The sequence below is a fragment of the Malus sylvestris genome, chromosome 3, assembly GCF_916048215.2.
Source record: "Malus sylvestris chromosome 3, drMalSylv7.2, whole genome shotgun sequence".
Taxonomy (NCBI): domain Eukaryota; kingdom Viridiplantae; phylum Streptophyta; class Magnoliopsida; order Rosales; family Rosaceae; genus Malus; species Malus sylvestris.
Window position 1 is genome coordinate 14,267,788 of NC_062262.1, and position 134,049 is coordinate 14,401,836.

The 134,049-nt window shown below is 38.3% G+C and overlaps 5 protein-coding genes, 4 long non-coding RNA genes and 3 pseudogenes across 12 annotated transcripts; 4 read left to right on the plus strand and 8 right to left on the minus strand.

Moving 5' to 3' along the window:
- Positions 1-8,207: 8,207 nt before the first annotated feature.
- LOC126617002 (probable leucine-rich repeat receptor-like protein kinase At1g35710) lies at positions 8,208-9,670 on the plus strand (annotated as a pseudogene).
- Positions 9,671-16,035: 6,365 nt separating this feature from the next.
- On the minus strand, positions 16,036-16,715 carry LOC126615034 (uncharacterized). Its single transcript, XR_007620619.1, has 2 exons — positions 16,500-16,715; positions 16,036-16,345 (listed from the first exon to the last, which is right to left on the minus strand). It is a non-coding gene; the product is annotated as an uncharacterized LOC126615034 (long non-coding RNA).
- A 999-nt stretch (positions 16,716-17,714) lies between these two features.
- Positions 17,715-18,029, minus strand: LOC126615035 (uncharacterized). The gene is made up of 2 exons (XR_007620620.1): positions 17,911-18,029; positions 17,715-17,837 (listed from the first exon to the last, which is right to left on the minus strand). It is a non-coding gene; the product is annotated as an uncharacterized LOC126615035 (long non-coding RNA).
- Positions 18,030-19,565: 1,536 nt separating this feature from the next.
- On the minus strand, positions 19,566-21,237 carry LOC126617003 (inactive beta-amylase 4, chloroplastic-like; annotated as a pseudogene).
- A 5-nt stretch (positions 21,238-21,242) lies between these two features.
- On the minus strand, positions 21,243-22,589 carry LOC126615031 (inactive beta-amylase 4, chloroplastic-like; the record flags this gene model as incomplete). Its single annotated transcript, XM_050282743.1, has 4 exons — positions 22,274-22,589; positions 22,113-22,166; positions 21,848-22,013; positions 21,243-21,253 (listed from the first exon to the last, which is right to left on the minus strand). Coding segments are annotated over exons 1-4 (249 nt in total), but the record flags the coding sequence as incomplete, so codon positions are not given.
- A 3,542-nt stretch (positions 22,590-26,131) lies between these two features.
- Positions 26,132-111,100, minus strand: LOC126615033 (uncharacterized). 2 transcript variants are annotated; one of them, XR_007620617.1, is made up of 2 exons: positions 110,932-111,100; positions 26,132-26,671 (listed from the first exon to the last, which is right to left on the minus strand). It is a non-coding gene; the product is annotated as an uncharacterized LOC126615033 (long non-coding RNA). The 2 variants fall into 2 exon arrangements; XR_007620618.1 differs by lacking the exon at positions 110,932-111,100 and adding an exon at positions 45,849-45,918.
- Positions 26,602-112,766, plus strand: LOC126615020 (copper-transporting ATPase HMA4-like). Its single transcript, XM_050282735.1, has 5 exons — positions 26,602-26,849; positions 26,938-27,060; positions 27,227-27,331; positions 111,586-111,963; positions 112,221-112,766. Exons 1-5 carry the CDS (start codon positions 26,817-26,819, stop codon positions 112,416-112,418), a joined length of 837 nt encoding a protein of 278 aa, XP_050138692.1. The 5' UTR covers positions 26,602-26,816; the 3' UTR covers positions 112,419-112,766.
- On the minus strand, positions 49,748-51,506 carry LOC126615036 (uncharacterized). Its single transcript, XR_007620621.1, has 2 exons — positions 51,293-51,506; positions 49,748-50,524 (listed from the first exon to the last, which is right to left on the minus strand). It is a non-coding gene; the product is annotated as an uncharacterized LOC126615036 (long non-coding RNA).
- Positions 58,772-63,071, plus strand: LOC126615019 (putative receptor-like protein kinase At3g47110). Of its 2 annotated transcripts, XM_050282733.1 has the most exons (5): positions 58,772-59,415; positions 59,589-59,660; positions 59,949-60,308; positions 60,405-62,405; positions 62,502-63,071. In XM_050282733.1, exons 1-5 carry the CDS (start codon positions 58,821-58,823, stop codon positions 62,870-62,872), a joined length of 3,399 nt encoding a protein of 1,132 aa, XP_050138690.1. In that variant the 5' UTR covers positions 58,772-58,820; the 3' UTR covers positions 62,873-63,071. The 2 variants fall into 2 exon arrangements, with proteins under 2 accessions (XP_050138690.1, XP_050138691.1); XM_050282734.1 differs by lacking the exon at positions 59,949-60,308 and having other exon boundaries at positions 58,773-59,415.
- On the minus strand, positions 63,670-65,492 carry LOC126615032 (inactive beta-amylase 4, chloroplastic-like; annotated as a pseudogene).
- Positions 96,263-97,587, plus strand: LOC126615028 (uncharacterized). Its single transcript, XM_050282740.1, has 4 exons — positions 96,263-96,371; positions 96,809-96,896; positions 97,042-97,141; positions 97,329-97,587. Exons 1-4 carry the CDS (start codon positions 96,263-96,265, stop codon positions 97,437-97,439), a joined length of 408 nt encoding a protein of 135 aa, XP_050138697.1. The 3' UTR covers positions 97,440-97,587.
- Positions 112,767-117,613: 4,847 nt separating the features above from the next.
- LOC126615029 (60S acidic ribosomal protein P2-1-like) lies at positions 117,614-119,383 on the minus strand. Of its 2 annotated transcripts, none has more exons than XM_050282742.1 (4): positions 119,219-119,383; positions 118,882-118,971; positions 117,943-118,178; positions 117,614-117,826 (listed from the first exon to the last, which is right to left on the minus strand). In XM_050282742.1, exons 2-4 carry the CDS (start codon positions 118,967-118,969, stop codon positions 117,800-117,802), a joined length of 351 nt encoding a protein of 116 aa, XP_050138699.1. In that variant the 5' UTR covers positions 118,970-118,971; positions 119,219-119,383; the 3' UTR covers positions 117,614-117,799. The 2 variants fall into 2 exon arrangements, with proteins under 2 accessions (XP_050138699.1, XP_050138698.1); XM_050282741.1 differs by having other exon boundaries at positions 119,207-119,376.
- Between the last annotated feature and the right edge of the window lie 14,666 nt (positions 119,384-134,049).

The window sequence follows — 134,049 nt, forward strand, 5'->3', positions numbered from 1 at the left end:
TGTGTCGTGTGCAATTTAGGCTTATGCAGGCAAGGTGCATTGGGTGTTGCCTTTTAAGCTCCTGCGAACAAAGAGCATTGTTGCCATGTGCAATTAGACTCATATAGGTGAAGAGCTTTGTGCCGTGTGCAGTTTAAGCCCATGCAGGCGAAGGGCATTGCTTATTTTGTTTAGGGGTAGTAGCGCTTCAAGAATTTACCGTTGATAGGGGTGATCTTCAAGCCATTTTCCGCTATGATTAAGTAGGCGCTATTGGTGTAGACCTTTTGTATTACGTAAGGTACATCCCACTTTGACGTGAACTTGCTTTTTGTCTTATGAGTTGTGATGATGGGCATTCGTAATGCTGAGACAAGATCTTCAGTTTGGAAAGACCTTGGGCGGACCTTCTTGTTGAATGCCTTGGATAGCCGTGCTTGGTAGCATTCCAAGTGTTGTTGAGCTTCGAGCCTTATTTCATCGAGTGCTTCCAACTCTTGAAGTCGTAGCTTTGTATTTTCCTCTTCAGTCAAGCCTTATTGTATAGCCATCCTTAGTAAGGGGATTTGACTTTTGAGTGGCAGAACAACTTCTACACCATATACGAGAGAATAAGGCATAGCTTGGGTAGGGGTTCTCTGTGTCGTCCTATATGCCCAAAGTGCTTCGCTTATTCTTTTGTGCTAGTCTCTCTTTATTCGACTGATCACCTTCTTCAGGAGGTTGAATAACGTTTGTTGAATGCTTCTGCAAGATCGTTGGTGGAGCATGATATATGAAGACTTATGCTGCTTGAACTTGTATTTCTCACAGAGCTCGTCCATGAATTAGTTGGAGAACTGTTTTTCATTGTCGATGATGATGTAGCGAGGCACACCATATCAATGGATGATATGCTCTTTGATGAAACGGACTACAGTTTCCTTCTTGACTTCCCTTAGGGGTACGACTTCAGCCTACTTAGAAAAGTAATCTGTTGCGGCTAGAATGTAGGCTTCTTCTGCAGATGACTTTGATGTGATTGGTCTTACGACGTCTAATCTCTATTCATCAACTGGCCATGAAGAAACTGTAGGGTGTAATGGTTCAGGCCGTTGATGTATGAAGTTGGCATGGAATTGGTAGGCTTAGCACCTTTTGGCATATTCCAGGCAATCCTTCACCATACTTGGCTAGTAGTAACCCAATCTTTTGAGCTGGAAATGTAGCTTTGGTCCAGACTAATCCTTCACCATGCTTGGCCAGTAGTAGCCCAATCTTAGAAATACTCCTTCAAAAGAGCATTGGTAGAGTGTTCATTTGTAGTAGAGGAAGCGAGGTGCTCATCGACGTATTTCAAAGTGGTGTCTAGGATTATCCGGAAGCTTTCCATGCCCCAAGTAGTTGATCAGTAGCTGTTTTCAATCTTCAGTGTCGACTGGAAGTACTAAGATGACGTTTGTATCATCCAGTAGCATTTAAGTGACAAGCAAGATCACAATCTTTGGCAAACTGGCACGTCTGCAACTTCGTCTTCTCCTAGCGCCATACTTAAGGCTAAGTTAGCAAGAGTGTCCACCATTTGATTTTCTTTTCTTGGCATATATTCTAGCGTCACGGCCTAGAACGTTTGTAGCAGTTGAGTTGCTAGCCAAAAATACGAGACTAGATCATCTTTCCTCACTTCATATTCAGTGAAGAGTTGATTGATTATGAGCTTGGAGTTACCATACATTTTTAGTGTTATGATTTCCATGTCGATCATATTTGTAATCCAAGGTCAGTGCTTGGTGCTCAGCGACGTTGTTGGAACATAGCTCGCTTGGTCGGAAAGAATAAGGTAGTACTTGTCTTTGTGGCAACATGAATACTACTCTTGCCTCAGCTTTGTTCGTTCGTGTGGATCCGTTGAAGAACATTGTCCATGTCGAGAATATGTCGATGTAGGACACCTCCTTGTCAGGCAAATCGTCTGAGATTTTCTAATCGGTTGGGATTGGCTGATCGGTAAGGAAGTTTGCTAGTGTTTGTCCCTTGATGGCTTTAGTTGAGACGTAGATGATCTCGTATTGATTGAGAAACAACGCTTATTTAGCTAGTAACCCTATTAGAACTGGTTTGGACATAACGTACTTGACTAGGTCGGCTTTAGCAACCAAGTGGATAGTGTAAGCATGCATGTAGTGTCTAAGCTTTTGGACAGCGAAGACTAAGGTAAGGCACATCTTCTCGATTGATGAGTAGTTGAACTTAGGACCAGTAAGGGTTCTACTTATGTAGTAGAGTGCTCTTTCCTTTTGGTCTTCATTTTCTTGCGTCAATAGTGCTCCAATGGAACCCTAAGACAGGTGGACTTGCCAGGAACCATTTTATGTTCTCGAAGGCATTATGGCAGGCGACATCCCATATAAATAGAGCGTTATTCTTCATGAGTCGACTGAAGGGTTGACAGCGTCTAGCAAGGTTGGAGATAAAGCGTCTGATGAAGGCTAGCTATCCTTATAAACTTTTCAACTCATGTAGGTTTCTTACTTCATGCATTCTTTGAATGACCTTGATCTTTGATTGGTCCACTTTAATGCCACGGTGCTTGAAAATGAAGACGAGGAACTTCCCAGAAGTGACGCCAAAATCACACTTCAATGGGTTCATCTTGAGGTTGTAGCGTCGTAGTTTGTTGAACAACATTCATAAGTCCTTCAAGTGATCAGATCTCTTTTTGATCTTGATAACTATTTCGTCTACGTAACATTCTATGTTTTGTGTAACATGTCTTTGAAGATCTTCTGCATTGAATGTTAATATGTAGCCCCATCATTCTTCAAGCCAAATGGCATTACCTTGTAGTAGTAGATACCTTTTGGAGTGCGGAAGGTTGTTAGTTCCTCGTCTTCGGGAGCCATGCGAATTTGATTGTACCCAAAGGAGCCGTCCATGAATGATAGTGCCTTGTGGCTTGTGGTCGCGTCCACCATGATTTCGATGATCGGCAAGGGAAAGTCATTATGTGGGTAAGCATCGTTGAGGTCTCAGAAGTTTACGCAAACACATATTTGTCTAGATTTCTTAAGGACAATGACTATGTTAGAGATCCACTTAGGGTATTGCACTTTTCGAATGAAGCCTGCTTTGATTAGCTTGTCAATCTCGGCCTAAATTTATAGGATGAGCTCGGATCGATAGCATTTTTGAGTTTACTTGATTGGTCGTGTTCGGGGCCTTACTGCAAGACGATGCACATCGATGGTAAGGTCAAGGCCGGGCATTTCTTTGTAGGTCCAAGCAAAGATGTCTTTGTATTCCAAGAGCAGTTGGTAGTACTCCTCGATCTCGTCTGTACTTAGTAGTGCACTTATGAAGATAGGCTTCGGTTCCTTGTTTGTGCTTAAATTGAGCTCATTGAGATCATCAACTGTGGCTTACCTCACATCCTTAAGCTGTGATAGCACAGCAGTGACGTCTTCCTCTTGGATTTCATCTTCTTTGTCTTCTTGGATCGTGATGTGGAAGACGTCTTCGACCTCCTATTTAGTGCCATCCCCTTGAGCTTGTTGGTGTGAAAATTGGCTAGTGTAAATGATGGTGCACTTTTTTACCTTCAGTTGTCATTTTGTGTCAACTTCCAAGGTTGCTAGGCGTTTCATCATTGAAAGAATTGAGCTTCGAACGTCGTCTTTTTCTGCTAGACCGTCGAGCTTTTCTTCCTTGGGCGTTGTCTTCTTTTTTTCTAGAAAGCTTCTTGGTTTCTTCAAGTCTTTCCAAAGCCGACCATCACAGAGGAGAGCTAGCCGTGTTACTTTGTTTCTTGGGTTTTGACAACCTTTCAAAAACAGAGCTTTGGGGTGTTAGCGTGTTAAGCCTGTTGAAGACGGAGGTTCGGCCTTGACCACCAATGCGATCAAGTGCTGAAATTCTGGGTTTTGAACAATTTATCCTATCGAAGATTGATGTTTAAGAGGCGGGTTTAGGCTCTTCTTGTTTTTTTTCAATGCTCACGCTGATGTGTTGAGCTCTAGCATTTTTCGCTTTTCTTGAAATCTTCATGGGCATATTTGGTGTGCAACCAAGCCTAGCTTTGTTTAAGAGGTCACGTACTTTGTTATTGATGATGTTTGAAACATTCTTTCCAAGATTTGAAAGAAAGGTGAAATCCTTCTTCAGTCATTTTGGTTAGAAGAGAGCTTAGTTCTGCCCCCTTTGGCAGGGGTTTTACGAAACTTTGTGGTGGTTTTGAAATTTTAGCGTTGCCTAACCGTGTCAGAGGTAAAACTACTTTTGTCTTGAGCAGCTTTACTTCGTCCTTGTGCAGCTGTGTGTCGGCTTTGCTTGTTCTAATTTCGAATGGGGATTGCCCATTCTTTATTCTATATTGGGATGTATTGGAAGACGGGTGTGTTGGTTTTTTTGAGGGCGTCACATTTCCTTTGATTGTTGTGGGCTTAGCAGGCTCATCGTCGTTTTTGCTTGAAGATGGCATGGCTTCCCCTTCTTGTTTCTTGGGTACAGCTTGCCACTCTTGTTTCTTAGGTGTGGCTTTGCCTGTGGATTTGATTTCTTTTGGAAGAGCTTCAGGCACCATGTCTTTTGGCATTCACAAAGTGTGATTCGGCTTTGTGAAGGGCTTGGTGTCGCCTTGTATCACCTTTACTCCTTCTCGGTAGAACTTTAAGCATTAATGAAGGGTGGATGGCACTACTCCATTCTTGTGCATCCAAGGCCTTCTTAAGAGCAAGTTGTATGAAGTTCTTGCGTCAACCATGTGGAATAGCATGCTTGAGTCATCTCCACTCAGATCATGCCCATCGCTTTTTATCCTCCTTGGTTAAAACCTTGGATTATGAGGTGGCTTCGGGATAGTTCAATCACCTTTATGTCGGTTTTGGTCATTGTTGATTTAGCATGATGTTTATGGCCGATCCACCATCCACAAGCATGCGGTTGATTTTGTTCTCTTTCATGTACCCAGAGACGAAAAAATGACAGTTGTGAGGCTTTGACCCTAGCAGCAAGTCTTCCTCAATAAAGTTGATTGCGTTATGGGCGGCATAACATGTGGCATATTCATGTGGCCGAAGCTTTAAGCCTTCTTCCTTGCTTTCTTGCACCTTGTGGTTATTAGGACTCGTCAAGAACGCTATTAGTGCTTTTCGCATCTCCTTGGGCAACTGTAGTGCTTCTTTGATGCTAAAGTGTGTCGGAAGGCTTTCTTTAGGCGTGACGGTATTCTCTTCCTCGATGGCGGTAACTTGGCATTTTGAGGGCTATTCTATCTCTATTTCAACCATGTGACATGCGTGGCTCTTACTCCATGGGTTCCCCAACGTATGTTGGCTTAGCAGCTCTTATGTCTCTTTTGGGCTACCTATTGTTGCGACGGCGGTGCTTTCTTCCTTGTTCCACCTTTGGTCATGTGGTTTGTGGTCTTGGTTTCCTTATCTTTTTGTAGGTCAGCAGAGTCCACCATTTTTCATCATTGGTAGGTGCATTCTGGTTGTTTGCCCCCAGCAATGGTTGTACAGAAGGTGCCCTATAGCTTGAGCATAGACGGGAATGGGCATGCGTTACTTGGAGAGTTATGGGATTGAAGGATCCAAACGCAATCATAATAGTATGTGTTGCACCCGTGTCTTCAAGGTCAAGCTCGATCTGCCCTTGTTGTGCTAGTTTCATGATGAGCTCATTTTGGATGAAACACTTGCCAACATGATGACTCACGATACAATGATATTAGCAGTACCTAGGATCGTTAACGCAATTCATCTATTTGGGGCACTTGCATTCAGGTAACTCAATCACCTTATTTTCTAGCAAGTCGTCTAGCATTGCAGCCACATTAGAGTCAGGAAAATGGTACGTCTTCTGCTCTAGCTCCCTCAAGGTGTTTTTGTACCTATCTTGGGTGGAGAAGGCTCACCTCTCTTTATCTCATTTGCTTTGTTCTTGGAGGACATCTTGACGGGCACATAGAAGGTCTTGATGAGGGTAGTATTCACGGTAAAAGCTTCTTTGGCGGGCTTATTCCCAGTCTTGCCTATCTTTAGGGTGAACATCTTATGCTTCTTGAAGTTATTGATCAGCTCATTCTTCCTATGATTGGCAATACTCAGCTCCATGTTGTGGGAACGAGTTGCCAGCTCCTTAAATATTCTTGGTTTTATGCCTTAGAGGATGTAATGTAACCTATGCCTTCAACACATATCTCAATGGCGAAGATTTCAGAAAGCTAATCTTTGCAACATGCTTACGGTTTCGTACTCGTCAGCTCCAACATGCTTACAGTGCTACGAGTGCTATAGAAACAGTTGAGGAATTCCCATTCAAGCTGGTCCTAGCAGTTGATATACTAGGGCTCAATGTCGGTGTACTAATCAAAGCCTTTACCTTTTAGCGAGCACAAGAACTGTTTGACGATGTAATCTCCATGTGTCCCAACATTGTTGCAAGTTTCAATGAAATGGGTAATATGCTGCTTAGGATTGCACTTTCCATCGAATTGCATGAATTTGGGCTATTGATAACCCATTGGCATCCTTAAGGCGTCAATCTTCTTGGAGTAGGGCTTTGAGTACAGCACGGAGTCATGTAAGCTCCCTTTATACTATGCCTTGATGATGTTTGTGATCATCTCTTGCAGCTGTTGGATAGAGAGAAATCCCATGAGTGTCACAGCTCGGTCCACCTCTAGCTTCTCCTCAGATTTGTCGATTAGAGGCTCCTCATTTTTGTCAATTTCCTCCTTTGGTGGATCAACCTTTGGGTCAACTTTCTCATCGTGTTGCGCCACCAGACGGTTGACGAATGTAGCAATCTGCAAGTCCTTTTCTTCCACGAACCTTGTTAGTCTTGCAATTACTTCGTTCATTTAAGACAGTTGCTCCTCGATCGAAGTCGCACAAGTAATCATGACTTGCATGGTCGAGCTGCTGCTTGAGTGGGCATCAGAAGTCAAAGGCTAGGAATGCCTCATCGACCTTTCTTCCCTAGGCGCTCTTAGCTAGGACAAGGTGATCATGGGCTCATGCCTCGGGTTCTCTTACTCCTTTGGCATAGTTGATATAGGGGTGGATGGCACGACAAAAATAACTCTTGCCTTACTTCGGGTTGTGACACCCAAAGTGCCACCACTTGTAGCAAGGATGTTCTTGTTCTTCACGTTGGTTGTGGGAATAGCTTGATCCTTTCTTGATGCCATTTATGCTTCTTGCGAATTTGAACACCAAGATGAGAGGCAGAGATGCCCCATCGAGCATGCCAAATTTGTAAATACAAAAATTCTGTAACGAAGGAAACGAGAACACGTGTACAAATTATATTTGTATTGACGAATTTGTAGGGTTACAATCTCTGTTTAAAATTTTCCTCTGATTCAATCTTCAAATTTGATGTAGATGCGTAGGTTGTTGATCCAAGGGTCGCGATGACTTGTTCTTCAACAAAGAATTGAACAATTGCTTCAGGTTTTGAGCTTCAAACAATGCGTGGATAGTCTTCACCTCTAGGTTTGTGCATGATCTATGGCAAAGGTGATGTTGATAAGGGATTTCGTTGATTCAAGGGCCTTGGTGACTTGATCTTGAATTAAATGTCGTTATAAGTTTTGAGCTTTCAACAAAGTCTTGAAGGAATCGGCGCGAGTGCTTGTTGATTCTTCAAGGGATTGCTTCGGCTTTGGTAGAAAGAAAGCTTCGGCTTTGGTTGTGCGTTCTTCGAAGAGAGCTTTGGCGGCATATTAGTCTTCAAGGATTTGGTAGTGGTTCTCTTTTTGTGAGAATTTTGGTCTTTCAATGTAGAAATTGTCGACCTTCTGCTTGTCTTGGGACCTTGTATTTATAGAATTCCAAAGCCATGCCTTCAGGTGGATTTGGCTTTGATTTGTGTCTTGATTCGTCCATGGGAGAATTTAGGCATGTTTTGTGTCTTAATTTCAGCCACTTTTCCTTACCTTGGCCGAATTATAGGGCTTGTTACCTATTTTGCGAGAAATCTTCAATTCTTGCTTGTTTTGTGAAGATACTTTAACTTTTTTTCCGGTTTTAGGAGCAATTTGGGCCCCTTGCCGATTTTAAGGAGATTTCTTCCCCTTTGCCAAATTTTGGGGTAGTTTTGAGCTTCATTTGCTTGATTTGTGCCACATGTCATTGATGACTTGTCCATTTGTGATGAGTCACATGCCGCGTGGAGTTTTGTGATGCATCATTTGTATGCAATGAAATTTACATGTCTACACTTATACATAAGTTTAACAATATATACGGATTGATTTTATAGAACTTCCAAACGAGATAGACAGTTTAGATCAGCCGGAGGAGGAGTTTGTGCATGTCAATGCCCTAAAAGGGCCTATCCTTAACATATCTTCTTTGACTACTTCGGCTTTGAGCAACAATAACATGAGTGGCAGTCTTCCGGACAATATATGTGAGCATCTTTCGAGTATTCAATGATTTTATTTGACTGGAAACTAGCTTGATGGTCTGATTCCTCCAAACTGTGGCAATGCAAAGAGCTTCCTGATTTCGAGTTAGGGTATAACAATTTACGTGGAAGCATACCTAAAAGTCTTGGCAATTTGACCTGCTTAACCGAGATTGTTCTTGAGGGAAATAATTTAATAGGTAATAAATTTGGAGTTGTTTAATAATCTTTTTTATTTTAATTTTTTTTATAGTTTTTAGTTAAATTGAAGTTACAAAGTTAATGCAAACGTTCTGAAATTATGATAGGTACAATAATGGATGAGCTTTGTGATCTTCCATAGTTAGAGACTTTGTCACTGGACAATAATAATCTCAATGGGGTCATCCTAACCAAACTCTTCAACAACTCCAGGATAAGACAAATAGGGCTTTCAATTAATTAGCTCTCATGTAGCCTCCCAGCAAACATAGGTCTTAACGTTCCAAACCTAGAATTCCTAGGTGTAGCCGAAAATAAGCTCATGGCCGGACTACTCCCTAACCTCTCCAATGCTTCCAAGCTCTGGGATTTAGAAATGAGCGGAAACTCATTTACCAGGTTTTTTCCTAGCACACTCTATTCCTTGAAAAACCTCGAGTATCTTTCCTTGGACTCGAACAATTTGACGATTGATGCTTCTACTCCACAAGCAGCAAGCACTCTAGCCTGCTTGTTTAATCTTAGAAATTTGAAAGGATTAGACTTGGGAAAAAATTCATTAAACACCATAATTCCAGCTTCTCGCGGGAATCTATCTACGTCACTCATATATGTTGATTTAAGCATTTCCAACATCAGGGGTAACATTCCAGTTGACATTGGCAACTTGAGCAGCTTGATAGCATTAAGCTTGAAAAACAATCAGTTTAGTGGAGCAATTCCAAGTTCAATACAAAGGCTAAAAAATCTCTAAGGTTTGTATTTGAATGATAACGAACTGCAAAGACATATCCCGTATGAACTCTGTCAACTAAACAACCTAGCCAAGTTACGTTTGGGTCCAATTTGTTAACTTCTAAAATACCGTCTTCCTTGTGGGAACTCAACCATATATTGCACCTAAACTTGTCATCCAATTCTCTAGTTGGACCACTCTCGGAAGATATTGGAAAGTTGAGAGATGTGGTGGATATGGATTTATCAAATAACCAATTCTCCGGAAACATTCCCAGTAGCATTGTTGGTCTTCAAAATATGATTAATTTGCCCTAGGCAAACAATTATTTAGAAGGCCCTATTCCCAGTTCATTTAAAACCTTGCAAAGAAGCTCTTCCTCGCTGTTGTGCATTTGCAAACGACTGCCATTGTTTGCCATCAATCATAGACAATCTCTCAACGATTGAGAGGGCAAATCCCAGTGTATGTAACATTTGCAAATGAAATGTACTGACTGACTCTGTGTTGTGGTATTTTTTTGGTATCTGTTTAGTTTTGTGGCCCCTTTACACACTTATTTCTATTTCTCACACATCACTTATTAATTTATGTCATTTGACTGTTTCAATTGATCGACAGCCAGGAATATTTATTTCACCGAAATTTCGATGCCTACAAAAACATTGCCCGTTTTTGAAAATTTTGAAAAATGAGGGTACACACATTGACATGCTAAAAAACAACACTGAAGAAAATATATTTCACAGAATTATACAGCATGAAATATTGATGACAGCTGAATCATACCTGACCATACTTTTTCCACATCCCCAACCGAAAATCATCCCATCCTCGTCATGAAACACAAATAAGTCACGTAAGTTTAATTTCAATCATCTTCTGAACTCATATTATGATTTCAACAATGTAACATCGCTACTCATGCTTACCGATATTTTTGTAAACACAATCTACTAATATTTCCATATAAACAGATGTTTTCATCGTTGCTGCCTACAAAGGATAATTAAAGACAACAATAAAAAATGATAAAATTGGCATAAAATAAGGAAGCAAACTCACATTAATTTATTAATCTTCAACTTCAATGTTACAAGATAGCACCAAAGTTGGAAAGAGCAATAGTACTCAAACACTCAGACATTCGATAATATATTTTACAAAGTCAAAGTTTTCTGCATGCTTACAACTGAGCTTGGAGCCTCTTTAAATAGAAAATTAAAAGCAAACTCAAACGCCAGGTGTCACACAGGCAACTGGTCATCAAAAAGCAGCCTACAATAATGAGCGACATCTTTACCTTTTGCAATGATACTGACAGGGCTTCACGTGGAGAAATAGAAGGATTCTTGAAAAAAAAACATGAACCAACAAGCAGCTACAAGAACCATAGGACAATTATTTAGAAAAAGAATAAAACCTAACGTCTTGATTTCAGACAGCAAGCACCTTATCTTCTCTTTATTCAAAGAAAAGCATTTCATGCTTTATTTCTTTTGTCGGATAAGAGGACATATTCCATAACAGTTGTCCTCATTATCTTCACCATAATCTTCGTCCATGTTATGCTAAGATGACATGTCTTCAGATCTCATCTCTTCGTCATCTAGGTCGTCCAGCTCAAGAATTTTGAGAACCTTTTCTTTTAGATCTTTCTTCGAACAAGATGGGTTGTACTCGATTAAAGACTTAAGTCTTTCAGTCTTTGATGATGCTGATGATGATGATGATGATAGCGGTTGAACGGGTAGGTTCAATAGCACACTGCCTATTAGACAAAATTCTTCTGGCCTTGAAAATATCTGGCTTAAGATGGTCCAGGTGAAACTTGTCCCACCAACGGATAAAGAGCCGTCTTTCAAGCTGAGGAACAAAATCCTAGGCACCATCATCGTCGTCCACGAAACCATAGTCCCATTTCAAGATCCAAGGGAGTTCATAAATCATCATGAACCAGAGAAACAACTTCATTTTATCAGGATAGTCAACATTTTCTTTACTAAAATTATTTAGAAAAGAATCAACATTTACTTGGGGAAAATAGTCCAAATTTGGAACCCAAACAATGAACCATGTTCTAAACCAGTTTGGAACCTCTATTAGAGATCTAAAACGAAACTGGATGAACCAGGTGTGAGAATAACGTATGTTTTGGAAACATAATACTACATCCCAAGCTTTGTGGTAATCCCAAAAACTGTACCCTTTTGGACTCATATTAGGGTTGGAGTGTAGACGCAGATGATAGGGGCTATTTCCCCATTCTTCTAAAGAGATAACATTCAGTATCGTAATTTTTAAAAACGCAATCATGTTGTTTGTTTCAATCCTGTATCTATGAACAACATCGACTAGTTCGATTTCTATCAGAAGTCTTTGTACCAATATCTTGGCTTGAGGAATGGACTGATATGATCAGGATAGTATTTTTCACCAACCTGTCTTGGAGATAACAATAAATTGAAATCCTTTATGTTCATCAAAGGAATCACTATGGTGCATCCAAAGGATTGTTAGCTACAGCTTTCTCGCTGCCTTTGTTATAAGGGAGAACGGATGAGATTGGGATTGGATTTTGGGAGGACAGAGGAGAGCCTCTCTGGATCAAGGTAGAGCCTCTTCTAGTGAGAGCTAGACTCTGCTCCTTCTTTCTTTGATGTGCCTTGCAAAAATTCAGGAGTTAAAAAATCAAGCAACGAATTAAATTCACCCTTAACATGTTTAATATCAAAATCAAATGCTGACAATATCCCTTGCCATCTAGCAAAAACTTGTTTTGATGCTAAATTTTTCACATCTTTCAACAATATATCTTTATCAGCTTTGCAATCTACCCTTATTAGGAACTGCTATTTAAGAAGATCATTTTCAAATTTAGTAACTGCATAGACTATGGATAAAAGTTCCTTCTTAACTGTTGAATAATTTTTCTGGGCTGGTTTCCAGACACCAGAAGTGAAGTAGACTAAGGTTTCCCTATCATCTTCAGTTTTTTGGTTCAAAACTCTTCCATAGCCTTCATCAAAAGCGTCGATTTCCACTATTTTGAATGCTTCCGGATTTACCAAAGCTAAGCACTGGAGTTCCTTGACCTTTTTCTTTAAAAGTCGTACCGGTCTAGTTTGTTCCTCTGTCCAAGAAATAGGATTCTTCTTCAGCCTTTGATAGAGCGGCTTGCTATCTTTTGCTAAATCCTTGTAAAAATCACCTACATAATTCAGACTACCCAAAAAATGTTCCAATTGTTTTTTATCTAGAATTTCTGAAAATTTGTCAGCAAAATTGATAACCCTATCAATAGGCAAAATTATTCCTTTATGAATATTATGCCCTAAAAATCGAACCTTGGTTTGAAAGAGTTTCATCTTTTGAGTTGAGACAACTAGACCTGCATTCTTCACCACTTTCAAAAAGATATTTAGATGTTTAAAGTGTTGGTATAATGAATTAGAATAAACCAAAACATCATCAATATAAACAATAGTAAAAGTAGAGTAAGGATTAAAGATGTCATTCATTATATTTTGAAATTCTGAAGGAGCATACTTTAATCCAAATGGCATTACGTTCCATTTGTAGTGTTCGAATGGGACATTGAATGCAGTTTTATACCTGTCTTTTTCAACAATTTGAATATGCCAATATCCAGATTTCATATCAAACTTTGAAAATATTATTGCTTGATTTAGCCTATCTAACAAATTCTTCTTATTGTGAATAGGATATCTAATCCATCTAAGAGCTTTATTCAAAGGTTTTTAATTGATAACTAACATGGGTGCTCGCCGCTCAAGTTTAGCGGCATTTTCAACATAGAATGTTGAACAACTCCAAGGAGAGTAGCTTTTTTCAGATTAACTTCTTTTCAAGAAGTTCATTGATCTCTTTCTTATAAATCTCCATCAATCTACTATTCATTTGAATGGATCGAGCCATGGTAGGAATTTTCTTTTCATCAAAATTAGGCTCATATTGTAGTTCGACAATATGCCTCTTTCGATCCCTAAAGGCATTTGGAAATTCAGCACAAACCTGTTTTTAAAATTCCTTTTGGATGGACTCAATCTTTTCTTTCACCATCTTCATAGTGAGTTGTTCCTCAGTTATCTGGAAATGCATTTCTTCTTTTAGAGAACAAAGAAACTTTTCTTTGTTTTGAATATTCTTTTGGATCGTACTTACATACTGCATTTGAAGTTCCCTAGAAAATGTGAACTTTACCCTTGTTCCTTTAACTTCGATTTTAATTCCTTCTTCTGAAACTTTGAACGGGTAAAGCACGTTGATAAAGGGAGTAACTAAAATCACATCATGGCTTAGTCCTTTAACCATAACAAAAAAGGTTTCAAAACAAACCTCATATTGAATGACTGCAGCATCTGACACCGTATACTGAATTTTCATAGGTTGATCAGTTGCACTGCGTAGACTCTGAGAAGTTTTTGAGAAGTACTTTGCGGGTACAAGTCCTTCATTTATACAATTTAGATCTGCTTTCGAATCAATGAGTGTTTTGATTGAAAACCTGAAAATTTTGTTAATAACAAAGGTAATTGTAGAATACCACTTCTGAGAAATTACCTTGTTGATGCTACTAACATACTTCAGTGTTGAAACACTAACATTCGGATCGGTAAGATACAAAACCAGTTCATCCTTTGGTGGCTTGTCTTTCTTCTTTTTTGTGAAGTTTTCCATCAGATGTTGAAACTCGCTTTCAGTTTCAGTTATATTGCCTCTACTCTGAAACTCTTCTTCGTGCGAGAAATGATAGAGTTTAAGGATTTGAACTCTATGTTTTAGTCCTTTAATTTCTTCTTTTGTAATGTTAATTTTATACAGCATATCAGCTAATGCAGGATCTTTCTTAGCTGATTTTTTAGCTATTATATCAACAATTGTTTTGAAGCTATAGGGTTCAATTGGCCGTCTCTCACTTGGCTAAGGCTTTTTCTTTTCTTTTGCCAGACTTTCTTCTTGGGTGATCACATAAAGATTTAATTTGCAAGCACATTCATCTTCTGACTCCGTGCTGCTTTCATCCGTTGATGATGTAAATAGCTCTTCGTCTTCAAGAACTGCAACTTCATTTTTGCTTTCATCAGAGTCAAACGAATTTATTATTAATTGGCATAATTGCTACTTTAGACCTTCATCTACATTGAGATTATTGATTTTTTTTCTTTCATTTGGCATTAAGGTCTCATATGTCCAACTTTTCCCACTTATAGCAAACAAAAGGTTTTTTATCTGATCCTTCCCCCCCCCCTTTTTGTTTGCGAGATTGGAACTTTCACTTGCAAAATGACTTGTAAGGTTTTGATGATTTATGGGGATTTTCGTTCGAGTATTTGTTGGAAAATTTTTTGGTTTTCCTAAAGGGTTTCTTGGAAGAAGGTTGTCCTTTAGGTGCAAAACCAAATTGTTCGTAGAAATCTCCCATTTCGTTTGATCCTAAGGTTCTTTGCTTATCAAGTTGCCTTTTCAACTTGATATCGTTACAAAGTGCTAGTCTTTCAGCACATATTTCATGTCAGTTCTCCATAGGTATACCTATCATAAGGTGTAACTCCTCCAAATTTTTCTCTTATCCTATTTCGCATATTTTCAGCGAATATTGGAGGTAAGCCAGAAATAAACTTTTCTTTCCAGAAATCAGCATTACAATCGGACTTAAGAAAGACTTTGGCATAGTAAACATCTTTATACCACCTAAAAAGGGACAAACTCGGGCATTTTAAGTTCATTAAGAGTTCTCTAAACCTATCTTGTTGTAGCTCAGTAGAGCCAACGAAATGTAGAGTAATGGTTTAGATTAAGGTATTCACATTATCTTCTTGAGCTACTATTTGTCCTTTGATTTCTCTTACCTTTGTGGTAGTAAAGATTTGTCTCTTTGCTTCTTCACTTAGGTGGAAATCCCACCATCCACGCAGTTGACCTATAAATCCTGCTATTATCGCCTGTGCAATGGCACTATCAAAATTTCCTTGTAATTTACTAGCGGATCAGAACATCATCATATGTCTCATAATGTTGATGACTTGATAATCTGTTTGTCCATCAATGTTCCATTCAACAATTGATCTTCCAGGCATCTGCAGTGCACCAAGAAAAGTAGGAAAATGTTTTACACACTCTCAATTTCTTACTTTGTATTGATTTTCTTTAGATATATTTATTTTGTCCTATAGTACTTATGCAAAGCAAACAAAATATTGTTGATTCGAATGGGTGATGTTTGATATTGATTCTTTAGCTATGCATTTTGATTTTGTTAAGTTCAGGTTCGTTTTGCGGAAAGGTTACTTTGCTGCTCACGTGGTGGCTTCATTTGCTACCAAGCATGGTGGTGAGTTCCCTTGGAATGAGATTGGCCTGGATTTTTTATACTATTTTTACAGCTGATGCAAACCTTGTCAATCGGCTTTAATAAATTTCCATATTTTCGATAAAACAAAAAAAAAAATCCATCTTTTCGACAAAAAAAATAAAAATAAATAAATCAAAACAAATTAAGGAGTAAATAAATAGTGATAATATATGAATATTTATCATTCAATAGAAAATGATAGAAAGTACACCAATGAGTAATCACTACAGGGCAACGGGATCATAACTAGGGCTAGGCACAGGTCGGGCCGGGCCCAAATTTGAAGGAACCAGCGCTACCCGTTTTAAAATGTAATGGACAGTTCAAGACGGGTCCACGGGTCCAATTACATATTTTTTTGGGTCTGACATTGGGTTGCTTTTTATATTATCAACAACACACATTTACATTTACAATAGAGAGGCCCACATACAATACAAACACAACAACAAAAGTATGGATCTCTGAAGAACAACTACACCAAGCCCAATAGAAAAAACCCTAACAGCCTGCATCCTCTGCCGCTGCTGCCATCAGAAGGACCCCCAAACTCGAACTAGTAGCCTGAAATCAAGCCAAATCGAGCCCCCAAAGTGGATAAAAAGAAGACTTCAACAAGTCCTGCAAGATCCTTCACAACATGATTTTCCAAAGCGAAACTAATATCAAAACCAAAACCAATTAAATCCAGAAAATTTAGAAATTATATCCCTAAATTCAGTAACCCAAAAATTTCAAAAATCCTAATTCCAAAGTCCTAAATCCTTGAACTCAGAAATTCAAATAATTCAAAAACCCTAATTTAGAAATTACCTTAATTTGAGAGAAGATGACATGATATTTCGAATCGCATGATGATGGTGGTGTTTTCGACAGCGGTGATGGGTGGTCACGTTTGGGAGAAGAGTCAGGAGACGATGGCGATGGTGGTGTTCACAAGAGGACTCAACTCGAGTGGGAGAGGGGACTGAGAATCAAGAGGGAGGACTCGGGAGGACTCGGGAGAGTCTTCGAGAAAGATGTGATGTGTGTAAGATTTGAGTGTGTGTGTGTGTGTGTGTGTGTGATTTGAGTGTGTGCATGAGGTTTATTGCATACGGTTCGGGCCAAAGGCCCATGACTTAAGAAAATTGGATCCGGCCCGCCCCTTTGTTTACTTGGACCCACCCCGCCCTGCTCTCTAGGAGCAACTGTTGCGGTATCCAGCTGTAAGTTCAGCAGTTGTGCTATCGTCTGGTACCATCAATATATTCCACCAATTTTAGCTGCCAATAGAATAGAAGTTTGCTTATTTTCTTGATATTTCTTCAGAATGTTAGCTGCCTTTGCAAGAATATCATATGCATGATGGAGAAACCTACCACTGTACCATTCATATAACGAGTCAAGCCATTTATTGTATGATAAAGAACTTACTGCAGTTTCTTAATTGTCCTTATTTTAATTTTCCACTTATACTCCATAATTGTCCCTAGTTTACTAACCAGCACATTGTATGTTGGTTCGGAGAATGCACTGTCCCAAATAGTTCAACTTGTTGAAGCTCCACAGCTTACCAGAGCACTTGTTCAGAAACTAGCTGACCAGGTTCAAAGTTTTTTGTTCCAACGGTGAGTTTTTTTGTTCAATCCTCAAACTTTCAATATCGCATTACTGCTTCGTATAAGATAAATTAATGAGTACTTTTTTTCAGCGAGTGAAGTTTTATGTGCTTTTTTCCGTCATACTTTTACCAAAAAACAAACTAAAACTGAAAATTGGATATGGACAAGTATTCAAAGCATTGAGCTGCATCTGACTGTCAGCAGGAGATGATTTTTCTTAATGAAAATGCCTTTCTTGATTTAAAAGATCAGGTGCCTACTTCTAGGAGTCGCTTTTTTTCTTATCATCTTGTAAGGTTTCTTGTCATTTCATTTCCTTTATACGTCTTTGGCTTCTTTCCTTTTCTTTTGCCTAGTTTCCGCTTTGAGGTTTTTATCCAATAACTTTTTTGAGTTTTTTTTCTTTTGCCTAGCACACCGCGTATTATGACAATATTTCAATTGCATAGTCGATTCTTTTTTCTTTCTTAAATCAGGTTGTCATCGTAGCATTTTTGACATGGCTTGGATGGTTCATCCCTGGAGAATTTGGTCTTTTCCCCGAAAACTGAATACCAAAAGGCATGGATAAATTCGAGCTGGCATTACAGTTCGGTATCTCAATGTTAGTGGTTGCTTACCCTTGTGCCTTGGGACTAGCAACCCCTACAGTGGTAATGGTTGCAACAGGGAAACGCTCTGCGTCGATTCTGGTCATTTCATATTATCCCCTATGCTACCAGCATACACTGTGTTAACGTTCCGTAACAAGTTATGCACTTTATTCCTGACCAGTAAAACGCTCTGCCTCGGTTCGATCAATGTTTAGGCTCTTCACATAAAACTAAATAAAATCTATGTAATTGGGTATTTGGAGGATGTTCTTTATGCATATATTGGGATTGAACATGCTGTTAGGTTTTGAACTTGCACGTATCATTATAAGGATATCGAAACGTGGTTTAAACCAATTAGGAGTCATGACCATGCTAATGGTTGAGGTTTTATTTTAGTTATTGTGTATATGTACAAATATATGTATGCAGTATATTGAAATGTTGTGGACTGATGAAAGATTCAGACTGAATGAGCTTGGTATTATAAGCATTCCATTGAAGCTAAACAAAATCTTGACAATGGTGGACTACTCTGATTAGTGGGAGCTTGGAAACAGAGATTTATATTTGTTTCGGTATTTGTGTCATGCATAAGTTATTTTGGGAGATATGATTGTATAAGTTCATGTACAAGATTTTCTTAGGTTCATTTTTTTGAAATAATTTATGGTTGATATGCAAAGGGATTAATTTGATTCAATACATTGATTAAGGATATGATCAATGATAATTCAAGTGGGAGAATGTTAATTAGGACTCTATTGAATTGTCACTAAGCATAATAAGGACAATTAAACGTGGAATTAATTAATTAATGACAAAAACTACCAAATGTTAGACCTATAAATGGTTAGTCTTCAACAAGGATCACAAACCACATATCTTACATATAACATTGCAAGAGTTGGGATGAGGAAAGAGATCAACCATACCTGAGGACCGTATCGATCAAGCAGAAAAGACAGCAACACCAAGAGAGTCTACTCACTAAGGAACCTGATGTCAAAACCCTAGCGATAGTTCTAGATCTTATTTTGACGTAATCTTCCTATGAGCAGGGACACCTCCTATATAGACTTATAACCCAACTGCATGTCAACTATCGTGGGATCGTTGAAGCCTAAAAAAACTTCCACATTCATTAGTTGTTAAACCACAACTAATGCACACACTTAGTGTCCTACAAACAAGGGATTTTATCCTCCAAATAGTTCTTGTCATTAATTAATTAATTCCACGTTTAGTTGTCCTTATTATGCTCAATGACAATTCAATAGAGTCCAAACACATGCAACTATTATTTCATAGTTGGAATCTGTCTCATATGACCCTTTGGTCTTGATGGCTGTATGCACCTTGTCCATGTCACCAAGCCGAACTTGCCAAGTTTTAAATCCCCATTTCTTGTAGATGACAGCTCTCACTGAAGGAGAGTTCTCTTTACCCCAACTCCTTTTTTTTAATAACAAGGATAATAATTGTTTCGTTCTTTTTGGGGTTTTTGTTCTTTCCAAAATTAAAAGCTGAACAAACTTCTACACATGCCCTTGACAAAAAATTATAGGGCAGTGAGGCTGCTCCTCTAGGTAGTGTAATAAACTTACCGGTAAGTTGGGGTTTTTTGGCTGCTTTACCAATTTGTGCTCATCTTTTTAACAAAAGGAACGAAGTTACTCCAATTTTCAGCCCTAAAGATCTTATCATTCTTAAAACTTAGAATCTTACGGAACATGCAAAGCAGCTCCATGACGAGACAAAAGTGAAGCAACAGGATCATAAGCATCTCTAACAGCAGTGTTGTAGTATCCTGCTGTAAGTTCAGCAGGGTGTGCTACGGCCTGTTACCACCAATATATTCCACCAATTTTAGCCGCCAATACAATTGAAGTTTGCTTGTTTTCTTGATATTTCTTCAGAATGTTAGCTGCCTTTGCAAGAATATTATCTGCATGATGGAGCAACCTACCACTGTACCATTCCTACAACGAGTCAAGCCACTGTCAGATCTACTAAGCTCCACCGTGTTTTCCAATAAGTTTAATCATGTTATGCCCAGTATCACATGATAAAGAACCATAATATAATTTAATTTTCCACTTATACTCCATAATTGTCCTTTGTTTACTAACAAGTACATCCTATGATGATTTTTTTTTCTCTCTAGAAAGACAAGCATCAATGCATTTCATTCTTAATCAAATTGCATTAACTTAGTGCAATTTCTTAAAAACCCGTTCACTTGTCATGTCTTCATACTAAATCATTAAAACATATCTACTTTTTAATCATGTTGCGTAAGAGTAGTGAAGACTTAAGTAGCAAACAGTCTGGAAGTACAACCCCTAGAAGCAAATAGAGTTAGTTATAAGAAAAGTTCCAGTAAAGACCAGTGTATTAAAAGCGTGAGGCATGGGCGTGGCGTCCGAGGGGAAGCCCAGCCTAGGCGTGAGGCGAAGCCTCACGGGACCTAAATTTTTTAATATATGCACTGAGCGTACACATATATTATATTAAAAATAAAAAGATTATTAATCAATAATCACCCTGAGCACACACATATATTATAAATATATATATATACACACATATATATACATATATTATATTATATATGCATAAAATAGAGGATGAAAAGCACAATGAGCACACATATAACAATGCACGCAAACAATACACACATCCATTATATAAAAAATAAAAATCAGAAAAAAGGCATAGAGACAAAAGTGCAAGGAAGAGGTATGAGGCAGTTAAAATCCTACCCAAAATTTGGGTTTGGGAGTAAAGAAAAAAAAAAAAAAAAAAAACTCACTGAGGTGCGCCTAGGCGGCTCCGCCAAAGCCTTTCGCCCACTCCAGCAAAACTGAGGTGTTAGCCATGGTGCCCAGCCTCAAGGGCGCCCTAGGCACGCCTCAAGGCGAGTTTTTTTAAAACATTGGTAAAGACTGAAAATATATCTTGCAGGCCCATATTATTTACATGCACCTACACAGAAATGTTGCATGGCTAAAGAAACACAACTTCAATTCAGCGTTTGCATTTTACTTTAAGTGGTAGTTCGAGGATGAAATGTGCATGAACAGAACGATAAAAGCAATTATGTCATGCAAGTTACACAAGGCTTTAGCTATTCAGAAATTTTTCATGGGAAATAATTACGCAAGCTGCTTTCATCAGTTTCATACAAGGAAAAAACACCCATAATCAGAAACAAAACTTTCCTCTCCCTCTCCAAAGATAGGAACTTCAGATGGGAGACTGTTGTAACAGCCAGCCTTTTGTGGTCCCTTCTCTTCCCACTGAGGTTTTCCTTCCTTGCGTGCAGCCAACTTAAGGTCTCCCATCACCAAAAGGATGTGCAGGATATCTGTGTCAGCAATGTAACAATGTTGCATAAGAAATCATTGGACTGGCTTCATACTCGTAGTTCTAGTGTAACTGTAACATACTTAAGTTCACCAGAAGGACCAAGACCAACACTAATTTATTCTATTACAATTCTGATTAAGAATTCAAATTTCTTAGCAAAACTTGACATGAAATCTTCATAACAATGGAGGGCAGTCCGTCCACAAAAGAGAGGAACATGGTCAACTCCCAGTGTAAGATAATCATCATTGGAAAATCCATTTTGGTCCCAATAATATATATGTTTATTCTGATCACCAATCTGGGAGGAAAAAAAGAAGAGGTCAACGTGTTTATCTAGATTCAAGATTCAAACTGATAGGTGTGTAATGAAGGCCAAACTATAGTTTTCTTTCACATCCCCTTGCATTGATAAACTTTTTAAGCACATCAAAGCTAAAATCAAGTATGCTAATGGGGAACACAGTACCATAGCACATTGTAGAGCACGAAACTGAAGAAACATTGATATTATCTATAGTCATCCAAATGGGTTATGATTCTTTTGCTAGAAGAAGAGTTAGACAAGGCAACATGCAACTTCAAACCCAACCTGAGTCAGAAACCAGTTTGAAAATCTCTTCATATAGAGACCAATCATATGCAAGAGGAGAGAAACGCTCTACGATTCCCCACCAAACCTCAACTGCAATTCCGTGGACACATGCCAACTTGAGTGCTTTTAGAGCTACAGTTAAGGCCTTGATTCTGAAACAACAGTAAATCGAGCAACATGTAAGGAGTTTCTGTCTTACTTGAAAGGACACTAAATTAAAAAAATAATTTTAGAAACATTTTAAAATGTATATTTACATAAGTTGAATTGGGAAGAGATCAAAATAGTTAGCTGCAACCTTGTAGCTAATCATACTCTGTCGTTTAAAAGAGTATAACAATTAAATTAAGAATGAAAATGCATCATAGCCTCATCAACAGAAAGTCATAATAAAACTTACTTCCTAATCCTTGGATGCCCCACCATCAATACAGAAGGCATCGACAGGCATCATCACATATATGGGAATTCTATTATCTCAGGAAGATGGCAATATCGAGGACCTCGATTTCTCTTGTGCATACTTACTACAAGCAACAAATCATCTAATTATCACACAGACACATTTATACCATCCCATTGAACATTCGAAAGCAATAAACTAGCTCAGAAACTTCTCGTCAAATAGATTAAAAGTTCGCATCTAAATTTTATTGTTCGGAATTTATCAGCAACCCAACTGAACATAGTCAAGTATTCACTTCAGTAAACTCTAGAGAACCTCCAAAATTTTATAAATTTTCGTGCGCTTTCTCGGGAACCAAACAGACCGTGCAACTCAAAAGAAAACGGGAAAAAAACCGTAATTGTGTGAGATAAAGCTGAGAATACTGTTTCTGGCGAGGGATTGGCTGCAGCGAGTAAAGAGGCCTTTTTTAAAGACGGGAAGGGTCGAAACGTTTCGGAGGAGGTTTCGGCGGTCAGCCTTGTCGTCGAAACTGACTTCTCTGAAGCAGAAGAAGCTCCTCCTCACTTTTGTGCATTTGTGGACGACTGCCATTGTCCTCCATTGCCATCGATCACAGAGAATCTCTCAGCGATAGAGAGAGCAAATCCCAGTGTGTGTAATTTGCATTTGCAACTGAAATGTACTGACTGACTTTCTCGTCGACACACTTATTTCTACTTCTCAGACATCACTTATTAATTTATGTCATTTAACTGTTTCAATTGATTGACAATTGGGAAATAATAGAGGTGTGTGAAAGATAAAATGGGTGTGTTGATATCACCATCCAAAGGTTATCTTTGTATGTATTTTTTAATTGTGAAAAGATATTTGGATTAGGATAATATCAGTTAACTAAATTTTTAAACTAAATTTGCAAATATGCTACCAATAAAAAATAAACATTTTGATTTGATTCCTAATTTTCAAGTATTGAGTTACGAATTAGCTAGCCCTTTAAATTTCATGTTTGTTAGTAAGCACGCAAAAGTCGAGAACTGGGTGAACGCTTAAGTTGGTTCTCCCCCATGAACCTAATAGAAGGATGATTCCATTGCTTGGGAACCTCCTGATATTCGTTGGTATAAGCTTAATGTTGATGGTTCAAGATTGGTGCGGGTGGAGTTCTCCGTCAATTTGGGACAAGGAGATTTGCTTGCTATCACTTTGTTCCAACAAAATCTGGTTAATAGCTATTATCCTCTTGATACTTGATATAATTGTGAGCAAATGCAAAACATAGATGAGTCAATTGGTTAGATGTGAGCTCATTAGTTGCCAGATTGGAGTTTTAATATGGATCATTAGTTGCCAGATTGGAGTTTTAATATGGACTCAACAGCTTTGTCTTCAATAACCCCCCATGCAACCTGCCTGGATTGGATCAACTCTTGCAGATGGTTTTCTTGGCGTTGCTAAGCTGCGTTTTGCGTGTGGATGTTTTACGTTAGGTTCTTCAAATTTCTTCATTTGAATGGAACTAAGATCGATTTCCTTCTTATAAGAACAAGCAAAGTCCAAATATTTGAAATTTGATCGATTTCCTTCTCTCGTTACTTACTCTTAGTAATCACACAAAAAAAAAAGGAAAGAAACACTCCTTCATTGGACACAGACATAAGCTAAATTCTCAATGTGTATGTAGTCATCAACAACTCATTATGTAAATCTAACACCCTTGTATATGTAATCTCAACCTAAGACGTTTGAGAGGAAATTTGAGAGATTTCGTAGTGTATTATAAGCATCTACAAATCTCAAATTTGCCTATGATATTTTGAGGGAATTGAATCAAAATTTTATATGGAATCTCTACTAATCAATTTTAACTTCATAAAAATCCCTGGATTTATAAATCTATTAAAATCTCTCAAATTCCCAATTGAATAGTTAGGAGAGAGAGAGAAAGTTAAACTTTTGATAAACATTAAAAGCTATAAATTACATTGTTTGTGGGCTCCTAGCAAAGAAAAAGGGTTTGAGTTGTTAAATTCAGAAGAAGAAAAAATAAATTAGAATATCTGAATTTAAGCTAAAATAGTTAGCTAGAATCGTCAAAAATGATGGCTGGCTGAATTAACATTTAGGTCATTTGGCTAGCTATAATTAGTCTGCATAGTACAAGAATTTGAAGACTCTTGTGAAGAATTTGGACATTGAAGTTATATTAAGAATATACAAAGGTGAGGAAGGTGGTGGGGTGTCCCCTCCAAGTGGCGTGGCGGCAGCATGCATTGGGCACCCAATGATCCTCGTGCCAATCTAAAGTAGTACGACACTAATATATGATAGTGATGCAATTCCATATTTGTTGTTTAGTAATATCAAATTAGCAATTGTAATCCAAATTTCAATAAAACGGAAAATAATTATCGATCAACATGTCATATGTTTCTTCTTTATTATTTGGGCAAGACAACCCAAATAAAACTAAAGATATACCTCATAATGAATTATAAAATACTAAAAGAAACCTAAAAAATTGATCAATAATACATAATATCTGTACTACTAAAAAAACTCATATTGGCCCATTCCAAGCCCATGTTAAACCTAGAGACCCTGCACGACCTGCCGTGCCAAGCACAGCTCCATGGGCTAGCCCTAACTATAACTTAAAAGCTTGAATTATACATGATAAAATTTCTAAACTAAGTTCAAAATAAGAATTAAGTACCAACAAAGCAACAACCTAAAGAACCATTATTTATCACAGACCGCGTGCCTGTTGGAGTAATCCTTCCGGGCTACAAAGATGAGATGTTGGGTTATCACCATCCATCGTTTCTAAGCCGCTTTAATAAGATATTTAGTGTTTGAACTTGGTAGAATAGATACATTTGTAATCAAGCCAATGTCTAAGAAACCTTAATTATCAGTCTGGACAATGAACAAAATTCCAGTCAGAACCTTATAACTTATAATCTTACGAAACATGCAAAGCAGCTCCATGACGGGACACAATTGAAGCAACGGGATTATATCCATCTCTAAGAGCAATGTTGCAGTATCCAGCTGTAAGTTCAGCAAGCTGTGCCATCTCTGGTACCACCAACATATTCCACCAATTTTAGCCGCCAATAGAATAGATGTTTGCTTATTTTCTTGATATTTCTTCAGAATGTTAGCTGCCTTTGCAAGAATATCATCTTCATGATGGAGCAACCTACCACTGTACCATTCGTACAACGAGTCAAGCCATGTATTGCATGATAAAGAACTTACTGCAGTTTCTTAATTGTCCTTATTTTAATTTTCCAATTATACTCCATAGTTGTCCCTAGTTTACTAACCAACACATTGTATGTTGGTTCGGAGACTGCACTGTCCCAAATAGTTCAACTCGTTGAAGCTCCACAGCTTACCAGAGCACTTGTTCAGAAACTAGCTGACCAGATTCAAAGTTTTTTGTTCCAACAGTGGGTTTTTTTTAATCCTCAAATTTTCCATATTGCATTACTGCTTCGTGTAAGATAAATTAATGAGTACTTTTTTTGAGCGAGTAAAGTTTTATGTGCTTTTTTCCTTCATACTTTTACCAAAAAGCAATCTAAAACTGAAAATTGGATATGGACAAGTATTCAAAGCATTGAGCTGCATCTGACAGTCAGCAGGAGATGATTTTTCTTAATGAAAAAGCCGTTCTTCATTTAAAAGATCAGCAGCCTATTTCTAGGGGTTGCTTTTCTTTTTATCATCTCGTAAAGTTTCTTGTCATTTCATTTCCTTTATGTCTTTGGCTTCTTTCCTTTTCTTTTGCCTATTTTTCCGCTTTGAGGTTTTTATCCAATAACTTTTTTGAGTTTTTTTTCTTTTGCCTAGCACACCGTGTATTATGACAATATTTCAATTGCATAGTCGATTCTTTTTTCTTTCTTACATCAGGTTGTCATTGTAGCATTTTTGACATGGCTTGGATGGTTCATCCCTGGAGAATTTGTTCTTTTCCCCAAAAACTGGATACCAAAAGGCATGGATAAATTTGAGCTGGCATTACAGTTCGGTCTCTCAGAGTTAGTGGTTGCTTACACTTGTTCCTTGGGACTAGCAACCCCTACGGTGGTAATGGTTGCAACAGGGAAACGCTCTGCCTCGGTTCTAGTCATTTCATATTATCCCCTATGCTACCAGCATACATTGTGTTAACATTCAGTATTATAACAAGTTACGCACTTCATTCCTGACCAGTAAAACGCTCTGCCTCGGTTCAATCAACGTTTAGGCTCTTGACATAGAACTAAATACAATCTATGTCATTGGGTATGGAGGATGTTCTTTATGCATATATTGGGATTGAACATGCAACTATTATTTCATAGTTGGAATCTGTCTCATATGACCCTTTGGTCTGGACGATTGATGGCTGTATGCACCTTGTCCATGTCAAAAAGCCGAACTCGCCAAGTTTCAAAATCCCCATTTCTTGTAGGTGACAGCTCTAACTGAAGGAGAGTTCTCTTTACCCCAACTCCTTTTTTTATAACAAAGCTAATAATTGTTTCGTTCTTTTTGGGGTTTATGTTCTTTCCAAAATTAAAAGCTGAACAAACGGTTTCTAAGTCATGAAGGTTGATATGTTTCATAGCATTTAACACTTTGTTGGTGTCTGGACGTTTATGGACATGTTTGATCCTTGGAGGTGAAAACGGTTGTTTTTTATGAAACAGGGACTCTGACAGTTGGGAAACTCGTAGTAGTTGATGATGTGCCTCTTCTCCAATTACTCAATGGAGGAGTTCTGTGCTGTGCTATTGCCACAAAGGTTGGTGCTTATGTTTCAAATTTGTACATGAAAAGTTTAATTTGCGTATTAAAAAAGTTGGAGTGTTTGCAGAGTTATGCTACAGATGAGACCACTCATTGTTATTATGCTGTCGAAAATTATTTTGTCAATCATGCTACCATGCTTCTATTTGAGAAATATGTAGGCAAATAGTGAACACCCAATGGCAAAATCGGTGCTGGAGCATGCTAAGAGGCAGCTAAAGACATTTGGATCAACTAAGCATGTGATGGAGGCTAAGGACTTTGAGGTGCACGCAGGAGCTGGCGTTAGTGGAAGAGTTGGCGACAAAATGGTTTTGGCTGGGAACAACTGGCACATATGCGGGAAAACAATGTCCAGGTTGGTCCTGAGGTTGACAAGTATGTTTCAGAACATGAGAATCTGGCTCGAACGTGTGTGTTGGTTGCCATCGATGGAAAGATTGCTGGGTCATTTTCTGTAACTGATCCAGTGAAGCCAGAGGCTGCAAGAGTCATCTCTTATCTTCACTTGATGAACATTACAAGCATCATGGTTACTGCTGATAACTGGGCTGCAGGAGCAGCCATTGCGAAGGAGGTTGGCATTGATAAGGTGTCTGCTGAGACGGTTCCACCAGGAAAAGATGATAGAATAAGAATTACAGGTACGATTATAGAATAGTTACAGGGGTGGTGCGAATGAATTACAATTACCCAGCTCTACAAGTAATTTTATTCTGGTTTTGAGCGCAGATTAAGGATTACTAAATTATATTTCAAATGACTTGTCTAGTGTGAACTAATGTCTTATAGAAATCTTCACACTCATTTTTCTATATCAAGTTTGTTTCCGACTTGATATGTGATTGCAATCTATCAAACATAGCGTTTTCAGACTTATTAAATTGGATTTGGATGCAGATGAAAGGAATGCCGGTGGCAATGGTGGGAGATGGAATCAATAACTCCCCGCCTTTAGTTGCAGCAGATGTTGGCATGGCAATTGAAGCCGCTGATATAGTTCTGATGAAGTGCTGTATCCAGATGTAAATTCTGTTGGATATATGTCAACAATCTGTGATAATTTATATATGCTAATAAATAATAAATGCGATAAGAATTAACAGAATATAATCTAGAATACGAATTATAAAAACAGACAACTTGAAGATCGAGGCTTGCGTACCGCAATGTCCTTGAAACAGAAATTTCGTCCCTACTCTGTGCTTGTAGTTCTACGGATGTCTGCTTCACCAGGATTCAACGATCAAGTTAAAATTCCAGCACCTGAAAATTTAACTTCTGGCGAATTTAGTGTGGTTCTCTCAGTAAGTAAGAAGGTTTAGGAATGTAGAAGATGAAGTTGATTATTTTCTGTATACTAAATGCCATGCAGATAGATGTATATATAGCAGATGGATGTCTGTTTGCAACAGGTATGAGAATGGGGTGTGACTGTTGGGAGACATCTCTTCAGAGGGGTGTTTGCTCTGTGTTTAGAAAGAACACTCAGACTTCATCTGAAAGAATGAGTCTTTTCATAAAAAAAAAAATTAATTAAATTCGAATTTAATTAAACATAATTAAGTAAATCCGGAAATTAATTAATTAAATAATTTAATTATTAGAGCCTAAGAGCCCATCTTTTGACAATTAAATATATATTAATTATATATTAATTATAATTAATTATATATTAATTACCGATTAATTAGTACACCCCAAAGCCCAACCCTAAGGGTGAGCCCAATTTTAGTCTCCAGGCCTATTACTCCAATCACTTTCTCTAAAGGACAAAGCCTTATAAAATGATAAAATCTTTTGGGAATGGCCAAGGTGGGACAAAGAAATTTCTACTCAAATTACTCAAATTTCCAACAATACCCCACATTTGAGTTGAAATTTCATTCAAACTCCAACAATTACCCCACATTTGAATGCAAATGTAAATGCAAGTGTGTGAATAAGCTGCATGACTAGGCTACCTAAAACTGAGAGAGAATAGTCATGATATGCATCGGGTGAAGTGTCTTTTGGACTTGAACTTACCCCAGTGAAAACATATCGGGTTTACTTGGTGACGCAGTGGATGTGGAAGATCTTGAACTGTTCACCGTAGTAGTAAACCGAGACAATATGCTACACACATATCATGGCTGACACACGTCAATTCATACGGTTATGTTCATTTTGGCCCTGAACAGATCCCGGATTTCGTAGGAGCTTTAGAGAATTTAGCCATTTCAATTCTCATAAATGTGGCCCCATTTACTCCTATATAGGTGACATTAATTAAGAATAGTCTGCCATATTCTTCTTGATAACAAGATATTAATGTCATTAAATGTATAAAACATAACCCCTCAAACGTCAACAGACAACACACATTTTATCATAAGAATGGGTAAAGTATGTGTTCAACTTTTGAATCAAACTCAACCAGTTTGCCTATTGAACCTAGACCATGGGATCTCCAATCAGCTAGGTTAGGTTTCCGCCCAGTTTGATTCATTGAATTGGCTTAAGACCCATTCCCCTCGATGTAAATAATATTTGCTCTCTTGGTAGGCCTTTTGTCAAATGATCAGCTATATTTTCATTTGACTTCACATAATCAATGGATATTATTCCATTGGAGAGCAACTTCTTAAGAGTATTATGTCGACGACTGATGTGACGTGACTTCCCATTGTAAACATGACTTTTGGCCCGTGATTGCGCGGCCAGACTATCACAATGTATACATATAGCCGTGACCGGCTTTGGCCACATCGCAATATCCTCCAGAAAATTTTTTAGCCACTCGGCTTCTTCACCAGCCAAGTCTAAAGCTATAAACTCGGACTCCATGGTGGACCGAGCTATACATTTTTGTTTAGAAGTTTTCCAAGATATTGCTGCACTTCCTAAGGTAAAAACATATTCACTTGTCGACATAGATTCTGTAGTGTCAGAAATCCAATTGGCATCACTAAAGCCTTCTACAACAGGTGGATATTTTGTGTAGTGTAATCCGTAGTCAAGTGTATTTTTTAAATACCTTAACACTCGTACTAAAGCATCCCAATGCTCTTATGCCGGATTACTTGTATATCTACTAAGCCTACTTAGTGCATAAGCTAAGTCGGGCCTAGTTGAATTCATCAAGTACATTAGACTTCCAATTACTTGAGAATATTCAAGTTGAGATATGGCATCGCCTTTATTTTTCTCCAACTTGCATCCAGCATCAAAATGAGTTGCAGCAGGTTTGCAGTCAAATTGACCAAACCTTCGTAATATTTTTTCTGCATAATGGGATTGTGTAAGGACATATCCTTCACTATTTCTCTTAATTTGAATTTCTAAAATGACATCGGCTTGACCTAAGTCTTTCATGTCAAAACTGGAATTCAACATTTTCTTTGTTTTGTTGATTACATCTTTATTGCTTCCCATTATGAGCATATCATCCACATACAAGCAGACAGTAACACAAGTTTTATCATTACTCTTAATGTAGACACATTTATCAGATTCATTTATCTTGAACCCATGTGTCAACAAAGTATGATCAAATTTCTCGTGCCATTGTTTTGGTGCTTCTTTAAGTCCATAAAATGACTTAACTAATTTGCACACTTTGCTTTCTTGTTCTTTAAGCACAAACCCTTCAGGTTATTCCATGTATATTTCTTCATCTAGTTCTCCATTTAAAAATGTTGTTTTTACATTCATTTGATGTATATCAAAGTTGTATATGTTGGAAGTATGCCCACAAAGCCACTCATTTGATGTAATAGCTTTTGGAATACTTAATGTATTAAACTATTATATGTTTAATGAAAGGCAAAGCTTATTGTTAATCACTATTTATTGTATCATGTGTTTAAGCAATAAGGGAATCCAAGGAATGTATTTGATCTAAGAGATAAGTGATTTAAGTAAGTTAGATTAACGAGACCTTTCTCTTATGCTCATTCCTAAAACGTTCCTAGCCATAAGATTGCCAATTGGGCATTGACAATCCGCTAAGGTTAGTATGTGTTATGTCAACTCAAGCGTGAGTATGACTAGTCTCAAGTCATTTAGTGTTGGACACTAAGACAAACACGTAGGTGCTTGAAAGAGTAATCGAGTACATTGAACAACGATCAAAAGAGAGTTCGAACATACATGTCATGTAAGAACTCATAAGTTGCAATATGCAAAGTAGTCCTTTGACCTGAGGCATCAGAGATGTCTAATGGTTAGGTCCTTGATCTTTGATCATGTCAAAGGCATTCCATCGAGAGTGTCCACGGCATTGTTGAGGTCAAGCTATCTAGTCATGTAGGCATATGAATGCACAACAAGGGATCTCTAACCTTCCATAGTGGAAGGAGAATACTCTAAGATATGATTCAGGAGTCTTTGGCCAAAGCATACGAATATGACTTAGGAAGTATGTTCCAAATCATATTCAATTGAATCATATAGATAAGTATTACATTTGATAGTAGACATGAAACAAACTATCACTCAAACAATGTGATTAAGAGTATTGTATTAGAGAATGACCGTATTGCATTGAAATTGTAACTGGATAGGTTCTCCAACCAATTCTATTTAGCTTGGGTAGCCATGACATGCTGCTAGGTGTCACTCATGGTTTGTGGAAGCCCTGAAGATTAGCAAACACTAATCTTCAACAAAGGGAGAATTGAAATGTTGTTTCAATTCACAATCGATCGTTAAGAGTAACAATCGCCCACTGCCTCGCTAATTGAAACCTAATGGATCGTACACCGAGTAAGGATGAAAGTGAAGAAATATAAATGAGATGGATAAGCAATTAAATGGTTTAATTGAGAATGGTCAAGATTAATTAATTAGTTAATTAATTTTACGAAAGGTTCGTATTGGGCTTTTAAGTTGGTTTTGGGTTTCGGGGCCCAAAAGTGTTTTGGCCCACAAAGCCCATTATGTTTAAGTTGTATGACAACTAAAACAAAATGGGCAATTAGCCCAATAACAAAGACAAGGCCGGGCATAAGGGTGAGTGGATGCAAACTTGAATTAATTACAAGTTTGCCACTCAAATGTGATGTAGTATAAAGTTAACTTTATAGCTATTTTCTCATTAGGGTTTTTCTTTGAGGCAAAGAGGTGAAACATTATTCTCTCTTTTTCTACAAGGAGGCCGGCCACATAGTGAAGAAATAGCTAGCAATCTTTTCTTCTCTAAGTCATCCATTTCATCTTCACACGTCATCCTTGGTGTGGAGACTTAGAGACACCAAACCTTTGTTGTTTTTGGAGATCCTTTCCTTACATCCTCAAGGAGCAAAGGAGCACAAAAAGGGAAGGAAATCACAATGAAGATCCAAGGAACTAGGAGGTGACTTGAAGGCCCTCCACTTGGGTGAATCCCTTGTGTAAACAAGGATGAGCTTCAAGGGTAATAAATCTCTAAATCTTACCTTCTCTTTAATGTTGTTAAAGAGTCTTATGGTTCACCATTCACTAGGCTTTGAAAGTCACGGGTTTTAGAATTGTTTTTGAATGCATGCCTACTTTAATGTGTTAATAGTTTGCATATGTGTTCAAATATTCTCACATGTTCTTAGCTAGGACAAAATTTTTCCTTCAAGTGGTATCAGAGCCTAGGTCTAGTTTATGGTGAATCCTTTTGGGTTTTGTGATTTTCATGATTTGTGATTTAAATGTTGTAAATGTTACAAGCTTTGTTCTTCCTTTTGAATATAAATTTTGCTTGAAAATTTAGCATCTCAAATGTTGTAGATGTAGTTCATTAAAGCATGAATATTGGAACTAAAATTTGGTGCCATGTATGTTGGGAAATTCGGCCAAATCCAAAGGGTGGATTTTTTTTGGGTTCATGTTTGTCTTGTTAAAATGGTTTTAAAGTGACTTTTGGAACCCTCTAAGTACCCTGGGATATTAAGCCTCTTTTGTGTTGTGAAAATTTGAGTTTTAATGAGTGAAAACATTCATGGAGCTCTTATGAGTTTTCATGTGTGTTCTTCAATGTTCTTGATATTCTTACCAAGAACAAAAAGGTTTGGAATTTTGATTCAAATTGTTTGTTGTTTTTCATAAAGTTTTGGTTTATTTGTGATGGGTGATGGATTATTGATGAGGATGATAAATGCTATTAATGTTTCACAAAACATTTTTCTTACAACCCATCCCATTCACCTTTATCCTCACCCACCTATTCCACTTGAATGCACATTTATCACCAAAACCCTTTCACACTCCTTTTCACTACTAAAACCGGCCAACCCCAAGTGGGGGGTGATTTTGGGCATTTTATGCAATTACATAAAGTTTTGATACTTTTGTGTTTTTGTATTTTGGCCCAAAAGTTTACGTTTTTACGTTAAGGCCCAAAAACTCTAAAGGACAAATTTTTTTGTTCCTTTATTGATGTTTTTGTTATTGTTAAAAATTTTGGGTTCTAGTTGTAATTACATGAAGTTGTGGACTTTTGTGTTATTTACAAAGTGACCCCAAAAGTTTATGTTTATTAAATAATGGCCCAATTGTTGAGGTCATTGTTTTTGGCCCAAATAAGATGAGAACAAAATGGTTTTGTCTCTTTAATGAGAATTGGATTTTCATTTCAATTAGTTCCATTTAAATCAAGTCTATGAATCCGAAAACCAATTGTTTAAGTTGCTTTCTTAGTTAATGTGATTGATTAAGAAAATGGTGATTATGAACCAAAGGCCTCGATAATTGAGCTATGTGATTGGCCGCTTTACATTATGAATGTTTGGGTTTAGTAGTTTAGATTTGAATGTAATTTGATTAGTTCAAATTTGTTGTAAATGGACATAAGTCCATCTAATGTGTTGTAAAAGGGCATAAGCCCTTATCTTTATTTCATGTATTCCTTTTTGTTTATATGTATGCAAATTGGAATAGTTGGGTCCAACGCCCAATAGGAAATAATGGTTTAATTGGATTAAACGCGTAACTAAAATCAACAACTATCTACCTTAAACCCAAGGTCCAACATAAGGCTTGTGTTGGATCAAATCAAACGGTTCATAATCATCCTAAGACCTAATATGACCATATAGTCCATATGAGGATGCAAAGCATTTGTTAGTAGTTCCATATAGTCTCGCTTGTTTCATTGAAATAGTGGGATTATTATATACTACTAAATCATATTAACTTGGACCAATGGTTGTGATAGGCCCAAGTTCTTTTAATAAGATTAAAATAAATTTGATGTAGCCCAACACTACTCCCTCGACAAAACGAATATTAAGTTGATAAGCGAGAGATGTTTTGAACATCTCTTCGTAGGCCTTCCACCGTGGTGGGCTCCAATCGTTTGTGACTCATACACTGGCTTCACCCTATAATGGGGAAGTTCAAAGTATGTGCTTACATCCAGGAGGAGTCCCTAAACATATATGATGAAGTGAGTGTAGACAACGAGTATGACCAACATGATATAATTATGAGGTTGTGCTTGAACCCCTACATCAACTAGCATGGTGGGAATGACTTAACTAAGTGCAATGGTGCCAAAATGATATAATTCTGAGGCAATCATTCTCTAGAGGCCAAAACAGATGGGTAATTACAAAAGTTGTAAATGGCTAAGAGTTATCCTCTCATCATTATTGTTGCTAGCCAAAATGATATAATTCTGAGGTGGGCTTGGTAATGGTGAGCCTCCCATACCCCACTAAGAGTTCATCATAACTCTCGAATTCCATTGAGGGATGTGGAATTTGCCAAAAATAATTGGTGGTACTATTTGATTTAAGACCCAATCAAGTAGTTTTAAAATCAACAATCTAATACGATTTCTGTTATGTTATGTAGTTAACGACATGCCTAAAATTACACCTGCCATTATACTTGACAAAAGGGGCCTTAGGGGCCAACGTTTCCTTGCTTAGTATCGCCACATTGAGAATGTCTCAAAGGTGAAAGACATATTGTATGTGTTTAAGCAATCCCTTCCTCATGCACCTCCTACGAAACTAGCTTCAAAGGAGGAGTGTCAAAATTATGCTAGACACTATGAGAATGACTTATAAGCCAAATGCTTAATCCTCACTTCACTTAGTGAGGAGCTTATGAAGCTACATAAGCACATGGACACTTCTTGTGCCATGGTTGAAAGTTTGCATAAGATGCATGACATTGAGACTAGTAATGTACGATTCTCAAATGTTTGTAGTCTATTGAATGCCAAAATGGCAAAGGGGGCATTGGTCCAAAAACATGGACAAAAGATGGAAAAGATCTTTCAAGATCTTGAAAGTTCAGGAACTTCCATCGATGGGAAAATGGCCCAAAACTTTTTCCTTGCATCTCTCTCGGATGATTTCACTAAGTTTATTGTAAACTATAAAGTGAATAAATTTGATCATACTTTTCCTAAGATGATTGACATGTGCTGTAAGTTTGAACAAAGTTTCAAAAAGGACAGTGGGAGTGAGAATGCAATTATAAGGAAAAGGTTGCATAAGAAGAAGGCAAGAAAATCCAAAGGAACATGCTTTCATTGTGGAAAGGATGAACGTTGGAAGAAGAAATACAGGGTGCGCATTGCGAGCCTTATGACACGAACTTTTGAAGGAACTATTTCTGTCATAGAGAGTGCTTTTACAATGAGCTCCAATTCCTGGATATTTGATTCAGGCGCTAGTCAACATATCTGCAATTCGTTGCAGGGACTAACAAGGAGCAGGACATTGCGCAATGGGGAGATGATTGTGCGAGTTGGGAATGGCACTAAGATCTCTGCAAAAGCAATAGGCACCTACATGCTTAAATTACCCTCTGGGGAAGTCTTGGAACTTAAAAATTGTTTATATTTTCCTTCATGTATAAAGAATTTGATTTCTATCTCTAAGCTTTTACGAGATAGGCATACAATATTGTTTGACAAAATGAGTTGCACTTTATACCTGAACGGTCGTATTATCTCTCATGGTAATAAGATAGAGGGACTTTTTCACCTAGAGACAAGTAGTGGGATGCACTGTATTGAAAGAAGGAATACCTCAAAACCCAAAAGGGCTAGAGAAGAAGTTAACCAAGTTAGACTTTGGCATCTTAAACTTGGACATGTAAACCAAGATAAGATTCGCAAGATGTCGAAAGACAGATATCTTAGTCCATTAGGTAATGACCTCATGGGCACTTGTGAACCTTGTCTACTTGGGAAGATGACTACATCTCCATTCACTGGGAAAGGAGAGCGTGCCACTGAAATTCTTAGGTTAATCCACACTGACGTATGTGGACCTATGTCTACTATGTCGAGAGGAGGCTTCTCCTACTATATCATATTCACCGACGATCACTCTCAGTTTGGCTATGTGTATCTTATGAAGTACTAGTCAGAATCCTTTGAAAGGTTTAAAGAATTCAAGAATGAAGTTGAGAAGCAAACTGGGAAACAGATAAAGATCCTAAGATCAGATCGAGGGGGATAATATCTAAGTAACGAGTTCCTAGATTATCTCAAAAAGTGTGGAATAGTATCACAATGGACTCCACTAGGAACTCCTCAACATAACGAAGTTTCTAAGAGGAGAAACCGAACCTTGATGAACATGGTTAGTTCTATGATGAGTTCCGCTGATCTACCAATATCATTCTGGGGATATGCACTACATATAGCAGCTTATTTGCTGAATGCAATGCCTTCTAAATCTGTTCCACAAACACCATATGAGATATGGTATGGGAAGAAGCCAAGTCTTAAACACGTTAAGATTTGGGGTTGTCCAGCATACGTTAAGAAACAAGATGTTGGAAAGCTTGAAGCAAGATCTGTTAAATGCTATTTTGTGGGGTATCCTAAACAAACCTATGGATACGAATTCTATCACCCTGACGACCAGAAAGTCTTTGTCGCCAGAACTGCTATATTCATGGAGGATGAATTCGTTCTTAATGGAACTAGCAAAAGAAAGATAGAATTGAAGGAAATTAATGAGATTAATGATGAACCACAAACAAACACTCGACAAGTTGACAACCCTGTTCCTGAACCCCTAGCTCCAGGTAGATCTGAACAGGTTAGCAAGCCACCTAAGAGGTATGGCTTAGATAATGACTTTGGGGAATTGCACCTTCTAGGTGACAATGACACAAAGGAAGACCCTAGAGACTACACTGAAGTAATGTTCGACATTGATTCAAAGAGATGGCAAGAGGCCATGAAATCCGCGATGGATTCCATGTATCAAAATCAGGTCTGGACTCTTGTAGACCCTCCAGAAGGTATAGTACCTGTTGGAAACAAATGGGTCTTCAAGATGAAGATAGGCGTTGATGGGAACGTGGAGACTTATAAGGCTAGACTAGTAGCCAAAGGTTACAGGCAACGAGAAGGGATTGACTATGAAGAAACCTTCTCTCCTGTAGCCATGATTAAGTCCATTCGGATTTTGCTTGCTATAGCTGCGTACCATGATTATGAGATATGGCAAATGGACGTGAAGACGGCCTTTCTGAACGGCTACCTAGAGGAAGAGCTCTATATGACTCAACCCGAAGGTTTCGTGTCTAAGTCTGAAAAGACTAAGGTATGCAAGCTTCAAAGGTCCATTTATGGACTTAAGCAAGCCTCCAGGAGCTGGAACATTCGTTTCGATACTGAAATCAAAACGTTTGGTTTTACTCAAAATGAAGACGACAATTGTGTTTATCAAAAAGTCATTGGGGATGCAGTGGTATTCCTAGTATTATATGTAGATGACATATTACTATTCGGGAATGACACTGCAGTACTTTCTTCTGTAAAAGTGTGGTTGTCCAAAACCTTCCACATGAAAGATTTAGGAGATGCATCTTATGTACTTGGGATAAAGCTCTATCGTGATAGATCCAGAAAATTAATTGGATTATCCCAATCTATGTACATAGATAAGGTGCTAAGTAGGTTCCAGATGGAACAATCTAAGAAAGGTCTTCTTCCTGTGAGACATGGAATTCACCTTTCTAAATCTATGGGACCATGGGACCTAAGACTCCTGAAGAGATACAGCAGATGAGTGCTATTCCTTATGCTTCCGCCATAGGAAGTCTCATGTATGCCATGATATGCACAAGGCCTGATATCGCATATGCTGTGAGCATTACTAGTCGATATCAATCTAACCCAGGATCAGAACACTGGGCAGCTGTCAAGACGGTCCTTAAGTACTTAAGAAGAACTAAGGACATGTTCCTCGTTTATGGAGGAGCAACAGAGTTGCGAGTGGAAGCCTATACAGACGCAGATTTCCAATCTGACGTCGATGATAAAAGTTTCAACTCCGGATATGTATTCACTCTGAATGGTGGGGCTGTTAGCTGGAAAAGCAAGAAACAAGATGTAATTGCTAATTCCACGACGGAGGCAGAATATGTCGCTGCAGCTGAAGCCGGCAAAGAAGCGTTCTGGATAAAGAAGTTCATTACTGAACTTGGAGTGGTTCCAACCATTACATCACCAGTAACTTTGTACTGTGATAATAGTGGGGCGATAGCTCAAGCCAAGGAACCCAGGGCTCATCAAAAGAACAAGCATTTTGAAAGGCGCTTTAATATCATTAGAAGATATGCTGCCGAGGGGAAAGTCAACATCCTCAAGGTTGCCTCAGCAGATAACGTAGCAAATCTACTGACAAAGCCAATGTCTCAAATCCAACTTGACCGCCATATGGAAAAGATGGGTATTAGATACATGAGAAGGTGGCTTTGAGTGCAAGTGGGAGATTGTTGGAAGTATGCCCACAAAGCCACTCATTTGATGTAATAGCTTTTGGAATACTTAATGTATTAAACTATTATATGTTTAATGAAGGGCTAAGCTTATTGTTAATCATTATTTATTGTATCATGTGTTTAAGCAATAAGGGAATCCAAGGAATGTATTTGATGTAAGAGATAAGTGATTTAAGTAAGTTAGATTAACGAGACCTTTCTCTTATGCTCATTCCTAAAACGTTCCTAGCCATAGGATTGCCAATTGGGCATTGACAATCCGCTAAGGTTAGTATGTGTTATGTCAACTCAAGCGTGAGTATGACTAGTCTCAAGTCATTTAGTGTTGGACACTAAGACAAACACGTAGGTGCTTGAAAGAGTAATCGAGTACACTGAACAACGATTAAAAGAGAGTTCGAACATACATGTCATGTAAGAACTTATAAGTTGCAATATGCAAAGTAGTCCTTTGATCTGAGGCATCATAGATGTCTAATGGTTAGGTCCTTGATCTTTGATCATGTCAAAGGCATTCCATCGAGAGTGTCCACAACATTGTTGGGGTCAAGCTATCTAGTCATGTAGGCATATGAATGCACAACAAGGGATCTCTAACATTCCATAGTGGAAGGAGAATACTCTAAGATATGATTCAGGAGTCTTTGGCCATAGCATACGAATATGACTTAGGAAGTATGTTCCAAATCATATTCAATTGAATCATATAGATAAGTATTACATTTGATAGTAGACATGAAACAAACTATCACTCAAACAATGTGATTAAGAGTATTGTATTAGAGAATGACCTTATTGCATTGAAATTGTAACTGAATAGGTTCTCCAACCAATTCTATTTAGCTTGGGTAGCCATGACATGCTGCTAGGTGTCACTCATGGTTTGTTGAAGCCCTGAAGATTAGCAAACACTAATCTTCAACAAAGGGAGAATTGAAATGTTGTTTCAATTCACAATCGATCGTTAAGAGTAACAATCACCCATTGCCTCGCTAATTGGAACCTAATGGATTGTACACCGAGTAAGGATGAAAGTGAAGAAATATAAATGAGATGGATAAGCAATTAAATGGTTTGATTGAGAATGGTCAAGATTAATTAATTAGTTAATTAATTTTACGAAAGGTTCGTATTGGGCTTTTAAGTTGGTTTTGGGTTTCGGGGCCCAAAAGTGTTTTAGCCCACAAAGCCCATTATGTTTAAGTTGTATGACAACTAAAACAAAATGGGCAATTAGCCCAATAAAAAAGACAAGGCCGGCCATAAGGGTGAGTGGATGCAAACTTGAATTAATAACAAGTTTGCCACTCAAATGTGATGTAGTATAAAGTTAACTTTATAGCTATTTTCTCATTAGGGTTTTTCTTTGAGGCAAATAGGTGAAACATTATTCTCTCTTTTTCTACAAGGAGGCCGGCCACATAGTGAAGAAATAGCTAGCAATCTTTTCTTCTCTAAGTCATCAATTTCATCTTCACACCTCATCATTGGTGTGGAGACTTAGAGACACCAAACCTTTGGTGTTTTTGGAGATCCTTTCCTTACATCCTCAATGAGCAAAGGAGCACAAAAAGGGAAGGAAATCACAAGGAAGATCCAAGGAACTAGGAGGTGACTTGAATGCCTTCCACTTGGGTGAATCCCTTGTGTAAACAAGGATGAGCTTCAAGGGTAATAAATCTCTAAATCTTACCTTCTCTTTAATGTTGTTAAAGAGTCTTATGGTTCACCATTCACTAGGCTTTGAAAGTCACGGGTTTTAGAATTGTTTTTGAATGCATGCCTACTTTAATGTGTTAATAGTTTGCATATGTGTTCAAATATTCTCATATGTTCTTAGCTGGGACAAAATTTTTCCTTCAAGTGGTATCAGAGCCTAGGTCTAGTTTATGGTGAATCCTTTTGGGTTTTGTGATTTTCATGACTTGTGATTTAAATGTTGTAAATGTTACAAGCTTTGTTTTTGCTTTTGAATATAAATTTTGCTTGAAAATTTAGCATCTCAAATGTTGTAGATGTAGTTCATTAAAGCATGACTATTGGAACTAAAATTTGGTGCCATGTATGTTGGGAAATTCGGCCAAATCCAAAGGGTGGATTTTTTTGGGTTCATGTTTGTCTTGTTAAAATGGTTTTAAAGTGACTTTTGGAACCCCTAAGTACCCTAGGATATTAACCCTCTTTTGTGTTGTGAAAATTTGAGTTTTAATGAGTGAAAACATTGATGGAGCTCTTATGAGTTTTCATGTGTGTTCTTCAATGTTCTTGATATTCTTATGAGTTTTCATTTGAGTTTTCATGTGAGTTTTCATGAGTTTTCATCTGAAAGGATGAGTCTTTTCATAAAAAATAAATAATTAATTAAATTCAATTTTAATTAAACATAATTAAGTAAATCCGGAAAATAATTAATTAAATAATTTAATTATTAGAGCCCAAGAGCCCATCTTTTGAAAATTAAATATATATTAATTATAATTAATTATATATTAATTATCAATTAATTAGTACACCCCAAAGCCCAACCCCAAGGGTGAGCCCAATTTTAGTCTCCAAGCCTATTACTCCAATCACTTTCTCTAAAGGACAAAGCCTTATAAAGTGATAAAATCTTTTGGGAATGGCCAATGTGGAACAAAGAAATTTCTACTCAAACTACTCAAATTTCCAACAAATTCAGCAGGCTGTGCTATCGTCTGGTACCACGAATATATTCTACAGTCGACAATAGAATAGAAGTTTGCTTATTTTCTTGATATCTCTTCAGAATGTTAGCTGCCTTTGCAAGAATATCATTTGCATGATGGAGCAACCATGTATTGCATGATAAAGAACTTAGTGCAGTTTCTTAATTGTCCATAGTTTAATTTTGCACTTTTGAGCTTTTTATCCAATAACTTTCGAGTTTTTTCTTTCTCAAAAATCTTATTTTGTTTTAAAATTGAATTCTGTTGCCTAACAAATTGGGTAAATGGTAGCTGGAGGCGAAGTACACCGCGTATTACGACAAATTTTCATTGTAGCATCTTTGACATGGCTTTGGATGGAGAATTTGGTCATTTCCTCGAAAACTGGATGCCAAAGGGTAGGGATAAATTTGAGCTAGCATTACAGTTCGGCATCTCAGTGTCAGTGGTTGCTTGTCCTTGTGCCTTGGGACTAGCAACTCCTACAGTAGTAAGAGCAACACCAGAGTATTAAGCCCCCAGGACAACTTCCTATTGAATAGCCTCCAGTGAACACTAACTACCTTTAATGAATAGTAATTGTCTTTTTCATCTTTACCAAGCCCTCAGGACAACTTCCTATTGAATAGCCTCCAGTGAACACTAACTACCTTTAATGAACAGTAATTGTCTCTTGCATCTTTACCCCTAACTGAATAGCCATGCCAATATGCAATAAAATATTAGTATTTTTTATTATATAAAATAATAATAAAAAGTAATTTTATTTCAAATTTCGGATATGATTTTTAATCGATCTCATTGTACCACGTTTCATTAAATAAAAAATTACAACCCAAAATATTTGAAAAACATATAAAATTGTGGTGTAAGGTGGAAGATAATGATAAGATATTTATAGAAAAATTAAATCTTTTTTTTTTTTTTTTACATTTTTATTAATTTTTTAATATGGTTGATGTCATTTTGACGTCAGCTTTGCATCATTTGGCCTCAGGCTCTCGGGCCGCCAATTCCTGCTGGGCCTCTCACTCTGGCCTCCCCCCAGCCCAAACGCCCGCATGGGTTGGAGCTGCTAGTGCCACGCCCCGATCCCAACATACGTCGCAAATCAACACGTGGCAAAGGAAAAATAACATTCATTGAATATGACATACCATACGGAATGAAATACTTAACTGCATCCCAAACTAAAAAGAAGGTGGCTAAGTTCTTCACAAGATATTTACAAATATGTACATCCCAAAAAGTAGCATAATCTTTGCTTTACTAAGAATAAGTTTGAAGTGCTCAAAAGAAAGTCCCAAAAGATAAAGTACAAGAGTGAATCAAGGGTAAGCTAACGCTCCACGTCTCTGATAACCGCAATGCTACCTTCACTATGGACTTCTCGGAGTCTACTTGAACCTGTCACCTGTATGATCAGTGCCTACACCATCGGAATGGTGCATCGGGCAAACATCAACCCGGATAAGCTGCGAAGCTCGTATGAGTGACAATAATACAAAGTATGTGATACAATAATAAAACCAGCCATCAATCACAATTTATAAACCTTGAACATAAATCATGCATGAGAAATCAATACCAAACCTTTGAAAACTCTGAAGGAGTCACCCAGACATTCATCAATTCGTCTGAAACAATCACAACATCTCACAGCCATATTCTCATACAGCAAATGAAAAGTAGGGTTAAAGTGACATAGTTCGGCCGAAGCCTACACCTTTGAAGCTGTCTCAATCCAAACTCAATGAAACCCAAGGTGAAGACGATCCCGGACCATCACTCAACGAAATCGCAGAGTAGGAAGGATTCTGGACCATCTCTCAACGGAATCAGAGTGATTACAATTCCGGACCTTCACTCAACGGAATCGCAGAGTATGAGGGATTCCGGATCATCTCTCAACGGAATCTGAGTAGATACGATTCCGGACCATCACTCAACGGAATCGCAAAAGGCCAACAACCATAATGCATAACGGCTCAAAGAAATGAGACAAGCACAAGTTACTTAATTTACAGAAGCTCAACCAAGGGAAATAAGGCACAAATACTAAATTTAGAACGGATCAACGAAGCGGGAAATGAAGCAATATCGAAGCAACAAATCCCCATCGCAATGGGTTAACGACCCACCACTAGTGTTCACATTTCATCACATCATGCCAATCAAACAAATCAAACCATATACATACGTCAAATCTCATTCCATAACTTGAATCAATGGCTAAGCATTAAAAATAACAATTCAATAGAAAACATATATATATAACCAAGTCATATCCACAGAGGATAACAATTACGAAAACAAGGTAATCATCAATATCACATATGTTAAAGTCACTCACCTGGAGTCCGCGCTAATGTACCCTACCACGAGAGTCAAGGCATCACGTTCTATCACCGCCTAAACAAGGTAGAAGTCCACATTTAGATTTCCTTCGATAATCCACATACTTAAAAACTCTCATATGTCTCCCACAACAACATTTAATGAGGAATCGAACTGTCATTCTAAGGTAGGGTCCATGATCTTACGTCACTTATTTTGTAAGTTCCAATCACTAGATTTTCACTTGTAAGTCTCTAAGGTCCTTAAACAATATCTACCATAGCATACTAAAATTGGGTTTCAATTCAATGGTAAGATTGTCAATTTTTAGAATAATCAAGTGGTGGACCTTATCAATAATATACTCAACCAACAACATTTTCATAAATCGAATGTCACACATTGGAAAATTTGACTTTTTCCAAAAATTCTCAAATTTTACAAGAATGAAGATCTCAACAAGTAAACTTTATACTTGTGGCCGAGTCCAATTTGGCCGGGAAGGCCCTCAAATTGGCTCGCACCCGTCGAAACCCTAAGGTGGGCGTTCTTCAATTCGGCTTCCTTGGTGTTCCAACACCCCACCCACCAGTTGGGTCTTGTTCCTAGGTCCAATGGAAATTGATTAAGGGTGATGGTGAATAGTGATACTCTTCGGAACGACAAATCGCCATCGAGAACCCCCGGGTTCTCCAACGGAGTTCTACCCGAATTAGACCTTAAAAACCCTTGATTTTTTATGGAGATGGAAGGGAGAAGATATTTGAGTAAGTTGCAGGTGAAGGAGATAGGAAAATCAACTGAGAATTGGAGGAATTTACCTGAAATTGGCCGGTTTGAAAATGGCCTGGTGGTGCACACGGGTTCACCAAATGGAGGAGAAAGAAAAATGTCCCCCCTTTTCCTCCTTAGTTTGTCCTTTCTAGCTCCCCCCAAAACAATCTGATTGTTCCCCTTTTTTTTTTTTTTTTTTTTTTTTATACTAACTTAACTTTTGGCCCACATGTGGAAATTAAACAATTCCCACAATCTATAGTTCACAACTTCAAACGTCGGTAATTATACCGTTATAATTTGGATTCGCAAATGGCTTTCGCCTATGTGTTCGTGGGTTCGAGATCTATTTAAAAAAACTAGTTGTAACTTCGAAATATCAACGAAAGATAAAGATTGACTATGAAACTTCCAACTCGATAACTAATCAATTACTAAACTTATAATTAGCGGAATTAAAATTAACTAATAAAGATCAAGTAATTTCGAAATATGAATTTAAAATACGAAATACGTAATAAATGATGAAATTCCGGGAATGGGATTTCACAGCTAGCTGGGGCAATTGGGTTGGAGCAACAGCCGGTCCGCCGGGCTATTGAATACGGTGGAGCTGCTCTAATGGTTGCAACAGGGAAGGGTGCTTCGCAAGTGTCCTTATCAAGGGTGGCAATGTACTTGAAGAGGCTTATAAGGTAAGATCACCTTATCCTTGGAAACAAATTTCTTTTTTAAATTAGAATCTGGTTTTCATGCATTTTATTTTTATGTTGTTTTTGCTGCTGTGTTTAGTTGCTTCATTATACTTGTTCCTAACTTCCTACTTACTTTTCCTTCCAAGGATGTCGAAAACCTGTTTGTTTTGGTATTAGTGAAAAACAATTACTGATTAGATACTATCTATATATTTTGAGGGTGCAAGTGTAGTTGTTTTTCTTGTCTTTCCTCCGTTATGAAGTTGCTCTCCACGTAATATTGGTCTCGTCATTTCATATTATCACCTATGTTACTAACATAGATTATGTCAATATTCCGTATTATAACAAGTTATGCACTTCATTTCTGACCAGTAAAACGCTCTGCCTCCATTCTGTCAACGTTTAGGATCTTGACATAAAACTAAATGCAATCTGTCATTGGGTATGGGGGATGTTTTTTCTGCATATATTGGGATTGAACATGCAACTATTATTTCACAGTTGGAATCTGTCCCACTGATGACAACTCCCACATGACCCTTTGGTTCTGGACGATTGATGCCTCTATGCACCTTGTCCATGTCACCAAGCCATACGAGCCAAGTTTTAAATCCCCATTTCTTGTAGATGACAACTCCCTTTTATAACAAGGCTAATAAATGTTTCGTTCTTTTTGGTTTCTTCTTTCGTTCCAAAATTAAAAGTTGAACAAATGGTTATGGACGTTTACGGACGTGTTTGATCCCTGCAGGTGAAAACAGTTGTTTTTGATAAAACAGGGACTCTTCTCCAACTAGTAGAAAAGTTTGGATCAACTAAACATGCGATGGAGACCAAGGACTTTGGGGTGCACACAGGAGGTAGCCTTAGTGGAAATGTTGGTGACAAAATGGTTTTGGGTGGGAACAAGAGGCTCATGCGGGAAAACAATGTCGAGGTTGGTCCCGAGGTTGACAAGTATGTTTCAGAACATGAGAATCTGGTTCGAACGTGTGTGTTCATTGCCATAATAATAGTGGCGAAACCAGAATAAATGAGAGGAGGAGCGAAATTTAAAAGCGTTGATAAAAAAATTACACAACCAAATCCTTTTACATGTTAGACAATATTAATGTCAATTATAATGTATCAATACAAAGAAATGTAGTTACAATTCTGCGGGCGAGGTTTCAAGTCATAAAAACATGGCATAATAAGTTCATTATTAATAAAAGCAAAAACATCTCTTTCAATGTAAAAAACCAAGCTATCACTCAACAATGGATTTCCATTTTGCTACTCGGTGGTGTTTTAGAATATTCATAACACTGTTTGTTATAATTTTGTTCCATTACGTAACTATATAATGAAAAATAATAATAATAATAATCTTAGACTCTTAATATTATAGTATAGTCTACTATATGACTAATAACTAATTAAACTAACAATTTAATTAATCAATATCAATAATCACATAAATTATTTAATAATCATATAAGCTATTCAATAATCATTAATTCAATTCATCAATAATAAACTATTTCATTCATGATTATAATTCATATAAATAATTAATAATTAATACCATGAGCTATAATTCCATATCGATTAAACAATTTCATATTAAATTATCAATTAGGAATTTAAATTAAAAAAACTAGAAATTTAACTTAAAAATTGGCTTTAAAATCCAGCTTTGAACTAGAAGTTGCTGACTTGGTTTGGAACTGGATGCCACTGGCTAAGGGTTGGCTTGAAGGCTGGAAAGGAAGGGGGTAATCTGGGCAGAATAATTGATTTGGGTGAGGGGATTGGGAATTTGGGACTAGGAGAATAAAGGATTAAGAGCATCTCCAAAGGAGATGTCAAAATGTCCAAATCAATAATAACAGTAAAAAAAAGACAGCTACAATGTTTTTCAATCGAGAAGCTAAATCTGATGTGGTATGACATGGAATAGCAGCTCTCCCCCCTTACTGTCAAATTTGACAATAGCGTTAAATATTTTTTTATTAATTTTTTTTATCAGATTTGCAACTCTCCTCTCTCACTCAAACCTGAGAAGTGCTGCCGTCCTTTTTCTTCCCTTTTCTCAGCAACTTCACTAAGTTACTGCTTTACAACAAAGCCTTATACAACATGCCATAGTTCAATTTTCCGATCACTTCCCCCGGAGCATCGAGAATGTCACAGACTGTGAGGTCCTCCCCATCTTAAAAAATCACCACCTCCTCCTCTGTCTCCACAACTTCCTCTTGCTTCTGCTCTGTTTTTTGCTCATTTTTTGCAGTTTGCTGGCAGTAAAAGTAGATGAAAAGCAGGAAAAACACCAAAGTTATCGATGAAGTCAGTGCAACAATCAAAGTCAGCATCACACCGACAGAATCTTAAGCTCACCTCGACAAATGGAGCACTACTCAATGACCCAACAAAGTACAGAAGATTGGTTGACAGGTTAATTTATCTCACCGTCACAAGGCCAGATATAGTCTATTCTATTTGAACACTCAATCAATTCATGCATCAGCCTCGGAAAACACATTGGGATGCCGCCTTACGGATCCTCAGATACATTAAAGGCACACCTGGTCAAGATTTACTGTTTCCTGCCTCTAACAATCTTGCCTTGAAAGCCTTTTGTGATTCAGATTGGGGAGGTTGTCGTGCCACAATGAGATCAGTCACATGATATTGCATTTTTCTTGGAAACTCTCTCATCTCATGGAATTCCAAGAAACAAACCAATGTCTCTAGATCATCAGCAGAGACAGAATATCGAGCTATGGCCAACACATGTTTAGAGCTAACTTGTTTACAATATATTTTACAAGATCTAAGAGTCCCATAGATAGCTCCCACACCATTGTATTGTGATAATCAAGCAGCTTTGTACATTGCAGCAAATCCTGTTTTCCACGAACGTACAAAGCACATTGAAATTGACTGCCATATAGTTCGAGAAAAGCTGCAAGTTGGAATGATTAGTCCTTCACATGTTCCTACTCGGTTTCAGCTAGTAGATGTATTTACAAAGGCTTTAGGAAATGATCAGTTTGTGACACTGCATGACAAGTTAGGAGAATATTCACTCTCCAACTTAAGGGGGAGTATTAAAGAAATATTATTATAATTGTATTATGCCTTTTCTAGCCTAGGTGAAATCCCACATATCAGGGAAAAGTTATATGCCTTTCCTAGCCTAGGCCAATCCCACAAATTGGGGATCACGGCTTGCATGCCATAAATTGTAGATATGTATTAATTGTAAAGTGTTGTATATAATCTCTGTATGAGGAATAGTTAGTCAATCGAAGAAATTCATTCAAAACAATTGCTCCTTCTATCTTCTATTTTCTTTACATGAAACATTGGAGGAAAACCCAATTGAGGGATCTGGCTTTGATGTGGAGAATTGAGAAAGTGATGAACATATTGCAGGTGTGCATAGTTTTCACGGAGAAAGACTTGAATGCAAGTAGGAGTAGAAGATAAGGAAATTAATTAAATAAAAAGAAAAGAAAATAGTGTAATAAAATAATATTTAATTTGATATATCGGATGAAGAGCAAAATTTTGAAAGATATCAAAATATCACATAAGCTGTCAAATTCAAATTTTATGTTTAAAATTTGACATATCCTTTAGAGATGCTTTAATGGGACCGAGTGGTCCCTATATTGTATTATATATTTTTTTTCATTGAAAAGACCACGCTGGGGTTAATGGGGTGGCCCCCATATTGTATTATATAGTTTTTTTCATTAAATCGAACAACGCCGTGTCTTCCTTTCATTTTGGGCTTGAACATTTCAGAAAATAGAGCCATTGTGCGCAGCAGCAAAAGAAAACATAGCCCTCACTTGCAAATTTTCCGACAGACTAGAGAGGCGGCTACTCGCTCCTGGGTTTCATTTTTGGCGAGAGGAGTGGCGGCCGCCTCTCCTTGCTCCTCTGTAGCTTTGCCACTGATAATAATTAGGTATCAAATTTGTCATCAAGGGGGTCAAACTTAAAGCCTCTTGCCTAAGAGTAGAGAGGAATGTCACTTGACCCTAGTTCTAGTGACTACCATGTTTATACTAATTTACAGGCCATTTGCTAACCATTTTATTTTCAGTTTTCATTTATTAAAATTGAAAATTATAAACTTCGTTGGTAACTACTTTCTTGAGTTTTCAAAATTTAGCCTTTATTTTCAGTTTTCATTTTTTTTTAGAAACTGAAAGTAGTTAGAAAACAAGTTTTCAGTTTTCAAAAAAAAAAAAGCCGAAAGAAAAAACTAAAAACGAAATGGTTATCAAACGGCTCCTTAATTACCAAGAAAATAAGAAATTTTATAAACTTTAAGTGAAGATCACAATTCTATGTTGTTTGTTTTGATTTAGTGTGAACTGAAGACTACAATTCCACATTTGGGCATCTCCAACTGTGCAGCACAAATTACCAATATTGTTAAATTTCAATGACGATGTTTCACCAAAAGTAAAGGTGAATGAAGATGACATCCTTGTTGGAAGTTACATCAGTCTCACTTACATCAATAGTATACAAAATTCATGTTGTGAATCAAGACGCCACCTTCTAGTCATGCCCTTAAATGTCACTTACATCAGTCTCACTGCAATCACCATTCCCCCTCACCTAGCTAAGCTATCAGCAAAAAATGAAGGCTTATTTTTAGCTGCACATACTTAAATTTGATTTTGATCACATTTTACCCATATTGCATATGATTTTGATCTCATTTTGCCTCTATAGTTGACAATAAGCAAAAAATGAATGATGTGTTTTATATGTAAAAATTCCCAATTGCAAGACTTCGTTCTCGTCACTTCGACGTAGAAGCCGGGCAAGTCTAAGTCGTGCACAAGTCTTGGTAAGACTAACTTGTTTCCCTTTTTATGTGAATGTAATGAGTTCAAGTTTTCTATCGAATTAAAACCAAAAGACGAAAACTACTACAATTAAGGAGAGCATATATGTATTATGTATGGAGAGAAGTCGTTTCCTATTGTCGAGAATGTTGTCGATGATACACTACTTGTGTTGTATCAATATGATGATTATGGCTAATTACTTAAGTATGTGCATTAGCAATAGCTCAAACCTATTTCAGCACAGATCAGTTTGCGCTTCTTGCTCTCAAAGCTCACATCACTAGTGACCCTCAAAACATCTTGACCGCCAACTGGTTGTCTGCCTCCAATTCCAACATTTGCAACTGGGTTGGCATTAGCTGTGGTGCTCACCACCACAAAGTCACGCCCTTAAATATTTAAATAAAAGAAAACAATTTTTAGTTTTATATAATTAAAAACTTGAAAAACAAAGAAAAAAAAAAGTAAATGAATAAATTGGGATTCAAGCTTCAAGCTTGTAGCTTTCTGGTTCAATGCTCGTGCTTGATTTGACTCAAATGGAAAAATATTATAACGGAAGCCTGACATTGATTTGAGACACTCAATTTCAATGACCATTTAATTATAGGCTATTTGATCTTCATTTCATTTTCATTTTTTTTCACTTTTTAATAAAATTGAAAAATTGTAAACTTCTTTGGTACTGCTTTCTTAAGTTTTCAATGTTTAGCCTTTATTTTTCAATTTGCTTTAAAAAAAAACATTAAAAGTAGTACAAAACAAATTTTCAGTTTAAAAAAAAAAGCATCGAAAAATAAAAACTAAAATAAAATAATTATCAAACGGGACTTTAGTTATCAAGAAAACAAGAAATTTTAAGATACTTTTTTTAATGCATTGTAGAGATCACAATTCAATGTTGTTTGTTTTGATCTAGTGTGAACTGAAGACTACAATTCCACATCTGGGAATTGAAGAGAAATAATGAGATTTATATGGGATTTCTAGTGACTAGCATGCATATACAATTCAAAATTTATATACATTAGCAACGGAAGCATGTTATTACATAATATCAAAGCTATAGTCATGCAAATCCCCTTCAAGAAGCATAGGTTCATATATGATGCATCTAAGAAAATATTGAACAACAAAGTGAAGGTTTAGTTTTATACCTCTTGATCTAGACTTGAGACCAAGGATGGACCACCTCCAAGCTCTTTGTTCTTGGAACTCCTTGAGTCTAGCCTCCCTCCTAGCTTCCTCCACCTTGAAAGATTTAGAGCTCCTTTCTCCTTTAGTCTCCAAAGTAGAAGACCTCTAAAGATCCACACCCACTAGTGTAGTGAGATGGATAATGGAATAACCAAAAGGAGGAGAGATGATTAGCTTTCCCTCCTCTTGGTGGCCGGCTACAAGTGTGTTGAGAGAGAGAGATTTGTTTTTCTCTTTTGGGAAAAAGAACACACAAAACCCTAATGAAACTTTTCATTAAACTTTCTTTATAAATGTCAAAGAAGTGAGTGAACAACTTGACTCTCTCTCTCTCTCTCTCTTTGGCCAGCCCCTTTGTGTTGTTTGGGCTTTGGGCTTTTATCAATTCAAGTCATCATATGCTTAAATAAAAGCCCAATGGGTTTGGGCTTAATGGGCCCATATGAACCCGAACTTTTCTTTAAGTCCAAAACAATCTTTCATCGCTTCTATGATTTTTTTAGACTTTCTAATTAATCATAACATTTAATTAATCCAATTTATTTATTCCATCATCCTTTAGTTGTCTCACCACAAGAGTGTTTCGGTGTACAATCATTTTAGGTTCTAATTAGCAAGGCAGTGAGGTGATTGGCACCAATCCAATTGATTTGTATTAATCCAATCACTTAGTGAATTAAAACTTACTTTCAATTCTCCTTCTTCTTTGATGACTACTTATTTAATCATCTATAAGAACTCACAAGCCATGAGTGACATCTAACCATATATCATGGCTACCCAAGCTAATGTAGAATTTGTTCGGAGAACCTATTCAGTTGGAATTACAAAGTAATTCGATCCTTCTCTAATACAATACTCACAATCACATTACTAGGGTATGGATATTTAATATCAAACCCCTAATGTGATTATATCAAGTTATATGATTCTATTGTGCCGTATAGGAACGCTTTCCATCATTACGCTTGATACTTCGGCCGAAGATTCTTGAATCATATGTTAGAGTATTCATCCTCTCATAACGAGGATTAGAGATCCCTTGTTGATCATTCACATGCCTCTGAGAATAAATCACTGACCCCAACAATGCATAGAACACATCCAAGATGAGATGTGGTCACGTCTCATTATCAAATGATCAGCAACGTATCCCCAAGACAACTATGATGTCTCAGGTCAAAGGATTACTTACATTATTCCAACCAGTAGAGTTACTTGCTTGACATGTGAGTAGACCTCCATGCAAGTACTCTTGTTTGATTGTGTTCAGTGAACTCATTCCCATAATGAGCACCTACATACTTGTCTTAGTGTCATTAAACGAATGACATGAGACTTTCCATCCTTCCCATTGGAAGGGGACATAGTATGTACTGGTCTATGTATTGTTAGTGTCCCTCCAACAATCCTATGACCAGGAACCTTTTTGGACATCATGGTTATGTGAAGAAGGTCTTTGCAATATAACATCATTAGATTACTTCTTCCATCGATCCATTGTCCATGGATTCACCTTTTAGGACGTATATCGTTTATTGAGATAGCCTTAATGAGTGACTTTGCCTTTTGATGTATTAGAGTTTTCCATACATATAGACATTGTCCTGAAAGGTTTCTTCCAAAGATTGACTTTCAGGGCATATCTCCAACAGGAATTTCCAGCTGTGCGTCACAAATTACCAATATCGTTAAATGTCAATGAAGATGTTTGGTCTTCGTGATGTTTCACCAAAAGTAAAGGTGAATAAAGATGACATCCTTAGCGTTGATTAATTGCTTACTTCCAAGTTGCAACTGGGTTGGTGTTACTTACGGTGCACGCCACCTTCTAGTCATGCCCTTGAATCTCACTTACATCGGTCTCACTGCAATCACCATTCTCCCTCACCTAGCTAAGCTATCAACAAAAAATGAAGGCTTAATTTTTGCTGCACCTACTTAAATTTGATTTTGATCTCATTTTACCCTTATTGCTTATAATTTTGATCTCATTTTGCCCTGTAGTAGAGCAATAAGCAAAAAATAAATGGTGTATTTTATATGTAAAAATTTCAAATTACAAGTCTTTGTTCAACTGGTCTAAGTCTTGTCACTTCGATGTAGAAGCCGGGCAAGTCTTGGTAAGACCAACTTGTTTTGCCTTTTTATGTGAACGCAATGAGTTCAAGTTTTCTATCGAATTAAAGCCAAAAGATGAAAAGTAGTACGATTAAGGAGAGCATATATGTACTATGTATGGAGAGAAGTCATTTACTACTGCCGAGAATGCTGTTGATGATACACTACTTGTGTTGTATCAATATGATGATTATGGCTAATTACTTAAGGGCGTGCATTACCAATAGCTCATACCAATTTCAGCACACATCAGTCTGCGCTTCTTACTCTCAAAGCTCACATCACTAGTGACCCTCAAAACATCTTGACCGCCAACTGGTAGTCTGCCTCCAATTCCAACATTTGCAACTGGGTTGGCGTTAGCTGTGGTGCTCGCCACCACAAAGTCACGGCCTTAAATATTTTAATAATAGAAAACAATTTTTAGTTTTATATACTTAAAAACTTTATAAAAAAAAAGAAACAAAAGAAGAAGTAAATGAATAAATTGGGAGTCAAGCTTCAACCTTGTAGCTTTCTGGTTAGTTGTTCGTTCTTGGTTTGGCTGAAATGGAAAAATATTATGACGGAAGCCTCACATTGATTTGAGATACTCAATTTTATTGACAACTTAATTACAAACTAATTGATATCCATTTCATTTTCATTTATCTTTTTTTTTTTCACTTTTTATTAAAATTAAAAAATTGTAAACCTCTTTGGTAACTGCTTTCTTGAGTTTTCAATGTTTAGCCTTTATTTTTCAATTTCCTTTAAAAAAAAACATTAAAAGTAGTACAAAACAAATTTTCAGTTTTCAAAAAAAAATGGCTTCGAAAAATAAAAACTAAAACGAGATAGTTATCAAACGTGTCCTTAATTATCAAGAAAATAAGAAATTTTAAGATACTTTTTTTAATGCATTGTAGAGATCACAATTCAATGTTGTTTGTTTTGATCTAGTGTGAACTGAAGACTACAATTCCACATTTGGGCATCTCCAGCTGTGCAGCACAAATTACCAATATTGTTAAATGTCAATGAAGATGTTTAGTCCTCATGATGTTTCACCTAAAGTAAAGGTGAATGAAGATGACATCCTTAGCGTTGATTGCTCACTTCCAAGTTGCAACTGGGTTGGTGTTACTTTCGATGTACGCCACCTTCTAGTCATGCCTTTGAATCTCACTTACATCGGTCTCACTTCCAAATTACAAGTCTTCGTTCAACTAGTCCTAAGTCTCGTCACTTCGACGTAGAGGCCGGGCAAGTCTAAGTCGTGCACAAGTCTTGGTAAGAACTTGTTTCCCTATTTATGTGAATATAGTGAGTTCAAGTTTTCTATCGAATTAAAAAGGACGAAAACTACTACAATTAAGGAGAGTGTATATATATATATACTGTGTATGGAGAGAAGTCGTTTCCTACTGTCAAGAATGTTGTCGAGGATACATTGCTTGTTTTATATCTATATGATGATTATGGCTAATTACTTTACTCCAGGTGCATTAGCAATAGCTCATACCAATTTCAGCACAGATCAGTCTGCGCTTCTTGCGCTCAAAGCTCACATCACTAGTGACCCTCAAAACATCTTGACCGCCAACTGGTAGTCTGCCTCCAATTCCAACATTTGCAACTGGGTTGGCGTTAGCTGTGGTGCTCGCCACCACAAAGTCACGGCCTTAAATATTTTAATAATAGAAAACAATTTTTAGTTTTCTATACTTAAAAACTTTATAAAAAAAAGAAACAAAAGAAGAAGTAAATGAATAAATTGGGAGTCAAGCTTCAACCTTGTAGCTTTCTGGTTAGTTGTTCGTTCTTGGTTTGGCTGAAATGGAAAAATATTATGACGGAAGCCTCACATTGATTTGAGATACTCAATTTCAGTGACAACTTAACTACAAACTAATTGATATCCATTTCATTTTCATTTATCTTTTTTTTTTCACTTTTTATTAAAATTGAAAAATTGTAAACCTCTTTGGTAACTGCTTTCTTGAGTTTTCAATGTTTAGCCTTTATTTTTCAATTTCCTTTTAAAAAAAAACATTAAAAGTAGTAGAAAACAAATTTTCAGTTTTCAAAAAAAATGGCTTCGAAAAATAAAAACTAAAACGAAATAGTTATCAAACGTGTCCTTAATTATCAAGAAAATTAGAAATTTTAAGATACTTTTTTTAATGCATTGTAGAGATCACAATTCAATGTTGTTTGTTTTGATCTAGTGTGAACTGAAGACTACAATTCCACATTTGGGCATCTCCAGCTGTGCAGCACAAATTACCAATATTGTTAAATGTCAATGAAGATGTTTAGTCCTCATGATGTTTCACCTAAAGTAAAGGTGAATGAAGATGACATCCTTAGCGTTGATTGCTCACTTCCAATTTGCTACTGGGTTGGTGTTACTTACGATGTACGCTGATGAGTATATTTTATATTATATATTTTACCCTAATCTTAGTATATTTTGGTTAATATATTAGAAGAATTTTGATGCTTTGAATTGTATTTTCAATATAGGACTTTCGACTTCCTCTGGAGCAAAACAGGATCAAATGGACGAATTTTGGAGTAATTCCAGTTGGAGGACGTTCGTGAGTCACTTAGCTTGATCGTATCAAAATTTGGGATTTTTCCACCAAGCGGTTATTTTCTGGCGAGGAAATAAAGAAGTAGTGCGCAGTGCTGGAAATTGACGTTTTTGGGCTTAAATGACGTTTTTGGAGCCCAAAATGACATCGGATGGGTTCGTGGCCTTCTGGAAAAGTGTTCAGAATATTTCAAACATTCAATCCAGCTATATTGGGCCAGTTTTGGAGCAGCTTATGGGCCAAAACGTGGCTGTTCAGATTTTAGACGAATTTTGCTATTTTTATTTAGGGTTTTTATTAATTTTAGTTTGCTAGGGTTTGTGGGGTGGCTTAGCAAATATATTGCTTGGCCGTCTACAGTTTTAGACTACGCTTTATTTTATGCAATATTGGAGACAGAGAGAAGTGCTAGGGTTTTGAAGATTTTCTACTTGAAGGTGTTTTCAATCCTTTTCTTAATAGATATTTCTATGATTTCAATTATGAATATGCGGAACTAATTTCTATTGCTAGGGCGAAGCCTTGAGCCTTAGCATGAATATGTGATTTTTATTTAATTGCTTATGATTGATTGCATGCATATTTTGAATTGTTAATCACCGGGATAAAAACTATCTAATTGTCTTAATGCCTGATCACCATTAGGATCTTTAGAAAAGTAATTTGATGCAATTTTGGTCGGAAGGTTCCCTGAAATTGACGCTGGCTTCTTGTGATTAATAATTGTAATTTCTCTTAGGATGAATATCACGTCTTAACGATTGCATGGTTTTTCAAAGGATTTTCATAAAGCATAATGAGTCTTTCATGTTTAGATTTGATCCGAACGTCCGGACGGGTTGCATGTTAGATATACGTTCTATGTTGGAGGTTCAAAGTAGAATATGAATTAGGAAAATCTAACCTTCAAAGTGGCATGTGTAGATCATAAGTAATTGGTAAAAATTCATAGGATTGCTAGGTGATGGTGGAACCCTAGTGCTTTCTTAATTTGATTTTCTCAAAACTGTTTTCTTCTCTCTACTCCTAATATTGCAGATTGTTTATTTTAATTCATTAAATTCGTTTTTATTTTAATTAGGTTATAAAATCAATCACTTCAATTTCTACTTTACAATAATTAAATGGAATCTGATTAGTTCGAATTATTTAATAATCCCTGTGGAGATGACCTTGCGAAATCCGTTTATACTACAATAACCTTGTAATTCTTGCAAGTAAAATAGGAGATTTAAGCCCGTTCACATAAGTAGTAAAAATCCCTATCATACGCCACCTTCTAGTCATGCCTTTGAATCTCACTTACATCGGTCTCACTTCCAAATTACAAGTCTTCGTTCAACTAGTCCTAAGTCTCGTCACTTCGACGTAGAGGCCGGGCAAGTCTAAGTCGTGCACAAGTCTTGGTAAGAACTTATTTCCCTATTTATGTGAATATAGTGAGTTCAAGTTTTCTATCGAATTAAAAAAGACGAAAACTACTACAATTAAGGAGAGTGTATATATATATATACTGTGTATGGAGAGAAGTCGTTTCCTACTGTCAAGAATGTTGTCGAGGATACATTGCTTGTTTTATATCTATATGATGATTATGGCTAATTACTTTACTCCAGGTGCATTAGCAATAGCTCATACCAATTTCAGCACAGATCAGTCTGCGCTTCTTGCGCTCAAAGCTCACATCACTAGTGACCCTCAAAACATCTTGACCGCCAACTGGTAGTCTGCCTCCAATTCCAACATTTGCAACTGGGTTGGCGTTAGCTGTGGTGCTCGCCACCACAAAGTCACGGCCTTAAATATTTTAATAATAGAAAACAATTTTTAGTTTTATATACTTAAAAACTTTATAAAAAAAAGAAACAAAAGAAGAAGTAAATGAATAAATTGGGAGTCAAGCTTCAACCTTGTAGCTTTCTGGTTAGTTGTTCATTCTTGGTTTGGCTGAAATGGAAAAATATTATGACGGAAGCCTCACATTGATTTGAGATACTCAATTTCAGTGACAACTTAATTACAAACTAATTGATATCCATTTCATTTTCATTTATCTTTTTTTTTTGACTTTTTATTAAAATTGAAAAATTGTAAACCTCTTTGGTAACTGCTTTCTTGAGTTTTCCATGTTTAGCCTTTATTTTTCAATTTCCTTTTAAAAAAAACATTAAAAGTAGTACAAAACAAATTTTTCAGTTTTCAAAAAAAATGGCTTCGAAAAATAAAAACTAAAACGAAATAGTTATCAAACGTGTCCTTAATTATCAAGAAAATAAGAAATTTTAAGATACTTTTTTTAATGCATTGTAGAGATCACAATTCAATGTTGTTTGTTTTGATCTAGTGTGAACTGAAGACTACAATTCCACATTTGGGCATCTCCAGCTGTGCAGCACAAATTACCAATATTGTTAAATGTCAATGAAGATGTTTAGTCCTCATGATGTTTCACCTAAAGTAAAGGTGAATGAAGATGACATCCTTAGCGTTGATTGCTCACTTCCAATTTGCTACTGGGTTGGTGTTACTTACGATGTACGCCACCTTCTAGTCATGCCTTTGAATCTCACTTACATCGGTCTCACTTCCAAATTACAAGTCTTCGTTCAACTAGTCCAAGTCTCGTCACTTCAACGTAGAGGCCGGGCAAGTCTAAGTCGTGCACAAGTCTTGGTAAGAACTTGTTTCCCTATTTATGTGAATGTAGTGAGTTCAAGTTTTCTATCGAATTAAAACCAAAAGACGAAAACTACTACAATTAAGGAGAGTGTATATATATATACTGTGTATGGAGAGAAGTCGTTTCCTACTGTCAAGAATGTTGTCGAGGATACATTGCTTGTTTTATATCTATATGATGATTATGGCTAATTACTTTACTCCAGGTGCATTAGCAATAGCTCATACCAATTTCAGCACAGATAAGTCTGCGCTTCTTGCGCTCAAAGCTCACATCACTAGTGACCCTCAAAACATCTTGACCGCCAACTGGTCCTCTCCCTCCAGTTCCGATATTTGCAACTGGGTTGGCGTTACTTGTGGTGCTCACCACCACAGAGTCACGGCCTTAAATCTCTCGTTCATGGGTCTTGCCGGGGTTATTCCTCCGCATCTAGGCAACCTCTCATTTCTCGTTGAGTTGGGCCTTAAGAATAATAGTTTTCATGGTCCCCTGCCCCAAGAATTGTCTCGTTTGCGCCGGTTGAAGAAGATTAACTTTGGAAACAACAACTTTATGGGAACCATTCCTTCGTGGTTTGGGTCCTTCGCTAAACTTGAATCCTTCAAGTTGTACGGTAATGGCTTCTCTGGTTTCATACCCGCTGCTATCTTCAACTTATCTGCACTCGAAGGAATTAATCTGAACAGGAATCAACTATCAGGTACGTACGTAGCACCACTACGAACCACCTAGGCATATAAATTAGTGTTGCTTGCTTCATTACATTTAACATCTTTGTTACATTTTAACATCTATATTATAAAATGTATAACAATCATCTCGTTTGTTTTTTTTCCCTTCTTTTTTGTCGGCATGCTTGCACATATTTAACAGGTAGCATACCCAGAGAAATCGGCAACTTAACAATGGTGAAGGGCATATACCTTGACGACAACAAGTTCGAAGGTATACTGTATGACTTAGGTTTTGTTTTTTATATATACATATATAAGCCCCTTCTTAGCTGGGATCTTGTTCAACTTCATCAAAAAATGAGATGAGAGGGCTATCGTAGGATCGTATATTTACTGTGTAAGACCCTCGTATTCTAGAGCAAAAAAGAGATCCTATATAGTGAGTACATGGTCCTTAGAATGTATCCCACTTTTGCTACGGTACAACGAGATTCCCACTAAGAAGCTGCTCCTATATATGTTTACATGATTTTAACAATATACACGGATTGATTTATAGAACTTCCAAACGAGATAGGCAGTTTAGGTCAGCTGGAGGAGTTGTTTGTGCAGGACAATGCCCTAAAAGGCTCTGCTTTTTTGCCTGTCCTCAACATATCTTCTTTGATTGCTTTCTCTCTATTCGGGAACAACATGAGTGGCAGTCTTCCGAACAATATATGTGACCATCTTTGGAGTGTTCAACTAATTAATTTGGGCCAAAACCAGTTAGACGGTCCTATTCCTTCCAAACTGTGGCAATGCAAAGAGCTTCGTGAAATTACATTACAGTCTAACAATTTCCGTGGAAGCATACCCAAAAGTCTTGGCAATTTGACTTACTTGAGCAAGATATTTTTTTTCAACAATGATTTAGAAGGTAATAATTTTGGGGGCGTTTTACAATCATTTCGGTTTTAGTTTTTAGTTAAACCGAAGTTACAAAGTTAATGCAAGCGTGCTAAAATTGTGACAGGTACAATACCGGATGAGATTGGTGATCTTCCACAGTTAGAGAATTTGGCACTGGGGATTAATAATCTCAATGGCGTCATCCCATTCAAACTCTTCAATAAAACCACGATAAGAGAAATATCGCTTTTTTTTAATCAGCTATCAGGTGGCCTCCCAGCAAACATAGGTCTTAACGTTCCAAACCTAGAATACCTTGGTGTAGCCAGAAATAACCTGGTGGCCGGACTACTCCCTAACCTCTCCAATGCTTCCAAGCTCAGGGATTTAGAAATGAGCCAAAACTCACTTACCGGGTTTCTTCCTAGCACACTCTGCTCCTTGAAAAACCTCGAGTATCTATCCTTGTCCTCGAACAATTTGACGATTGATGCTTCTACTCCACAAGCTGAAAGCACTCTATCCTGCTTGTTTAATCTTAGAAAATTGAAAGGATTATACTTGCTAGATAATCCATTAAACACCACAATTCCAGCTTCTCGCGGGAATCTATCTACGTCACTCCAAGATATTTATTTAAGCTTTTCCAACATTAGGGGTAACATTCCCGTTGATATTGGCAACTTGAGCAGCTTGATAGCATTAAGCTTGGAACACAGTAAGTTGACTGGAGTAATTCCAACTTCAATACAAGGGCTACAAAATCTCCAAGCTTTGTATTTGAATGACAACGAACTGCAAGGACATATCCCGTATGAACTCTGTCAACTAAACAACCTAGACGAGTTACGTTTGGGTGGTAATCGGCTCTCTGGTTCTATTCCTTCCTGCTTGGGTACTTTGTCAATAGCTCTAAGAAGTCTATCGCTAGGGTCCAATTTGTTAACTTCTAAAATACCGTCTTCCATGTGGGAACTCAACCATATATTGCACCTAAACTTGTCATCCAATTCTCTAGTTGGACCACTCTCAGAAGACATCGGAAACTTGAGAGATGTGGTGGATATGGATTTATCAAACAACTATTTCTCTGGAAACATTCCCGGTAGCATTGGTGGTCTTCAAAATATGATTAATTTTTCGTTGGCAAACAATTATTTACAAGGCCCTATTCCCAGTTCATTTAAAACCTTGCTAAGCCTAGAATTCTTGGATTTGTCCAAAAACAATCTATCTGGAGAGATCCCAAAGTCATTGGAAGCACTCTTGTATCTCAAGCATCTGAATTTGTCTTTTAACAAACTCCAAGGAGAAGTTCCAACCGGCGGGCCTTTCAAAAACTTCTCTGCTGATTCATTTGTATCAAACGGTGCACTCTGTGGTGCTTCCCGACTCCATGTTCCCCTATGCAAAAATAGAACAAAAGTTAAGCCAAATTGGAGGAAAGCTAAATATATCATCTCAGGGGTCATACCAGTAATATTCCTAGCGGCCGCTGTATTGATTCTGATACTATGCAAGAAAAGGAATGTCAAAGTTGTTAGAGAAACTGCCTCACTACATCAAGTTCTTTGGAGAAGAGTTTCGCGCCTAGAACTGGTAAGGGCAACAAATGGATTTCATGAGAGTAACTTACTAGGCATGGGGGGTTTTGGCTCAGTATACAGAGGAACACTTTCAGACGGGATAGATATCGCTGTCAAGGTTTTCAATTTACAGCTAGAAGGGGCATTCAAGAGTTTTGATAAGGAATGTGAAATGCTAAACAATATCCGTCACCGGAATCTTATTAAAATCATAAGTTGCTGCGATGAACTTGATTTCAAAGCCCTGATACTTCAATTGATGCCTAATGGAAGCCTCGAAAAGTGGTTGTATTCTCCAAACCACTCCATGAATATCCTACAGAGGTTAGACATAATGAAAGATGTTGCATTGGCACTAGAATATCTTCATCATGGTTGCTCGATACCTATCATTCATTGTGATGTGAAACCAAGCAATATACTACTAGATGAAGATATGGTTGCACATGTTGCTGATTTTGGCATTGCAAGACTCATCGGCGGTGGAGATTCAATGACAGAAACCATGACCCTGGCCACAGTTGGATATATGGCTCCAGGTGATGTATTTTCTTAATTTTGTATATGTTGGCCTTATTAGGAGTTATAATTTTCTTTTTATCATGTATAACTAAATTCACATACAAATTTTGCAGAGTATGGAATGGAAGGAAGCGTTTCGACTAGAGGGGATGTGTATAGTTTTGGTATTGTACTCATGGAGACATTCACAAAAAGGAAGCCAACAGACGAGATGTTTGTTGGGGAAATGGATTTAAAGCAATGGGTTGCAGATTCATTATTTCCAGATGCTGCAATAGGTGAAGTTGTGGATGCCGATATACTTGGGGTGGAGGAAGATGGTGATTTCGTGAGCAGAAGGGATTGCTTATTATCCGTTATGAGATTAGCTTTAGCTTGCTCTGCAGCATTGTCGGGAGAGAGGATTAACATGAAAGATGCCGCAATCACACTCACCAAAATCATGACCAAGTATTTGAAGGACCGTGGAGGAATGAACTCTTAGTTCTTTTTGTTCTCTATATTTTCAAATCCATTTCCTTATTGTTGTTTTCAATCTGCAATGACTACATTATCTTCTCATAGTATATGAGAATATGACGATATTCCTAAAATTGAAATGTCGTACCTGGATTTGTCAATGCAATGAGACCAGTAGTACCAAAATTGCAATTCCAATTATTCTTCCCATATTTGGTAGTAAAGCATTCAGTTTCTACAGCCAACCAAATCCATTTCAAAAAAATTACACTTCCAGCTCAAGAACACCTGTCATGGGAACATAAGGTTATTTCAGTCAAAATATCAGGAAGTTACAAACTTCTACACATGCCCTTGACAAAAAATTATAATCCATAATTGTCCTTATTTTACTAACCAGTACATCCTATGATGATTTTTTTCTTTTCTCTCTCTAGAAAGACAAGCATCAATGCATTTTCATTCTTAATCAAACTGCATTAACTTAGTGCAGTTTCTTAAAAATCCATTCCCTTGTCATGACTTCATACTAAATAATTAAAACATATCTACTTTTTAATCATGTTGCGTAAGAGTAGTGAAGACTTAAGTAGCAAACAGTCTGCAAGTACAACCCCTAGAAGCAAATAGAGTTAGTTATAAAAAAGGGAACTTTAACGAAAAGCACCTGGTACTGTTCACTTTAACGAAAAACCACATTTTTACACTAAAAAGTCAATCCTGGTACTGTTCACTTTACCCTTTATTTTGTCCTTATCATTAAAACTCAAAGTTTTCAAACCCTTTTCATTAGTTTTCCTTTATAAAAAAAGTTCCAGTAAAGATTGAAAATATATATTGCAGGCCCATATTGTTTACATGCACCTACACAGAAATGTTGCATGGCTAAAGAAACACAACTTCAATTCAGCGTTTGCATTTTACTCTAAGTGGTAGTTCGAGGATGAAATGTGCATGAACAGAACAAGAAAAGCAATTATGTCATGCAAGTTACACAAGGCTTTAGATATGCAGAAATTTTTCGTGGGAAATAATTAAGCAAGCTGCTTTCATCAGTTTCATACGAGGCAAAAACACCGATAATCAGAAACAAAACTTTCCTCTCCTTCTCCATAGAAAGGAACTTGAGATGCGAGACTATTGTAACAGCCAGCCTTTTGTGGTTCCTTCTCTTCCCACTGAGGTTTTCCTTCCTTGCGTGCAGCCAACTTAAGGTCACCCATCCTTAAAGGAACAAGGTTGTAAATAGTAAAAATTCAATAGCAACCAAATTTCCGTAAGAGGAATGAGAGATTTTTAACATACATGTACTTGTCATAGCACTAGAATTCACCGATTCCAGGAAACTTCCATCTACCATCACCAAAAGGATGTGCAGGATATCTGTGTCACCAATGTAACAATGTTGCATAAGAAATCACTGGACTGGGTTCATACTTGTAGTTCTAGTGTAACTGTAACATACTTAAGTTCACCAGAAGGACCAAGACCAACACTAATTTATTCTATTACAGTTCCGATTAAGAATTCAAATTTCTTAGCAAAACTTGACATGAAATCTTCATAACAATGGAGGGCAGTCCGTCCGCAAAAGAGAGGAACATGGTCAACTCCCAGTGTAAGATAATCATCATTGGAAAATCCATTTTGGTCCCAATAATATATGTATATGCTTATTCTGATCACCAATCTGGGAGGAAAAAAAGAAGAGGTCAACTTCTTTATCTAGATTCAAGATTCAAACTGATAGGTGTGTAATGAAGGCCAAACTATAGTTTTTCTTTCACATCCCTTTGCATTGATAAACTTTTTAAGCACATCAAACCTAAAATCAAGTATTCTAATGGGGAACACAGTACCATAGCACGTTGTAGAGCACGATACTGAAGAAACATTGATATTATCTCTAGCATCCAAATGGGTTATGATTCTTAAAGTATGAACACGTAAATTAAGTGTTGCAATACAGCCATGTTCATTGTACCAGACTTATAACTTCAAATGGGAGTTCAAAATATCAAAGAAGACATACCTCTATGATCCAAAGTAGAAGAAGAGTTAACGTTTGAGTGAAAAGACAAGGCAACATGCAACTTCAAACCTAACCTGAGTCAGAAACCAGTTTGAAAAGCTCTTCATATAGAGACCAATCATATGCAAGAGGAGAGAAACGCTCCACAATTCCCCACCAAACCTCAACTGCAATTCCGTGGACACATGCCAACTTGAGTGCTTTTAGAGCTACAGTTAAGGCCTTGATTCTGAAACAACAGTAAATTGAGCAACATATAAGGAGTTTCTGTCTCACTTGAAAGGAAACTAAATTAAAAAAATAAATTTAGAAACATTTTGAAACGTACATTTACATAACTTCAATTGGGAAGAGATCAAAATAGTTAACTGCAACCTTGTAGCTAATCATACTCCATCGTTAAAAGAGTATAACAATTAAATTAAGAATGAAAATGCATCATAGCCTCATCAACAGAAAGTCATAATAAAACTTACTTGCTAATCCTTGGACGCCCCGTACCATCAATGCAGAAGGCATTAACAGGCATCATCACATATATGGGAATTCTCTTATCTCTGGAAGATGGATAAGATGGCAATATCGAGGACCTCGAATTCTCTCGTGCATCCATACTACAAGCAACGAATCATCTAATTATCACACAGACACATTTATACCATCCCATTGAACATTCGAAGGCAATAAACTAGCACAGAAACTTCTCGTCAAATAGATTAAATGTTCGCATCTAAATTTTATTGTTTGGAATTTATCAGCAACCCAACTGAACGTAGTCAAGTATTCACTTCGGTAAATTCTACAACAACAACAACAACAACAACAAAGCCTTTTCCCACTAAGTGGGGTCGGCTATATGAATCCTAGAACGCCATTGCGCTCGGTTTTGTGTCATGTCCTCAGTTAGATCTAAGTACTCTAAGTCTTTTCCTAGGGTCTCTTCCAAAGTTTTCCTAGGCCTTCCTCTACCCCTTCGGCCCTGAACCTCTATCCCGTAGTCACATCTTCGAACCGGAGCGTCAGTAGGCCTTCTGTGCACATGTCCAAACCCATTTTGTGTACGTGTTGATGCTTCACCGCCCAACATTCTGTGCCATACAGCATCGCCGGCCTTATTGCCGTCCTATAAAATTTTCCCTTGAGCTTCAGTGGCCTACGACGGTCACACAACACGCCGGATGCACTCTTCCACTTCATCCATCCAGCTTGTATTCTATGGTTGAGATCTCCATCTAATTCTCCGTTCTTTTGCAAGATAGATCCTAGGTAGCGAAAACGGTCACTCTTTGGTATTACCTGATCTCCGATTCTCGCCTCTAACTCATTTTGGCCTCCATTTTCACTGAACTTGCACTCCATATATTCTGTCTTTGATCGGCTTAGGCGAAGACCTTTAGATTCCAAAACTTCTCTCCAAAGGTTAAGCTTCGCATTTACCCCTCCTGAGTTTCATCTATCAACACTATATCATTTGCGAAAAGCATACACCAAGGAATATCATCTTGAATATGTCCTGTTAACTCATCCATTACCAACGCAAAAAGGTAAGGACTGAAGGATTGTTGATGCATAAAATCAGTGAGGACTTTGGTACAACAGAAAGTATTAAGTTTGTGAGCTTCGCTAGATTGCTCTGGTCATTAGTATGGATAAGTATGTAAATGGATAGAGACAGGAAACCAAACATAAGATGTACGTGGTTCACCCAGATTGGCTACGTCCACGGAGTAGAGAAGTTCTCATTAATTGTGAAGGGTTTACACAAGTACATAGGTTCAAGCTCTCCTTTAGTGAGTACAAGTGAATGATTTAGTACAAATGACATTAGGAAATATTGTGGGAGAATGATCTCGTAATCACGAAACTTCTAAGTACCAAAGTGTGGTATCGTCTTCGCTTGCCTTATCTGTCTCATAGGTAGATGTGGCATCTTCTCTGGAAGTACTCTTCCTTCATCCAGGGGTGGTATCTTTAACTGGTGGAGATACACAAGGTAATGTATCAATTTCACTTGAAGCTTACTTGTAGTTTCAGGCTTGGTCAAGCGCGATACAAACCATGTAGTAGGAGTTCTCCAAGTCGCCGAGCTAGGGGATCTGCTGAAAGAGGTGACAAACAAGGTAAGCAATCAGAGCTCCAAGCAATCAGTCCCAGATCAGAAGTTTGATTTCGAGTTCTGGCTGATTGTTCTTATTCTCCCTATCTTGCAGTCAGCATGAAAGATAAAGAGAAGAAAAGGAGAATATATGATATGAGATACTTTTGCTTTTGAAGAAGTAACTTTCCACAGGCTTATTCTTGAACTGGGCTGAAGGGTTTTCTGGTTTCCTCCAAAATATAAGGCCAACTGAAGAATTTGAGGGTCAAAACAAGTCTATCAAATCTAGAGTACGTTCGACCCTGCTGATATGGGATACTTTTTCTGTTGACAAAGTAGTGGATGTATCAGCACGTGTTCTGTTACGCTTGTCTCCACATGCTTCCTTGTATCCTTCTCACTTTCCCTATCGGTTCCTCAGGCAGATGTGGTATCTTCTCTGGAAGCATAAGATGTTGAAGATGAGTACTCGAGAGCAATGCCAGGTAAGTAATCAGGTAAGGGGTTCCAGGCAGTCAGTTTCTGACTAGAAGCTTGATTCCAAATGCTGACTGATTGCTCTCTTTCTCCTTGTCTTGCAGGTAAGAACAAGGCCAAAGGAAAAGACAGGGAAAAAGCATGATATGGGATACTCTTGCTTTTAACCCTGATGATATGAGATATTCTTGCTCTGGTGTAGCTTGTTTGCAGAGGTATTATCGGGGGGAAAGAAAGCTGAGTATTTCGAGAGGCTTCGTTGGGAGTGCCCTCTCAGATATGAGGAAGGGTTGAGCATTTTTGCAGGTCTGCCTGTCCGTTGAGGATGAAGGTCGACATATATAGGAGTTTCCCTAACAACAAGTAGTAATGATATTCCTTTACCCTGCTTGGTCATAGCACGGTAGTGGGAGCTGCCAACTTCACGTGTGTCAGAGCACTTTGAAAAAGTGGTCTGTGGTATCTGGAAAGCTGATGTTGCGTGTGAAGATTACAGACAAGCTTTAGCCAAAGAGATCTGTCTCTTGAAGTTGAGAAAGCGGTGCCTCTTCGGTTTTCGAACAAGCAATCCTGTCGGGGATCTGGCTCTCGAGATTCAGAGAACGGTGCCTCTTCAATTTTTGAGAGAGCAATCCTGCTGGGAGTCTGGCTCTCAAGATTCGGAGAGCGATGTCTCTTCGATTTTTGAGAAAGTAATCATGTTGGGAGTCTGGCTCTCGAGATTCGGAGGACGGTACCTCTTCGATTTTAGAGCAAGAAATCTTGTTGGTAGTGTTTTCTCGAATGTGAGTAAAGGTTGGGCATGTTTGCTAGTCTACCTTGCCACGGAGAACAGAGGTTGACACACAGGGACTTTCCAATTATCCAGCAGTGATGCTGTTCCTTTACCCTTGTGGGTAATAATATGATAGCTAGACCTTCAAAATTTATGTGTCTAAACTTTGTTAGTGCTGTTTCTTTGATATTCTTTTACCCTTCTTGGTCATAACGATGTAGTGGGAGCTGCAAGCTTCACGTGTCTAAACTTTGTCAGAGATCTTTGGCAAAGTTATCTGTGGTACCCATGAGTTGATGGTGCGTGTGAAAAGTGGATGCTTGAACAATAAGATTCACGTGCTTTCTACTTCACCAGAAATCTTCAACAGAATGCCCGTAATTTCAGCAAACTTGAGTGTGCATGTGACAGGTGCTGACAAGGCTGAAAAAAGCAGGTGCCTCTTCGATTTCTGAGATCGGCCCTCGTGGTCTCTGAGCAGCCCAACTTTTGAGAAAGCAAGCGCCTCTTCGATTTCTGAGATCGGCTTTCGTGGCCTTTGAGCAGCCCAACTTTTGAGAAAGCAAACGCCTTTTTGATTTCTGAGATCGGCTCTGGTGGTCTTTAAGCAGCCCAGCTTTTGAGAAATCAAACACCTCTTCGATTTCTGAAGCTCCGTCAAGTGCACATTTTTATAGAGGTTGGCATTAAGTTCCAAAGCACACTTGAATCTTCACCAGTAGAAGCTCTCTTCTTGCACTTCTAAGATCTTGATTTGTCCGACCTCTTCTCTCTTCAACACCTTTGAAAATGTCTGGCCCCTCCGACCGTCGTTTTGACTTGAACCTTGTTGAAGAGGTAGCCACGCCTTCTCTAGACAACATATGGCGCCCATCATTCTTATCCCCTACTGGTCCTCTTACCTTTGGGGATTCCGTGATGAAGAATGATATGACCACTGCGGTGGTGGTCAGGAACCTTCTCACTCCCAAAGATAACAGACTACTTTCCAAACGGTCTGATGAGTTGGCTGTTAAGGATTCTCTGGCTCTGAGTGTTCAGTGTGCAGGTTTTGTGTCTAATATGGCCCAACGCTTATTTGGTCGAACCCGCCAAGTTGAATCATTAGCGGCTGAAGTGATGAGTCTCAAACAGGAGATTAGAGGGCTCAAACATGAGAATAAACAGTTGCACCGGCTCGCACATAACTATGCTACAAACATGAAGAGGAAGCTTGACCAGATGAAGGAATCTGATGGTCAGGTTTTACTTGATCATCAGCGGTTTGTGGGTTTGTTCCAAATGCATTTATTGCCTTCGTCTTCTGGGGCTGTACAACATAATGAAGCTCCAAATGATCAACCTCCGATGCCTCCTCCTTCTAGGGTTTTGTCCAGTACTGAGGCTCCGAATGATCCCTCTCCGGTGCCTTCTCTTTCTGGGGCTCTACCGACCGCTGAGACTTCTCCTAAGCAACCTTTGTGAAGGCTCCCTCTTGTTTGTTTATTTTGACTCATGTATATGTACATATTTGTAACTTATCAGAGATATCAATAAATAAGCTTTACTTCATTTCCAACATATTGTGTTAAATACACCAAAGGCTTCTTCACTGACTGGGGTCGGCTATATGAATCTTAGAACGCCATTGTGCTCGTTCCCGTGTCATGTCCTCCGTTAGATCCAAATACTCTAAGTCTTTTCTTAGAGTCTCTTCCAAAGTTTTCCTAGGTCTTCCTCTACCCCTTCGGCCCTGAACCTCTGTCCCGTAATCGCATCTTCTAACCGGAGCGTCAGTAGGCCTTCTTTGCACATGTCCAAACCACCGTAAACGATTTTCTCTCAACTTTCTTACAATTTTGGCTACTCCTACTTTACCTCGGATATCCTCATTCCTAATCTTATTCTGTCTCGTGTGCCTACATATCTAACAAAGCATCCTCATCTCTGCTACACCCATTTTGTGTACGTGTTGATGCTTCACCGCCCAACATTCTGTGCCATACAGCATCGCCGGCCTTATTGCCGTCCTATAAAATTTTCCCTTGAGCTTCAGTGGCATATGGTGGTCACACAACACGCCGGATGCACTCTTCCTCTTCATCCATCCAGCTTGTATTCTATGGTTGAGATCTCCATCTAATTCTCCGTTCTTTTGCAAGATAGATCCTAAGTAGCGAAAACGATCATTCTTTGGTATTTGCTGATCTCCGATCCTCACCCCTAACTCATTTTGGCCTCCATTTGCACTGAACTTGCACTTCATATATTCTGTCTTTGATCGACTTAGGCGAAGACCTTTAGATTCCAACACTTCTCTCCAAAGGTTAAGCTTCGCATTTACCCCTTCTTGAGTTTCATCTATCAACACTATATCGTCTGCGAAAAGCATACACCAAGGAATATCATCTTGAATATGTCCTGTTAACTCTTCCATTACCAACGCAAAAAGGTAAGGACTTAAGGATGAGCCTTAATGTAATCCTACAGTTATGGGGAAGCTTTCGGTTTGTCCTTCATGAGTTCTTACGGCAGTCTTTGCTCCTTCATACATATCCTTTATAGCTTGGATATATGCTACTCGTACTCCTTTCTTCTCTAAAATCCTCCAAAGAATGTCTCTTAGGACCCTATCATACACTTTTTCCAAATCTATAAAGACTATGTGTAAATCCTTTTTCCCATCTCTATATCTTTCCATCAATCTTCGTAAGAGATAGATTGCCTCCATGGTTGAGCACCCTGGCATGAACCTGAATTGGTTGTCCGAAACCCGTGTCTCTTGCCTCAATCTATGATCAATGACTCTCTCCTAGAGCTTCATTGTATGACTCATTAGCTTAATACCCCTATAGTTCATAAAATTTTGTAAGTCGCCCTTATTCTTGTAGATAGGCACCAAAGTGCTCTTTTGCCACTCATTTGGCATCTTCTTCGTCTTCAAAATCCTATTGTAAAGGTCAGTGAGCCATGCTATACCTGTCTCTCCCAAGACTTTCCACACTTCGATCGGTATATCGTCTGGGCCCACTGCTTTTCTATGCTTCATCTTCTTCAAAGCTATAACCACTTCTTCCTTCCTGATTCGACGATAAAATGAGTAGTTTCTACACTCTTCTGAGTTACTCAACTCCCCTAAAGAAGTAATCCTTTCATGTCCTTCATTGAAAAGATTATGAAAATAACCTCTCCATCTGTCTTTGACCGTGTTCTCTGTAGCAAGAACCTTTCCATCCTCATCCTTGATGCACCTCACTTGATTTAGGTCCCTTGTCTTCTTTTCCCTTGCTCTAGCTAGTTTATAGATATCCAACTCTCATTCTTTGGTATCTAGTCGCTTATACATATCGTCATAAGCCGCTAACTTAGCTTCTCTCACAGCTTTCTTCGCCTCTTGCTTCGCTCTTCTATACCTTTCACCATTTTCATCGGTCCTGTCCTTGTATAAGGCTTTACAACATTCCTTCTTAGCCTTCACCTTTGTTTGTACCTCTTCATTCCACCACCAAGATTCCTTTTGGTGTGGAGCAAAGCCCTTGGACTCTCCTAATACCTCTTTTGCTACTTTTCGGATATAACTAGCCATGGAATCCCACCTTTGGCTAGCTTCCCCCTCTCTATCCCACCCACACTGGGTGATTACTTTCTCTTTGAAAATGGCTTGTTTTTCTCCTTTTAAATTCCACCATCTAGTCCTTGGGCACTTCCAAGTCTTGTTCTTTTTTCTCACTCTTTTGATATGTACATCCATCACCAACAAGCGATGTTGATTAGCCAAGCTCTCTCCCGGTATAACTTTGCAATCCTTACAAGTTATACGATCCCCTTTCCTCATTAGAAGAAAATCTATTTGTGTTTTTGACGACCCACTCTTGTAGGTGATCACATGTTCTTCTCTCTTCTTAAAGAAGGTGTTGGCTAAGAAGAGATCATATACCAGTGCAAAATCCAAGATAGCTTCCCCATCCTCGTTTCTCTCCCCAAAACCATGGCCACCATGAAAACCTCCATAGTTGTCTGTCTCCCTGCCTACGTGTCCATTTAAATCTCCTCCTATAAATAACTTCTTCGTCTGGGCAATTCCTTGCACCAAGTCTCCAAGGTCTTCCCAAAATTTCTCCTTTGAACTCGTATCTAACCCTACTTGAGGTGCGTACGCACTAATCACATTGATGAGTTCTTGTCCTATTACAATCTTGATTGCCATGATTCTATCTCCTACCCTCTTGACATCTACAACATCTTGTGTCAAGGTCTTGTCCACGATGATGCCAACACCGTTTCTCATTTTATTTGTGCCCGAATACCAAAGTTTAAACCCTGAGTTTTCTAGATCCTTTGCCTTAAGACCAACCCACTTAGTTTCTTGTAGGCACATAATATTTATCATTCTCCTCACCAAAACTTCCACTACTTCCATAGATTTTCCCGTTAAGGTTCCTATATTCCACGTTCCTAAACGTATTCTACTCTCTTGAACTCTACCCTTCTGTCCTAGCTTCTTCACCCTTCCCCGTCCAATAGGATCAAAGTACTTCTTTTGTGTGTCATGTGCAAAGTTGATAGGAGCATATGCTCCCAAACAACTTTGAGTGGAGTCGTTCGAAAAGAAGTTTTTATGGCCCCCTTGCTCATTTAACACTGCATCCGGGTGCCGATGGAGATACAGCGACCCTTGCTCACTTATCACTGTGCTCGAGCCACACAGCGCGCCACTTACGGGTGACGCCCTAGCTTTAGCGCGATTTCGTTCTGGATTCATTTTCATAAGGATTCGACGTAACCGTGGAGTGCCGGCTGTCGACTACCTGACTTCCTTCCCCTCCTCCTTTACCCGGGCTTGGGACTGGCAATGTAAGATAAACTTACACAGGCGGAGTTACTTCGGTAAATTCTACAGAAGCTCCAAAATTTTATAAATTTTCCTACGTTTTCTCGAGAACCAAACAGACCGTGCAACACAAAAGAAAACGGAAAAAAATCGTAATTGTGTGAGATAAACCTGAGAATACTGTTTCCGGCTAGCGATGGACTACAGCGAGTAAAGAGGCCTTTTTTAAAGACAGGAAGGGTCGAAACGTTTCGAAGGAGGTTTCAGCGATCGGGCTTGTCGTCGAAATTGACTTCTCTGAATCAGAAGAAGCTCCTCATCACTGTTGTTCATTTACGGACGACTGCCATTGTCTTCCATTGCCATCGATCATGGAGAATCTCTCAGCGATAGAGAGAGCAAATCCCAGTGTGTGTAATTTGCATTTGCAACAAAAATCTACCGACTGACTCTTTGTGTTGTGGTATTTTTGGGTCGGTTTAGTTTTGTGCTCGTCAATATACCCGGCAGTTTTTGATGTGGAAAGGTGACACGATACAAAAACGATACAAAAATAATAGGTTTTAGATCAACACGATAACTTATCGGATCATTATCGGATGACCCGTTAATAACGGGTTCTTAATGGTTATACACGCGGGTAATACGTGGATAACCATTTCGACCCGTTAAGAAAAAATTTATTTTGATAATTTTAAAGTTTAATTACTAAAAGATTTATTATAAAATACAATAGCAATATTAATATATACAATATATTCTATATTAAATATATAGTTTTGTATTATTATTCTATATAAGTTTTAAAAAAAAAATTTAGTCCTTATTTATTTTTATTATGAGATTTCCTTATTATCATTACTAGGATAAATTTTACTTAACATGTTGTTGTCCAAAATTAAAATAAACTAATATAGTATTTGTATAGGTAAGAACTAAGAAGACATACATACAAGTATGAAAAATATGAAAGAATATATAAACACTCGTGATTCATCATTATTCCTCTACGAGTAGATAATGGTTACACTTACATTATCGTTTAGATTTTTAAAATCCTCCAAACATTCATGAATAATGTTTTTTATTTGAGGGAAAAATTAATAAAATTAATAGTAATTATTGTAGAAGTGTAAAAAATGTAAAAAAAAAATATACAATCACTCATAATGACAAACTTTACAACTTTCATGAAGGGGTCAGCTTCGAAATCCAACACTATAATTCATAAACTTTAAATTTATATTTAACCGTCGATTGCCATATACGCTTTATTCTTCTTACTGAATTTCATTTTTAAATTTTTTTTTTTTAAACATGATCATATGGTGGAGGTAAGAAGATGAATGGTTTAGATCTTTGATATCACGTTTCGATATTTACGGTTAACTGAAATATGAGTCGATGTTATATAGTTTATAGAAACTTTATAAACATCAAGCAATATTTTCACTAACCATAAAACTCTGAAATAATATCAACGATCCAAACCGTTCATCTTCCTGCATCATCTAATAGATCAAGTTTTCAAAAAAGAAAATCTAAAAAAAATAAAATTTGATGAGAACAATGAAGCGTAAATGTAAACAACATTCAACGGTTAAATTTTGATCTATGATTTATATGATTATAGTGGCGAATTTCGAAGTTAAGCTCTTCATGAAAGTTGTAAAGCTTGTCATTATGAGCGTTTATATATATTTTTTTCTATGTTTTTTTTACACTTCTACATTAATTAAAAAACTATTAAAGACTTTAGGTAAGTGAAAATATACTTAAAAGAAAAATGTGTTTTATGTTTTGGACGTGACAATATGGTATGTATATACTTATTTAGTATTATGTTTTTCATTTGATTATTTATTGGTTTAAAATATATTTTCCTTAACGGGTAACGGGTAACGGGTCGGGTCGGGTTATATTATCTGTTAATATTATCGGGTCGTTTTCGGGTCGGGTCATTTTACCCATTTATTTTAACGGGTGTTACACGACACGATCCGTTAAGATATTGGGTATGACACGAAAACGACACGAATACAAAAAACACAACACGAATGCCAAGTCTACTCGTAAACACACTTATTTCTACTTCTCAAACATCACTTATTAATTTATGTCATTTAACTATTTCAATTGATCAACAAATGGAAAATAATAGAGGTGTGTGAAAGGTAAAAATGGGTGTGTATATATCACCATCCAAAAGTTATCTTTGTATGTATTTTTTTAATTGTCAAAAGATATTTGGATTAGGATAATATCAGTTAACTAAATTTTTAAACCAAATTTGCAAATGTGCTACCAATAAAAAATAAACATTTTGATTTGATTCCTCATTTTCAAGTATTGAGTTACGAATTAGCTAGCCCTTTAAATTCCATGCTTGTTAGTAAACACACAAATGTCGAGAACTAGGTGAAAGCTTGAGTTGGTTCTCCCCCATAAACCTAATAGAAGGCTGATCCCATTGCCTGGGAACCTCTTGATATTTGTTGGTATAAGCTTAATGTTGATGGTTCAAAATTGGTGCGAGTGGAGTTCTCTGCCAATTTGGGACAAGGAGATTTTATTGACAAAGATGCTTGTTGTCACTTTGTTCCAACAAAATCTGATTAATAGAATTATCCTCTTGATACTTGATATAATTGTGAGCAGATGTAAAATATCAATGAGTTAATTGGTTAGATGTGAGCTGAAGCATGAAGCATGTTTTCAGGGAGCAGAATTGTGTTGCTCATTAGTTGCCAAATTGGAGTTTTAATATGGATCTCGGCATCTTTGTCTTCAATAACCCCCCATGCAACCTGCCTGGATTGGATCAACTCTCGTAGATGGTTTTCTTGGCATTGCTAAGCTGCGTTTTGCTTGTGGATGTTTGACGTTAGGTTCTTCAAATTTCTTCATTTGAATGGAACTACGATTAAAATGGGATGACACCAAAATACAATTGAAAAGTAGAGAGTTGGAAGATAAAACGGGAACAACTAATCGGTTTCCTTCTTATAAGAACAAGCAAAGTCCAAAATTTTGAAATTTAATCGATTTCCTTCTCTTGTTAATTCTTACTCTTAGTCATCACACAAAAAAAAAAAAAAAAAAAAAAAAAGAAACACTCCTTCATCGGACACAGACATAATCTAAATTCTCAATGTGTATGTAGTCATCAACAACTCATTATGTAAATCTAACACCCTTGTATATGTAATCTCAACCTAAGATGTTTGAGAGGAAATTTGTGAGATTTCGTAGTGTATAAGCATCCACAAATCTCACCTCACCCCATGATATTTTGAGGGAATTGAATCTAAATTTTATATGGAATCTCTACTAATCAATTAAACTTCATAAAAATCCCTGGATTTATAAGTCCATTAAAATCTCTCAAAATTCCAATTGAATAGTTAGGAGAGAGAGAAAGTTAAACTTCTGATAAACATTAAAAGCTATAAATTACATTGTTTGTGGGCTCCAGGCAAAGAAAAAGGGTTTGAGTTGTTAAATTCAGAAGAAGAAAAAATAAATTGTTGTGGCCTATATTTAATAGAGAGGTGCGGCAAAAGGAAGAGAAGGAGATTGGAGAATAGACTTGAGGAATTGTGTGCTAATTTCTCAGTCATTGTGCCTTTATTTATAGTAATAAGGAGAAGAGAAACTTGTTCTCTAAGTAATACAAAGTATATTAGGAAAGATCTTCTAGATCCCAAAGGATTCCTATTCTATCTTTACTTAGGATTTACACAATCACATATTGATAAGAACATATGTCACAACACTCCACCTTAAGTGTGCAAATACTCAAGTAGATGGCGCATCAGATCTTCAGGCAAATGTAGAAGCAGTTGATGAAGTCGTCTCGTTTAGTCGACACAAGTGGCGAATGCGAGTCTCAAAATAAACGGAAGAATGCATGGGTAGTAAAACTCATAAAACCTCACTATGGCAAAACCCAAGATGGGACAAAAGCTCATAGTCAAAGGAGAAATGTGAGAAGTTGCATTAAGTCAAAACTATACGTCTTCTGGACGCAAGTAAAAAATCTCACAAGGGTATGATCAGCCCAGGATGGGTGCACCGTTAAAACCTAGTTAGGTAGCAAAAACCCAATAGGAAAAATGCTCCTAATCATAGGGAAAAAGAATACATTAAGATCAAGTGAGTATACTTCTGGATACTCCCCGTGAGTTTGACAAAACTTCCAAATGAAACTAGAAGCATCGCAAATGAGAAAGTTACGCATACCAATTCCTTGGACAAGCTTCTGGAAGGTAGACTTTGGCAGTGACGTTGTATAGGTCAGCAAGGTTGTCTAGTATCAGACTGCTTGACTTTAATCTTCTGATGGTCATGATGATGTAGACACAATATGTTTGGTGTTGATTTGTTTGATGTATCATGATCTGGTCGATACATACGGCGTTATCTTCATGGATCGTTGTTGGGACTCTTCATGGATCGTTGTTGGGACTCAATGATGGATGAAAATCATAAGGAGTTTGAATATGCTTAACAAGAGTTCTCGACCATATCTTTCATGTGATGAGACATAGTGAGTCTTGGAACGATTCAAAGGTTTCACAACAAAGGTCTATTTGGTTGACCTCTAAGATATTGCGGTGTTCCTTAATGGTAAAGACTTAACCATTCTAGAACATACCTTATGCGGTCAGATAATTAGTCTGATTCAGCAAATTCTATAAGGTAGGCATCATTTCGAAGATCAAAGGGTTGTGATATATTATGAGATGCATAAGGATAGATAAGCCCAAATCCATAGTAAGGAAAAAATGTCTTTAACACCAAATTTGGTGGTGGCGTGTAGGCGCAGTGCTGCTTTATGCCAAAAGATTATCAGCACGTAAGATGTCTGATATAATGCATTGAACTAAGTACAATAAACGCCAGTGGTACTTAGATATGGCTGCCTCACATTCCAATATGGAACCTTATGCTTCATACCCTCTGTAAAGGTCTCATTTGCATCTAGCATACAGACGATCAGGGTATACTCGGACGTAACACCTTCTGGGTCTAGTTCAAGTGGTGGACCAGAAAACCATCTAAACTAGCTTGAAACTTCAGGTAAAGGTAATGTCGAGTTCTCCCAAGATCATTCATTTTAAAAGTCCGACATGCGAGTTAATTTTCTCAACTTTAGCAAGTTCTAATTTTGTACACACATGGGCATATATCCCTAACTGATCAAATATTCACTTAGACGGGTATACCACATTCGCCAGGATAGTTCTGCATCCGCAAAGTGAAAGCCTATCGAGAACCGAAATGGTGTTTTTATGGTCTAGAACTATTTGAATCAGTACATATAAGTCCTTTGGAAACTCCATGTAGGTTCGTATCACAATCCCAGAGATACTACAACCACGTTTGTAATGCTGTAATCAATCACATGGTGTATGAGAGAAACCTTGCGCTACAAGGCGTCATTCACACTATTTCATTCTTCTCATTCATCATAGATTGATTCTTTTAGTTAACCAATCAATTATACATTGACATCAATCAACAAAATACAGTTCGTTATCGTTGCTTTTCATTTATATCAGTAGTTACCATATAAATGAAACATCATCTATGATAATCTCCTTCCAATTCCATATCTCATCCAAACTAGTATATTGGACCAAGAACTTCAGGTCTCGGGAGTAATCCGGATTTAATCTCATGAGATGAAAAGGATTGAGACAACGATCGAGAGGCGAATTCGTTCGTGCCATATTCCTCCAAAAGATTTTGGGTTCGTATTTGGTAACCAACTGACATGCGCTTTATAAGGTTGGGTCGTGACGGGCCTCAGGCGGACCAACATAGTTGCTTGCAGAGATCGGGAACTTGGTACGTATGACCAATCGATCGCACAATCATTGAAGGCATTTAATGAATGCTTCTACTGGGTTGTTCTGGGTATGAACATGGGGTACTTGATGTTCAACTTCAAAACCCAACCGACATGCAATAGCCATCGAATGTTAAAGTTTTCAATGTAAATTCTCCATCTTATCCAATCAAATAGGTTTGATCAGATAATCAGGGTGGTGAGCCCTGAGCTTGTTAATCTGAGCTACCAGTGTGGAGAATGCAAATTGTGGACAACAGCTACATGTGTGACTAACATGTAGAAGCATCAACCACTACCATAAAGTATCTAAATGGTCCATATGGTGGTTGATTCAGTCCATAAATGTCCCATTTAAATCCTTTGTAGAAAAGATGGAAGGTGCTAAGGTATAATACGCTTCAAGGTATGATGTTATTACTTATGGTAAAAGGATGCCCAAAATGATCCATCACAGATCATCCTAGATATCCCAAATGTACATCCATAGCAAAAATTCCTTTGGAATCACAGGCTTATGGCCAGCCATATAGGGGCTTGAATGGGTATAATCCACTCATTAAGCGTTCCATCTTCTCTAGAATATGCATATGGCTATATTCGTAGGAAGTGCAATATGGTAATATGCCAAGGAATTCTACTCCATTTTTCTACATTGGTTTCAATATGGTAATAATACTCTCGAATATCCTTAAAACTCAAAAGGGCGTTCTTGTGGAACAAGTGAGTATAAGGCTTCCCTTTATGCTAAAACTAGTACCATTGGACAATATAGAGCAATGCCATACCCCATAATCAGGTTGGATAAGCCTAAAAGGTTGTCAGGGGATGATTAAGTATGAAGTTAGCATAGAACCAGACAACTAACTTCCCCACAAAACATACCTAAGCATGAGTTAATTATAGTCACATGTGGTAATTTTCGTTAATTAACTCTTATTCTAGAACAATAGTGACATCCAAACACCAATCTTAAACCTGAGAATAAAATAAATTATTCACAAAGTAAACCAAAAAGACAAGGGGGTTCGGCCAATAGGCCTTCCATGTCAAATTTCGCTCTTCCAAATGTGTTAGGTGGAGCAAAATTAGTCTTACAGATTGACTACGGGAATAGTACTCCCCAACAACATTGGTAGAGGCATATACAAGTGCATAACCAATGACCTATTTCGTCAAAACGGAGTTAGATTTTGCAGGGTTGAAGTTCAGTAATACTATCCTTTATTCTTTGAAGTTTTAGGTGCCAAGGGTCATGCTTCGGGCGTGATTCCACCTCTTGGCAGGCTTGATTCTACCATATGTTGTAAAATACATTCGAAAAATGGGATTGTGAGAGAGGGACAGACCTTTGGGTTTTGTAGGCCCCTGCCGAAACAGAGCATTATTGTTCGGTGCACCTCTACCAAAGCAGAGCATGCCCTACGGTGCATCCCTGCCGAAGCAGGGCACCACCATTCGGTAGGCTTCAGCCGAAATCGGGTCTATACCGTTTAGTAGCTCCCAGCTGAATTGCTAGGGCACCATTCTCTCACAAGTGTGGCAGTAATCAGATCTAAGAATTTGGTGAACTTCTGCTCTCTATATTGCTACTTCAGAAGCAATTTAGATATAGAAGGAAGAGAAAAATTTTCTTTTAATCAAAATTCGATCGGATGTAATCTTTAAAATTATACCTATTCATGGACGTAAAGGTTTCAATCATGTTTTGCTTCGGGCAAAAATTCATCTTTGCATGATTTGAAACAGTTAATAATGAGTCAAAGAGCCATGGAGTCCTCGGCAGTGAGGTACTTCTATTTGATGCTTCAACCATAAATCTTCGAATAAAGATTATGGCGGATTCTTATTCAGCTTTTCCACACCATAACTGGCTGTAATGATTTCACTACTAGTTGTAGTCAAGTGGGGTGTCACGTCTTGTATCCATATAAAGTAGTTTCTTTTTCGAAACTTCCAAATTAGTGAAATCAAACTTGTTACGGTTCGACAATACGCTGAATGGCAGAAATAAGAATGTGATTGGTGTTTTAGAAAATAAAATTTCTATAAACATCAAAGTTGAACATTCAGGTTCTAAGACATGGTTTGGTTTAAGCGGATTTAAGCATGGAAACCTTCGTGTCTCAACATGAGTGTTGTGCGTGAAGAAACTTCAGGTTTCGATGGCACTTTTCCAAAACTTCGGGTTCGAAGTATGAACTTCAAGTTCATAATACCTGCAAATAAACGCAATATATACAAAAATATGTAACAAGAAAATAAATAGATTGATAGTGGGCAGCTTCGGGACCCTTTGTGTGAAAGTTTAGGGAAACGGCCCTAAAACAAATATGGAGTTTCAGGTCTAAAAATTATTATTTTAATCGGCTTGGTTGCAGGCCAACAAGGAAAAAAAATTTGGGTTAACAAAACCTAGGCCCGAATATGGGCTAAGAAGAAAAAGGGAAAAACAAATCTCGATATATAGGGTTTAGAGTTTCATATGGGCTAAAGTAATTAGGCCCAAAAAGGAAAAAAAAAATCCCACAAAGTCTAACTGGAAAAAAAAATAAATAAATTTGAAAGCCCGAAAAATAAAAGAAGGATCCTAAGCCCAGATTGGGTTGCTAGGTTGCTGTACAGCATGTCTAAAATCAAAAATGGGTTGCAAGGTCCTAAGCCCAAAATGGGGCCCTGAGTTTATAGACTCAAGCAGCTAAGACTACTGATTTGTAGGCCCAAAATGAGGCTGCAAGTGGGGTGTGGGCCTAGAGCAATACAGGTCCAAAGCCTTCGGCGCGTGAGAGCTAAGCCCATCTGCAATGGGTGAGGCATTTCGTCTGGAAATAATGGAAGACTGTTGTTAGCGGTGGTGCTCAGAAGCCGACGGCGTCACAAGAGACAGCGGCGAGCATGGATCACAGAGGTCAAGGCTGTCACCGTGGATCCTCGAGAAAATGAGACGATGGAAGACGGCTGGGGAAGCTTGAAGACGATCGTGTTGGGTCTGGACACCCACGATCCGTCCTTGAGGACGCCAGAGACATCAAGGGGACGACGAGAAACTTCAGACCGTCGTCGTGGGGGGAGGGCATAACACCATCGCCATAGCTGTTGGCTATGAGGGTCTCAATTTTGCAGATTGACCATCTTGATGATGTCGTTTCGAACTCGTATTTGGGTTCTGCGTGCCTGGGGGGCGTTGGCTCAAATTGGAGCCAGCTTGGCTCAGCCAAATGGCGCACCTCTTAGGTTAGTGGCTCGACTTTAGCTGCACGTGGGCCTGGTTAAAGCCAGACTAGGTTTTCCAAAGCTCAATACGAATTCTAAGGTCTCAACATTATTTTTTCTTTCCTTTTTTCTTCCTTATTCACACATATTCAATTCACATAATAGCAATATTATGGATATATTGCATAAACAATTTATGTAGAATCTAAAATTTGTAAATCGTAAAGTTGGGTCATGCATTATGGTGAAGGTTCATGCAATCAAGGCTGAAAAAATATCGAGATAAAAACAGTTGTTTTAAAAGAACTTGGATTGCGTGATGAATATTGTGAACATGTTTGTAGGAGTTCTTTCTTCAATTTCGGTTTTCATCTTCAAGCTTGTATTACGTTCAACATAAGAAGAAAAATAAATTGAATCAATAGAAGTATATGAATTCAATACAATCAAAATTTAATCAATTAAAAATAATTGAAATGTAATACTCCCCTGATTGAAGATGAATAAATTCTCTTTAAATTCTTCGCACAACGTGAAGAACTTGCTAATAACGTGTTGTGACTTATATTTAATAGAAAGGTGCGGCAAAAGGAAGAGAAAGAGATTAGAGAAAAGACTTGAGGAATTGTGTGCTAATTTCTCAATCCTTGTGCCTTTTTTTATAGTAATAAGGAGAAGAGAAACTTGCTCTCCAAGTAATACAAAGTATATTAAGAAAGATCTTCTAGATCCCAAAGGATTCCTATTCTATCTCTATTTAGGATTTACACAATCACATATTGATAAGAACATAAGTCACAGCATAAATTAGAATATCTGAATTTAAGCTAAAATAGTTAGCTAGAATTGTCAAAAATGATGGCTAGCTGAATTAACTGAAGTTTTGAAGTTTCAAGTTGCTTACGTACCCTCGATTGAGGAGGGATCAAGTCATAACGTAGTTCAAACACATTTTTTTTTTTGCCGTACGTAGTTTATTCTCTTGCAGGCCAGGAGCATTGTTGCCGTATGCAATTTAGGCTCATGCAGGCGAGGAGCTGGGTCCGTTTGTTTTAGGGGTAGTAGCGCTTCCAGAATCTGTCATTGATGGGGCCAATCTTCAAGCCGTCTTTCGCCACTATTAAGTAGGCGTCATTGGTGTAGACTTCTTGTATTATGTAAGGTCCATCCCATTTTGATGTAAACTTGCTTTTTGTTTTGTGAGTTGTGATGATAGGCCTACGTAATGCGAGGACGAGAGCGAACTTTCTTGTTGAAAGCCTTGGAGAGTCGTGCTTGATAACACTCCAAGTGCTACTGAGCTTCGAGCCTTCTCTCATCCAGCGCTTCTAGCTCTTGAAAACGCAACTTTGCATTCTCTTGATCAGTCAAGCCTTCTTGTATAGCCATCCTTAGTGAGGGGATTTGACTTTCGAGCTGTAGAAAAGCTTTCATGCCGTACACGAGAAAATACGGTGTAGCTTGGGTAGGAGTTCTATGTGTCGTCCTACATGCCCAAAGTGTTTCGCTTATTCTTTCGTGCCCGTCTCTCTTTGTTTGGTCGATCACCTTTTTAAGGAGGTTGCACAATGTTTTGTTGAATGCTTCTGCAAGACCATTAGCCAGATTATGATACATGGAAGACTTGTGCTGTTTGAATTTGTATTTCTCGCAGAGCTCGTCCACAAGTCGGTTGGAGAACTGTTTTCCATTATCAGTGATGATGTAGCGAGGCACACCATATCGGTGGATGATATGCTCCTTGATGAAACAGACGACAATTTCTTTCTTGACTTCCCTTAGGGGTATGACCTCAGCCCACTTGGAGAAGTAATCTACTGCAGCTAGGATGTAAGCTTCTCCTGCAGATGACTTTGGTGCAATCGGCCCTACAATATCTAACCCTCATGGATTGAACGGCCATGAAGCAACTGTAGGGTGTAATGGTTCAGGCGGTTGATGTATGAAATTGGCATGGAATTGGCAGGCTTGGCACCTTTTGGCGTGTTCCAGACAATCCTTCACCATGCTTGGCCAGTAGTAACCCATTCTTTTGAGCTGAAAATGTAGCTTTGGTCCAAACTAATGCACCCTGCATACACCTGAGTGTACTTCTTCCATGGCTTAATTGGCTTCTTCATCACCTAGGCATCTCAGAAGTACTCCTTCAAAAGAGCATCGGTAGAGTGTTCCTTTGTAGTAGAGAAAGTGAGGTGCTCATCGACGTATTTCAGAGCAATGTCTAGGATCATTTGTAAGCTTTCTATTCTCCAGGTAGTCGATTAGTGGATGTCTCCACTCTTTAGCATCGACTGGAAGTACTGAGATGACATTTATATCATTCAATAGCATTTCAGTGACGAGCAGGATCACCCATCTTTGGCAAACTGGAACGTCTGCAGCTTCCTCTTCTCCTAGTGTCATACTTGAGGCTAGGTTGATGAGAGTGTCTGCCATTTAATTTTCTTTGCTTGGCACATGTTCTAGTGTCACAGTCTCAAACTTTTGTAGCAGTTGAGTTGCCAGCCTGAAGTATGGGACGAGATCATTTTTCCTCACCTCATATTCAGTTAAGAGTTGATTGATTATGAGCTTGGAGTCACCAAATACCTCAAAGGCTGTGATTCCCATGTTGATCGCCATTTGGAGCCCGATGATCAGTGCCTGGTACTCAGCGACATTGTTGGGGCATAATTTGCTTAGTTGGAAGGAATAAGTAGTATTTGCCTTTGTGGTGACATGAATATTACTCCTGCCCCAGCTCCGTCTACTCGTGCAGATCCATCAAAGAACATCATCCATGTCGGGAAGATGTCGATGTAGAACACCTCTTCGTCAAGCAAGTCATCTGAGATTTTCCAATCGGCTGGGATTGGATGATCGATAAGGAAGTCTGCTAGCGCTTGTCCATCGACGACTTTAGCTGGGACATAGATGATTTCGTATTGATTAAGAAACAACGCCCATTTAGCTAGTCGCCCTGTCAAGAATGGTTTGTACATGACGTATTTGACCGGGTCAGCTTTAACAACCAGGTGGATAGTGTAAGCGTGCATGTAATGCCTGAGCTTCTGGATGGCGAACATCAAGGCGAGGCATATATTTTCTATTGGGGGGTAGTTCAACTCGGCGCCGATGAGAGTTCTACTGAGGTAGTAGAGCACGCCTTCTTACTAGGATTCATTCTCTTATGCCAAGAGTGCTCCAACTAAACTTTCCTGAGCGACAATGTACAATATGAGCAGTTTCCCAGGCGCAGATGCCCCTAGGACATGTGGACTTGATAAATACTTTTTTTATTATTTCAAAAGCATTGTGGCATGCTTCGTCCCATACGAACAAAACATCATTCTTCATGAGTCGACTGAACGGTTGACAACGCCCTGCAAGGTTGTAGATGAAACGTCTGATAAAGGTTAGTCATCCTTGTAGACTTTTCAGATCGTGCATGTTTCTTGGTTTAGGCATGCTTTGAATGACCTTGATTTTGATTGGTCCACTTCAATGCCACGTTGCCTGACAATGAAGTCGAGGAACTTTCCCGAGGTGACGCCAAATGCGCACTTTAACTGGTTCATCTTAAGGTTGTATTTTCGTAACCTTTCGAACATAATTCACAAATCCTTCAAGTGATCTGATCTTTTCTTTGTCTTGACCACAACATCATCTACGTAACATTCTACGTTTTTATGTAGCCTGTCATTGAAGATTTTCTGCATTGCGCGTTGATATGTGGCTCTAGCGTTTTTCAGACCAAAAGGCATCACCTTGTAGCAGTAGATACCTTTTGGAATGCGGAAGGCTATTAGTTCCTCATCTTCGAGAACCATGTGAATTTGATTGTATCTTGAAGAGTCATCCATGAATGACAGTGCTTTATGGCCAATGGTTGCATCCACTATGATTTCGATGATTAGCAAGGGGAAGTCGTCCTTTGGGCAAGCATCGTTGAGGTCTCGAAAGTCTACGTAAACACGTATTTGTCCAGATTTCTTAAGGACAATGACAATGTTGGAGATCCACTTGGGGTATTGCACCTCTCGAATGAAGCATGCTTCGATTAGCTTGTCGATCTCAGCCTCAATTTGTGGAATGAACTCCGATCGATATCACCTTTGAGTTTGCTTTATCGGTCGCCCCAAGCTTGACTACAAGATGATGCACATTGATGACAGGGTCAAGGGCGGGCATTTCCTTGTAGGTTCAAGCAAAGACGTCTTTGTACTCTAGTAGTAGTTGGTAATACTTTTTTGTCTCATCCGCACTTAGCAGCGCACTTACAAAGATAGGCTTCGACTCCTCTTTTGTGCCTAAGTTGAGCTCCTTGAGAACATCAACCGTGGCTTGCCCCCATCCTCAAGTTGTGGTGGTGCGGCAGTGACGTCGTCCTCAGGGATTTCGTCTTCTTTGCCTTCTTGGATTATGATGTGGAAGACGTCTTGGACTTCCTCTTCAGTGCCATCATTTCAGGCTTGTTGGCGTGAAGATTGGCCGGTGTGAATGATGGTGCACCTTCTCACTTTCAGTGATCCAATTATGTCAACCTCCAAGATTGCTTGGCATTCATCCTTGAAGGAATAGATCTTCGAACATCATCTTTTCTTGCCAGACCGTCGAGCTTTTCTTCATTTGGCGTCATTTCCCTCTTTCTAGAAGGTTTCTTGTTGTCTTCAAGTCTTTCCAAAGCTGACCATCGCGAAGGAAAGCTAGCCGTGTTGATTCGTTTCTTGGGTTTTGACAACCTTTCAAAAACAGAGCTTTGGGATGTTGGTGTGTTAAGCTTTTTGAAAATAGAGGTTTGGTCTTGACCAGCAATGCAATCAAGTGCCAAAATTCTAGGCCTTGAACGATTCATCCTATCGAAGACTGACGTCCGAGGAGCGGACTTAGGCTCCTCTTGATTTTGTTCAACGCTCACACTGATGTGTTGAGTGCTAGCGTTTTTTGCTGTGCTTGAAATCTTCATGGGTGCATTTGGTGTGAAGCAAAGCCCAACTTTGTTGTTGTTAACTCCGTAACCATGCTCATTCAACTTTTTTTTAGTCTTGGTGAGGTTATGTTCTTTGTTGTTGACGGTCTTTGAAACCTTCTTTCCAGGATTCGAAGAGGAAGCGAAGTTTTACCCAACTTTCGACATGAGCTTGTAGGCATTTGGATCAAAACCTTCTTCGGTCCTCTTAGTTAGAAGAAAGCTTGGTTCCACCCCATTTGGCAGAGCTTTTATGAAGCCTTGTGGTAGTCTTGCAACCTTAGCATCGCTTAGTTGTGTCAGAGGTAAAACTACATTCGTCTTGAGCAACTTCATATTATCCTTGTGCCACTATGTGTCGGCTTTGCTTGCTCTGGTTTCGAACGGGGATTGACCATTTTTTCTTCTTGACATTGGGATGTATCGGAATATGGGTGTGTTCGATCCTTCTGAAGACGTCATACTCCCTTTGGTTATTGCAGGTTTAGCAGGCTCGTCATCGTTTTTGTTTAAAGATGGAACAACTTGCCCTTCTTGCTTCTTGGGCATGGCTTACCATTCCTTCTTTTAGGTGCTGTTTTGCCTGTGGATTTGATGTCTTCTGGAAGAGCTTTGGGTACCATGTCTTCATCCATGTAGAACTCAGAGTCTACAAAGTGTGATTCGGCTTCTGTGAATGGCTTGGTATCACCTTGGATCACCTTTACTCCTTCCCATTTTAAGCTTTGGTGGAGGGTGGATGGCATTACTCCATTCCCGTGGATCTAAGGCCTTCCTAGGAGTAAGCTATAAAAAGTTCTTGCATCAATCACGTGGAATATCATGTTTGATTTGAGTTCACCAATAGTCATCTCCACTCAGATCATGCTTATCGCTCTTTGTCCTCCTTGGTTAAAACCCTGGATTAGCAGACAGCTTAGGGATAGTTCATCCACCTTGATGCCAATTGTGGTCATTGTTGACTTTGGCATGATGTTTATGGCCGATCCACCATCCACAAGCATGCGGTTAACTTTGTGCTCCCTTATGTACCCAGAGACAAAGAGAGAGCAGCTGTGAGGTCTTGATCCTAGTAGTAAGTCTTCGTCAGTAAAGTTGATTACATCATGGGTGGCACAGCATGTGGTACATTCGTGTGGCCGAAGCTTCAAGCCTTCATTCTTGTTGTTTTGCACCTCATGGTCGTCAAGACTCGCCAAGACTACTATTAGTGCTTTTAACATCCCCTTGGGCAATCGTAACTCTTCCTTGATGTTGACGATTGTCGATAGGCTTTCTTTGGGTGTGAGGGTCCTCTCTTCCTCTACTATGATAACATTGCCTTTTGAGGGCTCTTCTGTCTCCACATCCACTATGTGATAGGCAACGGTAGTGCACTGTTGGGAGAAGTCATTCGGGAAGTACTCATGCAAGGAGACGGGAATGCGTGGCTCTTGTTCCATAGGTTCCCCAGCGTATGTTGGCTTAACAGCCCTTACGTTTCCTTTGGGTTTCCTATTGTTGCGGCGGCGGTGCTTTCTCCCTTGTTCCACCTTTGGCCTTGTGGCTTGTGGTTTTGGCCTTCTTATCTTTTTATAGGTCACCAAGGTTCACCCTTCGTCATTGTTGGTAAGTGCGTCTTAGTTGCTTGCCACCAGTGATGGTTATGCAGAAGGTGTCGTGCAGCTTAAGTATTGACGGGAATGGTCAGGTGTTACTTGGAGAGGCACGGGATCAAAGGATCCAAACGTAATTGTAGTAGTATGTGTTGCAGCTGTGTCGTCAAGGTCAAGCTCGATTTGCCCTTGTTGCGCTAACTTCATGATGAGTTCTTGAAGGACGAAGCACTTACCAAAATGATGACTCACGATACAATGGTACTTGCAGTACTTAGTATCGTTTACACGATTCATCTCCTCGGGACGTTTACATTCGGGTAGCTCGATTACCTTCTTTTCTAGCAAGTCATCTAACATTACAGCCATATTTAAGTCAGGAAAAGGCTACACCTTATGCTCTAGTTCCCTCAAGGTGTTTTTGTACCTGTCTTGGGTGAGAGGAGTCTCACCTCTCTTTATCTCCTTTGCTTTGTTCTTGGATAAGATCTTGATAAGCGCATATGAGGTATTGATAGAGGTAGTGTTGACAGTAAAAGCTTTCTTGGCGGGCTTCTTCCTAGTCTTGTCTACATTCGGGGCAAACACCTTATTTTTCTTGAAGTCTGTGATCGGCTCATTCTTCCCGTGATTGGCGATACTCAGCTTCATATCATGGGAACGAGTTGCCAGCTCCTCAAATGTTCTTGGTTTTATGCCTTGAAGGATGTAATGTGACCCCCAAATGCATGCCTTGAACGCACATCTTAATGGCAAAGGTTTCAAAAAGCTGATCTTTTCAATCCAGACTTAATGAACACCATCTATTGATGTAGTCGATGACAGGTTCATCCTTCCACTATTTTGTATAGGTCAGCTTCAGCATGCTTAATGTGCGATGAGTGCTGTAGAAGCGGTTGAGGAACTCCATCTCTAGCTGATCCCAACTGTTGATAGATTCAGGCTCGAGGTCGGTTACCAGTCAAAGGTGTTACCTTTCAATGAGCGCACAAACTGCTTGATGAGGTAGTCTCTCTCCATTCCAGCATTGTTGCAAGTTTCAATGAAATGGGCGACATGTTGCTTTGGGTTTCCTTTTCCATCGAAATGCATGAATTTTGGTGGCTGATAACCCATCGGCATCTTTAAAGCGTCAATCTTCTTGGAGTAGGGCTTTGAGTATAGTACGGAGTCATGTGAGCTTCCTTCATACTGCGCCTTGATGGTGCTGGCGATCATCTCCTGCAGCTGTTAGATAGAGAGAGATCCCATGAGCGCCGCTGCTTGGTATAGCTTTGGCTTCACATCGACTTTCTCCACTAGAGGATCCTCTTCTTCATCGGCTCATTTCTTTAGTGAATCAACCTTTGGGTCGGGGTTCTCGTCGTCCTGTGCCTCCAGTCGGTTGATGAGCGCAACGATTTGCAAATATTTTTCTTCCACATTCCGTGTTAGCCTTGTGATTGCTTCATTCATTTGAGTCATTGATTGAAGTCGTTCTGGTGGTCATAACTTGCATGACTAAGCTGCTTCTTGAGTCGGCATAGAAAAGCATGGAATCAGAGTACTTCTTCAAACTTTCCTCCCTTGGTGCTCTTAACGAGGCCAAGGTGATCACGAGCTCGTGCCTCTAATGCTCTTGCTCCATCGACTGAGTTGATGTAGGGGTGGAAGAAGCGGTAGAAAGAGCTCTTGCCTTGCTTCGAGTTATGATGCCTGAAATGAAACCACTTGCGGCGAGGACGCTCTTATTTTTCGCATTGGTTGCGGGAATCGCTTGAACCTTCCTTGATGCCATTTGTGCTTTCTGCGGATTTGAAGATAGAGATGAGAGGTAAAGATTGTCCCACCGGGCGTGCCAAATTTGTAAACACGAATATGCCTGCAATGAATGAGACAAGAACACGTGTACAAAGTAATATTTCTATTAATGATTTAGGGGTTACAATCTCTTCTACAAATTTAGCCTCTGATTTGATTTTCGTAATGTGTAGATTTGTGGATTGTGTTGTTGATCCAAGGGCCTTCGAGGCTTGATCTTAGGATGAACAGGTGATGAACGATGAACGCTTTTTTCAAGGGGGCCATCGGGGCTTGATCTTGAATTGTAGAAGTTCTTCAAGGGTCGTTGGGGCTTGATCTTGAAGAAGGAAGTTCTTCAAGGGGCGTTGGGGCTTGATCTTAAAGGAGGATTTGGTGGAAGTTCTTCAAGGGCCGTTGGGGCTTGATCTTGAATGAGGATTTGACGAAGAACGAATAGAGCTTTCTTGATCCTTCGAGATTTGCTTGGGAGCTTTGGAGTTTCAAAGCTTCAAGGTTTTGGTATGATGTGAATTGGTTATGAATTCATTCCCGAAAATGAATGCATTGGCTTCCTATTTATAGAATTCCAAAACTTGATTTTTGGATTTAAATAATTAGATGAAATAAATCATTTCTGCCAGGTGTTGACACGTGTCCTATTTGATGACTTTTTCGATGATTTTCGATTTTTCATTGAGTCACATGCTACGTGTAAAATTTATGTGACAGATGAATGTTGGAATTTTAATTATTGATCAACATTTATTTCACCGAAATTTAGATGTCTACAAATATATATATATATATATATATCCCTGGCTTTTTCTATTTGTTTTTGGAACTTGCAGGTTTACATTCACAAATTTACAAACAAAAAAACTGAAAGAAGGAACATTAATCAATAACTTTAGCAAAGAAACTTGTAAGAATTTCTTCTTTTTTCTTGCTACATTTTGTTTCCTTGTGAGATTATATGTATTTGTCCTTGGCTATTTTATTCTAGTTAATCGTTAGGAATTATTCAAATGATTTATTTGCACATATGGAGGCTTTAAGTTGTTTTATTTGGTCTTTCTATTTCAATTTTTTGTTTGTTATGAACTTGCAAGTTTGTATTTTTTTTTCTGGGCTTATTGGTTTTAAATGGTGATTGAAGGTAAAAAATTTTGAGTTGGTGATACCATTTATTGAAAAGGAAAGTTGTTTGACTTGGTTTTGAATTGCTCTGAAATTTGAACCATAATTCTTTTAAGTGCTCTGCATTTGAAAAAGATTGAAAATGGTCTCTTGGGCAAGTAGAATGATTTCCCCCATCATAGATTATTTTCTTTATTCTAATTATTAGTGGCAATGTCTTCTTAGTTTATTGGGATTATTATTTGGAGTCCTAGAAAACCATGAAAAACTATATAAAGAAGGATTTAAGAAACACATATATTTCTCCTATATATATTTTCAGCTGCTCAGTTCTTATTAGACAATATGGGGTGACTGATGCTGCATATGGATATTAGACGATATGGGATGACTGAAGTTGCATATGACTGATGCTACATACTGATGCTGCATATGGATATTAGACGATATGGGATGACGATGCTGCCAGATTTTATGTTTCCTCTTTCCATGGGATTCTCTATTAAGTCTAATGATAAGCTCATATTTATATATATTTTACATCAAATTCACTTGTCTTTTCTTAGTTAGTTCCTTATATTTTTGAGCTATTTACATTGTTTTTGTGTTTTGTGGGATTTGTCAAGCCAAGAAAAGAAAAATAGCACAAGTTGGATATTAAGTAACAAATTCGTCAAAACTGCCTGTGCAGATCAGCTGACTTTGGAAGCAAGTTGTGAATAGCTCAAAATGAATTAGAGAATGAACCTTATATGCTTGGAAATCTACGGATGTCTATTTTTTGTAGCATTTCGCGGATTGTTAATATCATTTGTCTAGAAAACGTTATGGCTGTTTTAACACTGAAAGGTTACCAAAAGGCTGAGCAGTTTGTAACTGCAATGGAAGCAATAAACCCAATAAATCTAGCAGCCAAAACTGATGCAGCCAAGAACAAGTCAGCTGACACTTATTCAAATATAAAAGGGAATGGATTTAAAGATGAGGATTAAGAGGGAGTAATTGGCATAAGGGCTACCCAAAGAGTTTTAATGTTTTACCATTTCCTCTCACTTATTGTCATCATTATATTGTCATCATTAAATTGCTATTAGTGGGTGAGTTAAGGAGAAGAAAATGATGCAACAAGAATTGGTTTAAAAGCAACGTTGGGGAAGGAAGGAAAGAAGGAGGAGGCCTTAGTCGATTTCTTTTTCAAACTCATGTCTATCTTTTGTTTTAACTTAAGGATTGTGTGCAACTAAATTTTTAGTAGTTAGGGGCTGTTTTGAAGCCCCGAATATGATTGCAAGTTTGTTATGACATTTCATTTGAATTACTTTTATGAATGGATGAAAATTGTTTCACTACTTGTCTCATTGATGAATTCTTTATTTGTTTTCTATGGATGCATACTTAGTAAGCATATCTAGGATTCTAATGCTATGAATATGTGTGTGCCTGCCCTTATTGAATGAGGACCTACATATGTTCTGGAGTAGTACTTGTTAATTGCGATTAACATGTGAACCAATTTCTAGGAGAAGTAAGACAACGCCAGTGCTTGCGATGCCTTGTGATGACTCAAACTCTTTTCGTTCTTAATGATTTCTAATTGTTAAATCTATGAACACGTCATTCTAACTTGCATGCTAGGGACTAAGTTAAGTTCAAAGCGCCATTCTCTTAACATACTACATAAGAAAGAGTAATAGGTTGAGTTCTAACATTGAGCCAACTTGGGCATCTTCATCTTGAAATAAAAGGAATTTGAATGAAACATAACATGTTTGCATGATTATTTGGAGGTGGATAGCAATTCCCCTAACTCGTTTTTCTTAATTTCTGAACTATTTAAAATTTGTTTCTGTCCTGTTTTTGTTCGATTTAATTTAAATAGAAAATCAACTCCATAAATTCCAAAATTTTGTGTGAGCGTAGCTCTATTTGTCTAGTGTCTTCATATAAAATTTCATAGAATTTAGATAAGTGTAAGTTGGTCGAATAATTATTTTTCGGTGGCTGGTCAGTAGGGACAGCAACCAGTTTTTGTAACATTTTAAGTAGTTAGATAAAACAATCTTCTGCGGGAAAGATGATGTGGTAAATTACTTGACACACAAATTAAACCCTCTTGTTGATAGTTGTAGTATAGATGTAAGTAGGGTATCGTTCTAGGCCGGGGATTAGGAGGGATTGCTAATCTATTCTAAATTAATTTAAAAATATTAAACAAGACTCAAGGACACAAAACTAGGCTAAAAACTCTAATAACTCGAAACACACTTAGAATGACTCAAAATAATGAAAACAATCAAATTAGACACTAGGAACTGAAATGGACGGAAATTGAATTAAAAGACTAACAACAATGAAAACTAATTAAATAATATAATTTAATAATGGGTGGGTGTTTGGTTTTGACGAGAACTAAATTAAACTTAAATAAATTACAGAATTGACAAAAACATAAAAGTAAGGTAAAATGATAAATGACAGACTAGCTAGAGGGTTCTTCTCCACACATGACACATATGCAACCTAAATTGATTTTCAGTTGTTCTTTCAATAAATTGTAAATCTCAACGCCCCAAATTAACCGTGAATTGCACTAATTAACCCTCAGTTTTTCCACAAGTTATTGGGTTGGATGATTGCATACGACAACCCAAAACATTCCCTACAAGTTCCCTACATGAATTGCATAATAGAGATACAAGCAAGAATCATTAAGTTCTATGAAAAACATAAGCATTGACGAGGCACTCGTTACTACGATTTGCATGAAACTTATGCCAAAAATTCACTTAACACGATTGTGGATAACAACCTTCACTACTTGTGAATATAAGTTCATAACGATTAGGTGAAATTCACTTATATTCTAGCATCAAATTCATGCATGTAAATTAAGTATGCATCCTTAATCGACATACAAAAATAAGTTATCTATCAAGCAGTTAAGCAAATTAAATCACAACTCAGAAATCACAACTGAAGGTAATCAATTCATATTACAAATATATTCATGGCTTTGAATTAACCTCTAGCCAAAATAAGTTTAATTACACATTATTAAAACACAAATAAACCAAAAGTAAAATATAAGTGGGAAAGATTTAACCGAGAGAGAAGAGGCTTGCAGCTTCTGTTTCTGTCCACGTGCGCCTGCCTTCTCAGCTTCTTTCTGCTCGGTTTCCTCTCGAACACAAGCTGCCACGCAGCAGCAATTGCCGAGCTGCAAGGTCCTTCTATTTTCAAGGCTGCACAGCAGCCAAGTCCACGTGCTCTCCCTTGTTTCACGCTGCCCAAGCAGCGTTTTTCAGTCTTTTCTCGTGCACAAGCTGCAAGGCAGCAGTGCCCTCTCAATTGCTGCAAGGGCAGCAGTTTTGCTCGGTTTGTGCTCTCTCTCGCTGCCCAAAGGCAGATTGTTTATTTCCTGCGCAAGACAGTCCCCCGAGGCTCTCGGCCTTTCCCTTGCTGCCAAGGCAGCGATTCCTTTCGTTCCCCCCCGAGCCTCAGCTGCAAAGGCAGCTTATATTTCTCCACGTGCTGCTTCTTCAAATGCTGCCAAGCTCTTCTTATTTTCTGTGCTCACCAACCACACTGCACTCAAGAGTTTTGTTTAATCCTCTTTTCTTACACTAGCTGCAAGTGCAGCTTTCATTTCTTTTGTTTATTAGCTGCACACACACCTACCGCACTTCACAAATGCCATTCACCAACTCCCTCTATATATAGATATATATGTGATATATATATATATTATTTATATATCTATATCTATTTATATGTATATATATTATATATATATATATTTTATGCTCTCCATTATTTTTTTAGTGGTCCACCCGTGTTCCACTATTTTCTATTTATTATTAAAACTCATTTGTGCTATTTTTATTTTCTTTGCATAACAAATTCTATAAACACAAAAATAGCGTAAATAGCTCAAAAATATAAGGAACTAACTAAGAAAAGACGAGTAAATTTGAAGTAAAAATATATATAAATATGATCCGATCAAAAGACCCTTATTTTCATATGCTACAATTGACAAATCTTAGTGTTAATAAGGAAAATCAATAGGACATTGTGTGCTACTTTGTGGTGTGCTTTTAATCCTATCATCTAATCCCTTAATTTGAGGAATATTGACATCTAGATGACTTGTTGATAGTTGTGTGCTAGATACTTGCTGCACTCCCTTAATTTAAGGAGTGATAGCTTTAGGGTTTACCGGGTTAGTAGGATTTGCCCAGGTGGGGTTGCTTGTAACCTTCTACCTCATTATATATCCCCCCCCTTGTACATTCAATCAATCTATTAAAAATACATTCAAACAAACTTAAAATTTCCACAGTTATGTTTAAGCATTGGCCTTTACTTCCTTTTAAGTTAGATACAAAATAGTTGAAAGCTTATGTCATAGTTTGATTATTATAACTTTGCACTGATCTTTAAGTAATTCTTCCAACTAGTGACCATATGACTTGCTCAAAATTCATCCAATGTGTTTTTTCTATTGTTTTATTGGTTGGAGGCCATTACCTCAAGTGAATATATCAATTGGGTTGTTTAGTAAGAGCACAACCACCTTTGTAATACCAAAGTTGGTTTTGTTTTGGTTGTATGAGATCCAGTGTAGAGTAAATTTTTAATTATTGAAAACTTTATCTGCATGCAAAAATGGTAGACTGATTTAGATCTTCTTTATGCCTCTTTTGCCTATTTTTTGTATTAAGCACACTAATGTTTTTATTTCCAAAGTAATTTGTTGTTGTGATTGTGTTGTTTGCAGGCTGGTCATGGTTTTTGACAAGGGTGGTTCTCTTGCTTGTGTTTTTAAACCAAGATGTTGTCTGTATAGGTTTTATACTCTATAAGTTTTGGGGTTGTTTTGCTTTCAGTATTTTTATCTTAATCTCACTTTATCAACATACTTGGTAACTTAAGTGACAGCCACAACTTCCAGAACTCACCTTTTGAAGGATATTGAATTTGGAAAACTAATATGTTATTCACCTTTTTTTTCTATACTAAGTTAGATTTTAGTCTTATTGTTTTTTTGGAATGGTGTTGGAGTTGGGTTTTTATTAAATTTTGGCAGATCTTCCTATTCTTGCAATCGCATATTGGTTTAGCTAGAAGTTTAATTATAATTTAAGTAGTTTTTTGTTAATTTTATCTTTTGTTAGTAGATTATCTAGTCCTGACATTTGGAGTCTTGATAACTTATTAACTAGGCTATGATAAATTAGTGAAATCAAATACGCAAAAGGAAAATGAGGATATGATAGCACAATTGAAGGATTGCAAGCCAAGGGCGGACCAACAACATCTCCAGAGGTAGTGACATCAATTTAGCCTTCATTAGTAGTGATATCAATTTGATCTTTATAAAAGCTGAATGTTTTAAAATTACAGTGAATAAGTAGTCTATGGTATGAAACTAGATATGTTTTTCTTGTTAATTAATGGCCTTTTAATGTAGGATGTTTTCAAGCAAAATTCATATAATTGTAAGAAACAAAAGTATTACCACAAGGGAGGGGCAAAACCATTTCATCCAACATGCAAGGAAGGCTTGCAAGGTAATGAAATTAAAGTACATATAAAACTCATTGGGTAATTTAGATAGGTTCGTCTGTTATGTTTCGTTCTTCTTACTGTTAACTATTCCTTCAATTCTTATTTTTCTCTCTTTTGTTATTCAAATTCTCAATGCACCTGCTATTCTCTAGACACCAATGTTTATTTTCTTCTATTTTATTATGTAAGGATAAGATGAAGAAAAAAAAGGAGGATAGAGTTAAAGGAAAAAGTATTCAAGAAGCACTTGAGGTAGTGATGGCGATCTTTCAAATGACAATGATACCTGTGCTGAACTAAAGACCATGACATGGCTAATGACTTATATTTTGTATTTTGTTGTTGGTTTCAAATATGCACACGGTATACCTGTTTTGTTACCGACTCAATGCCTTAGAATCTTGTTAGCATCTCAATATGTTTAGAGGTGTTAGGATGCTCATGTTAGCTTTTGAGATATACACTTGGTGTATGTATTGGATGTAATCTAACTTAAATGTGATTAGCTAAAGCATTGCCTCATATTTGTTATGAATTCTAATTCTAGATGACAAAGCAGGGAATATGTGGTAATTGGTTCGTCACAAATTGTTTCTAATAGGTTTATGATTTTGACACATGTGACACAAATTGCGCCACATGTCAAAGGAATATGCGACACTTCACTTATTCTTAGCCATAGCATTCTAGGATCAAATTGGGTGACGATAAATTCCTCACCTATACATTTGTTATGTGACGAACTTAGAGGTCACTGATTTTTATGTTTTGTGACGCTTATTTCGTCACAGTTAAAGTTATTAAGTGACGAATTTAGGGTCACTAATACTAAATATATGTGGCAAATGTAAAATTCGTCACATGAACTATAGGTGACGAACATAGTGACGTTAGATTTTCGTCACATATAATTAAATGTGACGAATTTTCATGTTTATATGACGAATGTCTGTCGCCACCTAAGCCATGTTTTCTTGTAGTCACTCTGCCTCGGTTCTGGTCATTTCTGTTGGAAATGTGCCCTAAAGCCAATCATGTGATGATACTTTACGGACATTTCACATGTTAAACTAATCTAGTTTTACATATAACGGGCATACATTATTGTTTGAGCCGTCTCATATAAATGTTATATGCTTAAACGATAAAGTCCAAGGAATATGTGATTGGGAGAATGTAATCTAATGAAGTTAGATTCATGAGACCATTCTTTCGTAGACACATCCTAAACGTTCCTGATCATAGGATTGTCAATTGGGCGTTGACAGTCCGTTAAGATCAGTACGTACTATGTCTTCTCTCAGGGAGAGTGATTAGTCTCGAGTCATTGGTGTGTGTGACATCAAGACAAGTACGTAGGTGCTCAATAGAGAATGAGTTCACTGAACGTGATCAACGAAGAGTTCTTATATTCCATGTCACATGAGAACTCATGGTTGGGATAATGCAAAGTAGTCCTTTGACCTGAGGCATCACATTTGTCTTGTGGTTAAGTCCTTGATCTTTGATTATGTCAAAGTCACCCCCTCGGGGTGTCCACGACATCGTTGGGGTTAAGCCACTTAGCTATGGAGACAAGTGAATGCGCAACAAGGGATCTCTAACCTTCAAACAGTTGAGGGAGAATACTCTATGATATGATTTGGAATCTCTGGCCAGAGTATGAATGAGATTAGGGAATGCGTTCCAAATCACATTCAAGGAAATCATATAAGCACACGAATCACATTGGATAGTAGACATGAATAAATAAACTATCATACCAAACAATGTGGTCAAGAGTATTAGATTAGAGAAGGACCGTATTGCATTTGTAATCCCAAACTGAATAGGTTCTCTATCCTCTTCTGATTAGCTTGGGTAACCATGATATGCTGCTAGGTGTCACTCATGGTTTGTGGAAGCCCTAAACGTGTGTAATCACTAAAGGGAGAATTGAAAATAGTTTCAATTCACAATCGATGTAAAATGGTTTTAATCGCCCACTACCTCGCTAAAAGGAACCTAATGGATCGCACACCATAAAAGGTGGAGATTGAAGATTAAACGAAAATGAGTAAGAATGATTAAATGGTTTAATCATTTATTTATGGCAAGGATTAATTAATATGTTAATTAATCAAACGAATAAGTTCGTTAAAGACTTCGGGATAGTTTTGGACCTTAAGGCCCAATGGGCTTCGAACGTCAAGCCCATTAACTTAAGTTGTATGACAATTTAATGAATGAAGATTCATTAAAGCCCAAAAGCCCAAAATCCCCTAAATGGCCGGCCATAGTGTGATGAATTAGGGTTTTGGTTATTTAGGTCACTTAAAGAAGTGACTATATAAATGACTTTATAACTAAATATTCATTAAGATTATTAAGGGTTTATTTTGGGGGAAAATTGGTGAGAATTGTCTCTCCATTTTCTCTCTAAAGAAGCTAACACCTTGGAGGGTACATCTAGCAATCCTACTACTCCAAGGTCACTCATTTCTTCTACAATCAAACCTTGGTGAAGAGACTTAGAGGTTCCCTATTTTGGGAACTTGGAGAAACCTATTCTTCCATCCAAATCCATGGATCTAAGAAGCAAGGAATGAAGGCCCCTATCTCTTTGGGTGATTAGCCTTTGCTTATGCAAAGAGGAATCTACAAAGGTATTAATTTCAACTCACTTTGTTTTGAGTTGATTATTGGTTCACCAATCTACTAGGCTTTGAATTTCATGGGTAATGTTTTGTTTTTGAATGCATACAAGCATGATTCCGCCTTTAATTTGTTAATTGCATGCTATAGATATTATTCAAATGAACATGTTTTTCAAAATAATCCCTTCAATTTCATATTATCCCCTATGCTACCAGCATACATTGTGTTAACGTTCCTTATTATAACAAGTTATGCACTTCATTCCTTACCTGTAAAAAGCTCTACCTCGGTTCAATAAATGTTTAGGCTCTTTGTAACAACTCGTCCCCAGATTTAAGGAGCAAAAAGGGTATTTTTGTATTTTCACTAAGTTTGTGGATATTTTCCTTTTTAAAAAATGATTTTTGATGTTAATTAGTGTGCCCAAGAGGCCCACCCCTGTTTTGGTTGTCCCCAGCCCCCTTTACTAGCCTGCCACGTGGCAGTTCCCTAGCCTTCTTCTTCTCTCTCTCTCTTCTTTACTCGTGCTCTCTCTCTTTTCTCCCTCACTCTCCCTTATTTCTCCCTCTCGACTCCCTGTAACTTTCTCCTTCCTTCTTCCTTGAAAATACACACACATACACACACACACAGACCAACCATCAACACCACACTTGGACTGTGATCTCGAAAACCCTAAGCCAAGGGAGTGCTCCACTATGGCAGTCATGGTGCTTAATCCCCTGACGAACTCCAGTGACTTTCGAGGATTTTCCGATGTAGGTAAGCTTCGAGACTCCTTTGATCTTCCTTCCTTGTAGTCTACATTACTTGGTTAGTGATTAAAATGGCTTTGGTGAAGGTTTAGCATGAAAAACAACTCGATGGGCATTTTCCAGAAATCTGGAAATTTCCAGGCCATGGTTGTTTAGCCATCTTTCAGGCCCTTTTCTAGCCAACTCCAGCCACCACTCGATCCCCACTTGGTATGAATCTCTTCTCCACATTCCTAACTACATTTTGGCTTTTGAATCAGTCAATTTGGTTAAGTAGCGAAGAAGTTACGAAGCTTTGAAAATTCCCCAAACCATCGGCCAAAAACCCAGTTTTCCGACGAGCACTGCCCCTTTCGAGGTGTTTTTCGGTCAAACCATAGCGAGTTGGCTGAGTTTAGGGTATCAATCTCTTCATATCGTCGAGTACTACAACTTTCATGTTTGGATCACTTGATTTGGATGAGTAACGAAGAAGTTATGGGTGTTCGAACTCGTGCCCAAAAACCGACCAATTCATTGGCCTGAAAACGGGTCAACCCAACCCAAGTCCTTTGAAACTAGCCCATAAACCATGGGCCTCCAGCCCAACCCATGACCCTTTTAAGTCCAAGCCCAATTAATTACCCCAGGCCCTTTTATCAACCCAATTCCCTAACCCATTAACCTAGAAACCCAAAACCTTTTAGGCCTAAACCCCTTAAGCCCTTTTCCCAAAACCCAACCCACCTATTAACAAAATCCTTAACCCTTTAAATCCAAGACCCTCGGCCCAACCTAGTTTCAGACCCAATGGAATATTACTGGAATATTCCCATGTTGACTTTTGTTAACGGGACCCTTCTTAAAGTAATTCGACGTCCTGAATCCGTTTCTAATGTCCGTTTTTCCAAATTCAATTATTTTAATATAGTTTTATTAATTGGACTCTTTATGTGCTTAGGGGCAATTATTTGTGGCGTTTCCGTCTTCGCTAGTTTGTGTGGTTCTTCGGCGGCTAAGTATTTGTGAGTTGACCCTTTCTAAAATGCATGTTTTAATAGTAGAAATGCATACATGAAAAACATGATTTAATGATTACATTTTATGAAACATTTTATGAGATAACATGCTTACTGAGGCTATTTTGAATTATTATTATTTTCCTTATAATCCGTGTTCTCATAGAATATCATGGATGATGATATAATATTTAGAACACGTTTAGAATATCTCCTTATAGTATGATGATGGATGACTTTATACAATGAAGTTGTCTTTCAAATAAATGTATGTTTAATGGTTTTGTACTTACCTAGTGTTCCCTATTCCGCTACTGGGCGAGGGATAAATTTTGTCCCGGGCAACCGTTATGGTGTTGGCATAGGGCCTGAAGATGGTTTTCCTTTGGCTTTTAACACAGTGACGAGGAGCTGGCACATGGCCTGGGGATGATTTTCCTTTGACAATTGGCATAGAGACAGGGAGCTGGCATGGGGCCTGAAGGGATATTGGACATTCACTAGTGATTACGATATATACAAGAAATGTTTTGAGACATTGCACGGCATGCTAGGTTTTGGAAAACCTATTTTTTATCATGTTATATGAGTTTTCATAAAACCTGGGGGTTAGTATGTTGATAACTGTTTTACTATATATATATAAACTTGGTCCACTTATGTTTGTTTTGCACCCCCTTCAGGACTTAGAATCGAGGCATACAATCCCCGCGTCCATGCACTTCCACATCGACATCTTCGAGTCCTCTCGGTGTAGGATCCATCCTTTGTTTCTTTCAATTTTATATTATTTCTTTTAGTATCCTAGTTAGTTGTATGCTCTGAACACGTTCCTTAAATGCACCCTCGGGTGTCGGCCAATACGTGCCTATCCTGGTGTTTATGGAATATCAGGATCGGGGCATGTCACTCTCGACATAAAACTAAATACAATCTATGTCATTGGATATGTGAAGGGAAATCTAAGAGATTAATATGGGATTTCGAAATGACTAGCATGCATATACAATTCAAAATTAATATACATAAGCAACGGAAGCATGTTATCAAATAATATCAAAGCTATAGTCATGCAAATCCCCTTCAAGGTTCATAGGTTTATATATAATGCATCTAAAACATTTAAGTTAAGAACAAAGTGAAGGAATAGATCTATACCTCTTGATCTGGATTTTAGACCAAGGATGGACCACCTCCAAGCCCTTTGCTCCTTGAACTCCTTGAGCCTAGCCTCCCTCCTTGCCTCCTCCACTTTGTTGGTAAGAGTGCTCCTAGGTTCTCCTTTAGTCTCCAAAGGAGAAGACCTCTAAAGATCCACACCCACTAGTGTAGTGAGATGGATGGAGGAATAACCAAAAGAGTGAAAAAATGATTAGCTAAATCACCCTTAAGGTGGCCGGCCTTTGTGTAGTTTTAGAGAGATATTTCTTTTGCCTCTTTGTTGTTTTAAACACACAAAAAACCCTAAGGAATAAATCTCTATAAAGTTCCTTGTATAGACAAAAAGAAACCTAGTCAACAACTTGACTTAATATCTCTCCCTCTCCACTTTAAATGGCCGGCCCCTTTGTGTTGGTTTGGGCTTTGGGCTTTTATTTATTTCTAGTCATCCAATGCTTGAATAAAAGCCCAATGGGTTTAGGCCCAATGGGCCCAATTAAACCCGAACGTTTCTTTAAGCGCAAAATGATCTTTTATCGCTTTTATGATTTCTTTAGACTTTCTAAATTAATCACAACACTTAATTAATCCAATTAATTATTTCCATCATCCATTAATTACTCACCACAAGAGTGTATCGGTGTACAATCATTTTAGGTTCTAATTAGCAAGGTAGTGAGGTGATTGACATCAATCCAATTGATTATATTTAATTCAATCACTTAATGAATTAAAACTTCCTTTTAATTCACCTTCTTCTTTGATGACTACATTTAATCATCTAGAAGAACTCACAAGCTATGAGTGACATCTAACCATATATCATAGCTACCCAAGCTAATGTAAAAGTTGTTCGGAGAACCTATTCAGTTGGAATTACAATGTAATTCGATCCTTCTCTAAAACAATACTCTCAATCACATTACTAGGGTATGGATATATTATGTCAAACCCCTAATGTGATTATTCCTTCTTATATGATTCAATTGAGTCGTATAGGAACGCTTTCCTTTATTACGCTCGATACTTCGGCCGAAGATTCCCGAATCATATCTTAGAGTATTCTTCCTCTCTTATCGAGGATTAGAGATTCCTTGTTGTGCATTCACTTGCCTTCATGACTAAGTGGCTTAACCCCAATTATGTCGTGGACACCCGCGATTGGGTGACTTTGACATAATCAAAGATTAAGTACTTAGCCACAAGACAACGACGATGCCTCAAGTCAAAAGACTACTTACATTATTCCAACCATTAGAGTTACTTGCTTGACATGTGAGTAGACCTCCATGCAAGTACTCTCGTTCGATTGTGTTCAGTGAACTCATTCCCTTAATGAGCACCTACATACTTGTCTTAGTGTCACCACACGAATGGGATGAGACTTTCCATCCTTCCATTTGAAGCAGACACAGTATGTACCGGTCTAAGCATTGTCAGTATCCCTCCGACAATCCAATGACCAGGAACCTTTTTGGACATTATGGTTATGTGAAGAAGGTCTCTGTAGTCTAACATCATTAGATTACTTCTTCAATCGATCCATTGTCCATGGATTCACTATTTAGGACATATATCGTTTATTGAGATAGTCCTAATTAGTATCTTTGCCATTTGATGTATTAGAATCATCTATACATCCATTCATTTGTCCTGAAAGGTTTCTTCCAAAGATTGACTTTCAGGGCATATTTCCAACAGTATGGAGGATGTTCTTTATGCATATACTAGGATTAAACATGCAACTATTATTTCATAGTTGGAATCTGTCTCATGTGACCCTTTGGTCTGGACGATTAATGGCTGTATATGTAAGAATATGAGTATGAGATAGAGAAGTTTTAGGACCGGCTATAGGTGTTCAATTAGATAGAAAAGTCTTGTTAATAAAAGGAATGCTAATCCTTTTTAAAGAGGGATTTTGTACAGCATTGAGATCAGAACAAGGAAACAAGCATTTGTTTCCTATATGGATTTTGATAGGGAATCCTAATCAGTTATGGTAAAGATTACATGTATATATATGGTGGCCTCTCTTCTCACAAATCACGCTCAGATTTTGGACTTAATCCTATTCGTAAGTCGAGCTCTTGATAATCTATGAGAGAAGAGAAGGCACACTGAAAGCTTGTTGCTATGGCTTCGGGTTCTGCAACAGGTGCAGGTATGTTCTTCTTGCTGATTTTCTCATATACATAAACTGAATATTTCTCTCTAAGTTGTAGTTCATGTTTTGGTCTTGGTGATTATGTTCTTTAGTCTTACATGTGGTATCAGAGCCACAAGACATATAAACATGAGTTCAATCTGTAAAGAAGAGACTTTTGTATGTTACTATTAAAAAAAAACACAAAACAAACAAACTTTTATGCTCTTATGAAGAATCGAAGTCAGGTTCTGGAGGTAGTAAAAGAAGCGGTAGTGGAAAACGACAAGGGAACTCCCTAAACTATTACCAAATGAAGTTTTCCCAGAATATAGAAAGCATCGTTCTCTTCGATAAACACCGATCTGGGTTTTTCCTCTTAAACACTCAAATCTTCTATTTTCAAATTCTAAATCGCTTCCGCTGCCCAATTCATGAATTTGGGATGTTGTGATTAAAAGGTTTGTTGTTAATTGCTTTGATTCCATTGAATACATATATAGATGAATGTGTTTTGCTTATCAAGTTTGCATTAATCGACTGCAAAAGTGAGTTATATGCAGATCAACTTCTTTTAATTATAAATTTCTACTTTGATTAACCATTCGGTGCATTCTATGATAACTTTTAAAATGCTTTTCACATGTATGAGACACCATTAAACCATTCAGTGTCTAAGGATATATGGCAGAAGTCAGCGAATAATTTCAAGTTCTTGTTAAATCATTCTACTCTATGTATGCTTATCAACAGATTGTTGTTAAGACTATATGTATGGGTCTGTGATTATAGTCATGATGTGCAAAGTGATGTTGAGATGAAATCAGGAACGAATAAGTTCATATTTGTGATTTCATGTCAGGTTCAACATCTGCAATATCATTCAGGACTATGAACTTGGCAAACATTCATGTTCTCACAGGGGGAAGCAACTACAAGAAGTGGAGACGTGAGATTGGGCTCCTATTGCCACTCAATGAATTTGACATAGCCTTTGAAACTCCTAAGCTGATTTTGACTGATCAAAGTACTAGGGCTGAGAAAGCTGATGCCGAGAGATGGGTCAGAGCAAACAAAGTGGCACTTACTATACTTGAAAGTGCCATGACCAATACTGTTCGGGGTGGGATTAAGAAGCATGATCTAGCTATTGATTATTTACAAGCAATTGAAAGGAAGTTCAAAGAATCTCAGAAGGCAGAAATCAGTCAATATATGGCAATGCTTACCACATACAAGATTGAAGGCATGGGGTCAATCAGAGATCACATCTTGAAAATGACTGATGCAGCTGAGAAATTAAATTCTCTAGATGTTAATATTGGTGAGAAACAGCTAGTTTTCATGATCCTTCAAGCCCTTCCAAACAAATATAGTCAGTTAAAAGTGTCTTACAACACTCAAGACAAGAACTGGGATGTTGATGAGCTAATAGCACAGTGCGTTCAAGAAGAGGCTAGACAGAAGCAAGAAAGAGGGAAAGATACTGAAATGGTGAATTTTGTGCAACCAAACAAGGGGAAGAAGTCATTCAAATCATTCTCTGGATACTGTGGTAAGAATTCTAATACCAAGGTAACCTCTTTTAAGTCTAATGCATCTGCTAAAGTAAAGGACTCTATTAAGGGATCTAGCAATCTTATGGTCAAAACTAAAAATATTGCCAAACTTAGATGTTTTTTCTGCAAAACTAAAGGACAAAGGAAAGATTGTCAAGTTTTTAAGGACTATCTTAAAAGTAAGGGTGTAGAACATGTCAATGTCTGTGTTGAGTCTAATTTGATTGAAATTCCTGCGAATTCTTGGTGGTTTGATACCGGTTGCTCAGTTCACATCTCAAATTCTTTGGAGGGTTTTGTGAAATCAAAACAAACTGGTTTTAAGAATTATAATGTCTTTGTGGGAGAAGGTACTAAGGTTGCGGTAGAAGCTATTGGAATGGTGTGTTTAAAATTGTCTTCCGGTTTTATACTAAAACTAAAGGATGTGCTTTATGTGCCTAAAATAAGGAGAAATCTGATCTCTGCTTCCAGGATTGTCAAAGATGGTTTTGCCTTTCTAGGTGATGATGAAAGTTTAAAATTTTTTTAAAAGAACCACCTAGATTGTGTTTTGGGAACTGCATATTTAAGTGACAATCTGTGGTGTTTGAATTGTACCTTGGAGTCCATCAATCAATATGTTTTAAACACAAGCACTAAGAGAATGCACAGCAGTGATGATTCATTCATTCTTTGGCACAAAAGGTTAGGCCACATATCCAAAGAAAGAGTTCTAAAACTATCCAAAGCTAAGTTGATCCCTGAATTAAATTTTGCTACTGCAATTGAGTGTGTTGATTGTGCAAAAGGCAAAATGACAAATTCCAGGATGCTAGATGCCAAAAGGAGTCATGATTTGCTAGAGATTATACACACTAATATTTGCGGTCCTTTTCCAACCAAAACCATTTGTGGTAATTCTTACTTTGTGAACTTTATTGATGATTTCTCAAGGTTTTGTTACACTTATTTAATTAGTGAGAAATCATTTATCCTTGATTATTTCAAAGTTTATAAAATTGAGGTAGAAAAACAGTTAGGCAAGAACATTAAGATTGTTAGATCGGATAAAGGAGGATAGTACTTTGGCAGGTACAGTGAGGCTGGACAACACAAGGGTCTGTTTGCTTTCTATCTTGAACAACAAGGCATTGTGGCCCAATACACTACACCTAGAACACCACAACAAAACAGAGTTTCAGAAAGGATGAATAGAACTCTGATTGGAATGGTAAGAAGCATGATGACAAGATCAAAGTTACTAGGATTCCTATGGGGTGAAGCATTAAAGACAGCAACTTATATACTTAATAGAGTTCCAAGCAAAGCGGTTTCATCAACACCTTTTGAAATCTGGAATGGCAGGAAACCTAGTTTTAATCATTTCCATGTTTGGGGATGTAAAGCTGAGGCTTGAATTTACAATCCAAATGAGAAGAAATTGGACTCTAGGACTGAATCATGCTACTTCATTGGATATTCAGAGAAATCTAAAGGCTTCAAGTTTTATTGTCCTCAAGCTCACACCAGGATTCAAGAAACTCACAATGCTAGGTTCTTTGAAGATCAAGATGTTGCAGAATTGTCACAAGGCAGATTCATTTTTTAAGAGTTTGATCAAAATGAGAATTCTTCTTGCAGTATTTCTTACAAGGAAATGTTGATAACTCCTGCATCCATGATTGAATCGGAGGAAGAACAATTGGAACTTCCACAAAATATAGATAGAATGGAAATTGATCTTGGGTCCCAAACACAGATGCAAGGGGATCAAACTCCAACTACTAAAGTACACATGAATCCGAGCACTGAAGTTCTCCATGATCCAATATTACCATTGAGACAATCTTCAAGGATTAGAAAAACCACAATGTCAAATGACTATGTTTACTTGCAGGAAAATGAGTTTGATTTTGGTGATGTGGATGATCCTCTTACTTATTCTCAGGCCATGAATAGTTCTCAAAAAACATTATGGCACAGTGCAATGAAGGAGGAATTGGAGTCGATGTCAAAAAACAAAGTATGGACATTAGTGGATTCCAATCCTTAATTCAAGACTATTGGGTGTAAATGGGTTTATAAGATTAAGAGAAATGCTCAAGGCAATATTGAAAGGTACAAGGCTAGGTTAGTTGCCAAGGGATTTACTCAGAGGGAAATGGTGGATTACAATGACACTTTTTCTCCCGTTTCTTCCAAGGATTCTATGAGGGTTATAATGGCACTTGTTGCTCATTACAATCTGGAACTGCATCAAATGGATGTAAAAACTGCTTTTCTTAATGGTGAACTGGTAGAAGACATTTATATGAAGCAGCCTCCTGGATTTGTTGAAAAGGGGAAAGAAGACATGGTTTGTAAACTTAACAAGTCAATCTACGGGCTTAAACAAGCATCAAGACAATGGTTCTTAAAGTTTGATCAGGTAGTTACAGGACAAGGTTTTGTGGAAAACAAATTAGATGATTGCATCTATGTTAAGTTTTTAGGCACAAGTTTTATATTTTTAGTGTTGTATGTCGATGACATCCTCCTTGCAAGTTCTAATATGAAACTGCTCAAAGACACCAAGATCATGCTCAGTAAGAATTTTGAAATGAAGGACCTTGGGGAAGCACACTATGTACTTGGTATTGAAATTATTCGAGATAGATTAAGAAGTTTACTTGGTTTATCACAAAAGGGATATATAGAAAGGGTACTAATGAGGTTCAATATGTCAAGCTGCAATAATGGTGAAGTGCCAGTAAACAAGGGAGACAGATTCTCAAAGGCTCAGTGTCCTAAAACACCTATGGAGCTAGATAAAATGAAAAATAAGCCTTATGCTTCATTGGTGGGAAGTTTGATGTATACAACTATTTGCACAAGACCGGACATTGCTTTTATAGTTGGAATGTTGGGTAGGTTTCAAGCAAATCCAGGAGAAACACATTGGGTAGCAGCAAAGAAGATTTTTGAGGTACCTGCAAAGAACCAAGAACTATATGTTGGTTTATGGCAAAAATGAGCTTTTGGAGTTAGTTGGCTACACTGATTCTGATTTAGCCGGTGATGTAGATGATAGAAAATCCACTGGAAGTTATATCTTTATGCTTAGTGGTGGTGCAGTCTCTTGAAAAAGTGCAAAACAGACTGTCATAGCTACATCGACAATGGAGGCAGAATTTATAGCTTGCTTTGAAGGAATGAAACAAGCTGTATGGTTGAAAAACTTTGTGACAGATTTGAAAGTTGTCCATTATGTGCAAAGGCCTATTACAATATGCTGTGATAACAATTCTGCAGTATTTTTCAGCAAGAACAATAAGAGAACTTCAGCTTCAAGACTGATGGATGTAAAGTTTCTTAAGGTCCGAGAAAAGGTTAGAGAAGGAGCAATTCAGGTGGAGCACTTGAGCACTAATACAATGATTGCGGATCCTTTAACTAAGGCATTGCCGATTGGAGTGTTTAAAGCTCATGTCTCTCGGATGGGAATACTTGAATCATTTGATCAGTGGGAGTGATCTGTTACAATATGGCTGTTTGTTTGCTGCTGTGAAGTTCAGAGAGCTGGTGCAGTGATATAAACAGGTTTCAAGTTTAAATTTTAAAAGCTTATGGTTGAATGTTGATGGTATTAGGTTTGTTAGTTTTGTTTTGTTTATTTTATCGTATTAAGATCAGTAATGATGGTCTATTGTTTCGAGAAATAAAGTTTGATATAATTCATCTGTTGCTTTTATAATGGTTAGTCTGTTTAAAGCATTTGTTGATGAGTTGTTGATTCATGCATTGTTTTGAAGCGAAGATTTATTTTAAATCTTGCTGACAATGGTGTGAAATAGTGGGAGCATTTTGCTTATTTGCTGATATTGCTCAAGTTCTCAACGTTGAGAATACAAATTGAATGTATGTAACTCTTGTAAAAACTGTTTGCTTTATTGTGGTAATACAGTTACAAGCGTTCTGCATTTTGAGATGTATGATAGTTGGTTGTGATTGAAAAAACTTTTGTTACTAGGCTTAGTGATCACTTCTATCTGAAAATGGTTGGTTGAATAGGCTGAGTACTTGAAACTGTTCTCATACTCAAGTGGGAGAGTGTAAGAATATGAGTATGAGATAGAGAAGTTTTAGGACCGGCTATAGGTGTTCAATTAGATAGAAAAGTCTTGTTAATAAAAGGAATGCTAATCCTTTTTAAAGAGGGATTTTGTACAGCATTGAGATCAGAACAAGGAAACAAGCATTTGTTTCCTATATGGATTTTGATAGGGAATCCTAATCAGTTATGGTAAAGATTATTTGTATATATATGGTGGCCTCTCTTCTCACAGATCACGCTCAGATTTTGGACTTAATCATATTCGTAAGTCGAGCTCTTGATAATCTGCGAGAGAAGAGAAGGCACACTGAAAGCTTGCTGCTATGGCTTCGGGTTCTGCAACCGGTGCTGGTATGTTCTTCTTGCTGATTTTCTCATATACATAAACTGAATATTTCTCTCTAAGTTGTAGTTCATGTTTTGGTCTTGGTGATTATGTTCTTTAGTCTTACAGTATGCACCCTGTCCATGTCACCAAGCCGAACTCGCCAAGTTTCAAATCCCCATTTCTTGTAGATGACAGCTCAAACTGAAGGAGAGTTCTCTTTACCCCAACTCCTTTTTTTATAACAAGGCTAATAATTGTTTCGTCCTTTTTGGGGTTTTTGTTCTTTCCAAAATTAAAAGCTGAACAAATGTTACCTAAGTCATGAAGGTTGATATGTTTCTTAGCATTTGACACTTTGTTGGTGTCTGGACGTTTACGGACGTGTTTGATCCCTGCAGGTGAAAACGGTTGCTTTTGATAAAACAGGTATTCTGAGAGTTGGGGAACTTGTAGTAGTTGATGATGTGCATCTTCTCCAATTACTCAATGGAGGAGTTCTGTGCTGTGGCCACAGAGATTGGTGCTTATGTTTCAAATGTGTACATGAAAAGTCTAATTTGCGTATTAAAAAAGTTTGAGGGTTTGTAGAGTTATGCTACAGATGAGACCACTCATTGTTATTATGCTATCGAAAATTATTTTGTCAATCATACTACCATGCTTCTATTTGAGAAATATGTAGGCAAATAGTTAACACCCAATTGCAAAATCGGTGGTGAAGCATGCTAAGAGGCTGCTAAAGATGTTTGGATCAACTAAACATGTGACGGAAGCTAAGGAATTTGAGGTGCCCACAGGAGCTGGAGTTAGTGGAAAAGTTGGCGACAAAATGGTTTTGGCTGGGAACAAGAGGCTCATGCGGGAAAACAATGTCCAGGTTGGTCTTGAGGTTGACAAGGAAGTTTCAGAACATGAGAATCTGGTTCGAACATGTGTGTTGGTTGCCATTGATGGAAAGATTGCTGGGTCATTTGCTGTAACTGGTCCAGTGAAGCCAGAGGCTGCAAGAGTCATCTCTTATCTTCAATTGGTGAACGTTACAAGCATCATGGTTACTGCTGATAACTGGGCTGCAGAAGCAGCCATTGCGAAGGAGGTTGGCATTGATAAGGTGTCTGCTGAGATGGATCCACTAGGAAAAGCTGATAGAATCAAAGAATTACAGGCACGATTATACAATAGTTACAGGGGTGGTGCGAATGAATTACAATTAACCAGCTCTACATGTAATTTTATTCTGGTTTTGAACGCAGATTAAGGATTGCTAAATTATATTTCAAATGACTTGTCTAGTGTAAACTAATGTCTTATAGAAATCTTCACGCTCATTTTTGTATATCAAGTTTGTTTCCGACTTGATATGTGAGTGCAATCTGTCAAACATAGCGTTTTCAGACTTATTAAAACTGGATTTGGATGCAGATGAAAGGAATGGCGGTGGCGATGGTGGGAGATGGAATCAATGACTCCCCGCCTTTAGTTGCAGAAGATGTTGGCATGGCAATTGGTGCTGTCACCGACGTAGCTATAGAAGCTGCGGATATAGTTTTGATGAAGAGCAACTTGGAAGATGTGGTTATAGCCATTGATCTCTCTAGAAAGACCATGTCTCCATTTTGATTGAATTATGTATGGGCCCTGGGCTACAATATCCTCGGCATGCCAGTGGTTACTGGAGTTTTGTTCCCTTTCACTGGAATTCAATTACCACCGTGGCTTGCAGGTGCATGTATGGCTGCTTCATCTCTAAGCGTGATATGTTCTTCTCTCGTTGCAGTCATATAAGAAGCCTTTGCATATTCAGAGCGTCCCCAACGGCAACTCTGCATGACAGTGTACGTACATAGCTGAACTAGTTTTCAAGCTCTGGTTGTTGCTTCCCTTCTTCGTTATTGCATAAATGAATTTGGACATGATGCCATCGTGACTAATAATTTAGTAGCATAAGACCCTGATTCTTGGACTGAATTTTTTGCTATCATCATCTTTCCTTTGTTCTGTTTAGAAAAACTAATCAGCTAAGTTTAGATGATTTTCGAATCCGAAGATTGTTCAACTAGAGCTTGATTATACGTAAACGTCGTCGAAAACATTTCATCCGGAAGATTTAGTCCTCAATACACTTTAAAACTCTAATTTCATCTCTGCTTTTATATTTGAAGCAATTATATCAAAATTTTCGTTAATTTAAGACACACGACACTCTTTAGAGGAAATACTGTCTTTTTCTCACTCAGATGCCCTTAGAGCAGTTCCACCGTGGGAAAGGCCCCTAGGTTATTCACTATTTAATCCACCCAATAATCAGTAACTGTCATTAATGAACAGTAACAGTCTTTGCATCTCCACACGTACATTGAATAGCCCTGGCAATAGGCAATAAAATATTAGTATTTTATTTATTTATAAAATAATATAAAATAATTTAATTTGTAATTTCGGATAAGATTTTTAATCATTCTCGTTGCGCCACATATCATTATTCGAAAAGACAATTATTGGTGATGGATTTCGATAAGATTTTTATCCAATGTCGTCGTGCCACGTGTCGTTACCTTTTTAGAATCGTTAAGGATAGATTTCCGATAAAAAATTTAACCTATCACGTCACGCCACATGTCACAATCTGTTTACAATATTTGAGGATAGATTTCGATCAGATTTTTAACTAATGATAGCATGCCATGTGGTATTATCTACATGTGAAATCCCGTCCCCGGAATTTCACTATTCATTATGTATCTCGTAATTTAAGTTCATATTTCACGTTTACGTTATTTTTATTACTTAATTTTAATGCTGTAAATTTTGGGAATTAAATCGAATAGTTATCTAGTTTGAATTTTCGAAACCAATTTTTATCTTCCGTTGACTTTTCAAAGTTTTAACTAGTGTTTTTAAATAGATCTCGAACCCACGAACACATATACGAAAACTGTTTGCGAGTCCGAGTTATAACGGTATAGTTACAAACGTTTGAAGTTGTGTTGCTTTAAAAAAAATAAATAAAAAAATAAATTTAAAAAAAAAAAGAAAGAAAGCCACGGGTGTGGTGAGTGAAGAAAGAAAAAGGGCAAAAGAGGGAAAGGATTCCCCCCCCCCCCCCCCCCCCAATTTTCTGTCAACCCGTGCACCCAAAAGAAAAAAAAAGAGGGGGTTTCGACTTGGCCAATTTCAGGCCAAAATCCTTGCACTTTTCAGGCCTTTTGCACCCATTCACCACCTGCAACTTATTCAACAACCTCTCATCTACCTTATTTGCTCAAATTAAAGGGTTTTTAAGGCCAAATTCGGGTAGAACTCCCAGGGGTTCTCGACGACGATTCGTCGTTCCGGTGAGTATCACCATTCACCATCACCCTTGATCAACTTCTCTTGGACCCAAGAACAAGAAGCTATCAGTTGTAGGGGCGTTGGAACACCAAGGAAGCCGAATTGAAAAACACCCACCTTAGGGTTTTCGACGGGTGCGAGCCAATCTGAGGGCTTTCCCGGCCAAATTGGACTTGGCCACAAGTATAAAGTTTACTCTACTTGTTGAGATCTTTATTCTTGTAAAATTTGAGAATTTTTGGAAAAAGTCGAATTTCCCGGTGTGTGACATCCGATTTATGAAATGCTGATGGTTAACATTATGTATGTATAGTCTTATTTGAAAATTAATCTTTTATCATGTTGCATTTGTTGCTTTAAAGAATGCATTAATGTAATGTTGATGATGAGGAATCGACAATTATATTGTCCCATAATGTGAAATTGTTTCTCTTCATATTTGGTACAATTTTGCTAGAGTTGTTAGTATACATTTAGTCAGACATGGTCCAGATTTTATCTTTGTGATGACAGTGAATAGCCATTGTTGATAAGCATATTGATTCCATCTCATTGGTTTAGCATTATCAGACCTTTCTGCTTATGTCTGAAGTCGAACGAATCCTTATATGTATGTATAAATTAATGAAGGGATGAATTTGTTTCCTTATTTACCGTATACATATATCTATGTATGCATATTCAAGGGAACTTACTTATATCCCTAGATATATATATGCACCAACTGCCAAGGCTTTTATATACAGGTACATCTATATTTGTAAGTAGCATCTTCATTTATTTTCTCCAAGTGTTTTCATTCAAATGTTACATTTATTTTGATCATGTTAATTCAAGTTAACCAAAGAAGTACTTGGATCTCATAGTGTGAATTTGTAGTTCCAAGTAATCTAATTAAGACTAGAGTCGGAAGTGATGCATTTAGTAATTGCATATACTTGAGAATAGGAGTTGATCGAGGTGATGGATGCTTGTAGTAATAATTCGAAACAATGCTTTGAAACCTAGATGGGAAATATAGAAATGGATGTTGTATGTGCTCATGTTGTAAATCATAAGTGTGGAGGTAGGAGGTAAGTTGTGTGTTGGTTTGATAGCACCATATAGCATTGGTACATCAATGACCTTGCTTGGTTAATCCGCATTGGGGGGGGGGTCACTAATGGTTTTGCTTGGTTAATCCGTTTTGGAGGACCATACTATATATGGATCGCGCTTGATTAATCCACGTTGGGCGATCCTTATGGCCATGTATGCTTAGGAGTGATCATGCTTGGTTAATCCGCATTGGGAGATCACTTCCTAACAGTTGTAGGAGTGACTCTGTTTAGTTAATCTACATTGGGGGGTTACTACCTACTTTGTTACTTTCTTAGGGGTGGCTCTGCTTGGTTAATCCGCTTAGGGGGGGCCACTTCCTATTTGGTTACTTACGTAGGCTTCAGCCGAACGACGTCTCTCTAGCTCTATTTTGAGTGTATTCGTGAATTTTAGCTTCGAGAACTTTGAGTTTGATTTAGAAAAGTCGTTGGATGTCTATGTGACTCATTCGGAGTTTGCAAAGGTTTGGTATTAATTTCTTATGAATGATTTGTATTCAAAGTTTATAAACTGTGATTGATGGTTGGTTTCATCATTATTATTACATACTTTGTATTATTGTCGCTCACACGAGCTTTGCAACTTATCCGGGTTGTTGGTTGCTCGATGCACCATTTCCATGATGAAGGCACTTATTTCACATGCGACAGGTTTGGGTAAATTATGAGAAACCGTTTAATATTTTGATTTCGTTACATAGTCCAGAATCCTTGCTATTGCTCATTTCCATAAGGTTATCTTAGAATCCTAGATTCGAGTTAATGGGAATTACCCACAATGGATCTTGTGAATACAAATTAGAATTACCATGTTATTATCCATAACCCAAGTAGGGAATTATGTAGAGTTCTTTAATTAAATTCATGAAATGATATGCTATCTCAATGATTGATTAACGTGATTAAATATTAATATTGTACTTCGTGATTCCTTGATATGTTACAAGCTATGGATTGAGATATAATGTTGGAAGCATAGTGATGGTATGATGTAGTGAAATGTGATTTGACTTGTGCATTGGAAATGGTTGTGATATGTGATTGAAATGCATATTGAATTGCTTGGGAGATGTGAGGTCTAGTAATGCACCAATAACCCATTGTGATGGGGATTTGTTGCTTGATATTATTTCGTTTCGTTGAGTCTTTGTGAATTGAGTAACTTGAATCATGTTTTATTCTTTCGAGCCGATGTTATGCTTCCTGGACTTCCATTCAGTTCTGTTAAGTAGTTCGGAACTGAGTTCTGATTGGATTCCGTTGAGTGATGGTCCGGAATCGTATCCTGATTGGGTTCCGTTGAGTGATGGTCTGGAATCCCTTCTACTTCGCAATTCCGTTGAGTGATGGTCTAGAATCGTATCCTGATTGGATTCCATTGAGTGATGGTCTGGAATCCCTTCTACTTCGCAATTCCGTTGAGTGATGGTCCGGAATCGTATCCTGATTGGGTTCCGTTGAGTAATGGTCCGGAATCCCTTCTACTTCGCGATTCCGTTGAGTGATGGTCCAGAATCGTATCCTGATTGGATTTCGTTGAGTGATGGTCTGGAATTCCCTTTGGTGCCTTGATTCCATTGGGTGGTCCAAAATTCCCTTTTTCAAAAATGTAGTCTTTGGCCGAGCTGTGGCGCTCTAGCCCACATTTTGACGTGTTGTATGTGTTGTTGATGATGTGAGGATTGACATTATTGATGGATGTGATTATGAAATGATGTTGGTTATGGTAATTATGATTAGACTCGTTGAACTTTATGACTAGTGAATATGATTGTGCTTCGTCGTTTGTCCCTTGTAATGTTGCATGTTATGCATTGTGATTTATTGTTGATACATAGCTATTTAATTGATGAATATTCGAGTGTAGTGAAATGACGAACTAGGAATGACTTGATCCCTAATGAGGGTACGTAGGCAGTCTAACGAGGAGGTTAGATGCAGCCATAAAGTATAAGAAAAACTACTATGCGATTCGATTATCGAGTTGTGCTTTGTACATATTCTGAAGGCGGGGTATGTTAGAGATACATGTATTGGTGTCGTCACATGTGGAAGTATGTTGGGATCGAGGCGTGACAACTTTTAATGGTATCAGAGCTTAGATATTAGGTCCTCGTACCTTTACCTTAGTGTAAGAACGGTTTTTGGGTGACGTAATGTGTAACTCTGATGGAATGCTACTTAAGCATTTGACCTTGTTGGTTTAAGGCCTTGTGTTGCTTATGTGACATTGCTCTTGGTTGGTATTGATGTGTTGAGCTCAAATATTGTGTCAATTTATTTCGAAGCACAGTTCCTGTTGGTGAAATTTATGATGCAATAGTTGACTTATGATATATGTCTTTGGTTATAGTGGGATTGGTGGTATCATAGAAAGCAACCTTTAGTCGACTCAAATAGATGGAATTAAGATCTAAAGCAAACGTCTTCGATCACTTGCATATCTAAACAAAATTTTAGAGATCCAGAACCACATCCAACTACAAACATAAACTTAAAAACACAGCATCGGTCCCAAAATTATAAAGATGAAGTCTTGATACAGGCAAAGCTCCGAACAAAAATCCCTCAGTCGAAAAGGCTGAAACCCATATCCTGCAAAACATATGATTTAAAAAGTTATTAAACAATCACGATATAATTTGGAAATCCAAGGTTACGAATAAAGCAAGCTTGGTACCATCTACATCAGTTTGACATAAAATACTTACATCATCTGATTCTTCCTTTTCTTCCACCTTCTCCTCCTTCTTCTGCTCAGCAGAAGCAGGAACAGCAGCCCCACCACCACCGCCGGCTGCGGGTGCAGAATAAGCAACTGCACCACCACCACCAGATGGAACAGATGCCAACTTCTCCCTTCCAGATGCAATCAGCTCTGTGATATCTTTTCCCTTGACTTCGGACAATAGCAACTCAATCTTGTCACCATCTGCCTCAGCTCCCACTGTAACCAAACAAATTAATTTACATTTCCAAGTGCAAAAATGGCACCGCACAAATAATAATAATAATATACCACTCTTTTAAAATAATAGTCCCAAGGGAAACTTAAGCTCGTGCCCACATTTCCTTGCCAAGAATTATTTACTACTCATGACACATTACATATTCCATATTCGAGTTCTTTCTTTGTTACTTGTTAAAACGGGAACTATAATCTTTTCATCACTCCCAAATAACATAATAACCAAATCCCAATCATAAATCATCTACATTCCAATGATGCAGAAATTCAACCGCGAGCAATAATATAGGTAAATAGGTTGCAAGACTGATAACCAAAATTCCATCCCGACATAATTAATAAGCATTAATGGAGGAAAAGAGCACTCTACACAACCGAAATTCAGACATTGCTTAAACATATAATCTAAATGAAATAACTCTTTCGTCCAAAGGGGTGGCAAGACTAAAATCATTGCCACGGGTGTGGGGCTAAAGAGTAAAAGCGGACGAGCTTGAAAGCCCAAAACCAAAATCGATATTCAAAACATAAATCAATTTAAATTATCTAAACAAGGCAAACCCCACAAATGGAAATCCAAAATTAACACAAAACAATATATTGAAAACAATAACAATTTTAATACGAGTCATACATCGTAGCAGGCTTGCAGCAACAAAGGATTTTTTATTAGGAAAGTTACCTGATCCGAGAATGTCCTTCAAGTCAGCAGCTGAGGGGCTGCTCTTCCCTCCCAAAACAGCGAGCAAGTATGCAGCAACAACCTTCATCTCTGCCCATCCAAGCAATATCATAGGGAATCAAACACACACGTATATACATAAATGTATATATACACACACACATACATATATATGAGAATCAGAAGAGAATTCAAAGATATATGCACCAAAAGATCAGATTCAATTCGCTCTCTACTCTCTAGTATGATCGGAGGAACCTGATAATAAATTAATAAAAACTACCCGTATGAAGAGATGGACAGAGGTATGTTGAAGAATACTAACCGTATTACGTACGGGGAGTAAAGAGAGCTTCGTAGCAGAGCTTCAATGGCGGAGCCGCGGCCGAAATAGGGTTTGTGGGGAAATAAGAGCACGCGAGGTTTAGGTTACAACTCTGAATCAATTTATAGAAATCTGAATTAAGTTTCTTAAGGTTTCACTGACCCAAGCCCACAACTGACTTAGGCCCAACTTAAAAGTGTGAAAAGACGTGGCCGAAACGTGCACCTTTATGCCCCAGTTTTAGCGCTTTCTTATTACCGTTGGTTTAGGGGGGGGGGGGGGGGGGAGTTTGGAATTGGAAGTGATTTTTAAAAAATAGGCTTATTTTACAAAATAGTCTCTGAGATTTGATAATGTTGACTTTAGGGAGCATTTTGGAAGTGGAAGTGATTTAAAAAAAATAGGCTTATTATACAAAATAGTCTCTGGGATTTGCATTATTAATATAAATGGTCCCTAAGATTTAAAATCAATAGAAATGGTTTTTGAAATTGTTTACCATCCATGATTTTGGTCATTCCGTTAAAAACTCTTTGAACAATTTTCAAAGCTTTGTAACTCAATCGATTCTTAACCAAATCCGACCCATAATATATCAAAATGAAGGTAAGAAAGTGTAGAACAAGATTATACCTATTTGGAAGCCCAATGATGGCCGACGATGGTCGGAAAATAGCCTGAAAGGTGATTGGTCAGTTGGAAAACTCATCGGAAACTGGGTAAACTTTAAACGTTCATAACTTCTTCAATACTCAATGAAATCAAGTGATTCAAAATTAAAAATCATACTTTTCGACGAGATGAAGAAAATGGTATCTTTCTTGACTTCTAACTCGCAGTGGTTTAGTCGGAAAATTGGTCGAAAGTGGCTAACTCAAAAATGGTTAGACATTTTCAAGCCGTTGTCCGACCAAAGAACGGCGAGCTAGCCTTCAAAAAAGGTATCATTCTCTTCGTCTCATCGAGAAGTATGATTTTCGTTTTTGAATCACTCGATTTCGTTGAGTATTGAAGAAGTTATGAACTTTTAAAGTTTAGATAGTTTCCGGCGAGTTTTCCAGTTTTCCTACAGACCAGTTACCTTTCAGGCTATTTCCGGCCATCTCCGGCAATCATTGGGCTTCCAAATTGGTATAATCTTATTCTACACTTTCTTATCTTCATTTTGATATATTATGGGTCGAATTTGGTTAAGAATCGATTGAGTTACGAAGCTTTGAAAATTGCCCAAAGAGTTTTTAATTCAATGACGAAAATCATGGATGGTGGACAATCTCAGGGACCATTTCTATTGATCATGCAAATATCAAGGACTATTTTGTATAATAAGCCAAAAAAATACAAACCGCTTTCAAATCCCTCTTTGTTATTATGTAATTGACCAGAGATATGATGTCGTGAATGATTGTTCTTAGCCATCAAAATGTACTATATTTGTTCAACATGGCATCAATGATACTTTTGAATCTCCCTTAACACACACCTCCTTAAAACCTTTGACCTTTGCGAATCTTAAAGCATCACGAAGAGCCAGTGCTTCAACAACAAAACTTGTACTTTCTCCAATGTTGATGCACAAAACCGGAGGTCTTGGTACAATGTAAATCCGACCGTGAATCTGCATGAAATGTAAATAACATAAGATGTATCGTGGTTCACCCCAAGGTTGGGGCTAGGTCCACACTGATTATTGCATTTTTGAGAGAGAGAGAGCTCTGAATGAGAGGGAGAGCTTTAAGGGAATGAGAGGGCTTAAGAAAGGGATTCCCCTAATTGTGAGGGTGAGGAGTCATTTTATAGAATAAGGGCTCCTCACTTATTACATATTTGCCCCTTCCTTTATTATATAATTACATTTAAGTCCCTTGAGTATTTGTACGAGATCTAATTACGGAGGCCTTAAATATGGTATAACAGTAGTCCCCCAAGTCTTCAGTCAAGAGAGTCTTTTGACTGGAGACTTGAAATTCAGTTCATGTGTGGGCCGAAGTAACTAGATGTTGTCTTGAACTGATACTCGATATGAGGCGGTGCTCAATCTGAAATGATGCTCAACTAGAAGTAGCATATGCTGCGGGGTTGCTCGTCTCGTGGCTTATGTTACCTTGGTTGGCTCAGCTTGTGGTGTTGAAGGTGAGGAAGTCCCTTTTATAGAATAAGGTTTCACTCCTTAATACATGAATGATAGGCTAGAGTCCCCCAAGTATTTTTCATGAGTGCTTTCTAATGAAAGTGAGGGAGTCCCTTTTATAAAATAAGGGCTCGCTCCTCAATACATAAGTGATGGGCTAAGTCCCCCAAGTATTTTTTATGAGGCCTAGTTGAGGCCCAATATATGGTACATAATGTAGTCCCCCAAGTCTTCGGTCAATAGAGTCTGTTGGCTGGGACTTCAAATTAAATCCGTGTATGGGCCGAAGTGGTGGTTGTTCGGAGGTGATATTTGCATACCTTGCACTGAAGCTTTGTAGGTGAAGCTTTGCAAGTGAAGCTTTGAAGTTGGAGCTCTGTAAATGAAGATTTTGAAGCTAGAGCTTTTTGTAAATGAAGTTTTTGAAGCTAGAGCTCTGTAAATGAAGCTTTTGAAGCTAGAGCTTTTGTAAATGAAGCTTTTGAAGCTGGAGCTCTGTAAATGAAGCTTTTGAAGCTGATTGGCATGAGTCATGCTCATGAATGTTGATTGACATGAGTGATGCTCATGGATGTTGACATAAGTGATGCTCATGAATGTTGACATGAGTGATGCTCATGAATGTTGACATGAATGATGCTCATGAATGTTTATGTATGATTGAATAAGTGATGCTCATGATTTTTTATGTATGATTGACATGAGTAATGCTTATGTATGATTTTGGAGTACTGGACGTACTTTTGATCACCTGGTTGGTGGTAATAGCGGCAAGTTGCCGAATAGTTTTGGAATACTGGGCGTACTTTTGATCACCTAGTTGGTGGTAATAGTGGCAGATTTCTGAATACTTATGAAGTACTAGGCGTACTTTTGATCACCTAGTTGGTCGTAATAGCGGCAGGTTGTCGAATAATTGTGGAGTACTAGGCGTACTTTTGATCACCTGATTAGAGTTATTTTGGGCTTATGGGCCTTCGCCCTCTACACAACATTCCAGCCCATTTATTTTGGGCTTTGCTGTTGTTTTTTTTATTACCCTCTGATGGGGGTTTATACAGATGTATCCGAAAGATAAGAAAAATAAATCACATCATACATCTGCCAAGAAAAGTAAATCACATCATTCTGGTGGGGTGTTTATTCATTGCTTTTGCTTTCTCTTTTCTTTTCTGCTTTTGTTTTTTGCTTTTGTTTTTTCTTCTGCTTTTCTTTCTGCTTTCTGCTTTGGATATGTCGCTTGATGACATGATTAAAGGCAACAGGGGTAATCGTGACAGAAATAGAAAATATCGTGGTAGGGGTTCTCGTTGCCTCGGTGGAGCATGTGGCTCCTTTAATGCTGAAGGGATGGCCTGGTTGTTTTCGGCCTGGTTGCTTTTCTTTTGCTTTTGCTTTCCTCAGAAATCAGAAAATGATTTCACATGCATGAAACCGTGAGCAAATGGCTTGCCTTTCCTTGTCTGCTGGATTTCTTCCTTTCTTTCTCTAACTCTCCCTCTCTTCCAAGCCACCATATCATGACCTCCATTGACGATAAAAGACAAACTCCTTTGACGATAAGAGGGATGGATAGCGATGAGGAGGACAATATTGAACCATGATTAAGAACCTTCATCTTCTTTGTCCCAAATCTGTAAAGGCTTGCTCCCGAGGCTGTATAGAATGGACAAAAAACCGGATTGAAACGTGTTCTTGAACACTCTTACTTCGATCTAAGTCGAACCGAAAAAGAGTCATTCGTTCAACACCGACGGGAATCGCAGAACTTTCTAAGCCTCTCAAAAGCCCCAATGCTCGCTCATACACCGACTGCAAATTTGCAATTCCCTTCTAATCCAACCTGGTCTTCGGCTCGGTTTGAACCAACACAGGCCAACCCATATCCATAGTGTTAACCCCCTCGGAAACTAATATAGGAGCAGGGCTCCCCACCCTGCAATTGCATCTCTAATAATCTTCACTGGGGTCAAGAAATTAAATGGCACAGCTCCCTTAGCCAACTGAGCCTCCATTTTCGAAACATTGTCCTTCACCAGAGGTTAGACAGAGAAGAGGAAGAGTAATGGCTCTGGTGAACTGGATAACAACGACGACAATGGGTTGCTCAAGGTCACCAACAAACTCGGTAAAGGTCTGAGTGAGGGCACCCAAGGAGTACTGACCGCCGCCACCTTCCACCTCGCCTCCAAGTCCATCTTCGCATCTAGGCTCTACCTCAAAATCTCCATATACATCGGCCACAGGGGTACCACCTGCGACGTCAACTCCGGGAGGCTTTTAGGCCGGGTCTCGGTTCCGTTGAATTTGGCGGGAACGAAGTCCAAGCCCAACATTTTCCACAACGGATGGGTCTCCGTGGGGAAAGGCCTCAATAAGGGTGGGTCGGCGGATTTTGAAGGAGAGAGAGAGACGCCAGGCACTTTCCGATCTCTCGGATACTTTCGCAGAGGGATTTCGTTCATTGATGCGAATGTTGATCAAATGGTGTTGATCAAATGCTTGCTTTGATCAAACGGCAGCTGATTAAATGCTTGCTTTGATCAAATGGTAGTTGATTAAATGGCTACGAATCAATGGTGCTAATCAAATGCTTCATTTGATCAAACGACAACTGATTAAGCTTGGAAGATATTTCCTTAGGGCTCAACCCTCATCAGTTGACACGTGTTGGGAGTCGTGGTACAACCACAAACCTCGGAGAGCATGCAGGTAGTAAGTCACTCAAGTTCCCTTGGCTATTAAGAGAGTGGTGGCTTTGCAGCTTCTTCTCGTCTATTACCTCTGTGGCCGTGCCTCTGTGTGGGTTTTGCAGATCCACTGTGGACAGTGGTGAGGTTTCACGATGGTGAGATGAAAAAATGGAAGGGAACCGACATAACTTTTAGTGTCGTTTCCCACAGACGGCGCCAAATGTTGATGCACAAAACCAGAGGTCTTGGAACAATGTAAATCCGATCGTGAATTTGCATGAAATGTAAATAACACAAGATGTATCGTGGTTCACCCCAAGGTTGGGGCTACGTCCACACTGATTATTGTATTTCTGAGGGATAGAGAGCTCTAAATAAGAGGGAGAGCTTTGAGGGGATGAGAGGGCTTAAGAAATGGCCTCCCCTAATTGTGAGGGTGAAGAGTCCTTTTATAAAATAAAGACTCCTCACTTATTACATATTTGCCCCTTCCTCTATTGTTGTTGCGGGAACAACAATAGGAGAACCATTGGAGTTTCATAATGAACCTAGCAGCAGCCTTAAAACCCACCACAGAGCCATCAAAATTAATTTTGAGTATAGGAGCATGAAGTAACCTCCACTTGATAGTTTGAGATGAAACATGAGATGCATTATTAGTATGAATTGATCTTAAGTTTTTATTGGCAAGGTAATATTGTTTGCCAACTATAGCAGCAACCATAAGGACTCTAGCAAGATGGACCTTGCGATCACGGAAAATAATATTATTTTTATCATTCCACACTTGCCAACAAATTAGATGAACCTTACTTATATAAGAAGGATTAGACTCATCATCCACATTTAGCTAGCCAGGAAATCAATTCTGAACTAGCATTCATAGGCATTGGGTCATTGGAGATCCCCCAAACATGCTGAGAGAAATTGCAATTAACAAATAGATGTTATTGATCTTCTTCATCATATTCCAAAAATTATAAGGGTTAATATTAGGAAAGAATCTATGCAATCACTAAAAGCATTTTTGATACTATTTGAAAAACAAAATGATTCAAAAATTAAAAGTGATTTTGGTTATAAAAAAAACACTTTAAGTGCTTTCTGAAAGAAGCATGTGTTTTGTGCTTCCATCAAGTGCTTTTCTAGCAAGCATTTGCATTCTCCTTAAAACTTTCGATGTAATGCGATCGAGTTCTCGGGCTTGAATTCCATACACTCCCCATAGTTTAGATGAGTTTGATATTGTTTGAGCCCAAAATAAGATTATTGGGCTGTGTCTGGGTTTGTCGGCCCAGTACTTTTTGAAAAGTATCATGGGTTGTCCAGCCACCATAGGCTGCCTAATCAGGTTGGCCGAGTCCTATAATGAGAAGTATTGGTTTTGATAAAGGCGAAGAGGTTGAATCCTGATACAACAAGTGGTCTTAAAGCTAAAGACGTTGAGAATCAGAAAATGAATCTGGTTTATTATAGAGCCTAGTTCAGGAAACTATTGGAACTAGGATTGGCCGAACCATAATCAGATTGGGATAAGGAGTTATAGTCTGAGTACATCTCTGGTTTGGCTAGAAGTAGGTTCATTGCTATAAATAGATGAGGAAGTGCATCATTCAAACCTCTCAAATTCAACACACAAGCTGCCCTGCGCAAACACTCGCTCTACGCGAAACCTCTCAACAATCTTGAGATTTTTATTTTCTTTTTCCCACCAACACATCTTCAATTTGGATCAACAGCACCATGAAGGCAACCGGTAACTTTTCAGTTTAGATAAACAGCATTGGAGACGTAGAATCAGTCGATCAAGGAGCACCTTCAGTTTGGATAAACAATACTGTTTCTTAGCCGAATGATTACCTATCCAAGTCTTGGTTGACAAGGATTTTTGAGTCCTTGTTGGTAAAGGTCATCTCATCAGCCTTCTCAACGAAGTAAGGTGTTACCAAGTTACTATATTCGGCATATTGAAAACCTAATCTAATATTGAACTTCGCAAAACTAGTAACCTTGTCTTTAGGCTTTAGAACCCGAAGGTTGAGATGTGTTCCTTCCTCGGCTGCAGTCGTGAAATCAAGAACTCAGCATCGCGCTCAACGCAACATCAACACATTTTATTCCCCGGTTGAGCTTGGCCGACGAGTTGACACACCCTGCACACAACCGAATGATGTAGTTAGCTTATTAATTGCTCGGCCTGCGTGCCATGTAGGCTTGATATTTTTTAGGGTCAACATTTTGGCACGCCCAGTGGGACCATCAGTGTTAAAACTACGAAGTTCATGACCATTAAGACACTGTTAGTAAAAAAGAAAACAGTCATAGGAAAGTCAACAACCAATTTTCCAGTCAAGCAAGATGACTTATCACGAGTACATAATCTTCCTGTTGTCGTGACACCTGAGGCCGCGAGCGCGACACGCCAAGAAAAGGAAGTTTGTCTTGGCGGTCAGCCTCACAATGAAAAAATCCCCAACAAAACCAAGGGCGTTTTCATTGAAAGGATATTAGAAGATTACGATGAGGATGGTGGTGAAGGTTATGATCCACCAACTAGGTAGTTTCTTCGAAGATGACTCGAAGAGCAATCTCGGCAAGTTGAACAAATTTTCAGTCGAGAAGTAAAAAGCATACTAGAGGTGATACGTAGTAATGGTGACACACACAACAGATTGCTCGGACTATTGGTTAGTAAAGCCTATAAAGGTGGACCCACCGATCATTCTCGACAATTTCCACCTAATGATACTGGCCGAAACAGGATCTGCCAGACCTAAAACGATCGACTGGGAAAAAATAGGAGGATCAAGCAGTAGATCAGATGGATCTGACCAGAGAGCAGAAACAATATTCGTCGATATGATGGAGGTCCAAAAAATGATCGATTCGACCTTAAAGAAGGGGCCAAAGTTTCCAAAGTTCATTCATCCATATCCCACCTTCGTGGAAAAATTCGAATACCCCAAAGGTTTCAAAATTCCAGACTTCAGCCTTTTTGCAGGAGAATCATCCCTATCGTCGTTAGAACACGTAGCTCGGTTGACTGCTTAATGTGAGCAGGTTAATAGCGATTTTCATAAGCTACAATTGTTCAGCTTTTCGCTAACCGACTCAGCCTTCGCATGATATATCAATCTCCCACCTAACTCCATCAAGAGTTGGGCAAAATTAGTGGAGAAGTTTCACGAGCAATTCAATCAACCAGGAATACCTTACGAGGTTTAAGTCGGCCAGAAATTGGTGCCAAGTACCTCTCATTGAGGTCGAGTTCGTTAGGATTGCTCTAAACAGCCTAGATGTAGAATACAAAAAAAAGTTCCTGAAGACCAACTTCCATGACATGTAAGAATTGGCCCAACACGTCGAGCAATATGATTATTTACTTCGAGAAGAGAAGGTCTCGAAATCTTCGTCCCGATGGACAATCTACAAAAACCCCAAGATCAATTACGTGTCGGTCGAAGGAAAAGAATATGCCAGTATATACGCGACCGAGATAGTATTCGACAAGCCGGTATATATGTAAGGCATTGACGCAGGCCAATCTCAAAGATGCCAAAACTCGCTTGGCCTTTGATGAGCCCACTACCAAAACAAAAGTTTATACTTTCAACATTACTAAAGCCAACACCATCTGTTGCTTGCCAAAATCATTAAACTTTGGCCGGGGCATAATATCCCTAAGGCTGAAGAATTAAAAGGGAAAATATATTGCAAGTATCATAATTCAAACAAACATACGACAAATAATTGTGTTGTATTCTGCAATGCCATTCAAAGCTGGATCAACAATGGAAAGCTTAAGTTCCCTGAGAAGCAAATGATTATTGACACCAATCATTTCCCTACGGCAACAGTAAGCATGGTAGATGCTCGATTATCCAGGGATAAAGAGAAAGGGAAGGTTGAGTTCATGCCAGTACAATTCGTCCAAAAACAAAGCTCTCGGCCATGATTGAAAATCGATTTATCCTCGAACGAGCCACCCCAAGATTCAATAGGGCCAACTATTGTCGAATCAATGTCGGGCTCTAGCGAATAAGAACCTGATAGGCCGATAGTTTTATATAGTTGGTGCAACGAAAACGTCATCTTAAGATAACCAAAAGAAAAGCCAATTTGAGTCGAGAAACCACAATAGATGCCTATAGCTGCGATGACGCCTCAAAATGCGTTTGCTACAGGCCAACGCCATAAAGTGTTTGATGCATCCTTTTACAACTAGGATTATTATGCACGTAGCTCTGGCAGTGCATGTGCTTTAGCTAACCAACATACCTTCAAACCACTTGAGCTACGCGATCAGCGTTGGTATACCTACAACTCCCCAACCGGTGTGTATACCAAGTTATCCAAATCACAGAAACGTCGGCGCCATAAAATGGATTGTATGGCTCGCCGACAAGCAACCCAAGATGCCTCAGCTACAAAATAGCAGCTGAAGGAAATGGGCCGGTAAGGATGATGGTCGATAACCCTCAGCGATCATGATCGAGCTACTTCAAGGGATGAAGGCGATCGATTGCGATTTTGAAACCATGATCGAAGAATAAAAAAGGTGAATCAAACTCCTCATTATGATACGACGAAACCTTCATCTGCTATTTCTCGGTGAGGCTTTGAAATACATGCAGGAGTTTCACAAGAAGCATTTGGCTAATGACCTATACGGTTTGCCGAAAACATGCTAAGACACTATTGATCTCATTTTAACTTTCCCGGATGCTGAATGACTTATCCAAAAAACTTCAGACCCTGGGATGAAGACCAGGTACCAGCATATACGTGAAACTCGGGTCCTCAGATTTACGGTCGATCTATATACTAACATCGATACTGCCTTTCAATATTTGCGGTAACACTTCGAAGTTTGTTAGGTTGTTTCCCTCTTCGGCCTTAATACCAATGAAATGAAGCGTGTAGCACGACTAGATACTAACCTGGACACAAGAGATGCTCATATCGCATATTAAGAAGAGACTCGTAATGTGTCCCACAAGCAAGGCCAAGCCATAACGCTAACAGAATTCGGAGTCAATATAATGAATGAGGAGGTTCCAGTCATCATTTAATAGGAGTATATCTCTGTGCCAACTGAAGGTAGTCATATGAAGGATGTCCATGAACAAGATACCCCGCTTAAAAGCCCAACTCACCCAGAAAGAAAACACGACCCAATGGGTCCCTCATTCCTCGACAATATGGAGATCAGTATGGTCCATGTTTTACCCACCGAATTCCAGCCAACAGTGTCCCAACAAAATTTCGTAGATGGCAACATGGTTGCCGAAGAAGCCACACAGATCAATTTCATAGCCACCGACAAGTTTGAGCTAGCTACAAGAGGAATAAACTCCAAACAGCTTTTACCGAATTGTTCCCGAGCTCCCCTTCAGTTAATCTGCGTCACTTGATACCATTATATGTCATGGCTCATATTGAAGGATACCCAGTCTCCAAAATTTTCGTCGATTGCGGAGCTACGACCAACATCATGCCCATTTCTATCATGAAGGCATTACGCCGCTCCAACGACGAACTCATTCCATTAGGTATCACGATGGGCAGTTTTCTTGATGATAAATCTCAAACCAAGGGTGTACTTCCGTTAGAAGTAACCATCGCATGTCACAATCATATTATATTGTTTTTCATAATCGACTCAAAGACCGAGTATAATGCCTTTCTCAGTCGAGACTGGAACCACCAAACGGGCTGTATCCCGTCGTCATTGTACCAAGTTCTCATTTTCTGGGATGGTAAATTGGTCATGGTTCAACCGACCGACAATTAGTCATTCGAAACTAATATGTTTTAGGCTCGATACTACGACAATCATGTCGGCTATTTCACCTCGCAAGACTATAATGAGGACGGTCAGCCAACTAAGATCTCAGTTCAGAAAGCCATCGAGGTTAGCGCCGAGACCGTTCACCAAGATTCTGCGAGACTTAGGTTGGCTAACCTCATGACCGATCCCGATGCTTGACACCAAATAGGTCAAATGCTGGGCTGCGATTTCATCTACCATGAAACGATTACTGGCCCACTGGTATACTATTTCCAAACAACCAAATTCGAGCGTAAACCTCGTGGAGTTTCTCACCAAATGAGATAACGGTCTGGTCCTATCACTTGCCAAAGTCCAAGCTGCCCTGGTCGAGCTTAAAGACAGTCGGCCCGAAGTCAAAGACCCATTAGAGGAAATAAATGTTGGAACGGCCGATGACCCTCGACTGTTATTTATTAGTGCTTTGTTGCCCCAACCCATTGTAAATTACTCAACAAATTTAAAGATTATTTTGCTTGGAGTTACCATGAGATGTTTAGTCTCGATCAAACCCTAGTCGAGCACGAATTATGCATTAAAGCTGGTTGTAAACCTTTTCACCAACTCGTCATAAAAGATAAACTGGTTCGACTTTTAAAAGTCGAGTTTATTCGGAACGCTCGATACGCAGAATGCTTGGTGAATATTGTAAAAGTGCTAGAGAAAAGCGGCTCTCTATGCATTTGCATCAATTTTCATAATTTGAATTTGGCAACCCCCAAAGATGAATATCCGATGCCAATTTTAGATTTGTTAATTAACACCGCAGCCAATCATGAAATGTTGTCCTTCATGGATGGCCATGATGGTAACAACCAGATCTTTATCGCCGAAGCCGATGTTCACAAAATTGCCTTTCGTTGCCCAATGGCACTTGGGACTTACGAATAGGTAGTCATGCCATTCGGCCTTAAAAACGCTGGTGCCTCATACCAACGTGCTATGAATACCATCTTCCATAACTTGATTGGTACGATCATAGAGGTATATATCGATGATGTGGTTGTCAAATCGAAACACCGTCGAACCCATTTTGATGATATTCGGCAAGTTTTCCTTCGTATACGCCAGCATAACCTTAAAATGAACCTAGCCAAATGTGTCTTCGGCGTATAAGCCGGTAATTTCTTGGGTTTCCTTGTGCATCATCGTGGTATTGAGGTGGACAAAAACAAGGCACGAGCAATTATCGACGCTCCACCCCCGACGACCAAGAAGCAACTACAGTCCCTACTCGGCAAGATTAATTTCCTCCACTATTTCATTGCTAATTCGGCAGGAAAGATGACAGCGCTCTCCACGCTTTTGAAACTCAAGGATTCTAACAAATTTGAATGATGCAAAGAGCACCAAGGTGCTTTTACAAAAATCAAGATTTCCCTCACAACCTCACTAGTACTTATGCGTCCTAGGCGTAGCAAGCCTCTCAAGTTGTATATTTCGGCGGCCAAGGACTCCAATAGTTGTCTTCTTGCGCAAGACAACGATGCCGAGGGTGAGTAGGCTATCTTCTATCTCAACCAAAATTTTAATTCACCAAAGATTAATTATTCACCCGTCAAAAAGCTCTGCTTGGCCTTGTTTTTCATCTTGTACTGAATACCTATGTAAGATCCCACATCGACCAACAGAGAGAGTGTGATGTGCCTTATATGTACATGTTTCCATCCGTATAGCACGAGGCCTTTTGGTAACTCATTGGCTTCATATTCCATCGGAACTCCGAAGTTAAACGAGTTTGGGCGAGAGCAATTCTAGGATGGGTGACCCACTGAGAAGTTCTTGCTGATTTCCCATAAACAAATCCGTGAGGGAATGGTAAGCCTAAAGCGGATAATATCGTGCTATGGTGGAGTCGATCCTGTGATGTGACAGAATGGTATCAAAGCCACTCTGTCATTCAATGCGGATGTGCCGGTGAAGAAGTTGGGTTCCGTTTCAGTGAAGTGGATTGTAAGATCCCACATCGACCAATGGAGAGGGGGTGGTATGTCTCATATGTACATGCTCCCCTCCCTATAACATGAGGTTTTTTAGAAACTCACTGGCTTCAGATTCTATAGAAACTCTGAAGTTAAGCGAGTTCGGGCGAGAGCAATCCTAGGATGGGTGACCTACTAGGAAGTTGCTCATGAGTTCCCAGAAACAAAACCGTGAGGGCGTGGTCGGGACCCAGAGCGAACAATATTGTGCTACGGTAAAGTCGAGCTAGGATGTGACAATTTGGCATCAGAACCACTATGCCGTTCGGTGTGGATGTGCAGGCGAGGACGCCGGGTTCCCCTTAAGTGGGGTGGATTGTAAGATCCCACATCGACCAATGAAGAGGGGGTGATATGCCTTATATGTACATGTTCCCTTCCCTATAGTACGAGGTTTTTTGGGAACTCATTGGCTTCATATTTCATCGAAACTTTGAAGTTAAGCGAGTTCAGGCGAGATCATTCCCAGGATGGGTGACCCACTGTGAAGTTGCTCGTGAGTCCCAGAAACAAAACTGTGAGGGTGTGGTCGGGGCCCAGAAGGGACAACATCGTGCTACGACGAAGCCGAGCTGGGATGTGACAACCTATTATTTAGATAGCACTCAAGTTTTGTTAAAAATGAGAAGATTGTTTGGTTGTGAAGCTGATATGGCTTCTTCGAGTTTGAAGTATGCAGGTACGTTTTCGGCAATCCTTGTTCTTGTTCACAGCTTTATTACTTAACTTGATTTTTGGAGTGTTGGTAATTCAATTGGCATATCAATGATCTGTGATATAGTTCCTACAACATACTCAAGCTGGTGGCGAGGTTTCTCTGCCTCATTCATGATGTTTGCATCTTTTGCAAGCTTAGAAAACTTCTTGATGGCAATGTAATGACTGTCCCATGTATAAGATTTCAAGTTGAGTTCGGGAAGGGGTGTAGGTGGGGTAGTTTGGAACTTTGTAGGCAAGTAGAATCTGACAAAATAGGCCAACGAGTGAAGGGGGCCAGCTTCTGGGTCTGTGCTTGTCAAAACGGGTGATGTCATTGCAATCCGAGAGAAATTCAAATTGGCACCTTGGATATATTAGAACAACTTATGAGTAATGGGTCAGGAAACTATTAGCAAGGTGCAATGGACAACTTAATTAAAATTGAAATAAATCGAGGAAAGTATTGACAATAACTAACTAGCCAACTAGCCAACTACAGGAAGAAAAAAAAAACATAGATAATCAAGTTTACACTTTGGCAAAAGCATATGTAAGCGACTTGTATGCTATGTGCTCCTGCAGCCTTGTTAACAAATAAATTGCATATTTTCCAGTAAGTGAAGATCTAAGTTGACAAATTAGTACATATAAAAGCATTACATTCAACAGTCACCAATGCATTGGGCGGCTGCTTGTCGTTGATGTATATGGGACTCACAAGAGGATCCACATTTATCAACTGCTACACTGATACTCACAGGCAAGAGTCTAACACACACATGACTCATCTACAATGTAAAAAGCAATATGTTGCTAAAAAGGGTTGCACATGATTGTGAAGGTGATACAAGGACATTGAGAATCGAGAAATATATAGAGCTTAAGGCCTTTGAAAATTTTGGTTCGGGCCGGTTCCTGAAGTATAGAAATCGCGGGTACCCGAACCGGCCTGTTTGTAATTGAAATGGAGGGATGAGATTGATGAGTAAGCTACCATCTCTAATCTAAATCGTTAGTTTTAGTTTTACCCTGGGTTCTCGATCTTTCTCGTCTCGAGCCCTCCATTATGTCATTAGAGACTAGAGCTCAAACTCTATCTAGCCGTCAAGTGTACGTCATCCCCTCCCATCCGTCACTCTCCGTCAGTCATCTCATCCACCATCCCGAGTGCGATCTTGTTATTTTCAGAACAATTTAATGGGATTTGGCAGCTGGGTGAGAATCCAAATACGTAGTGAACCGTTTTCGCAGATTTTCCCGATCCGCATGTGGGTATACAGGATTTTCTCAATTCTCCTTATCTCCTCCTCGACGACATAACAATCGTCGGACTCAGACTCTGAGTCGCCAGCTCGACCTCCACCACCACCTTCGGAGCTTAACAACCCTTAAAAACCGACCCCTGAGCTACCTCCACCTCCTCCATCACTTCTCGACAGCCCCAATTCCTTCGATAACCTCTGATTCCCATCAATTTTCTATCTTTTAGCTTTATGTTCTGATGGCTT

What these genes read in the sequence shown, in the direction of transcription:
- LOC126615029 (XM_050282742.1), bottom strand. Translation starts at nt 118,969, where the DNA reads ATGAAGGTTGTTGCTGCATACTTGCTCGCTGTTTTGGGAGGGAAGAGC. An exon ending in GAAGGACATTCTCGGATCAG is followed by an intron (nt 118,179 to 118,881) that starts GTAACTTTCCTA and finishes GTTTGGTTACAG; the next exon opens with TGGGAGCTGAGGCAGATGGT. An exon ending in AAAAGGAAGAATCAGATGAT is followed by an intron (nt 117,827 to 117,942) that starts GTAAGTATTTTA and finishes TATGTTTTGCAG; the next exon opens with GATATGGGTTTCAGCCTTTT.
- LOC126615020 (XM_050282735.1), top strand. Translation starts at nt 26,817, where the DNA reads ATGTTCTTTCCAAAATTAAAAGCTGAACAAACG. An exon ending in TGGAGGCTAAGGACTTTGAG is followed by an intron (nt 27,332 to 111,585) that starts GTGCACGCAGGA and finishes AAGGAATTTGAG; the next exon opens with GTGCCCACAGGAGCTGGAGT. An exon ending in ATAGAATCAAAGAATTACAG is followed by an intron (nt 111,964 to 112,220) that starts GCACGATTATAC and finishes ATTTGGATGCAG; the next exon opens with ATGAAAGGAATGGCGGTGGC.
- LOC126615019 (XM_050282733.1), top strand. Translation starts at nt 58,821, where the DNA reads ATGGAGAGAAGTCGTTTCCTACTGTCAAGAATGTTGTCGAGGATACAT. An exon ending in GAACAGGAATCAACTATCAG is followed by an intron (nt 59,416 to 59,588) that starts GTACGTACGTAG and finishes CATATTTAACAG; the next exon opens with GTAGCATACCCAGAGAAATC. An exon ending in TTTCAACAATGATTTAGAAG is followed by an intron (nt 60,309 to 60,404) that starts GTAATAATTTTG and finishes AAATTGTGACAG; the next exon opens with GTACAATACCGGATGAGATT.
- LOC126615028 (XM_050282740.1), top strand. Translation starts at nt 96,263, where the DNA reads ATGCCTCTTTTGCCTATTTTTTGTATTAAGCACACTAATGTTTTTATT. An exon ending in GGTCATGGTTTTTGACAAGG is followed by an intron (nt 96,372 to 96,808) that starts GTGGTTCTCTTG and finishes ATGATAAATTAG; the next exon opens with TGAAATCAAATACGCAAAAG. An exon ending in ATGCAAGGAAGGCTTGCAAG is followed by an intron (nt 97,142 to 97,328) that starts GTAATGAAATTA and finishes TTATTATGTAAG; the next exon opens with GATAAGATGAAGAAAAAAAA.